General features: G+C 35.4%; 6 protein-coding genes across 7 annotated transcripts in view; 4 read left to right on the forward strand and 2 right to left on the reverse strand.

The window, feature by feature from the left end:
* Window positions 1–3974: 3974 nt before the first annotated feature.
* LOC125660357 (serine-enriched protein-like) lies at window positions 3975–6732 on the forward strand. The gene is made up of 4 exons (XM_056150730.1): window positions 3975–4490; window positions 4614–4813; window positions 6180–6337; window positions 6664–6732. Exons 1-4 carry the CDS (start codon window positions 4084–4086, stop codon window positions 6730–6732), a joined length of 834 nt encoding a protein of 277 aa, XP_056006705.1. The 5' UTR covers window positions 3975–4083.
* Window positions 6733–9524: 2792 nt separating this feature from the next.
* LOC125658638 (excitatory amino acid transporter 2-like) lies at window positions 9525–23380 on the reverse strand. 2 transcript variants are annotated; one of them, XM_056149138.1, is made up of 11 exons: window positions 23115–23380; window positions 18875–19079; window positions 18113–18187; window positions 16871–16993; window positions 16677–16755; window positions 15319–15515; window positions 14526–14652; window positions 14053–14286; window positions 13707–13901; window positions 12772–12906; window positions 9525–12543 (listed from the first exon to the last, which is right to left on the reverse strand). In XM_056149138.1, the coding sequence occupies exons 2-11, from the start codon at window positions 19041–19043 to the stop codon at window positions 12384–12386; spliced, it is 1494 nt and encodes a 497-aa protein (XP_056005113.1). In that variant the 5' UTR covers window positions 19044–19079; window positions 23115–23380; the 3' UTR covers window positions 9525–12383. The 2 variants fall into 2 exon arrangements, with proteins under 2 accessions (XP_056005113.1, XP_056005114.1); XM_056149139.1 differs by lacking the exon at window positions 23115–23380 and having other exon boundaries at window positions 18871–19009.
* Window positions 23381–23542: 162 nt separating this feature from the next.
* Window positions 23543–54991, forward strand: LOC125659368 (uncharacterized). The gene is made up of 5 exons (XM_048891020.2): window positions 23543–23593; window positions 23684–23790; window positions 48301–48444; window positions 49568–52905; window positions 54439–54991. The coding sequence occupies exons 4-5, from the start codon at window positions 52545–52547 to the stop codon at window positions 54813–54815; spliced, it is 738 nt and encodes a 245-aa protein (XP_048746977.1). The 5' UTR covers window positions 23543–23593; window positions 23684–23790; window positions 48301–48444; window positions 49568–52544; the 3' UTR covers window positions 54816–54991.
* Window positions 54992–56105: 1114 nt separating this feature from the next.
* On the reverse strand, window positions 56106–109255 carry LOC125658428 (uncharacterized). The gene is made up of 18 exons (XM_056149140.1): window positions 109030–109255; window positions 104054–104187; window positions 100839–101007; window positions 97588–97732; window positions 96411–96608; window positions 95010–95103; window positions 91138–91198; window positions 88933–89306; window positions 86675–86725; window positions 84383–84864; window positions 82901–82970; window positions 80968–81090; window positions 77064–77128; window positions 70304–70389; window positions 68211–68271; window positions 65352–65512; window positions 63905–64047; window positions 56106–63229 (listed from the first exon to the last, which is right to left on the reverse strand). Exons 2-18 carry the CDS (start codon window positions 104130–104132, stop codon window positions 61650–61652), a joined length of 3942 nt encoding a protein of 1313 aa, XP_056005115.1. The 5' UTR covers window positions 104133–104187; window positions 109030–109255; the 3' UTR covers window positions 56106–61649.
* Window positions 109256–123464: 14209 nt separating this feature from the next.
* Window positions 123465–126968, forward strand: LOC125659527 (heme-binding protein 2-like). Its single transcript, XM_048891212.2, has 4 exons — window positions 123465–123728; window positions 124301–124430; window positions 124885–125062; window positions 125203–126968. Exons 1-4 carry the CDS (start codon window positions 123576–123578, stop codon window positions 125375–125377), a joined length of 636 nt encoding a protein of 211 aa, XP_048747169.2. The 5' UTR covers window positions 123465–123575; the 3' UTR covers window positions 125378–126968.
* An 8361-nt stretch (window positions 126969–135329) lies between these two features.
* The window catches only part of LOC125658510 (TNFAIP3-interacting protein 2-like), a 12367-nt gene continuing 3517 nt past the window's right edge, over window positions 135330–144179 (forward strand). Inside the window, exons 1-7 of the mRNA XM_048889787.2 lie at window positions 135330–137896; window positions 138130–138567; window positions 141763–142068; window positions 142354–142428; window positions 143158–143343; window positions 143529–143828; window positions 144087–144179. The exon at window positions 144087–144179 is cut by the window's right edge and continues 27 nt beyond it. Coding sequence (XP_048745744.2) covers window positions 137885–137896; window positions 138130–138567; window positions 141763–142068; window positions 142354–142428; window positions 143158–143343; window positions 143529–143828; window positions 144087–144179 — 1410 coding nt within the window. The 5' untranslated portion in view covers window positions 135330–137884. The remainder of the gene's footprint in view (window positions 137897–138129; window positions 138568–141762; window positions 142069–142353; window positions 142429–143157; window positions 143344–143528; window positions 143829–144086) is intronic.

Genomic DNA, 144179 nt, shown 5'->3' on the forward strand with positions numbered 1-144179 from the left:
TATATGTATAGGATGGGATCTGAATATATGTATAGGGTGGGATCTGAATATATATATAGGGTGGGATCTGAATATATGTATAGGGTGGGGTCTGAATATATGTATAGGGTGGGGTCTGAATATATGTATAGGGTGGGATCTGAATATATATATAGGGTGGGGTCTGAATATATGTATAGGGTGGGATCTGAATATATGTATAGGGTGGGATCTGAATATATGTATAGGGTGGGATCTGAATATATATATAGGGTGGGATCTGAATATATGTATAGGGTGGGGTCTGAATATATGTATAGGGTGGGACCTGAATATATGTATAGGGTGGGACCTGAATATAATTTGATGGGTGATAGGAAGAGTTGACTTTACTTTATTTGTGAAATAATTCTCAGTGCATTAAAGTATGCGAACAGACAAATTAAAAACTATATGCCCCCCCACCACCACCACCACCACCACCGTTGTTCTCGGGGGCAACATATTAATACATCTGTATACATTTTTTAGAAACGTTATTCAATTTTTGAATATACATGTATATGTAAGAATATACATTCTATCAATGGACAGTAACTGCACAACATCAAATATCCTGAAATAAGTTTACTAAATTTATATCAATCCACGTGTATTCCGAAGTAATACGATTATCCCAGTCCCCAAGTAATATACATGTGCCGTACAATGTCAGAATTATTTATTAAAGTCAATAGTTCGCCTTTTATAAACCTTATGCTGATTTGATTGTTATAACGTATTTCTTAATAAAAGCACTGCAACTTGACATAAAAACCTACATTATATATATATTCATATAAGGCACATGTAGTTCACTACATTAAAGCTTATACCTTTATGACACTACGTCCCAATATGGCGATTTAAATGTTTTGTGAAATTATTTGTATTGATCGATTTGTTTGTCTATCATCATAGCTCAGTCGTTAAAGCTTTGGGCTGGTGAACTGCAGATCTCTAGTTCAAATCCACCATAGTCTTTTGTTCATATGTGTTGAAATAATTTCTTTGAAAATCATGTTTTTATCCAAATTTGCATATTTTCTGCCTTTTTTGGCATATATACAATGTATCATCATATCTTTTATGATTAAATCAATTTGTACTGACTTGAGAAACTATTTCAGGGTGTAGCGAACCACCTTAAAAACTGAGTTTTAAAAATCAAGATATAAATTCATTCTAAATATACATTTTCAATTTTCACATTGATAAATAAAATGAAATTCCATTTAATCAAGACTGATTAGAATTCTTCGTACAAACTGACACATTATGATTACACAGTTAGTTTACACAGTGAAATAATGAAAATAGTGATTGATATCGAATGATGCCAATCGCTAATCACGCGATGAATTATGCCAATCGCTAATCAAGCGATGAATGATGCCAATCGCTAATCACGCGACGTCAGGTTTTGAACACCGCTCAATGATCGGTCCGCGGCGTCAGGAACGCTTGTGTCAATGTCCTCTGATTAAATATCTGTCATGGCATGAGAATAGTATAAAATGGATCAGAGTTAGAATATTTTTATTCATTTCTCAACACTGCAAGGTCCGGGTAACTGTAAAATCAACACCACGCGTCGATATGGAACAGAATAAGTTTGGATCCACCACTTGTTTGTTAAGGAGTCATTCGGCACACCAGGAAGGTAAGAGTTAATTGTATTTCCGGTGTAGGTTTTTAATTCAGAGACAAATCTTAGTGCAGAAAATGATTATCTAATATCTAATTCTACACCGTCTTCATAATAATTTATATGTAATACATGTATATCATAAATACTATATATATTTGTAAAATATCATAAATACTATATATATTTGTAATATATCATAAATACTATATATATTTGTTCTATTAAATAACTTCTGATATCGTATGTAATGTATAAATAGTTCGTATCAATGGGGCTGGTTCACATTTCTTTAAAACAAAAAATATCATTCTTGATGTTAAACAATAAAACATAACTCAGATACAGTACATTGCCATCATTATTTTGGACCTTCTTAATGAAAGAATAAAAGCAATAATTTAACAAACAAGACTGTAAATTTTGTAATTTAAATTCAAGCATCCTAATCTTGCACATGTAAACACAAATTTTAACTTTTAAGATCAATTCTATGTAAAAATCAAAGAAATCAGATAGGGTCTGGCCACTCAATGTCACAGATTTCTTTGATTTTCACAGTATTAACTTTACTTGCACCATCTTACATAATTTCAACCCCACCACCGAATTTCTACCATCCGTTGCCATGGAAACCGACAGCAGTCTATGAGGGCTAATTGAACTGCAAAATTCAGTCCGTTTTGCCCATGTTTTGTCCTTGTGGTATATAAAAAATTGAAAAAGACAACTAATTTTCTCCATAAATCTCGATTCCCCATAAAATTCCCTCCTTATTTATGATATCTATATCCACCTATGGTAAAGAGTGTGTTACTGACCGCTGTACCAATGTATTATAATTTGGCACTTTGCCAAAAAGTGATTTTTTGTTGGATTTCGTTGATGAATTTAGATAATTTGGAAAATACATACAGCATAATCAACTGTCATCAAAGGATGTCCATATCAAATACGCATTTTACCTCAAGAATAGTTGAAATGTGATATATATCATAATCTAATTTCATGTAGATCGATAACAATCCATTGTCAAAGTTTTATTTTAAATAATAATTTACCTCAATCTTTGTTTACACTACAAACAATAAACTTTCTATAATGAGCTTCCGTCATGATGTAGAACCATAGTTTTTGTGAAGTCTTTTAAGGAGTTGGTTCCCCATCTGTTAGCATAACTGCGCAGGATGCTATTATATAAATATTGCATGTAGTTGAGGGTAACATTGAAAATTTTCACCCCGAGAAAACCATTGTCAACCATGGGTCCAACCATATTATACATTTATTACTTAAACATACCCAGTTGAAATTTTTTAATGTCAATTCAAATTTTTAAATAGTTTGGAAAGAACTATATTTTCTGGTGGAAGGATTGTTTAATCAAAACGTTTTAAATCTGCATGATTTTACAGCTTCTGTTTTATCCGATATATCGTCATTATCTACATGTCTACCCCTCTATTGGTATACAATTTCAATTTCGTTATTCACGATCCAAGTATTAGAGACATGAAACTAATTCAAATGTTGCCATCGATTCAAATTTTTTATCTAAAACCTCTACTTTTAAAGTTCCGTTTTGTATTTCAAATTAAAGCACGCTTTTGAGCTCCCAAATTCTATAACTTAAAGAGCGTTCGCTTCGTAACCGTGAAGTCATGAGTTCGAGCCCCGCCCGTGCCATCGCCGCGTCAAACCTATGTTAAAATAATTAGTGATTGTTCCATCGCCAAACACTGAGCATTTAGAAGTGAGAATCACGGGTCTTTCGGATATGACCTTTAAAAGGGAGGTTCCGTTTCGCGGTAGGCGTTGGCACGTTAAAGAATCCTCACTGCTACGGCCCTGAGCGCTAAGCAGGGTTTAAAGTTGTACTTCACTTACACAGCTGGTGACGTCTCAGTATGAGTGAAAACGTAAAAAAAAAAAAGGGGGGGGACCAATCACTCAATCAAGACAAATTCTATATTATTTACAATGAATTTTTCCGTATTTTAAGTGCAAAGGGTCATTATTTATTTCTAATCTACTGGCATAAACATTTTTCATATCTACATGTATACTGTTATCAGACATGATAATGCATTTAATTGATGTAATGGTTGAATTGTTTTGATTGTGGTGAAACGTACAAATCTAATTTATGCAAATAAATCGTAATTTTTAAGTGCAAAAGGGTCAAGTTTTCATTGTAGCTCAATAGCAAGCACTATGACCCCAGTTTTTTCTCTTTAATTTCATAATTCCCCTTCAATGTAGATTTTTTTAATGATTTTTAAAAAATGACAATAGTACAAAACTCAGGTGCGAACCTCTATAAGCACACGTCTTCATGAATCAGCCCCTTTACACCTCACCTACATACATGTATATAGACTAATACAGTTACATCTCCGTAACTATATCTATCTATAATGATTTTGAATTCTATTCATACGACAGGTTTTTCTTTCGGATACGACTCGAATTCTGAGGTTAATGATGAGCGAAATCGTTTGAAAGTCTCAGAAAGCTGGCATTGTCGCCGTGCGAACACTGATGACACGGATAGTGATGTCAGTGCAACCGACTCCTGCACCAGCGAATCAGACGACGAGGATGGAGTATGGCAACAGGAAGGGGCGTGGCTTGACAAGTCAGATGACGAATCCTCCGATTCTGAAGACGAGGAAGAGTCGATGAAATATGTCAATACTGAGACAGTTAGTGAGGCGTTGAACTACGTCATGACGATGCCTGACCTCTGTGATGTCACTTTCTTTGTTGGCTCCGATTTTACTCCTGTCCATGGTGTGAAAGCGATTTTGTCTACACGTAGCAGGTAAAAGTTAAGAAGCTTTTGTTGAATTTTCCTGTGGTTCCAAAGAAACTATAAAGACATGCATTTGTTGTTGGTGGTATTAAGCGTTATTATGAAAATAAAATTATGTTCTTCTATTTTTAGAGTATTCTACCAATTGATATTAAGGGCAACTAAAGAACTCCACGATGCAACTTCCAAACTCAGAAAGTCCAAGAAAAAACGAAATTTTATTATCCAAAAGCCGATGGTGACCATTTCTGATGTTAGTGTGGGTATCTTCACGAATATCGTTCGCTACATCCATACAGGCCGTGTTGACATCAAGCCAAACGAAGTAGCAGGTACTTCTATTTACATTATTATCGAAGTATTTTAGAAGCCATTTTTTATCTATACGATAAGTTAAAAAAAGTATTTAACGATCGTTTAAAAAATAAAGAAAACGTTGATTACGTAGAAAGTATTTATATACCTTCATTCCCTAGAGAAAATACAATTAAGGAATGACTTTAATTCTGGGGCAAGTTATACGAGTATAAAACCTGGTTTGGGTCAGTTTACGCTTTATAATCCGTGAAGCGGATTATAAAAAAGCGTAAACTGACCCAAACCAGGTTATACTCATATAACTTGCCCCAGAATTAAAGTCATTCCTTATAATTTAATGCAAGAGACAAAGATGCTAACCTTCGTTTATCAAAATGTACATAAACTCGGAAAAATACAAGTCAACCAAGCCGCGCAATGATTTACTTAGCAACAGCGACACGAAGCGTCTAGCTGCGAAGCCAAAGGTCGCCATCTTTAATCTTAGTTCTACGGAGCCTGGCCAGTTATCAAAATATTGTATCGAAAGTGAAGTTTATCATGATGGAAAATATGTGTAGACTATCCATGTAATGCGTATTTCGCTGCCCTTTAGAGATAGAAATCGACTTTGAAGTCGCTCATCTCCGACAGATTGAGAAAATACGGGAAATTACATTGTTTAGGCCTACCCAAAATAAATCTTCAAATATCAGAAAATATAATAATTTACGGCTTCCAACTCTGTGAAAACTTCTACTAGATGAAAACTTACCTTTGTATGCAATGTTGTCGCTAATAGTAAATCCGACACAAGAAAATATGTAAGCAAGTAACAAATAGCGATCCACATGTCAATGTGTCTGAGGTCATGTGATAAAATGTGACGTATGGATTTTTGTTTGCTTTGTTGAAAGACGGATCAAGGAATGAAACAACGCACCCCCTCCTTTTTCCCAGTGAGAAGTGTATTTCAAAATGAACAGGGTAGTGATTACTTGGCAAATCATTAATTCGAATATAACATCTTTGTTTTAATCTATTATTCGACCATACATACAGAGAAAGATGCTTTACAAAAGTGATTTGCGTACAAGAGTAGATGCTAATATTGATAACGGGAAAACATGTGCATCAAAGCGAAGTATCTTATTGCACACGTTGACTTTCTATTCCATAGAAGGCTGAAAACAGTGCTGCGATGTAAAAGAGAGAAAAAAAAATAGTTCCGGCTTCTGATTGTCAAGGGGGTGTGTCCCCATACCAAACCAGGTTATACAAAAATAACCTGCGTTCCTCAATTGGAATTTGACCAATCAGAGACAAGGATACAATAAGAATTGAATTATTTTTAAATGACATAATTCTCCCTTCAATATATCAGTACTCATTTTGTTTCAGAGTTGATTTGTGCAGCTCAGCGTTACGACGTGCTCGATTTGGTTGAAATCTGCAAAAACTTTCTGGAGACCTGTACATCTACCTGTTCCATTCACACCGTCCTTAACTCAGCTCGAAAACTTCAAGGTCACGTCATTGCACAAAAAATCGTCGTTAAGGTAAAAACATATGTCTATTTGACATTGTTTGATATAATTTTCATTCGAGACGAACTTGAAATCCTCATTTCAGATTCATGCAAGATATTGTTTATTCATATACTTATTGACTTTTTTTGTCTCTTTGAGAACATTCAATCAAAAAGAAGGTGTTGCACGCCTCATGTTAATTTCCCTAAAGTTGATGCATGAAAGATCGATAAAATTAAGTTATTCAAATATATGATAAAACCAATTGGAACTTATGTGTTGATTCAAACATTTTTGAAAATAAGTTTTAAAAAACTGGCAAGCAATATAATAGAACAAACTGATCTGTATTTCAGATGACAGAACGCTTGAATAACTTGGACGCAACGAAAGCGATGTTGTTTAGGAAGGAAGCGTTCCAATGAGAGATTGAGCAAGGGGACGTGTTCCAATGAGAGATTGAGCAAGGGGACGTGTTCCAATGAGAGATCTAACACGAAGAAGAAAGTGTTCCAATAAGAGCTCTGAAAAGAGGAAGGAAGTGTTCCAATGAGAGATCTAACAAGAGGAAGGAAGTGTTCAATGAGAGCTCTGAAATGAGGAAGGAAGTGTTCCAATGACAGTTCTGACAAAGGGAAGTGTTCAATGAGAGCTCTGAAAAGAGGAAGGAAGTGTGCCAATGAGAGCTCTGAAAAGAAAAAGGACGTGTTCCAATGAGAGATCCGACATGAGTAAGGAAATGTTCCAATGAGAGCTCTGACAGGACTCGCTAAATTCCAAACTTCGTTGAAGAAGAGATTAATTACGAGAATAAGTGTCTACATGAAAGCCAGCAAATCAATTCAAAGAGTCAAAGAACACAATCACAGAACGGATTCGTGATTTTTCCTTACACAGGGTATCTTTGTTTCAGAGATACTGTGCTCATATGTATTGTGTCAGAAAACATACCAGCCATCCTTGTTTTGTCTCGTAGTTCAGAAATAATATCATGTTACCGAGAACGTCGTACAATTTGTACATCTCTCTTTAAATAAACCATTTTGAATTAACTTCTATTGGCTTTCAAAATAGATTTGCAGGTTTGAAGCTGACGGTATTTAACTACATACTGTAGAATCATTTAAATTCGTGGGGGCCTATTTTCGTGGATTGCTGAATTTTTACTGCTTCGTGGGGACGTAATTTTGTTCATTTATATATTTGTAAGAAAGATAACTCTGGAATGTAAATAGTTGTCTTTATTCGTTGAGGATGTAAATTCGTGGATGAGGGGTACCCAAGAATTCCACGAAAATTAATCCCCACGAATTCTAACGATTCCACAGTATGTTGTTTAAAGTAGCCACAACCCTCTCCATTCTCTTCACATTGCTCATTTCATATTTCAATATAATGATCACGTACAATGAATGGATACTTTTATTTATCCCATATTTACCCATTTATCAGGTGGATATCACTCATACGATAAATTCTTATGTCCATATTCATAGTAGGTATTCCTGCGCCGCGTGCCTTAATGTATATAAACGAATGGACCAGGGTGACGGAATGAATTCCCAATAATTCAATTGTATAAAATGATGGTATGGTAAAATCTTCAAAATTTGAAAACAATAAATTTACACAGGAAGTTTAGATCGAGGGAACAGGTGTGTCATTTCCATGTTCTATCCTAGTTATCGTCTTGAAAAAAGTGAAACAGACTGCAGCGTTGCAGTGCAGTACTCTTCCTGATCATGTTTGTATAGACCGTCAAAGATGTTATAATTGACAGTTTTTCAATGATCAAGAAAACTAAAATACATTGGGGAAAAAATCATTAGGTGACATGGAATAATTGAAATAGTTTCTTGAAACCGTCCTTTTGACCCCCACCCCCACCCCCCGTCAGAACTGAACATCGTACTGAGTAAATATTTTCTGAGTGTTAGAAAACCTGATAGTTCCATGTACATTAAGAAGCGAACACACTCAGATTTACCCCCTTTATCTTATTAACTTTCAAACTCCATGCCGACCGCCGCGGTGGCCTAGAGGTTAGAGCGTTGGCCCCGCATGCGGAAGGCCGGGGATCGAATCCCGGCCGCGACAGACTTAAGTCGTTGAAACAGGTAGTGGCAGTTCCATCGCCAAACGCTCGGCATCAGGTGTGACACCTAAATGTCACGGGTCCTCAGAGATGACCGTGTTAACGAATGTCCTGTGTTTCAGTGGGTGTGGCACGCTAAAGAACCCTCACTGCTCAATGACCGTAAGCGCCGAGTAAAAGTCTAAATTTGAAGCCCTTCACCTGGTGTTGTTGACGTTTTCATATTCATGAGTGAAAAATTCACGAGAGAAACGTTAAACAAGATACAATCAATCAGTCGACTCCATGCACCAAATGAACCCGGGATAAGCCACAATCAACTGCATGCATGGACACAAATCAATACAACTGCATGTACTTAAAAAATACAACCACATCTAGCACTAGAAGTTCCACGATCCCTAATGTCACAGGAGACATACAAAATTTCCAGAATCGCGATGTACATGGTGGAAAATCCATCGTCAACATTCACATGTTCAACAAATCCAAAAAAGACCGCGCGTCATCTATGGTAGACTTGCTCAAGTCTCTCTGTTACTAATCAGTGCTCTACATCTATGGCACAGACAAAGGTAACTAACATTTTTCATGAATAATCATACAATTTCAATGTAAAACGTCTTAATTAGATATTGTGATAGTCATTTCTTTATTTATATTTTCCAATGAACTATTTCTAGCTAGCGGCGTAATGTTACGAATTAATGTAGGTTAGGTTTCAGTAAACGAAAGGGAATATTTTGAAATGCAAATCAAATATTTTCTGCAAGGATAAAATATGTGATAAAAAGAATCTTCCATGATTTGTGGTTGGATATGATTATTATCCAATTCGTTTGTTTTATATCTCCGAGCTTTCATATTTAACCACATACCATGGGAGATCCTATACACAGAGCATAGTGATATAATACGTCATCGGATCACAATATCAATACACTCCAAACGTTTTTATAGGTTTTTTTTCTTCTAAAATATATAAATCTATTTAACAATAAAGCACTTCCATTTATAAATGTTTTCGTCACAAGACATAATTATTCTCTTGCACAAATCTGCCAAAAACAAATGACATTGCTTGCGATTACTTTACGCCAAAACAAAAAACAAAAAACCCCAACAAAAACCATCATATATTTCAAACAAAAAAGTAAAGATAACAAACAGTGATCATAATCAAATTGGTGATAGCATGATTTTTCATTAATGTACGCAATAATTCAGAATTGAAGATATTATGAAATGAATTGTGGATGCTCCCTCTCACTCTTAAAGAATTATTTTGAGCATCAATTGAATCAATGATATCATTAGTTTAATTGAAGGGGGCAATAATTCAATTGAATCATTGCGCGCATTAATTGAATTGATGTGCGCAATAATTCAGTTGAAGAGAACAATGATTCAATTATTGCACGCTTTAACTGAATTGATACGCACATTAATTGAACCATTGCTCGTTTCAGTTATAAATAATTGCTCACATCAATTCCAATATCATCAATACATTTGATGATCGGTTTGTCGGTTGTCTGTTTTAGGTCCCGTCGAGAATTTTTCACTCCTATTGAGACGTCATTAGTTGTACATGTACGTTAAGTACCACATATTTAGACATATGCTTAGCGCTCAAGGCCGTAGAGTGAAGGTTCTTTAACGTGTCAAGGAATGTCACGACACGGGACCTCCGTTTTTAAGGTCATATCCAAAAATACCCGTAATTCTCACATCTAAATACCGATCATTTGGTGAAAGGAACAATCACTACAAAGTCTTGGGTTTGACGCGGTACCAGCGTGAATCGAACTCACAGCTACAAAGCAAAAGCTCTACCACTGACCTATCGCGATCAGTTTTCATTTTATAGCGCGCATCAATTCAGCAGATTAATTAATGCTACCAATGCTTCAATTAATGCAGATAATAATTTAATATGAAGATATCATTAATTATTTGAAGAGATCATTAATTGAATTGTTGCCCTCATCAAATGAATTGATTACATGTATTAGACATATCTTCAATTATTTGAGTTTATCTTAATTTGGCGCTCCATATCCGAGCGTTTAGTAGAAAACTAAACGTATTCCTGTCACAGAAGATCTGATATCTCGGAAATTGCTTACATGTAATAGGAAGCATTGTTTACGCTAGGTGTACTGTAATTAGTTGAAACCTGTTACTAATGTAAACAGACGACATTATATGAGACAGTTCAATAAATGACTTTTTGAAAAGAAGAAAATGTAACCACCACGATAGTACATTCTTTCAAATCAACAAAAAAACCTGAACAAGACAAAATATTTAACACTGTTGATCGAATTAAATTATGGAAAAAGCTCAGCACGTATGGTATTAGAGGTAAATTAGAACGCATTATCCGGGATATGTATCAAAGCATGAAATCTAGTGTTAAATCTGCAGGTATGATGTCAGAATATTTTAGAAGTAACGTAGGACTTTTACAAGGAGAAGTGTTATCTCCCATCCTATTTTCGTTATATGTGAATAACTTTGGAGCAGAATTTTTAAAACACGATATTGTGCCGTTACATTTGTATGTTTTGATGTATGCAGATGATATGGTCATTTTTGCTTACAATGTACCCGAGTTTCAAAATATGTTAGATGAGTTATATGAATATACAACTGACTGGGATCTTACTGTTAATGTTCATAAAACAAAAATTTCTATTTTTAGGAACGGAGGTAGAATAAAAAATACAGAAAACTGGAATCTGAATGGTCAGTCAATTGAAGTTGTTAATAAATTTGTATTAAACAAATACTGTACGAGATAGGACTAGAATACATTGATCAAGAGAATGCAACTTCTAAACTTTTTTTTCCTATTATAAAACAAAGGTTGACCGATATGTTTGTTCAAAGTTTAGTTGAACTAATTAATGTTTCTTCAAAGTGTATTATTTACGAACATGTTATTGATCATTTTTCTTTACAGTATTATCTTTGTAAACCTATAACTAATATGTATAAAAGGTACATTTGTCGAATCAGACTATCTTCTCACAATCTTGAAATTGAAACAGGCTGCCATAACAATATACTTAAAATAGAGTATGTAAATTTTGTAAGAATAACATAGAGGACGAATATCACTTTGTATTAATTTGCCCTCATTAAGAGGAATTTCGTCATAAATATATCAAAAAGTATTATTGGCAAAAACCATCTGTTTTCAAATGTACAATAATTAAGTGTTCAGAATGAATACGAACTTTGTAATTAAGGGAAATATTTATGTCTTACGCTTAAGTTGCGAGAAAATCTTGTTTAAAAGTTATTCTCCGTTGCTTGAATTTGTACACCGCCATACAATGTCATTTTTATGTATTTATGTATACATATTGCAACTGATGTGATAAGACATAATTATGTCTTCGGCAATAAAGAGAGTACTAAATAGTTTGCCTGTAGGGCACTATTTTAATATAGACCTGCTTTTTAAAAAAAAATCTCCTTGAGTTTGATGCATATGAAACGTCATGTTATTTTAGTAGAAACAACTGCAGTCATTGTTGTATTGTACATTTTCTACTCAGCAAGGTCACCCTGAATAATTCATTTTTTTTCTGGAATCTATTTTTCGTTGTGTAAATGTCCCTACTATCTTGCATCTGGTGTACACCAAACACAAATGGCTTAACTTTTGACATTAATAAATTTCTGTCAAGTAATTCAGATACATATGGGGCAAATTTACCATCGGCGTTCTAGTAGATGTATTACATGGTCTTTGTAGCTAATATATGATTTAAAAATATATGATTCTATAGCTGCTCATTAACCTAACAAGAAAGCACAGATCTCTGCATATCACGATTTTACACCAAAAGCTTTCCCTCCATACAGCAAGATCCACATGTATGACGTCACAACTCACAATAGAGGTGCAATTTCTACACAACCAGAAATTCACATTTTGGTAGAATTCTCATTCCAATGTCTGGTAAATCAAGAATTATACGAGTCCGAAGAATATACGACGAGTTCCACTTCCTGTTCTAACTGCTCGGGGTCCTCCTCTGTCCGGAAGTTCTTCCGACAAAAGTGATAAGTTATGGCTGCGCAAAATGTGTGACTCAAAAGGTTTGACGTTGTCCTGATGCGATCTCTGTAGCAAATACAAAAATGTACCTTAAACAGTTATACAATAAAACCCAATTTATCATCTTCAAATGATCGCAATGATATTAAAAGAAGGAGGTCATATTTTTATCCAAACACTGATCATTTGTCCAATCCTTAAAACGAATTGAACTTAATCAACAAGCAATTGATTTTAATTCAAAGACATTATACAACAATTATCATAAGGAAGTGCATAAAACGTGACACATACAAAAACCACTCTACGGCAAATAACAGCGACACGGCTTCCACGGGAATCTTCAGTGAGGACAATATCATGATGAGAGTTACTATACTGGAGCTAGGTACGGACGGGAGGGCGAGGCTGGCTATAGCCGTCAGTAAACTGTAAATATAAAAAAAACAGCTGTCAGTCAACTGTAAACATAGACACAGCCGTCAGTCAACTGCAAACATAGACACAGCCGTCAGTAACCTGTAAACATAGACCTAGCCGTCAGTAAACTGTAAATATAAAAACAGCTGTCAGTCAACTGTAAAGATAGACCTAGCCGTCAGTCAACTGTAAAGATAGACCTAGCCGTCAGTCAACTGTAAACATAGACACAGCCGTCAGTTAACTGTAAACATAGACCTAGCCCTCAGTCAACTGTAAATATAGAATTCAGTTGCCAGTCAACTGTAAAGATAGACCTAGCCGTCAGTCAACTGTAAATATAGACCTAGCCGTCAGTAAACTGTAAAGATAGACTTATCCGCCAGTCATCTCAAAACATAGACCTAGCCGTCAGTAAACTGTAAACATAGACCTAGCTGTCAGTCAACTGTAAACATAGACCTAGCCGCCAGTCATTTCTAAACATAGACCTAGCCGTCAGTAAACTGTAAACATAGATATACATGTAGCCGTCAGTAAACTGTAAACATAGATATACATGTAGCCGTCAGTCAACTGTAAACATAGACCTAGCCGTCAGTCGACTGTAAACATAGACCTAGCCGTCAGTAAACTGTAAACATAGACCTAGCCGTCAGTAAACTGTAAACATAGATACAGACGTCAGTCAACTGTAAACATACACATAACCGTTAGTCAACTGTAAACATAGCCATAACCATCAGTCAACTGTAAACATAGACACAACAGTCAGTAAACTGTAAACATAGACACAGCCGTCTTCTTACCCAATAATGAGCACATCCCCAAATGTTAATGAATGTCCTGAGATGTTGGCTATGAACATGGCGGCTGCTGTGATAAAGAGGGCGCTGCCATCACCGTTTAATGTAACACAAAAAGGAATGACGAAGCGACTGACCCTCTTATCAATGTTGTTTTTATTTTCACAAGCATTGAGCATTTCAGGAATAGCAACAGCTCTGGAAAAAAATTAACACGACGATGTTAGCCAAAATCAATGCTATTAACGTTAGTTGTTTTAAAATGAGGAGCATTTAGAGCAATTTTTCTGCATATATTTATTGAAAAAAGATATGAGAGTTTTCTTCTGCGCTACTTAAATCCACTTACGTGCTAGTAGCAGCAAATGATATCAACCACGCCCGACCTATACTAATAAAGTATGTAAATGGATTCCTTCTGGTGGTTAAAAATAAGATGAGAGGTAGAAATAGCGCCTGGTGGAGGACGATCCCTATAGTAACCGTGACGACAAAGAGACCTAGGCTAGCAAATGTACCGCTGACGTCACGGGTACCTGCTATTGAGGCTGCAATAAGACTGGCGATACCAAGTGGGGTCATCCTATTAAAAAGATCAAAGAAAAAAGATCAATAATCGTTATAAACTTTGTGATACAATGCATATAATTTTGATAACTTAACTTTAATTAATCTAAAATTGATGTCGATGCGTTATCTATTTCTAAATGGCTTTTTAATCATGTATATGAATATAATGAAGTAAGCATTTCGTTAATAAACATATTTTTTCATGAATATATTCCGAAATTGACAAAAACTTCTAAACGCATACTATCTTACCAGAGAAACCAGCGAAGAACTTGTAAAACGACTTCCGTGCTCACAGCGAAGAAGTCAAGAAACGTTTTAGCTTTCTTTCCAAGCTTACCCGCAGCCGTCCCGAGGAACATACAGGCTGCTATAAGTCCTAAAATTCAGACAGACATACAGGTTCTAACTAATCCTAAAAATCAGACAGGCATACAGGTTCTAATTAATCCTAAAAATCAGACAGGCATACAGGTTCTAGTTAATCCTAAAAATCAGAGGAACACAGGACTGCTAAAAGTTTTATAAATCAGAGAAAATACAAGTCCTTAAGGTGAAAACTTCTATAAATCAGAGAAAATACAAGTCCTTAAGGTGACGACTTCTGTAAATCAGAGGAAAATACATGCTGCTATAAGTATTGTAAACAAGTGAGAAAATGAAACATACAAGTTGTAATGAGTCGGGACACGTCTCGTGAATAAGAATATTGACCACCTCTTTTTCAATCCAATCATTGAAATCAAAATTGAACTTTTATTTCAAGCACTGCATTTTTACCATAAACATTTCCTTCGGTGTTTTCTTTACATTCTTATTCTTTAGAAAAATGCAAACTTTTTAATATTTTTGCAAAATGTGAAATATCTTACATAATGAAAACTACATGACGTTCATAAGTAATCTTTCATTTGCACATTAAATGAATGCTAACTACCTGAATACAGTTACAAATTTAATCACTGTAAGGAAATTTTCTATGAAATATTATTCCAACTCTTAATGACTCCGTCAAAATTTCTATATTCTTAAAACTAAAGCTTACCTAGAATATTAGCACCATCTGTCTTGCCAACTGATTTTACAAGCTTTCGAACCACTTGGATTGTTGATTGATTTTGATTGGTTGACGCATTCAAGAAAGTTGAATTTTCTGATAGCTGGTGCTCTAATGATTCATACGAATATTTTGTCTGCGATTGGCGAAAAGAGGCCTCAACAATATTATCAGGTATGATGTTTCTGAAAATGAACAAAGATTTTTCGTAAAAGTGAAGCTGTGCCTAGATTACTCTGTCCTATATATTTCGTTTACTTCCCTTTCCACAAAGGGATTGATACGTAACCCTGCCTAGCTCTCCTGAACCAGAAAACGTTCAAATGACGTACGAGTGTATGTAGATTATCTAGGCATGAGTCTGAATATGACGTCAAGGATGCTGATATTAGTAGTAGGAATATGGCCATGAGGCAATCGAGTTATGAAATGAATTTTTGGCTGTGTTTACAAATGAAGATTGAATGATAAAAACAACTGCATGTACAACTTTACACAGACGACAGAAAAAAGAAGCAGACAACACCACTCCATTAATCAGTAGAAACAAGAAACTTCCAGAAACAACAAGAGCATATCATTTTCAATTCAAATATTCAGTTTTTTAATAGCATACAGTCATTGACTGTATCCTCGGACAACAGCTGTTTTGTTTGAACCGAAAATGGATCTGTTGCCCGAAGCCGTAGACTGAGGGAATCAGATCCGTTCGAGAGTCAAACAAAACAGCTGTTGTCCGAGGACACGGTTTATTACTGTTGTGTTATACACCTTCATATTATAAGTTGTTTTACTTGATGCGCATGGTTTGTTTACTTCGAACTTATGAGAAGCGTATGTTTATTAACGTACCAATTAGTTTAAACGAAAACATACATGTACCCAATATCCGAATTAATAGATTTCATTAATCACATTTTTCGTGTCTCTGCTCTGCGTTTCATAAATTTTGTATTTCATCGTAAGTGAAATCAATCAACCTAGCCATTACGTGAACAAAGTAGCAGATCGAGAATCACGTGACTTATGTAGCCAATGGAAATAGTACAGACTACGGCAGTGAGAACTGTTCACCGGTCAATAGACCACGAGTGTGAGAATTGGTTTAACAGTTATATAGGGAAAACTCAATGTGTATAAGAATAGTTATAATTTGTTTCTTCCTCAAGTCTACAAGCATCAGAGACGTAAAACTGACTTTCTAATGGGATCTGTAGAAGGTGTTTTCGTGGTAACAGTCACTGATTATAACAGAACACTTACAATAAGTCTAACATTTCCGGTTCACCCACCAAAGTCACCGTAACTTATTCAACATGGCAGTTTCTAAACACGGCAAACCTTACCTAAGTAAATCTGCAAATACATCCTGAGGATTTGCTTCATAGACATCTGGTTTTCCTTTAATGAGGGGACTTTCACTACCTGAATAGAAAAAGAAGTATCACCATTTTTATCATTCGTTCATAAACTTACTCTCGTGTAAATTTTCTTTCTGATGTTTTGCACAAGTTATGATGACGTGTATTTTCAAAGTTACCTGGTTTGATGACGTAAAACAGTGCTACAGCTATAACACAGCCCAGTATGTTTGTGAGAAATATGTACGTGAAGGCTATAGCGCTGATTTTACCATTAGACTTTGGATCAAGAGAAGCCGTGCCTGAAATAGAGCGAAACATGAAATGGCCATTGGTGTGTCCCGAGTGATCATCATAATCCGTTAAGTAGGGTAAATTGTGATTCATTTAGAAATATATATTATTTATGAAATTCCCCTTGTGCTAAACGCACAGTAAAATCTAAATATAAAAGGCGGTATACGAGGACAAATACATGATCCGCCTATTCATTTAACGCGGGAATATAACGTCAGCCGATTTAAACCGTGCATTAAGACGTCACATTTAGCATCGGGACTTTTTCCTCTTTCCAAATCAAACAAATTATAAACAACAACCATACATCCCGTTTCCAATTCAAAAGACAGTTAAAACTTAACAAAATTAGCCAACAAATTTAAAGTAGTAAAAAGGTAAGTGTGAATATATCGTATATTTTCATTTAAAGAAGTTCATAAACTCGTTCATATATTTAGTCTTATTACTGTTTTTCTATTTGATGATTGGCTAAAAACTGTAACAATGATAATTATACCATTCATATTTAAGAAACAGGGTGTTTGAATTACAAATTGCACGTCAGTCTTGTATTTTTGACATTCAAAATTAAAACAAGAATAACTGTAGAAGCAACTAATGAACAAAACAAAATGGCGGAGCCCATATGGATCACAGAATTTTCAGTGAACGTATGTAGAGATTATCTCTATTTATTTGCTGATTTTCTTATTTTAGCTCACCCGAGCTTCCCACATTCATGTAGCAATATTCCATTATAACCTGCATATGGTGTTTATATCTCTCAACTGATTTGATACGCAAGAGCTTGTTTTGGTCAACTTTTTAATCCAGGCATGCTACTGACAAACAAGTTGATGGTACAATGATTTCAACAGTCTCGTTTAAAGTCAGCATTTCGCAAATTCTATGGTCGTTATAACGATCTAGTTTGCCAATACAACCTATCATTGGGTCAACTGCTGTCTGAGGTGTTTCATACCGATTGTTAGACCGTTCTTGGAACACTAATTTTGACTACGGATAACCCCGTTTACCTGATCGAGATATAGGCTCACGGTACAATACATGTACAGTTTTCGTTTCGGATGCAACATAAATCTCTATGCATTTTTCCACAACATAACACCCCAGTAACTTACTGTGTATCACACTGCAAACCAAAAGAGGTATTATCATCATTTTCAGCAACCGCATAAATAACTCTCCAGGCATACCTGTAAGTATGAAAATTAACTTGAATAAATGCTAAAACAAGTCTAGTAAATAAGAGAAATAGAAATTCAGAAATGTCGTTTTAGAATTTCATATTTGAAATGAAAAGTGGGGTAATTTCTTTGGCAAATAACAATACCGTGGTCGGCCATTTCCGTCCGAGCGAAGAAGGGCCGAAGTAATACGGTTGCAGAAAAAACATATGTAGAATTATATAATATATCACGACTAAAACATTAGCCCCGTAACTTTACTTCTAAAGGTGGACGCTTAGCAAAAGAACAGTGCTTTGTTAAATTCTTAGGTTTCACCTGGATCGAAACCAGGTCTCCCGGTTGCGAGGCGTGGTCCCTAACCACTAGGGGCGGTTTCGGTTCATACCCCGAGCACGAACTCGAGCTACCCAAATTGCAATCGGAGAGGGTTTCAACTCTTATATGACGGTTACATTTTAACTCTATCCAAGTAACCCTGTCTTTCACAAGGGTTAGTGTGGTATCAACAAATCTGTCTTGCAAGAGTACTGCGCATGTGTTAGTTTTTAAACGATGGATATAATTGGTTGGATTATCATGCACAGGATTATTTACCCTACTAACAAGGGTATGAACCAAAGTCGCCATAGCTTGTAGGTTATCGCGATCGCTGGTACCGACAGAGTCAAAAATAACAAACACATACAAACCTACCCAGCCATTGTATTGTGTCTGAAGAAGGTTCTACTTCGCGTACAACGAATCCCAGGGAAAATCCAACGATGACTGCTGATAAGGTTAGAATGAATAAAAGATGGCGTCTGAGGGATTTTCGAAACTTTCTCACTAGACAGTAGCCACGATTTTTCCTTTCGCTCTCCATGACTTCAGATTTCCAAGTATAAAATTCGAAATGTATCTGTATAAGTACAAAATCAAATTTTGAATTATAAAGTTCATACTTCCATTATGCATATGTTAAATACTGTATTTTATAAAAATGGAAATGTTTGGAGATCTGGGCCCAGTTGCACGAAGATGAGTTCAGTTTAACTGACAGTTAACGTCTAGTCAATGCTACGTGTAAGAGTCAATGGGGAGGTAACATGTTGCACCTTTTCATCATCGGAACATCATCTTCATAAGTGTTGATAAGTAATGCGCTGTTCAGGCTTAAGAAAAGTCCCTTGATCAAGTGATTTTCATAGAACACATCTGTTCAGTTTAAGCAACTCACAAGCTAAAGTACGTTTAATGGTCTACAAATCTACATATACAGCCCAGTAGCTAAGTACTTCGTTACTAGCTTGAAAATACGGATGTATATTGAATTGCTGTTATAAAATTTAGAAATTCATTTCAAAATTAAGGATTATCTCCCTCATGCATAGCTCCTATCCTTAGACGAATTTGACTCCACTTTTTTTTGGCACGCTGTTTTTGGCTATAATAGCTCTAAAACTTCATTGTTATTTCGGATTTCAAACATTTCGGTTGAGCATCACTGAAGAGACATTATTTGTCGAAATGCGCATCTGGTGCATCAAAATTGGTACCGTATAAGTTTTACATATAGGTAAAGAAGCAATTTGTGCATATACAAATTGTTTATACACAAAAAACAAATTCATACAACTCTAATAATTTTGACTCTTTTCTTTTCAGAGTTTACAGAGTTACATTATCACAAGCGATTTGAGCATAAAACACTAGTCCTTAGAAAACAAGCCCCACGTGACCAAAAGAGAGTGGACAACTCATGGATAGTTCTGTCAGTAGTTTGTGAAATTTTCCGATAGGAATGGAAGTTTTTTCTCGTTGCGCATATCTGTATTTTAGATCATTTTTACCGGTTGGACGGTTCATTCCGCGTGCCTTTGCCTATTTAAATCTGGAGAGAGGTTACAATTATCAGTACTCCTGTTCTTGTCAAACCTAAAGAAGACAGAAATATGTCTTGCTTAATTTAGTAGAAAAATTTAATTCGCGGGTATAAAATTACAAGTAAATGTTTTCGTAATAAACACAAAATTGCATGTCTGATATTTTTAAGGTTTTTGCACAGCGAGTGGGTTTGAGCAATACCCAAACGAAGTACATGCATTAAAGAAACTAATTCACGATCTTCTCCAAATCTAATGATTAAAGAGACACTACAGCTCATTTTCCACATTTTAATAAAGTGTTTTTTAAAACATGTATTGATAAAATGATAAAATTCATATCGATACTGACAATTTTGAACAATTGGGATGCATCAATTTACTCTCAACTGCGCTTTGAAGATCGTTCGGAATTCAAAGGTTTCTTCATTCTGACTCGGACTTTTGAATGCTTATTTACATCACGTGGTTTTGAATGACAGCAAAGGTGTTGTGTAGGAAATTATTTAAATTCCCCTTCAAGGAGGTCCACACTCACCTTTCAAGTATAAGAGTATTCCCTGCTCCTTAAAATAAGTAATTATATCAATCATTATTTCAACAGAAACCCTTCCATGTTCCCATTGACCGATGTTTTTACAACTAACACGTGTCGTGTTCAGATAAAAATAGCACTTACTTTTAAAAGTAGTGTCTTCACAGCTAATCTCAATGGCAGATTTAGGGGGGGGGGGCAGGATCTCCCCTCCCTTTTTACGCCACAGATTTTGAATGAAAATCCAAATTTTGCACCAAAATGGCCGATTACTGTGGCTAATCTTTGACTTCCACACCCCCTTCGGAAATCCTAGATCCGCCACTGAGTTACATGGGTTTCTCCGAACTCTTTGTTTTCCAACGGTCAAACTGATACCATGGTAAATTTTATTTCACGTATGAGTTTTATCTCATTCTATTTTTACCTCTTTTCTCACAGAATCTGTCAAAATTCTAGATCTATCAACTACACTTTCTCTCACTGGACGACATGCTGCACTGTTTACTGTCTATGCGCATGCGTCTGAAGACTGAAAGGAGGAGACTCGATATTTTTTGTATAGGCCATCAAAAAGTATTAATTTTTACGTTAAAACGATAATTTTAAACTTTAGATAAGTGTTATTTTCGCAAAGTTCATAATTTCAACAATGCAACAAAAATTGAGAAAGCGCTAGGAAAATTGTCATTTCATGATTTTTGCGCAAAATGAGCTGTAGTGTCTCTTTAAAATCTACTGTTTAATGTGTTTCTAAGGTTGAGCAAAAAATAAGGTTACACTTGATGATAGAAGCTAATTGTATCGAGTTTAAACAAAGATCGAGGTATGTTATTGTTTCCAAAGTATGAAAATGTATGCATGGTTATCGATCTAAGCTTATGATATAGATCCTTTTCAAGTATTCTGTCGATAAGATTTTAATTGTAATTAAAAGATTTATATAGCGCCCTATCAACATTAGTTCTCTAAAGCGCTTTACAAATGTGAAAGAAAAGATAATATAAAATCGATGTGTACATACAAGTGAATAAAATATTTTTAGTGTCAAAATTAAAATGCATAAATATTATTATTGATATATAGCGCCTAATGTAATGATATAATTACCCTAATAACATACAAAACAATTTAAAACAACGCTTAGGGATAATTCTATACATAAAAAGGACAGATAAAATAGCAAGTGAAGGTTGTTGGGGGTTTGGGGGGGGGGGTGTAGTAAAAAAAAGGTAACAGCACTGTAAGTAATTATGTACAGTGTAGTTGTCTATAAAACACAGATGTATCGTTTTATTGAACCCCCAATGCATATGAATGAGTGATGAGTACATATTAGAATAGGGGGAAATCGTTCGAATGCCATAAACTTTATCTTTATGAATACTGAAGTTTGTTAATTCATTTGTACTTAATGTCGCATTGTGCTGGAAATTTCCCTTTTTCAAGACACTTATCAAGTCTCAGAAATTAAAATAAGTTTTCTAACAGCTTTTAAGGCTTTATCTTCTGGGATGGTCATTTCGAGCTATATAGAAGCTCGTGAAAAAATACAATGATCTATGTGGAAAAAATACATGACTTGCAGTAATTTACGGTGAAAATCACGTGGTGACATTTATCTTATTGGAGAGAAAGGAATGCCAGACCAACTAGTCTTATATTTCCATCCTTTTCACATTATTTCGCTGTAATTTCTAACGATTTTAAGATTTTAAAATCATGTAAGGCCGAATTTCAAAATCTTAGCATATCAAATTGGCCTGTCTCTCTTAATTTTTTTTTTTTTTTTTATTGTTATATATCATCATTTTATCTTGTACGACTTATGCAAAAGTGAATTATACATTGATATCAAGATCTCACCGCACATATCAGTAATGTATATTGATTTTCTAAATCCATGTCGGAGTGTTTGTCTCACATCAAAACATATTGTATACATGTACATATTCACAGTGCGTTTCTATCCATTTCAGATCTGAATTTAATTGATTATCGTTATTTTTATGAATCAGGATCACAGACAACATATTCGATCGATTATTTGGTAACATTTGTTTGCTAGAGTGATCAATATAGTCTATATTCCTTTCTTCTTTCTCAGCCATTCCCTTTCATAAGAGATATTTTGTTACTAGGGCCACATATAAAAGTCCACGAGATGTTTTCAAATCAGTCGTCTCCCATCCCATTTCACTCCCCTGAAATTCCTCTTAAATTTCATCTATCAGGCAAGAAGAAAATTTACAGTATATCATAAACTTTCATAACGTGGCAGTCTGCTCAGGTTACGTACTAGAGACTATAGGAAAACTTTTGTATATATCAAAGAGAGTAGTGCGATGCCTGTTCATTAAAAAACCCGATCTATACCTTCACATACTTAAGGCGGTTTCAGTACACAATATATATTATCGTTTCTTGAACGTTTCTTTTATCGTTAAATATATAGTTTGTAATTAGCGTTGTAGTTTTATCTACAAAGACAAAAATCTAAAAAAGAAATAGGTTTACATATAAAAGAAAGACTTACTTGAGCTTGGTCTTTCACGATCTGCACTGTGCTAAAGATGATGCAATGTTGACAACACGCGCCTGTTTATTTTCACACGACGCGGATGTTGTGTTAAAAATATCTAGTATTTTTCCGCTGCGTCAGAGTGACCGATGAATTTACATAGTTTTGTAAATACAGACAAGACTATTGAGAAACTACGATATACTTGGGCTGTTGCACAATTTGTAGGAATGTCCTATATATTGATGGGTGAATAAGCATGTTCTAAATCCTCTCACCGGTTTTCTTTTGTTTACACCGCAGGAGCGGAATTACACACCACACTACACTGAACATTCACAATATTGAATGACCTTAGTGAAGAGGTCGACTTCTCTCTCTTTCTCTCTCTCTCTCTCTCTCTCTCTCTCTCTCTCTCTCTCTCTCTCTCTCTCTCTTTTTTAAAAAAAACTCTCTCTTGTTTAATGTATGATGTGGGAAGCATTGTGTACAATGTATGTAATATTGCTACATGTAACAAAACAATCCTGATCAAATGTATTCAAGTTGGTACGTTTATCGTACTTCTGTCTGTCTTATTACAGCTGTACTTGTTTCGCAGCAGTGGCGGATTTAGAGGGGGCGCAGCCGGCCCTATGGATTAATAACAAAGTTAATCGCAAGGACAGTTTACCTACCGTGACGTCATCACGTAAGTGATATAAGTTAAAACACGCAAATAAACTGTTAAATGTGAAGTCAAGGGTTATGATATATGTACTCTATAGACATGTATACCTTCTCTATCGAAAATTTTATTTTACAAAGAGAAGTTATACATATACATTCACTATTACTACACATTTTAACAGCTTAATAATAGAAATGTATGGATATATTTCATCATTAACTTGTTTATATAGCAATTATTATATGATAGTTCACTTACTTCTTGTTTTGACAATAATCTGGAGTGAAAGGAAGCTAACCATAATTCTGCCATCAGATTTTGTTTTGACAATCATTACATGTAATATGTAGTATACTAAACCAAATGATCATCCAGCTTATTTTTATTTTATCTAAATAAGAAATCTCTCTTTTTAAAAATCAAAATAATATTTTACAATAAATATGATAACAGGAATAACAATTTTATAATTATTATCAAAATCTCAGAAAATATCAATTTTGCATATATATTTTCTTAAACTTAACAAAAAGAACAGCAATGTTTTCAAATATATATAAAAAATCAATAGTTTTTTATTTTCTTATAAACTGTGACTTTTTGTCCTGTGATATTTTGTTCTACTATCATAAAATTCTAATTGGTCCTATTGGCCGTGACTTTTTGTAATTTGTAATGTTGTAAATGGTTTGAAAGGTATATAATTTCAGCATAATGTATATATTAATTATGACTTTAAAAGTTGAAATATTTTCATGATCCTGGTTCTAATTAGGAACATTTATTTGAATCATTTTTTTTATCATAAAATTACAATTTTCTGATAGCAAATTCATGACAAGGAACTACGTGAGCAGTAATCTGAGTGAATCTCACTCTTTGCAATCAGCCAATAATATGATAGGACTGGCTTCACGAGTATGTACAATGTTTAATATCATCATGAAAGGTGCCGTCTTTGGATCGTCTTTTGTCTCGCGTCTCGGAAGATCTACCGAAGCAGACCCGAATATTTTGGAGTTGGTGGCATGACAGCAAAGGAGCCAAATCAAACCTGCCTGCAAAACCTGCTTCAGTTTTCCCGTGATCGAGTTTTCGTTCATCTCAGTGGAAACGACATCAGCGTTGAAGGAAAACCTAGGAAGGTGGCTGAAAATGTCCTACAACTGGTGCTGGTCCTAGAAGACAGCGGAGTTGGACTGTTCTCGTGGGACAGATTCTAGACAAGGATGGTAATTTCAAGAAGAGCCCTGGTCTGACAAGCGATATCTTCAGGAGGAAGAGGAGCAGGATCAACACAATTCTGCGAGCAAAGCTCGGAAAAAGATTTATCTTACTTCGGCTGAAATATCCCCAGGACTTTGCGGCTGATGGTGTTCATATTTCCCAGGGAAACCTATGGAAATATAGCGCACAGATAAGGAGAGCTCTTCTGACAGAGTAAACCTCGAGAAGAAAACCAGCCCTTTTAAGGGCCACAGAAATATTTCGAAAAGATGCCTCAAATAACATACATTCAGAGAGTCGAAATCTTCTTAAGATTCGAAACATGTACTCCCTAATTACCAGCATACTGCCTCACCGAACTTTCTATCAAACACAAAAATCCACAAATCATTTGTTTTCAGTCTTATGGTCGAAATATATGTATAAAATTGGCATATCTTTTTTAAAAAATAGCCAAAGTAGAAATGTTATTGAAGAAAATAAGAACATATCCTATTGCAATTGGTTTACAAAATATTTCCAAGAGCATGTCTACAGCGATCAATACCATAATTCAAGCGTTCCATAATCATATCATGAAGTAAACCATTTGTTTCACTATATCGCAAAACACACACCATAATATAAATGTTAGCATTAATCAATTAAAATATGATACAATTACATTTAAAGGGCATCAACGCACTTTGTTACGTAGGACTTATATCTTATTGTATACAATTTCATAAATAACATATATACAGTAAGGCGTAGTGCAGGAGTGCAAAGAGGCGAGTTTTCTTTTTTAAACAGTAGGGACATCTATGGTTATATTTCTTGGTGCGAAAATGTCTTGGACATTAAATCCCTTATCAGCCATAATACTATCATATGGATCACAATTGTGGAGCAAAGAGCTGCGTTCAGTAATATGTCTGTCGCTTGCACTACCTCCATATGCACTTGACACAAAAGAAACTAGTCCACCAGGTGTTGCACCAACAAGAACTTTGGACGTATTACAATTTTTATAAGAAGAAAAAGTTAACTTGTGCTTTCGAATTTGTTGGTTTTTTGATAGGACATTCTGTCCCGTCGATTATAACTCTAGTTTTTAGGGTACGGCCTGTTAAATCCAGACGGGGTAAAATAGCGAACTAGTTCTTGTATGGGCTAGATATTTACTTATTGCCATTGATGTGATAAGAAATTAAACCACATAATTATGGTATTTTGAATTACTGTCTCCGATATGCCAAACATGCGCGAAAGCGCAAAATTTGTAGTATTTCTTCTTAATTTCATCAGCGAAAGAAAAAATTGATTTGGAACATCCAACTTTACAACCTGGTTATGCATGTAAATTAGGCAAAATGCCAAAAGGACCCAAAGTGTGTAAAACAAAATAAAACTTGTTAATATCCTCTAAACCAGTGTAAAAATGTACACCAGCAGGATCATTGTCAAAATTTTCTATACTGAACATGGGTAGTTTAGTTGTTTGAGTTTCAGGGGGGGGGGGGGGGGGGACTAGAGTCGTACTTCAGAATTACCGTTTCATATTTTGTCAGAACTGACTAGTGTATGGTCTGTAAAAGGTGCAAATAGGTGGCGGTTTGATTTGAACTAGATAATCTAAGTGTAGTTTTAGAATTCGGGAGGAAAAAAATGGGGAAAATGATTATTTTGAATTAATTATGAGCGTCGATGACTGGAGTCGCACTTCAGAATGACCGTTTCATATTTTGTCAGAACTGACTAGTGTATGGTCTGTAAAAGGTGCAAATAGGTGGCGGTTTCATTTGAATGATGTTACGTTTGATTAACGGACCCAAACGTGAACAGACAATTAGGTCCACATAATATTCGTACAAAACTTTACTCTATTCCATTGAGAGTTTTACATACGTTATTTGAAGAAGCTACAGCTAGTCTATACTTGGATTTTTCAACATCTGAATATAGACTGAACTCTATGATTATAGATGTTGCCCATCACAGGCTCTTTAAACCGCCACGGGTCATGGATGATATTCCTTCCAAATCATGCCGCCGGTTCCTTAAGCTCGAATTTACAAACAAAGGAATATATGCCGTCAACATAAGCAACATTCTTCGTCATAAAAGGGTTCAGTCGTGTATTCCAACTTATTTCAAGTTCAAGTCTCCATCCTGTGTTTCCTACAGCTATACTTCTACGACTGCATCCAAACTTTTTAATTATAAACGAACTTTGCAGTGCCTAGATATAGACCATCTTATACGTAATCCACCAACGTGTTCTTGTTAGCTCACCTGAGCCAAAGGCTCAAGTGAGTTTTTCTGATCAAAATTTGTCCGTTGTCTGTCGTCGACGGCGTCGTCGTAAACTTTTCACATTTTCGACTTCTTCTCAAGAACCGCTGGGCCAATTGTGACCAAACTTACCACAAAGCAACCTTGGGTGAAGGGCTTTCAAGTTTCTTCAAATGAAGGGGCATGTCTCTTTCAAAGGGGAGATAATCACAAAAATGCAAAAATAGGATGGGGTCTTTTAAAAATCTCAAGAACCACTGGGCCAGAAAAGCTGAAATTTACATGAAAGTTTCCTGACATAGTGCAAATTCAAGTTTGTTCAAATCGTGCCCCCCCCCGGGGGGGGGGGGTTGGATGGGGCCACAAAAGGGGATCAAAGTTTTACATACTGATATATAGGAACAATCTTTAAAACTCTTCTTCTCAAGAACCACTAAGCCAGAAAAGCTGAGATTTTCATGAAAGCTTTCTGACATAATGGAGATTCAAATTTGTTCAAATCATGACCCCTGAGGGTACGATTGGGCCACAATAGGAGATCAAAGTTTTACATACAAATATATAGGAAAAATCTTTAAAAATCTTCTCAAGAACCACTGGGCCAGAAAAGCTGAGATTTACATGAAGGCTTCCTAACATAGTGCAGATTCAAGTTTGCTCAAATCATGGCCCCCCGGGGGTTGGATGGGGCCACAATAGGGGATCAAAGTTTTACATGCAAATATATAGGAAAAATCTTTTAAAATCTTCTTCTCAAGAACCACTGAGCCAAAAAAGCTGAGATTTACATGAAAGCTTTCTGACATATGTCAGATTTCATTTTGTTAAAGTCATGGCCCCCAGGGGTAGGATGGGGTCTCAAGGGGGATCAAAGTTTGTCATAAAAATATCTAGGGAAAATCTTTATATATGAGCCAAGGTGACCCAGGTGAGCGATGTGGCCCTTGGGCCTCTTGTTTTTCATTTTCTTTCAACTATAGTCCAGCTGGACATATCATTACTGGTGATGTTGATATAGTTGAAAATGGGGTCCTCGAATCACTTATTCTAAAAGGTCCTAAATACAGGGAACCTCGGTCCTTTAATTGGCGACAGAACTTCATCTCTATTATGAATTCTGTGGAAGATTATGTCAGACGATGGACTAAATAAATATGAAAAAGAAGAACTTGACACATTGTCAGAATGGATTAAATGTATGTATAAGAGGAATATTAAATTCCCGCATTAGACATATTAAAACAAAAGTACGTACCATCTATCCTTCTGTGTTTAGTAAACCAGAAATGATAAAATAATTAGATAGGTTACATGAGGAATATGTTTTCGTTCCAGCTGACAAAGCTTGTAACAAGATTGTCTTTGTTTGTAAGGATCATTATTACAACTATATTTTAAATGAACTTGGCATTAATTCCACTTTTGGTAATCGTACTTATACTCCAACTGCCCTTGAAAAAAATGAAGTTCTTCAAAACCATGCTTCAGTTTTAGACACATTTAATATCCCAGTCAATGGGTCGAATGATATGAGTTACCGTACCTATACTGGAATCCTAAACTACATAAAAACCCTAACAAACAAAGATACATTGCTGGATCCAGTAAGTGCTCTACCAAGCCCGTATCTTTGTTCCTCACGAACATATTAATAGCTGTGAAGGTGAAACTTCAAACTTACTGTGTGACAACATATGTCAGAAGTGGTGTAAATCAAATGTGGATTCTGATAAATTCTAAAGAACTTTTAGTAAACTTGAAATGGCAAAACTTTTCCCAAATTAATAACAGCAAAACCTATGACTTTTCAACACTATATACGACCATTCCTCACAATAGATTATAGACTAGACTTTTTGACATCATAGACAGTTGCTTCTTCAACAAAAATGGAAAAAGGAAATATTCATATCTAGTGATCAGTCATCCAAAAACTTGCTTTCTTAAACATCACTCTGATTCCACGCACAGTAGAAGTTGAAATAAAGAATATGTTAGAGTTCCTCATTGACAATATCTTCGTGGTCTTTGGTGATCAGGTCTTCCAACAATCTGTTGGAATTCCCATGGGCACGAATTGTGATCCTTTATTAGCTGACCTGTTTCTACATTCACATGAAGCAGAATCTATTCAAAAATTTCTACGTGAGAAGAAAAAATATCTTGCTGTGGCCTTCAATTCGACATTTAGACATATCGACGACGTTTTGTCTATTAACAATAATAACTTTCATTCATATGTCGATTCGATATTCCCTGTGAGCTCGAAATAAAAGACACCACAGAGTCGTCCACTTCTGCTTCTTACTTAGATATTTTATTGAAAGTAGACATTAACAGCAAACTGACAACTCAACTGTATGACAAACAGGTTGATTTCAGCTTCTCCATCGTCAACATCCCATATCTATGTAGCAATATTCCATTATCACCTGCATATGGTGTTTATATCTCTCAACTGATTCGATACGCAAGAGCTTGTTCTGCGTATAGTCTGTTTTTAAATCGAGGCAAGCTTTTGACAAACAAGTTGATGGTACAGGGGTTTCAACAGTCTCGATTGAAGTCAGCATTTCGCAAATTCTATGGTCATTATAACGATCTAGTTCGTCAATACAACCTATCATTGGGTCAAATGCTGTCTTGCGTGTTTCATACCGATTGTTAGACCACTCTTGGCACACTGATTTTGACTACGGATAACTCCGTTTACCTGATCAGGATATAGGGCTCACGGCGGGTGTGACCGGTCGACAGGGGATGCTTACTCCTCCAAGGTACCTGATCCTACCTCTGGTGTGTCCAGGGGTCCGTATTTGCCCAACTATTTATTTTGTATTGCGTAGGGGAGTTATGAGATTGATCACTGTTCGTTATCTTCATCTTTCATCAAACTCGACGCTTCGCGTCTCGTGTGATCTGATGATCCGTGCCTGTCAACTCGACGTGATCCGACTCTTCGGATTAAGTTATTGTAGTAATAATATTTATGTAAGACTCTAAAGTGCAATGGTCGCTCCAAAGTACAATGGTCATGCCAAAGTGCGATGATCTGCGCCAAAGTGCAATGGTTTGTTAACGTTACGGACGTCAAAGTGCGATAGTCACGCTAAAGTCCCAATCGGATCACGCGCTCGTCTTTTTCCGTAACCGGTAAGAAGACTCGGACGTGGATCGGCGCAAGAATTGCATCAAATCGATGCATTTCTTCGCCGGAAGCGCGCCCGTGGATGAGAGTTAAAAGGCCAGAACCGAATCCCTGAATATGTTATTTATATTTTCACCACAGATTCAGATTTGGTATCATTAAAGTCTTATTCACTCTAATACATAAACGTATAAGTGGAAATTGATAGTGATACAATACCTTAGATGTGTATAATATCTTAGATGCATTTGAAAGCTCACGTTGAAAGTGCAACGTACGACTGTGACGTCATAGTTACGTTTATGTATACGTAGCAACCAACTCTGATGGCGTCGATCCACATACGAGGTTCATTTGCGGTTACGGAAATAGCCGAGTAGTTACGATTGGCTAAAGTCCGATGGTGCAGAGTTCAGTAATGTTTGTGACGTCTCCTCATTGTGATGTCATTCTTGATGGCTTTCAAAATAATACTGTTGAAATGCAACGTCAGTTTCTTTTCTTTCTTTTTTGTGCATGGATATTGCACGGATATTTTGGTGAAAAAAAACACGGTTGATACAGTCTGTACCAAAACACTGTGTCGGTTACAAACCAACGGACTCTGGCGTGTCACTCCATCGCACTATGGCACATTCACAATCTGATTAAAACCAGATCCTGAGATCCGCTCACAATCGCTACACTAGGATCTGACGTAACTCCATAGGGGGTCATGTCCGCATGACCTTTCGCTTGGAATATTCATGAGAACTATCAGCCAGTCAGATTGCGCCATACAGACAATGATGGCTATTTAGGCGGTTCCTGACAATTCGTAAACAAATTGCTGTAACCTCTCCCCCACGAAGTTTATTCCACACTGTAAATTTGTATATTCTCGCATAACGAATTTCAAAACTTTCGCAATAATGCCTAATCTATTCCGTTCATTCAAACAACAAAACGTACGATATGAAATATACCCAAATTAAATTAATTGTGAATTCAGATTTATGTATGAATTGGGACGGGTACGAATTGAATAGCTTTCAAGATGGTTTACTTAAATAACGCGAGGAATATAACGCCAGTCGACGTAAACGGTGCATTGTGACGTCGTATCTAGCTGCGATATGTTTTCTTTCAAATCAAACAATCGCAGCCATTTTCCTTGAATTGTGAACTCCGTTGGGATTTTTTAGCGTTTGAATGAAAGAAAACCCGCAGAGAAAACAGACGTTGTTTAAATCACATGTTTTGACAGGTGTGCAGTCGTCTGTCAAACGCGAAGCCTTTTTTTTTTTTTTTTTTTTTTTTTTTTTTTTTTTTTTTGTATCTCTAACGTAAATAATGACGCAAAGGTTCATGGGAATTTTCTAGTATACCGGTCCCCAGAAGCACGTGACTGTGCATGAACAGTTATTTCCCTTGCCGTTGCTAAGCGGAATGTAAACACGCCGCCATTTGCATTTTCGCCTCGGATGCTGAGCAATGAAAATCGTGCGATAAAAATAAAAGCCCGACGGCGTTTGAATATACTAAGCGGGGGCTTGGGGGCGGTAGCCCCCGACAAGTCAAATGTAGTTAAAATTGTCTTACCTTACAACATAAAATCATCTATAAGCTGTTGTTTGCATTAATCAGATCGAGGGGTTGAAGAACTAGTCGTTGTTTGGCAATCAAGGGTTCCGAAGTAAGGTTGGGTACGAGTATCGAGAGGGTCATATACAGATTTAATGAGTCTGTAAGATTTTTTTTTTTTTTTTCGGATGGAGTACTGACTAAAATAAGTATCGTACAGAGATTTAACTGTGCTGCTGACTGGTAAAGACTTTTTTTAATGCACGCTAAGTAGATTCTTTAGTATTGGTGTGTGTCCCTGTATCGGGATCTACAAAGTTTATAATTATAGTTGTATAGTACCGGGCTGTATCTTAGTTTTTATTATTTCAAGCAGAGTTTCTCGTGTTCGATCTACCACTGTTGTAAAAAAGCACCTTTTCGTCTCCCTTTCAGTGCCACCAAAAACCCAGACACCGTCCCTTGTGAAATTTTCTTTTACCAAATTTCGTCAATTTCAAAAAAAAAATCCCACTCCTCCTATTTTGTCTGAATTCTTCTCTTAAATATGCATGCACTTCTCTGGAATAATTATACCAATCAACAACAGTTTGACTTGCAATTTCAAGTTCGTGTCTCACGAAACTTTTACTAGCTTTGTATACTCAGAAATATGTTATTAACAGAACTTTTTCCAGCGTTAATTTGTGCTTTTCAAACCAGCTACCAGTCCTGATGGAAATTTTGGTTAGAACATCTCCATATAAATCCGTCGCTTGAATATGACGAATCCTTTAATCCAAATTTCCCGTTGCCACAGATTTTGCCGTCCAAATTTATCAAAACTGATAATCCTAGTGAATCAGCTCTCTTGCATCAGCACAAATGAAAAAAAAAATTCAGTTTTTAGAGGCATTTTCATCGCAAATCAGCTGTTCAGTTTGTTTACATCAACACCAGTGACGTCGTATCATACAAATATTCATGAGAATTACGTATACAAAGCACACGTGGCCCTTTTGCTCAACAACGGGTTCCAATTTTTTTGGAACAAAAAATGTACGTCTTCTTGCATTATTTTTCATTTCGGATTTTAAAAACTGATTTAAAAAGCAGTTTTTTAAACTTCATTTTTAACAAGGAATTCGAATTTGGAGTTATTTTTGTGATTTTTTTTCCGTTTTAGCGATTTTATTGATCGCTAACGTGATCGTATATATATACTAAACCGCCTTCGGCGGCACACATTTTAGCGCCATATTTTGGGGACCGGTATACTAGAAGTGTTCCATTTATCGTTGGTATAAATCGACAGGGTCAATTTGATTGGCTTAACGAAAGGTCATGCGGACGTGACCCTATATGGGGTTACGTCAGATCCTAGTGTAGCGATCTAAGTGAGCGGATCTCAGGATCTGATTTTAATCAGATTGGGCACATTCGTCTCACACCATCGCACTTTGGAGCTAGTGTCATACCATTGCAATTTGGCGCATGAGTGTGGACCATCGCACTTTGGCGTGTCACACCATCAAGGTTTGGCGCAGACCATCGGATTTTGGCATGACCAGCGAACTTTGGAGTGCCGTTGCACTTTGGAGTCCTACATAAGGAGTCAGACTAGGGCATTCCTTTCACATGTTTTGATGTTTACATAGCCTATTGTAGAGTGCACAAGAGGTGACTATGTCCTTAGCGTTTAGTTTCCTGAAATCGATGATTTCCGAATGTGATATGACTGTCAGCGTGGGGCGCCCGAAAAGAATAAGAATACGTGTATATCGTATTCTGGCAGGGCGCAAAGTTCAGCGTCCAGGTGTACACCGAATAAGTTTGATATAGAATTCCACCATAGAGTAGACTGGTTTTAGAGTAACGGACAGGAGAAAACGTCAGTGATAGCATGACCACACAGCACGCAAATGACTAGTGTTTCTAAGGGTTGAGACGCAATAACCTTGCGCGTAAATTTAAGGTTCTGAAGTTGCTATATGATTATAACTACAAGCTTTACAATGTTCGTATCATAAGTTTCTATATAATTATATGCACAAGCTTTACAATGCCGGTTTAGTGTGAATGATACAAATGTACATGATTAATGCAAAATACTTGTTTGTATCAAATTATAAATCTGCATTATGAATGTTGACATTGAATCATGCAATATATGTGTATGTGCAACTAAAGTTTTATCACTTCACCCCCAAATGAACGTGTCCTGAATAGCTTCAGTTTCCAGCCTCCTTTGTAATATGAATGAAGTGGGCATCAGCTAGCACAAAGCGTTGAATTTGTATTCTTTGTAAGAAATATTTTATTCATGCTAAAAAAAATTAAACAATCAGGAGAGAATCACAGGCACTATGTACAAATAGTTTGTTTATAAGACCAATTGTTTATTATAGAAATCTAAAACGTCGAGTGCCTATGGATTGAACAGCAGGCACAATGCCAGTTATTGTTCTCTCCTTAAGGAGGAATACTACACCAGACAGGCGAATGCCTATTATTGTTCTCTCCTTAAGGATGAATGCTACACCAAGAGCAGGCGCAATGCCTATTATTGTTCTCTCCTTAAGGAAGTTAGCTTCTGAGCTTTTGAGCACAAATGCACAGGATGCTAAAACTAAGACTGGTTCAATAATGATCCCATTGATGCAAACATATTACACATCTATTACTGAACCCTATCCAGTTGAAAAAAAATTGTGTCAATTCAAATTTTGAAGGGTTTTCCAGAAACTATATTTTGTGGTGGAAGGATTGATTACTGAAAAAGTTCTAAATCTGTAACGTGTCGGACCTTAGCGGTCAGTAGGTCCGTGCTCAGATTACTGAGTTTACTGAAGGTTTGATTAAAGCTGACATGAATTAATAAATTTAGTATAATTCTATATGTCCGCCATATTTCTCTGCTAATCCGCCATATTAGTTGGATATTCTATTGTTATATGTATCAGGGTTCGCATGGTATATAAGGGGACGTGTTTTACTACGCTTCATTTCACATCAGTGTCTTCGATTTACCTGTGCGGATAGCTTCGACAGGTAACACGCACATCTCCGATACTAATTTATAGGACATCAAGAAGAAATGAAATCACGTTTTGGAACACCACGTAGTGCTCAAAATTATAATAAACATATCGTACAATAGTAAATCATTTTAAAAGCTTTGGATAAATATATATATAGAATGCCTTTTCTTTACGTGAATGTGCGTACATTTGCAGTAAATATGTCAAAACTATACAAAAACGCTGAGAAATATTTCATCTATAATCTATTGATAAAATGGAATAAGCAAAGGGTATACAATCTATACTATTCACAATTACTTCAAGTAAAAGGCAAATACATAAATACTACTGTACTTATAAAATGACATGTATGCTCGCCATGAAAACGCATCGAATGCGGACGACTATTTATCTGGGTCTACTCGTAATATCGGTAAAGGACCGCATATGTACGTGTACACTTGTCGAAAATACTCTAAGTAGTAGTAAAACTCCCTTTATTTGCATACTCCATGAAACAAAACGATAAACTCCATTTGCATTCCAACAGTAAATACCATTATTATACCTCAGTATGAGAATTCTATGCAACGCATAATCTGATTGGTCTAGACAGTCACGTGTCAGGAATGATAAAACTTCATAATTCCAATGTTATTTATTACAATTGTTTTTATTGGACGAAAATAAAGCTGAACAAAAGTTTACACATCAATAAATCCGAAAACGCGATGTATTCATACACACCTGAAAACAAATAACATAGTGCGGGGAAACTATTCAAATTTTTGAAATTGTTAGTAAAGTGAATGAATTGGAATTATAAGAATCAAACGTTCTTTTTGAAGAATTTATCGATGTGTAAACTCCGGACATTTTACTCACAAACTTAACATAAAAGTGCTTCGCACTTTTATTCAGTTTGTGAGCAAAATGTCCGGAGTTTACACATCGATAAATTCTTCAAAAAGAACGTTTAATCCTATAATATATCCCTCTCAAACATCATATCTTCCTATCATATTTACCCCTTGGGAAGCCTCGTGCATTTCCCGTAAATTTAACGTCAAGGTAGACGAAGTGTATTGTGACGTCACAATAAGTCATTCTACTTTCATAGTTAGTCTCGTGCAACCAGACGCTCTGCTTTTTCCGTAAATATCCGAAGAGCAGAGAGTCTGGGCTGCGTTCAAGATCGTAGCGGCTACATAGGGCTCGGTAGCGCTACGATCTTGAACGATGTGTTAGGCTAGCTCTACGTAGGGATAACAAGCGTTAATTCATACAGTGCGTTCAATAGACCTAGATATTAAGCCTAGCAGCTAGGCTAGCCTCTACGATCTTGAACGCAGCCCAGGTAAAGATACGCGAAAACGTTTGTAACGTCAGAACGAGGCTTACCAAAATTTCGGTATTTAATTTGATTGGTTGATTCAACACACCTTCAAAATAACGACTACCGAAGAAATTTGTAATAGATTGAATTTGCTGTTTAAGCTTAAGGATTTACAACTAGAGTGTTTATAAAAACTTTTGTAAAGAAAAGGATTAATTTGCTGTTCTACCGACGGGAAATGGTAAAAATTACATTAGGAGGCAAAAGTGAAAGTACAATTTCCAGCTGACAAAGAGCGTATTTTTTTTATTTTTTTTTTTTTTTTTTGTACATGTAGCAATGATTTTCCCATTAGTATCACTATTGAAGGATCAACTAATTAGCATCAAATTTCGGAAATGACTGTTTATGTCAGAGAGAATCCAACGGAAACTAAATTAGCGCTCCCGAGCGGTAACATTTATTATCGCGTGTCTTTACCAGACTCTCTGCTCGTCGGAGATTTACGGAGACAGCCGAGTGTCTGGTTGAACGAGTTCGTAAGGTTGAAAATATGCGGGTCTCTGATACACAGTTGAATCGCATGGTTTTGGTTGATACAAAAACAAGCAAATAAATTAATATTTAAGGAGAATGGAAATACAAACACTGGTTATCATATCACTGTATTTCGTTGTTTGTATCCTTTACCGTAATACGTTGACGGTGCGGTGTTACCGTTAGGACGATCGCAGCTACATGCAATGTATAGATGAGCGAACTCCAATTTCACATGCACTTTTGTAGTCTTGTTTTGTTTCGGTATAATAAACAATTTATTGCATGATAGTGAGGGAGATATGAAGATTTATTCACCCAAGAAATATCATATTCCTCTCGGGCGTTGCCCTCGGGGAATATGATTTTTCTTGGGTGAATAAATCTTCATATCTCCCTCACTATCATGCAATAAATGTATATTGTCCATCGTACAGACTGTGACACACTTAGCCCGTGTCGATCAGCTATCTTCAATCAGGGGAAGTATCAGAGTATAATATTTACCCTGTATTGTGCATGAATCCTTATACTGTATGATTTACTGGTCAGAGTATTGCAGATTTATAAATCAGGAAATCATTTAGGTACATAAATTGTTTGTGCATAGATAATTTGCATATATATACAACACTGTATGAGTGTATGGGATATGAGAGAGAGAAAGAGAGAGGGGGGGATTCAAACGATGATCTAGTAATAATCGCCCTCTTATTAAGACAAATGATATCGTTAATTCAATGTAAGAGAACAGTAACTCAATATTGCTCTCATTAATTGATAATACAGATTTACTTGACGCAATAATTTGAAATTAAACATATTTTTAAATAATGCTAATTTCAATTACTTCATTTTATGCTAATTTGGCGCTCAACATATCTTATATATCTATGCCATTTTGCGTTATTACATTTTTATCCCTGTTGTACCCCCCCCCCCTCCCCATGAAAAATGACGATACATGTCTGGTTATTACATGGACATTTTGTTTTTCAACACATGCATGCATACTAATTGTATGGTGTAGAATGGCATCCTTTACCAAGTTTTCCTTCATTTACACAGTGTAAGGAATGGTAAACCAAAATCACAAAACAAAATGTATAAAGGCCAAGATAGTTTCAAGCGTAGGAACTTCATTCACGAATACATAAATACATGTATTCAGAAAAATAGCATGCATGCATTGCAGGACTATAGCATATGTGTGTTTTAACGTTTATGTAACATGTCATAATGGTTATTTTCATTTCGTAGATCTAGCGCAATGGATATATTCTGAAAATAGACATACCGCTGTACGTCGAAATTTCAAATTCAAATGTATTCGATAAGATGTTAGTATTCATAAATCAGTAAAATTCGTGTTGAGGTTTTATTTGATATGATACAGTGTCAATCTACTGTAATGGATAAGTAGGATATGCAAAAGACAAGGGTATAAACATTTTCTAGTATCGATATCTATATGATCACGAAAAAACAAATATATTATTTGTATCCGGATTCATATGCCGATTTAGATATCAATAAAAACAAAGCTGCATAGTTTGGGGGAAGGGGTCCTAATGAGTCTGATGAAATTAAAAGAAGGAACCCCACATCTGCATTCAAACTAGATGTACTTCAAAATGAATTCATTTCTGCTCTGACTGAAAGTATGATTCTAAATTCGGGAACGAATCTTGCATACAAAATAATTAATAGGGGAACACATAAATTCGAGCTCCTTTGGAATTTAATGATATCCAGAAACATGTATGTACCTTTCTTTCAACACGAATTGATATGTTGTTTCAGGCACGTATACAGGGGTTGGGGTGGGCAGGGAGGCTGGGCTGGTCTGCTCTCCCCACTTTTTTGACAATTTACTTTTTCCGTTATTCTAACATACAAAGTCAGTATTTTCCAGATGCACAGTTTAAACTAATTTTTTTTTTTTTTATTTTTTTTTTTTTGGATTTGTAATGAATTCAATTATAAGCATCAACTCCTGTAAGTTTTCAATATATTGTCAATCACAAATTTTTAAATAGCTCGAAATTTTTAATGCTTGCAAGCTTATCATTATACCAGTGATCAATTTTCTTTTCTTCTGTGAAATGATATATTGTATCGAAGTAGGACACTCTCTCTCTCTCTCTCTCTCTCTCTCTCTCTCTCTCTCTCTCTCTCTCTCTCTTTGAGACCGTAAATAATTATGTGGTTCCCAAAGAGACAACAAAACTATATTTTCGTTTATACATTTCCTTTTATATGTGTCTTTGTGTAATCAACTGTTTATTATGGATTGCAAATGTAATACCCGCATTTTCAAACAGATGTATATTTTCGATCATTATTCCCTTATTTGTATATCCAAGTTTGTATATGATCATCGATAAATTTTGAATTGAGCACGCAATATATCCAACCAGATGCTCAGTGTATATCATTAGATTCCCGATTTCTATAAACTGCAAAGTCTCGACCAGACAAGCATTCAATACAGGAAAAAATTTCGACTCTTGACATCTTCCCTGATTGAAGACACCCTGTTTGACACGGGTGAAGTGTGTTGCAGTCTTTATTATGGAATGACAACATGTTATATTTACATTTGCAACTGTTTTCTCCTACATAACCACAGGAACTTGTTTCTGTAAATGACTTATGACCTTTGTATACTAATAACAACACAAGGTACCTAGCTTCAAATGACACAGAATGGCACCCCCTGAGAATGTCGGCCTTTTGATCTTCCAGGGAATATGCGATGCAAATGTATTTACTACCGTTGTATTGTACAATCATTCAACCTAAAAACCATGTATGACATGACTGCATTCATTGCCTCTTATCACCGAAAACTGCAACAAAAAATGGATTTTCCATTTTATACCTCGAAGTGCTATGTACTGATACCGCGCAGAATACGTGGGCGATTTTGACTGGCTAGCACGCTCTTCTAAAATTACGTTTGGAATTCTTTAAAGTTATTTATAGAAAGATAGAGCATCATAGATGAATTAAAAATAACAGGCAAAAGGATGATTTTAATAGTGACCATTAATCACAATTGATCTTATTTCATATAATATAGTTACTAACATTAGGGGGGAAATGCTACAAAAAATAAAGGGGACTCCATCCCATATTTTTTCCCACAGACACCTGATAACTATATATACCCCCCCCCCTTCTGATTTTTTTTTTTTGCGGTGACAATTCCTCCAAAATGTTTGGATTCCTTGTCTCTCTCAACCCAATTTCGATTGATGTAGTCGTTTCACGCTTTTCACATGGACTGGTATAATAGAATATACTTATCATAAACAGTATAAGGTAAGTATAAGGCTTACAAACAAGCATGTTTACGATTACATAAATTGAAATTAGGGTGGAATAGACGGGGAATCCACACATTTCAGAGAAATAATCGCCGCCCCCAAAAAATCAGAAGGGGGGGGGGTCCTAGCTGCAATAATGTAGCCCTATCCAATTTTTTTTAAATTCTGACGTTTTCGGGATAGGGCTACAATTCCATAGGATCTCCGTAATGGTGCAAAATAATTTTATGAATAACCGATAATAAACTCTGTGTATTAGTCCCAAATGTTGTTTACACCAAAAGGAGTACCAACTTTGTGCTCGGGCATGTCTAATAAAGGTGTTTTTCATTAAATACAATGTACAGCATGCAAAATTCTTCGTCTGCTCCGCCATGCTTGTTATCGCGAGATCTCGTAGGTGGATCTAATGAAAAACCTAAGCATTGACAATCAGCGCGAAAATGTAATTACTCGAGCCACTTCGACAAAGAAAGGAAAATCATATTGTTGCAGAAAGAATTTACACTCTGCTGTTCGGTTTTTAACTTGATATTAAATTCAAACCTTTTCAATACCGACGAAATAGCTTTCGCCTCCATACTTTTCCATCGATGTAAATACTACCTTATATGGCATATGCAAATGACTTGACAATCGGAAGTTGAAACTTCAGTACATCAAACATGGCGCACAAATATGAATGGAGAAATTGGAATTTATCGAAATTGTTGAAAACGGTAGAATAGAGCCTCACAAATCTTAAGTTGCAGGTTGTAAATTTATATATTGACTAAGAAACATAGAATATCATTTTATTTACGTAAAGAAAGTCAGGAAATGTTTAGAATGAGCGCAAATGTTGCGGGAGTGAATCACTCCCGCATTTGCACCATTACGGAGATCCTAAGGAGTTGTAGCCCTCTCCTATAAAAAAAATATAAAAAAAATCAGAGAGGGCTACATTATTGCAGCTAGGGGGGTCCATACTTCAGATACCTGTGAATTTTTCCATATCGGCACAGATCCGTAATATTAGGAATGCGGGGAGGGAGTTCGCCGGAGAAGTTGGAAGTTGCACATGGCTTGTTTAAATTTCCTGACAGACAATGATAAAAATATAATAGTCATGATAAAGACCTTCAGAACCTTAATTAGTGTGTGCATGGGGGGGGGGGGGGGGGGGGGTGTTATAGTGTTCGTCATTGCTGTCTCAATTTTTTCCCCTCAGGCTGGGAGGGGTCATTCTTTGCTCCAGGGCTTCAATTCAAAACTTTCAAGCTTACATGCATTGGTATCTTCTCATTCACTACTACATAGTACTATCAAAAATAGTGGAGGGGCCATTCTCGCAATATATCTTCATTTGCATGCATGAAGATAACAGTTAATGTTCATTGTCAATTAAAAGGGTTGGCCAGACGCCTCCGAAAAACATTGATATGTGCCTGCAGCGTTCTTGGTACTTATGGTGGGTTTCATAAAACTTCAATCTAACAGTTCAGTAATCCGAGATTCCTCTGACTCTTACCCCCGCTTTTATATTTGACATGTGCGGGGGAGAGTCAGAGCGGACTCCATATTGAAAAGTGGGAATTCAGCGACACCAACTCCCACTTTTCAATATGGAGTCCGCTCTGACTCTCCCCCGCAGAAGTCACAAAATAAAAGCGGGGTTAAGAGTCAGAGGAATCTCGGATTAACAGTTCAGGTACTTGTCACATCAATACATACCACAAAGTCAATAACACATCACTAAAAAACTTTCCTTGCTCTATTTTGCATACTTCCAAATAATCTTTTATCTGTATTTTCTCTGACTTTCCATAGATCTGCATGAAACATGCAATTGGCAGAAATATTTCTCATACTTGTTAACGAAGTTGTATTTACAGTAAGTCATCTCCACTCGGGAAGTCTTAGCTTCTATCTTCTGATGACATGTAAAATCCCGAAACGTACGAACAGCTTTGGTTTTTTTGAGTAACTAAAAATAGCGTACAGCGTCTTCAATTCAAATTTTTTATTTTGTTAACAAAGCAATATGTTCAAGATCTTTTGGTAATAAACATCGTATCAATTTATTGTGATAATAAAACAATGAGACTTTATTTTTCAACACAACGAATATACAATTTTCATTTTGTGCGGTATCAGTACATAGCACTTCGTGGTATAAAACGGAAAATCCATGTTTTGTTGCAGTTTTCGGCGATAAGAGGCAACGAATGCAGTCATGTCATACATGGTTTTTAGGTTGAATGATTGTACAATACAACGGTAGTAAATACATTTGCATCGCATATTCCCTGGAAGATCAAAAGGCCGACATTCTCAGGGGGTGCCATTCTGTGTCATTTGAAGCTAGGTACCTTGTGTTGTTATTAGTATACAGAGGTCATAAGTCATTTACAGAAACAAGTGCCTGTGTACATAACACTATTACGAGCAATACGTATTTATCCATGCATAAATCCACTACGGGGTCAACAAAGGTCACGGCTGTGCGTATTAACATTTGCTAAAAGTAGGTAACAGGTACTACTTTTACTAAGGCAATACACGTCTAGCAATCGCTCTCACTTATTGCAGAAATCTATCAATAAATGAAATCAACATCACAAAATGTATTTATGGTTTTATTTGTATTCCAAGCAGTGGACTTTCATCCATACTTGATAAAAGCTTTTCTGTAAACAATATTTTACTACTAGTAGCCTATTGTACGTCTAAAATTTCGTCTGCTACAACTTCACCCTGGTCATCGGTGATGTGGAATTGTACCTACTGCTAGACGATGACATTAGGCTTTAGCAAAAAGGCCATTCACAAGATGTATGGCTGATAAGTCGTCAAAGTGCATTAAGACCTACACACCACACTGCCACCGTGCCACAGCAGCCATAGGTGATTGATGTCGGTTTCCAAGTTTATGTCGGGACATCGAAGCGAGGCGGCGTTAAAAACCTATTACAAAAAGTTATCGAGTCAAAAGAAGCGTTCAGTGAGCTCATATTTGTCAACAATTACATATCCAAATCCAATCCGTCCCTTACCTTCGTGCAGTTCCACATTCTCTGCGATGTTCAGTTTTTTCCGGAGATTCATCTGAGCTGCGTCCTCTGTCCTGTCTATGAATGATTTGCCTACACCTGACGACTGTCGCCCTGTTCTTCATGTTCCTCCACCTCAGTCTTCTGTTAACTTTGTAATATCCACAGAATATCTTTCAAAGTCGGTCTTCAACGTCTTCACTTTTCAAAAGTGAAAGCGCATCACAACTGTAAGTGTAACATTGCGCACCCCCGTTTAAATCATAATCCCCCCACCCCCTAAAATTAGACATATGGAAGAGGTTTCCATTATATACTCCCGAGTTAATGTATAAGTATATGTTGAGTATACTTGCTTTCTAGCGTCTTAATAATTAAAACAGTTCTTCATTTCATGGAACTTTGTTTTGTGTTGTCGTCATTTTGAATATCGATGACGCTTTGTTGTGGACGTCAACAATTTGAAACGTATGGAAAAGTGTTGTTAACACGATTCAGCAATGTTACCGACCAAAAATGTAAATATAAGTAATAAGGTATCATTTTAAAATATTTATCGGGATATAAATACGGGTTGGTACATGATCAAATTTTCCATAAAGCCCTTCGGGCTTTATGGAATTTAATCACATGACCAACCCGTATTTATATCCCGATAAATATTTTTAAATGACACTTATTTCTTAAGTAAAGTTTTAACGGGATTCAAATGGAGTTTATCATTTTGTTTCGTGGATTTATCAGAATAAAGAGAATCTAATATTTTCGGTAAGTGCACATCTCCGGTACCTGTTGAATAGACGTCCGTATTTGATACGGGTTTTCTTTGGGGGGGGGGGGGGGGGGGCGGGGGGGGGCGAATATGCCATGTGCATTACATATTATGCATATGACATGGACCTGTATTTTGCAAGAAATGATATAAATAATATATTTTATGCTCTTTGCTTATTCCATTCTATCAGAATGTAACTGGCGAATGATTTCTCCGCATGTATTTCATAAGAAACTGTAAATACTTGCATGCACTTGCAAGTATGCAAGAAAAGCTTCTTTTTTTCTTTTTCTGTTTTTTTTTTTTTTTTTTTGGCATTTTTTTTCTTCTAAATTATCTAAACTTTCAGAATGTTGCATTGGTATACAATAAATAAATATTTTGTAAATTTGAGCAAAGCATAATGTTTTAAAATGTGATTTTATTTGTTTCGCATTCCCTATATATTACCATCAGAGATGTGCACTGGTCGAGTCCACCGAGAAAAATCACTCAGGTGTGACAATCACATTTGGGATATATACGGGTAGAGTAAATTAGGCTACCTGAGAGAAATGTGGCGGATAAGATGAGAAAGGTGTACGTATTTATTAATTCATGTCAGCTTTAAGTTTAATTTAGCAGGATCGTGTCCTAAATATATTCCTAAACACTTTACTTCTTTATTGGTCATTTCAATATTTTCTAAATATTGATATCGATGTTTCAATGGTCCAAGCAAAATTCCAATAGTTTTTTCAATATTTAGTTTCATAACAGATTTAGTGCAGAAAGTACTTATTACCTCAATACACTTTTTTAAAGACTCTGAATCAGCTACAGGTAACGTTGCGTCATCCGCGTGTTGCAAGATATTTATTTCATTTTCCATGTGGGTTTTTTTAAATCCTTTTATATCATCACGAGATTTTATTTTTAAAGATAGAATTTCAACAACAATAGGAATAGAAGAGCTGATATTGGACACCCCTTTCGAATTCCTCTTTGGATCTCGCAGGATTCCGAAATCCAATCATTATTTTTTATTCGAAATAAAGGATTCTTATATAGAAGTTTTATCCATTTGATAAATTCATTTCCAAAGTTAAACTTTTTTAGTACGTCAAATATGAAATTCCATTCTACTGAATCGAAAGCTTTTTGAAAATCTAAGAATATCAGTATTCCTTCTTGATTATTGGTTTCACAATACTCAAAAATGTCTAAGATTGTTCTTGCTTTTGTTCCGATATATCTCCCCTTTATATAAGCGGTTTGATCGTGACTGATTAAGTTACTTAATAAGTTTTGTAATCGTTTTCCTAAAACAAAGGCGATAATCTTGTAATCTGTATTAGTCAAGCTAATTGGTCGGTATTTTTTTTATATTTGACTTATCTCCCTTTTTGTGTATAAGCGATAGAATGGACATTCTTTGAGTAAAAGACATCATGCCCGTCTCATGGGCCATTTTTAATGCATTATAGAAAGAAGAAAAAAAGTTTGATATCGTTCCAGAAAATCTTATAAAACTCTACAGGAATACCTTCGGATCCTGGTGATTTATTGTTTTTCATTATTTTAACAACTTCCGAGCATTCCTCTAAAGACGGGAATGAGTCGCACATTTTTTTCTCGTCTTCGCTTAAAATTGGGGTCTTTATTTCGTTTAGAAATTGTTTGTTTTCATTGGATTCCGTGTTGTTACTTTCATATAGATTTTTGTAAAAGTGTGTAATGTTTTTCAATATATTGTCATTGTTTGTGTAAGTTTTATCATTTTGTTGTAGACAATTGATCGCGTTTGAAATTTGATGCTTTTTCTCTAGTCTGAGAAAATATGCTGTATTTTTCCCCCTGATTCTAACCATTTCGCTTTTGATCGAATGAATGATCCTTTTGTTTTTTCTTCATAGTAATTTTCTATTTCAAATTCTAGTTTTCTTTTTCTATTCATATCAATGAGACGCGAGTCTGTATTTTCTATTTCTTCTAGTTCCTGTTCTAGTTTGTGTGTTTTATTACGTCGTGAATTGCTATTGTGCTTTGCGAAGGATATACAATAATTTTTTTATCAATATTTTAAATTTTTCCTCATTTCATTTGATCATTACGAATAGCATTTAACTCGTTTTCATTACTAGCGAGTAAATCTTTAAATCCTTTATTATAATCTGTGTTCAGTAACAGGGATGTGTCTAACTTCTAGTAACCCGGACCTCGAGAGTTTTAAATATTCAGCGAGAAGTCAAAACGTATTGCTAAATGATCAGTTGACCTATTGCCATTTGAATTCGGCACCTTTCTTTAGAAAATTTGTTGGGTTTCCAGATTAAAATTTTTTGAAATAAATATATAGTCTATCCTGCTTTTAGCATTACCATTCCCGTCACACCACGTATATCCATTTTTTCCATTATTTTGTTCTTTCCATAGATCTTTAAGATCTATTTCTTTTAAAATATCAATTAAAAACTTTGAACTTTTATCTTTAAATTTTTTGTCTGTCGTCTGAAGAAAGACCGCAGTTAAAATCTCCCACTAAAATGATATTGTCCCTATCAAGAGTATTTTTGATAATCCAGGTTTTAAGTCTTTTAAAGAAGTCTGTTCGAGCATTTTCATTGTTTGGGGCATATACATTTACCAGACAGTAAGTATTATCATTATGTTTTATGTAAGAATTTTTCTGCCGTCAATTGATCTATGTACATTAATGTTTTCTTAATCAAAATTGACACGCCCCTACTATGAGCTGAATCTGAAAAACAACGCAAGGATTTGCCTTGCCATCTTGAATCAAATTTGAAGACATTTTGTTCACAATAATGGGTTTCTTGCAAGAAAACAATATCAATATTGTTTTCTCTTACCCAGTTATAAATTTTTACCCTTTTATCATGATTATTAAGGCCCCTCGCATTGAGGAATATACATTTTATAGAATCAACATTCATAGGAAATGATGCAAATGAATATTAAGCGTTACTTTTGTAAATGAAAATTCCTATAGAAGGGTAATCGAAACTGCTGTTCTCATTTGGAGTTTGATTGAGTGCGTTTGTTCGAAGCCGCTTTGTTGGAGCCTGCTTTCCCAGTTTTTCCGGGTTTTTGTTTTGTTGGGGTTTTTTTGTGTTTTTTTGTTTTTTTGTTTGTTTTTTTTTTTGTTGTTTTTTTTTTTTTTATTTATTTTTTTTTTTGGTGTGTGAAGAGATCCGTTGTAGGATTGATCCCATAATATTTTGTCCCGGCCACTCGCTTGGACTAGTATGCTCGGTTTGCACTTTGTCAAGCCCTGTGCCCCAAAAATTGTCATAAGTTGTTTCGGCAAAGATCGAGTTTTTTGGAGCGTTGTCAAGCGCCTTTGCAAAATGTTCAACTTGGGCAGCTTTTTTGTATAGGATTTCTTCCATGGCTTGTTCTCTGGTTTTTAACCAACTATCAGATGGTACTATTTTGTTACCAATGAATTTGGCATCCCGTGCGGTGGGCGCTTCCCTGATTTTTTTCTGCGGCAAGAACGTCACTCGAGCGTAGGGCTTTAACACACTGGAATGCGCGCTCGGATGATTTGAAATTTTCATTAAAGACATTTATGTCGCATGGATAGAAATTGGACAGTGGGTCTTCTTTACCAAAGAAGGGTATTACTCCACTTTGTTTATCAATGTAACCCGGACAAGATTGTTGCCCAGGCTCATGACCTTCCGACAGGCAGATCTTGCATTTCTGTTCTGACGGACATTCCGAGCTGAAATGATCTTTACTACAGCAATTTGTGCATAATTTTGTGTCTTTTTGGGGTTGACCTCGATGGTAAATTTTGCATGACAGACCAGCACAATAGCTCTTTTTGGGTAGGAAAGTACCTTCTTTGAGTGGTTCGATGTAAATGAATCAGTTGCCGTTTAGTACCCCAGTCATTTTTTTGGTGAGAGGATTTCTTATATGTTCATATTTCATTACACTTTTGGGTTTAACACCGAGTTTTATCAGCATTTGCGTGATCTCTTTGTCATCCACTGAAAGAGGGACCCAGAAATGATGACTTTGAGCACATTGTCAGATGGCGAGGTCGAACCTGAGGAATACGGATTGAAGTCGTATACATTTACCGACTTGTGGTGAATCTCAAAACCTTGAATAAGCAGAGTATTTCTACTGTCTGCGTCTTTAAGATAAATTCTCCACAGATCTCTGTCAAGTTGGATACAACTTACGTTCGGTCCGACGATCTTTTCAATATTGCTCATAAGTTCAAAGTCTGTAACCCTTTCGGATTTGTTTGCTTGCAACTCACCATTTCTTTTTTTTTTAAATATACAGGTTTTGTCATTCCTGCCATTGCTTTCCGATTTTTGTTTTCAATCGTTGGAACAGTTTAAATGACAGAAAAAGTAAACAATGACACACTGAATATAACTCACCATATAGGAGGAAGAGCAATCGTTCTGGTGTAACAGTTCACAGGTATTCAAATCTATTTAGTGTCCTAAATCAACGAAAAGTTCACATATACCTTTCCAATGCACAGAGTATATAGCTGCAAAACACAAAATTTAACTTTTGGCCTTAACAAACCAAAAGAAAGTCGTCAAAATCGTCAGAAGACAGGGCAGGTTTCGAAAAACGTCCTTCTCCCGCTGAGTTACGTGACATCCCCGAGACTGCACCTACTTATCATTTAGAGGTATACGTGCATAAAATCTATGTGCATGGAAAGAATTTTCATGACTAGTAGATACTTATCAAGAATTTTGTATTAGGATATAATATTTTGTAAACATTTATATCACAGACATGTATTGATCATAATAATATGAACATCAAGATTTCGTTATGCATGTACATTGTGAATATCCTTCTTTAGAAAATATATATAGGAAGACTGTAAAATACCAAGAAGAATGGCAAACTACATATATCTTTTAATTTTTATAGTTTGTTTTAGTTTAGATTAAATCCAGGGTTATAAAAATACTCAAACTTCAAATGTTTTTTTAAAGATTTGGCAGTGCATAATTTTTCAATGAAATTTTTTCTTAGGGGTGTATGTATGGTAGAACTTATAGCTTCTAAAGTAATGCGTCAACATATGATTTTTTTTAAAGCAAATCCTTTTTTAAAGATGATAATCTACAAAATTAATACAATTTATTCAAAGTTTAGTCCATAAAAAATTGAAAAAAATGGCCAATATTGACATCGACATGGTATTTTCAATGATATTTTTTCACATGTTTGGGTTCACAAAGTCTACATTATGACAATGTTTATTCCAATCTATTACAAAAATTGACTAAATATGGTTTAATAAAGTATATACAATCTATGTTGTGTATTACAGTCCATTTCTTTGGGGGGAAATACAAATTTTATGAAAGAATGAAAAACATGTATATTTTCATTAAGATGCAATGGGGTGCTTAATGCTGAAAGGCAATAGCAAAAAAAGTAACATGTCAACATATATATTTTTCTATGTTTATGTATTGCTAGAATATATATGTGTCTTTTGGAAGCAATTTTTTCATGATTGGGCCCATTTAGTGAGGAGTATAGATCTACCTTGATCTATCTTCTATTTTTGCAGATTTGCAGGGTGAAGCCAGAAGACATGGCCAGTGTCAGATCAAGCGAGCTACTGGCACGACTTTGGATCGATGACCTTGACGCTATCCTGCCGGAGAAGAGGTTACGCTGGTTTGGGCACGTTGCTAGATTCAGTGGGGCAATCAATAATGTCTTCAACGTGAAAAAAGAGGGAGGACAACAACCAGGGAGACCTAAGATGACCTGGAAAGCACAGCTAGAAAAAGACCAGCGTGAGTGGGGACTTCGTGATGTCAACCCATTGGACAGAGATGCCTGGAAGCCAAATGTTAGGTCTGCCATGCGTGCAGCAAGCAAGTTACCTGGAAGGGAGCCCACTGCTGTGGAAGATGCACCTAACTCTGCACGTTAATCAAAATGCCGATGATGATGATGATGATTTTATAATCCTATACGTGTATTTCAGTCTTATAATTTATGATACAAGAAGTTGAGACTTGGAACTAGATCAAATGTTATAATTTATTAATTTGGTTCATATATTTGATTTAATGATTTAATGGAAATTTTGCATAGAAATTCAATTTTTCGCAAATAATTTAAAAATTTTGGTCTCCAACCTCCACTTTTTTTTTGGTTCCATTCTAAATATTTTAAGACAAGGCCTTGAAAATTATGTGAAATTTTAGAAATTGACATTACTCCTAGTATGTTTTTTTTTTAACTCTCAAATTTGATATCATGAATTTTTTCATATATCAAGTGCAAAAAGGTTATTATTTATTTACTTGTATTAAACTTCTTTTTTTTTTATCTGTATTGTTAGAAGACATGATTATGTATCTATCTTATGTAATGGTTGATTTCTGTTGCTTATATTTTGTTGACAACTACAGACAAATCAAGTTGAATTGAAAAGATTTTAAATGCAAAAAGATCATGTTTAGAACATTGTAACTCAATAACAAACATTGTGACCCCAGTTTTTCTTTTCGGTTTTCTAATTCTCCTTCAAGATAGAAATTAAAAATACACTTCCCAAAAAATTGACATTACTCCAAATGTCAGGTGCGAACATCTTTAAGGAGGAATGCTACGTGCACCAGGGGGCGCAATGCCTATCACTGTTCTCTCCCTAAGGAGGAATGCTACGTGCACCAGGGGGCGCAATGCCTATCATTGTTCTCTCCTTTAAGATGAATGCTACACCAGAGAAATTTGATATGGGTGAAAAGAGAAGGATATTTACAACAATATTTTGAAATTGAAAACTTTTAAATTTACTTTATCTAGTCAAAAATGTCAAAATCAAAGTGTTAGTAGAAATATCGGGGGGGGGGGGGGGGGGGGGGGGGGTAACCCCTGCTGGAGTCGGACCAGCGATCTGCTGTTCAGAAGTCGACGTGCTAACCTACTGAACTACTCGGCTATAAAATGATATTGGAAATAAATAGACAAATATTGCTGGTATTATTTTCATTCTATGCTTAAAGGGAAGTCAGCCATCGTGACGATGTTGAGTACCTCGTTAATAAGGCTATTAGATTTCTCCAGAAAAATCCGCCATTATGACGATGTGGAGTACATCCTTAAGAGAAATATTGTTCTCAGTGTTACAGTGATTATTGCAACACATGAGTCGCTTCTGTACATTTCATTTTAAAAGTGTGACTTCATTCAGATAGAAGTATGAACGGGCAAACAGGTGCTAGACAATGAGACCCCTACCAATGTCTTGTTTTGTTGACTTGCTTCTACAATGTAGCAATCAGAACATTATAACCTTTGGTTGATAAAAGGCTGTTTGTTATTATTATATGTATTATTATTATAGTTTTTGTAAATCCGATTTCTTTATGTCAAATTTAACAACTTTCCGGTTCATTAAGTTTTCTAAACTATTTATATTCTACTCATAACTATAAATCTGCAAGTCGACATTTAATTTCAATCGGTTGTGATTAGTTCCCAATATACGGTATAAGGACTGGACCGTTGTTCAAGATCTAGGGATAAACCGAAGGGCTTGGTATGGTGACTGATTTGTACCATTTTAGTTCCCTACCGAATTGTGTACCCAATCGTAGCTACTCGACTATTTCCGTAACCACAAATGAACGAAAAAAGAGGAGCGTGATCCGGTTGTTGTTTACCATCGAGATAAGAGAAGCAAAGTACGTCTTTCTGATGAAGTGTGGTTCTATTGCTACAGTTTTTCTATAGTCCATTTGGTTTACAAGAGAAGCGACTTCTCAAAATACTTTGAAGAATAGTTGTTCTTTAATAAATGTGTATTATTAATGATAGCTTCACAAGACGAAAGCTTAATTACGTCTTGACTTAATCTTTGATTCAACAAAATTCGTGGCTTTGAGTTTATCTCAATAAAGTGAAAACGTAATTAACGTTGTTAAAATTGCAGCAGGATTTCAAAAACAACAAAATATAAATGTTTGTTTTTGTTGTTTTTCTTTTCTTGTGTGTCACATACAAATTGATGTATGCATGTGTGTGTGTGTGTAGAATTTTTTTTTATCATTATTATTTGCGCTTGCTTAAATAAGTTATACGGCATCTCATTGAAAGAAAACCTGAGCGCTTGGACTGCGAGCTCACCGATTATAAGCTCACGGGTAACGTCATGTAGTGTCCAGCTATTGACCCAGCTTCCGCTGTAGGTGACGGTATTATGCAACATAACGGATGTATCTGTACGAACATCACAGATCCTCCTTCCCCTATCATTTCAGACACAAATTAAAATGGCTAGGGATGTAGGGTTCAACCTAGTAAAAAAAAACTGAAAGAGGCCTTTCTTCATAAAATTTTCTTATCGCGGTGAGTGTTGTTTTGGTTTGGGTTTTTTTTATAAAGGGTTCATAGAGGTAACCATGGAAATTTATTCATAGAGAAGATAAAAACCGTGAAGATATGTGAGGGTGAGGTTGCACTGCATAATGACATAGGACTACTTTCACAATCACCGGTTCCAAGGCCACGAGAAGTAAATTTTGTGGATGATGGCTCAGCCAGACACTGAAAATACCCAATACACGGAATATGAGGACCCAGCTGTAGACCAGAAACAAAAAACGCGCGTCTCTTTGGCTACAAATCCTATCTATTCAATAGATGGCGCACCAAACTACGAATTTCTTTCAAATGCTTCGACTTCTGTCCAAGATCCCGATGCCAGAGAAACCAGTTCAGAAAGAAGCGGTAGTGTGGAATATGAGAATTTTAGAAATGCTGAAAATAGGAAGCAAGGTTACGAATTTGTGGATGCAATCCAATCTGGATCCCATGAATATCAGCTGGTATCTCAAATTGGCCAAACCAACCAAGAAAAAGCAGCGAGGTATGAAGGACTCATTCAAGGTCAGTATCTACTATCGAGACATATATCAGTGGAGGATCAAAGGGGGGGGGGGGGAGATTGTATAATGGGTCTGCATCCCCTTTCCATGGTAAACATTACAGGGGCGGATCCAGGAATTTTTTTAATGGGGGATTCTACCATTAATTATGGTTTTCAGAGGGGAGTTCCACCTTCAAAATGCATTATTTAACCCCTTTTTAAAGCAAAATTTTCTGACGAAAGGGGGGTCAAACCCTCGGATCCATCCCTCTCTGGATCCGCCACTGAATCAACAAAATCGGTTATTTGGGAAGTTTCAACAGCACTTTTTTTAATCAGAAAAAGAACTCAATGTGTCTAAAATTCTAAGTATTCCCTTGCTGCACCGGCTTCTTAGATTCCTCCTGTTCTGGGAAGGCGAGAGGACAACAAGGATCAGATTCTTGGTTGAGTGTAGTGTACCACTATACAATGTCTGAAGTTCAATATTTGTTTATGAATTAGACAGTACAGTACAGAAGCCTTGACCTTTGGATCCCTCCCTTCTATTATATTCTTTAATTGCCAATCCTCATTTGTGGTGAGCATATCGGAAATTGGACTGCAGTTCATAAATATATATATAGATATATTCAATAAATTCTTTTTATTTGGTATCGGGGTAGAATAAAGTCAAAATATAAAATCCAATACTCAAACCTTTATCTACAGCGCTTTCGCCCTGCGGGCTCGTCAGTAGATTTTTAAACAAAGTAAACAAGTTCAACTTAAAGTTTGACTTTATATATATAATATCCAAATGTGAAAAATTGTCTCAGTGTCCGGTAATCAATAGCTAAAATATTAAATAAAATATGACAACTTGCTGTGCACTTTAAAATCTGTGGTTGTTGTGTTATAATGCAAGAATACCAAAATTGATGAGTCGGTTAAGTTTTCCTTGTCATTTACCCTAGCAACATCAATGCGATATATTTACAGTTAACACTGTTTTGTCAATAACGATTCTTTGCTATTGCAATATTTATATATCTTCTCAAAGGAACTAAGACTTACGTCACAGAGAGGTTTGCTTTGTATGGCAAGTTGCTCAAAGCATAAATTGTTTTAATATACATGATAGAATGCGTCTGAGCTTTCTGATTGGCTGAGAATCAACAAACTAAAATAAATAGAACGATAGGTTCAACTCCTTGTGTTTTCGTTTGATTTTTCCAATAGAATGGGAATTCGATAGGTTATAATGTTTCGGTCATCCAATGAAAAATTGCGCCGCTTCTCACTTCCGTCTAAGTCTTTCACCCTCGATGTAAACCAATATGGCAGATCGGGTGTCGTTTTGGTTTTTGAAGGAGGGTTCCATCCTCAAAGTGCGTTATTGTTACCTTTTTTAGCAAAATTTTCTGACGAAAGGGGAGGTGTTCCAACCCCCGGAACACCCCATTGGATAGTATGTGAGGGGGGTATCAGTGTCAATGTACATGCAGTTTCATTGTCCCTCTTTAAAATTGATTCACGAGTAATTCATTTTCCTGTGGTATTTGTATTTCCAGAGTACTCATTTGACGTCACAGTTGTACAGACACCAGATGTTAAAGAACTCGGTTTGACCAGTCGCTATAAACTCTTGTTAGGAAACTTGTCTTTAATTCTCCGTCCAAGAGTGCGCACCGCCAGAGACACAACCGACCCCGAGCCCATTTACACGTGGTATTATGCAGACATTCGCCGATACAGTTTCAGCAAACAGATGCGTGAATTTGCTATATATTGTGGTCGAAGTTGTGCAACCCCGGAGAAGGTGATTTGCTTTCTGGTGAAAACAGATTTTGTACAGCTCCTACAAGTGGTGAATGACAAGACGGGAGGAGCGTTCGAGGCGGAACTAGCAAATATGAAAGTTAAAAAACGAGTCTGTGTTGTTTCCTAAATATCCGGATTGTAGTCATTAGGTAAACATGTAAAGCCAGTGAAATACCCATCAAGTCTACCTTTTTAACGCGGTACAAGACATTGTGTATTCATAATAAAAGTAATGTTTAAACCCAAATAGTAATTTTATTCTCGAGATTTATTATATGAATAAATCAAATCCTGAAAATCTCATATTTGTTGGACGTATTTTAAAGATGCCATTATTTTGTATTATGTCTATACTGCAAGATGCACTAAGAAACCTTTAAACTTGCCCGCTGCAATATCACAAATGAAATTATTTCATGAAACACACAAATATGTAGCATATAAGAATGGTGAAAAGAAAAAAAATTGATACTCAATAGAACAGATGGAACTTAATATTTACTTAAAACATGCCTCTCTCTTTTTCTCTTTCTCATTATCTCTCTCCATCCACATAATGATAATTATATATGACTTGTTAATTCATGTACTTTATTATGTGTACAAAAACCAATTTTAAAAAAATTATTTTGTATTCAACAATAGGACGTATACATTCATCCCATTCCCGTCCCTTTAGCAAATCATGGCGTCTCTAAAGACATCCTCAGCTATTCATGGCGTCTCTAAAGACATCCTCAGCTATTCATGGCGTCTCTAAAGACATCCTCAGCTATTCATGGCGTCTCTAAAGACATCCTCAGCTATTCATGGCGTCTCTAAACACATACTCAGCTATTCATGGCGTCTCTAAACACATACTCAGCTATTCATGGCGTCTCTAAAGACATCCTCAGCTATTCATGGCGTCTCTAAAGACATCCTCAGCTATTCATGGCGTCTCTAAACACATACTCAGCTATTCATGGCGTCTCTAAAGACATCCTCAGCTATTCATGGCGTCTCTAAACACATACTCAGCTATTCATGGCGTCTCTAAAGACATCCTCAGCAATTCATGGCGAAGACATACTTAGTTAATCATGACAAACACATACTTAGCTATTCATGGCGAAGGCGTACTTAGTTAATCGTGACGACACCTTCCAGCACCACACCCCAGACCCTGACCTGGAACCCACTGGGCAAGAAACACCTGGAGGTGTGACTCAGAAGTAGAACTAAAAGCGCAGGACATGACCTGGCACGACGCCACAAAAGCAGCCCAGAATCGTGTTCGTTGGAGGACTGTCGTCGATGGCCTATGTTCCTCACGGAACGACAGGCCTAAGTAAGTAAATAAAGTAAGTAATCATGACAAAGACATACTTAGCTATTCATGGCCAAGATGTTCATCATAAAAGAAAAATAACAGGAGTAATAGTTGGGTTGATGACTTTATTTTTCTCAATGAACAAAATGCGCAACATTTTACAGGAATAATTACATACACCTGCACAGTAAAACAAAATACATGTAGCCATGGTAATATCAACAGCTATCAGTGTATTATTACATAATTTCTTTCTTGCATGTTCCTACAGAACTAAATCAAAAAACATTTGCCCAAAATAAAATTCAAGATATGCATTCATTCATTGTCATTAGGGAAAATTAGAAAACAATTTTCATTTGATTCACTCTCTATTTTATACATCATGTCCGAAGCACTAATCCCGCAACAAAAAAAGGAAGAGAAAAGCAATTGCTCAATGGTTGTTGAGCTGTCCCATGTAAAAACTTCAAATTACTTTGTTAAATAAGAAAATGAAATATTTCATCAGTATATTAAAAAAATTCTTACTTCAGATGTGAAAGGTTTGAATATGTTTAAGGCCCACTTTGTTACTAAAAACTGAAAATTCTTGTACAACAAAAGCATGTGAAAATTATGATCAACTGTATATAATTTCCTATAATTTTATATTAAAAATGATTTTTTTTTTTCTTTAATGTCAATTTTTGATGCAAGAACTGCATTTCTAAAAACATGGGGCACATTGGAAAAACACAATTTTGCTGTCAATTTAGGGGACCAATTCATGTCCATACCATATACAATTCTTTTCAGGATTTTCATTAGATGTTTTAATTTTGATGTGGAGACTGACAATACAAAATTCATATAGGACAGCCATATTGTATTTTTAACCAATAAATTACATGTATCACACACCACATCAATCTAATTAAAATCAGATCTTCGAACATGTTGAATCTGTTTCTTATTCGTGTAGCGAATTTAATCGGATTAGCACAATATTTTTTATATACCTGACACAATGGAGATACAGAAAACATAACAAGGGTACTGTAATAAGGACACTATTTACATTTCCAATGTTTTTTATCTTCAACATCTTTACCAATTGAAGTGATAGCCATTTCCTCATGAATGTGAACAATGTGCATATGAATCTTGATAATTATAGTACATCAATTTTTTAACATGAGGGTAGGAACTAATGTACTTCATGAAGTATGCTGGCATACAGCAACCAAGGTCATGCCCTCCTGTATTTTCAAAATCTTAACAAGATGTGTTTGTGAAAGCAACACAAATGTCCTCAATAATGGCCAAGGTCACAAGGACAAATATCTTGGTACCAGTAGAAAGATCTTATCATAAGAAATGCTCATGGTCAATATGAAAGTTCTAGCACTTACTGTTCAAAAGTTATTAGCAAGGTTAAAGTTTCAGACAGAATGACAGACAGGACTAAAACAATATGCCCCCCGATCTTCGATCTCCGGGGCATAAAAATAAACATAGTATGAAAAGTGCACTTTGAATATGACCTTGACCTATGGCCTTCAGAAATCAATACTTCTTTTAATTTCTCTAGAAAGAATACATCAAAATGCCCAGATGCTGATCAACTTTTAATGGCGACCATAATCTTTTTCAAAAATTTTCGTGACTTAATCTTTGAACCCAACAATTAACAATTGTCTTCCTCTGTTCAACTAGTAATTCAAATAAACTAAAGACTAAAGCGCCAAGCTCTAATTTAAATACAAGCATTAACAATAACATACAGTAATATTACTACTACAGTAAAACTTGTCTGTATAGGGAGTTCCTCGTCATTCTTTAGAAACAATATTCCCTATTCATAAAGAAGTTCTTACATGTAGTACATGCATTCAAAACAAAAAGATACACACTCAAATAAACAGACTCATACTCAAATACCTCTTCTGATATCACCATTACACATGTACTGCATCATTCGTTAAAAGTACATTTATAAAATTGGAAAAATTATTGTTTATATATATATATATATCTGTGCGAGTGTGTACTTAGTATGTGATATGCTGACGTTCACTAGCAAATTTACTGAGGTCAGAGTACAATGGACTTCTAAAAAACAATAGAAAATATTTTGTGAAATTGATAACTCTATGTCACTTCCTTGTCACCAATTTCATTATCACCATTTTTTCTTCAAAAGATTTATTAACAATCTGAAAGGGGATTTTATAAACAATGTGACAGAGGATTTTATAAATGATGACAGGGGATTTTCAAATTTCAACTTATGAAGTTTCTATATAACCATGTTTCAAACTTTGTTGCCAGGGGTAACTGGAGATTTATAAAAGGCTTAAAACACTCTGTTAAAAAATACCCCACTAGATATATTCTAGAGATCCATCTTAATTCTGTTAAAGCCTGGACATTGCACAATGCCACACAAATGAATAAGGCACTGAATTTTGACAGGAGTGATACCATTCTTAACAAACTGAAGTATAAGTATCAGTAATTACTAATGGATATATATGTATACTTTTTGGGAAAACCATCGTATATATGCTTGTACAAATATATCATAATGAAAACACATTCGTTTCGGTGAGAAATCTCAGATAGTTAACCATCAATTCAAATTTTCACATGAGCGATACAATTCTTAACAAAATGAAGTACAAATATCATGACACTGGTGGATCTATTACCAACACAGACACCCAGAGTCCACAACCTTATACAAGACCAGCAGCTGCAGCTCACAGATTGTAAAGCACTCAACTTTGGCACCAGTTTTCCAATAAAAACAAAAACATTCCCCTTTGCCAACCTAAAATGCAGACTCTATATTTTTTTATTCCTCTAAAGATTTGTTTTGGGGATGATCATTTCACAGAATGTCACTGTTTTTCTGGGTTCTTGCCTGTATACTACCCTACTCAAATTGTAAAAATCATTTGCACATTAAACATGATTAATGTACATTTTTTTTGTATATATATATATCAAGATCAAAATGACCTTTCACAAAGAGGAAATGAAGGAATTGACGGAAAAAGTTTTGAGATACCATGCCCAGTTTCAAAAGTCACAATTCTGCTCATCAGGATTCCTCAACAAAACTATTATTTTGATTCAGAAGTACAAAATGAAAGGGTAATTTGACAATACAGAGATTCAAATTTTCTAGGATTGACAGGGTTGCAGTTTCTGGCTTTAGTTCTTTAGTCTACACCTGATATTCCAGGAAGACTGCTCTCTCTAATCAAGGTAGCTCCACCTTCATGCGATATCATAGGTTTTATGTAAAATCCAATAACATCAAAATTAGTTCATGACAGAAATATCTTTTTAGAGGAATTTTATTCACTGGACCGCATAATATAATCAGACCCTGAAAAAGTTTATATTTTCTAACTTCTACGCTGGTATTTCTATAATACTGCAACAATGGAAATCATTCATGTTCACAATTCATTCAAGTTCAAGTTTTTGAAACTGTTGAAAGTTGTGTTACTCTAACAATTTCTATGTATTTTAATAATGCATAATGTTTAATGAACCATGTATTATGTCTGACATCTTTAAAAATGTGGCAACATATCCATTTTCTCATTGATTAAGGAGGTGTATACTACACTGTACATAATGGCCGACTTCCTTTTCACATAATGAATGAAAATATAAATATCAGGAATATTTGTATACTCCTTTTAAATCCGATTGCCAAACTCAATCAGTGAATGTGTCAACTGCTGATCTGTAGATTACGGGGTTGAGTCCAGCAGGGGTGTTAATTTTTTCAGATTACTTTCTTCTGAAACTGCATTTTTTGACTAAATAAATTTGAAAGTTTTCAATTCAAACTATTGTTGTAGATATCCTCTACTTTTCATCCATATCAAATTTCTCTTTTGTATTTCATCAAGGTCATTTCCACTATTCTAAGTGGAAATATTAATAGATTTTCTACTTTTAACCAATAAATTGATAAGTCAAATAGGGGTGGAGCTACCTCAATAGAGTTAAAATGAATAAATCAATGATTACATGTGTAAAGCTTTTGTTTCACTTCTAAATTACAATATGAACCACAAACACCAACACCCCCCCCCCCCCCCCCACCCCCCCATTTTGGATATCGCACAACTCGCAGTAAATCATTAGTCAAACTTTAACACATGATACCATTTTAAATTTTTGTGGAGTGGCTCTATATTTCCCCATACAAAAATATATGCAGTTACCAAGAGGAATGCATTAAATAAATGTATGGCAACACTATAGTCGCTAGTTACAGGTAACGCTATAGTCGCTAGTTACAGGTAACGCTATAGTCCCTAGTTACAGGTAACACTATAGTCGCTAGTTACAGGTAACGCTATAGTCCCTAGTTACAGGTAACACTATAGTCGCTAGTTACAGGTAACGCTATAGTCGCTAGTTACAGGTAACATTATAGTCGCTAGTTACAGGTAACACTATAGTCAGGAGTGATTCAAATTTATTCATAATTAGTGTACCTCTCATGACCTTGACATCATATCTGACCTTGAACTCCATTATGTTATGGGGTTTGGGGGTCAGCAATAAGTTAATTTTCAAATATCAAACTCTACCCTATGAAATATTACATTTGTACCTCAGAAACAATGAAAAACAAGCATTTCAACACAAAATAAATATATTCAACAGCTGAATTTGGCACAAGCGGATCAGGCTCAATGATCTCTAAAAGCAGTTGCTGATTCAAGAGCCCTCCAGTTATTTCAGCAAATCATGTATACCTCCTAAGTTAACCCTTCTCATTGACAAAAAAGTACATTGCAAATATTCCATATCTGATAGAAATAATTCACATGTATATCAAAAAAGCATTAGAGCTGCACTTAACATTTCCATAATCAACATTCAAAAATATCTTATGTCTACAAATTTCAACTCTTACTTTGTGACCAAAGATTTACAATAAGCTTACATATTGATTTAGAGATGTTTGGGCAATAAAAGGCTATCTTAAGGTTGATCCACCCTCATGTGACGTCATAGGTTTTTGCACAATCTTTATATAATTGAGCTTTTGGAGGAATTGTATTCACAATTAATTTATACATATTTATAAAGTAGCAGTTTTTTGAAAATGTTGATATTGAAAATTAGTCATTTTTGACAAGTTTTTATGTATTCTTATTATTTCCTAATGAAATCCTGTGATTTCCTAATCTTGACAAATTATTTCTTTCTATGTAATTTTGACATCTTTAAAAAGGTGGCAACATACACATTTTCTTTGGTTATTGATTAAATTAAACTATATTAAGGGGGAAATTGTGGACATTATCACAGTTCCACTTTCAATCATTGATTTTGATAATTCACCTGAGGATGGAGCTACCTTAAAAATTTCACTCTTCTTCAAAAACCTTCCAAACTCCTTTAGCTTTACTTGCATACATTGGCCATAAAACTATATAGAGGGGTGCAATACAAGCATGTTTAATCAATATGTCAGACATATAGACATACTTAGACCTGAAGAGCTGGACTTCAGAATTAAAGCCTTTAGATGCAGATGTAAATTAGAACAATAAAACACAACCCTCCTCACAAACACACACTTTGACAACACCCACACACACATCCCTGAACATACAATGGCACTTTTTAAAGGAAGAAATTTTTCTCTTTTTTCTGAGGACATTTGTATATCACATGGTCAGCAGCACCACATAGCGTACACTTCCTCTGTCCTGGCACCCACTTAGGGGCACCTGTTGTCTGGACATTGGTGTCAGTCGTGTTTACAGGCTGCAGGTACATATCATCAGATGAACTGTCCGTTTCCCACATCCCATCATCCTCTCCTTCCTCATCCGATAAGTGGGTCAGTCTTGATTGACCATCCCCACTGTTTTCCTCACTGTCCAATTTCTCATTGATGTCTGTACCCAACTTGGATGCTGGAGATATGTCTTCACTGTAAGACACAAGGTTTGTAATTGTGTTCCTCTGATTCGATGTTTTATCTCTATCCACATTAGGCAAAGCTTGCATATCACTGCTTTGAGAATTTTTGGCACTTTTTTCATCATCACTGGCAAGAAACCAGTCATCTGGCACGTCATCATCATCATTGCTGCTAATTCTTGAGGGCTGACCACCAGTTACTACTTCCTCCATAGAGAACCAGTCCATCACTTTCTGTGGAGATTTTTCACTGTTGGCATCACTGACTTTATTGCAATTGGCATTAATATTTTGGGATTTTAAGGGATTTTCGTTCGTCTGAGTCCTTAATGGATTTACTCTCTTTTGGGCTACAGCCTGATTTGCATATTTGTCATGCTTATCGTTATTTTCATCTGCTTTCCGTACAGGATTGGACGATCTCTGTGCTGCAGTAATCTCTTTTTTGACACGCTTTCCCCTACCCCTAGGTAATGGTCTTTTCTCACTGCCACTAGAGTCGTAATCTGATCCGTGGGAAGAAGACTGTACACTGGATCCATTCAGGCTTCCTGTGGAATCCCACCAAGAAAGTGGCTCCTTGCTTCTCATTTTTTGCTCCTCTTTCTTATTGCTCGAGGAGGACATTTCCTTTACTCCAAACAGATTGTCTTTCTTATTATCAGTTTGCTGAATTGAAGAACTTTGACCTTTTAGTCTTGTGGGCTCTGAGGAACTTTGAGCTTTCAGTCCAATGGGATCTGCCAAGGCACAAACTCTGCTCTGTAAAATCTTACTTTTGATTTCATCATCTGCAGATCTATGCATGTGTTCACTGGATAAAAAGTTTGATTTGGAACCAAACACCATGTTGTCAGACCAGTTGGTAAATGTCTGTTGAGGTTCTGACATGGCAGGCGGCTGCATGGGTTTCCGCAACTGATTCAGATTTCGCCTCCTGAGATTGTCTGGTGAATTGAGGAATGATGACTGTTTCCCATTCACAGGTAAACTTTGGAATGATTTATCCTCTGCAGATGAATACAGACTGCTATGCAGTGAGTCAGAGGTCTTAAAGACACTTTCCCCCTCAGGACTGCTCCACTCTAAGGGCTTCGGGCTCTCCAGTAACAGATTAGTCCAATCCGGTACCTTGGGGCTTGACAACTTTGGCCACTCTTTGTCCTTTTCTATCTCAGCTTTGCTGGCTTTTGATTTAGAATTTATGGTCTTAGTCTTGGAATTTTTCTTGGATTCAGATGTCTGTGGAACTGGAGAATGAACCGATGACTGTCTCCCTTAAAGGACAAAAACACGAGAGAGAAATTAGGCACAGATGTAAAAGTCATTGAGTTTTTGCATTCACATTTACACACATAACTTGTTCAGTGTGTTAATCTGTAACTTCTTTAAGTCACTGTAAATTGTATATTCATTCATAAGCAACCAACAGGACACACGTTCATAAGAGGAATTATTTAGGAGTGATCCAATATGCTTACTCCAGATGTGATTCTACAGAGAGATCGAAAAATCATGTCTGTACCTCAGGACAGGAATACTATGAGGAATAATACTTATTTGTGTATCTTACAATCATCTATATTTATGTTTCCAATGCTTTTGCCCATAATGTCTTTACAAATTGTCATGAGAGCCATTTCCTCATGAACACGCTCACAGTGCTCACATGAATCTTGGAAAATATCATTTCAATGGCTGGGAATCAAAATGAAAGTAGAATGCAAATAGAAAAAATATATTTCTTTTTTGAAAATACATGAGATGAAAAGTAATGCTTTACACTGGTATGCGCTATTGCACTTCATAAAGTATGCCAGCGTGAAACCTCACACACCATACCCCTCATGTACTTTTAAAAAATAGAACTCATTTCTTAAATCTCCCACAAGGATAAAAGATGGTGTACATTTTAAATTAATCTGTGGTTAACTTCTTTCTCCGTCCCTCACCTGTAATTTTGATCATGTCCGTCTGAACTTCCTTGTCCACCAGCGTCGACATCGACGTCTGAGTATTCGCCTCTTCCTTCCTCGTTGTGGAGGAGATGACAAATTTGTCTATGTAAATGTCCAGCAATTTTGACCGCACAAATCTAAAATACCACAATTTTAAAATCTAATAATCATGAAAACTATGGTTCAACACTATCATCCAGCAGAGACACAGCGAAGTGGAGTATTTCCTCACAATAGGAACAGAATTGTGCATGAGCCAAGTACACCCCTGTAACATGACAGAATATGGCAAGGATTTTGTGCAGGAAAACTTTCAATTTCCTACTGTATATAATAAATTTACTTTTAACATGAATTGAAAATATGGCTAGGATTAAGCTCCTCCACTGATGAGTCATTTGTGTGGGGTCAAACTATCACCAAAAAAAACCTGAATTATATGAAAGTGATATTTGGGTGAGGGTTAGAAAGCATGATAGAGTGCATAGTTTGCTGAGACCTCAAACTTTTTTAACCTGATTCCAAACATCAAATGTATTTACAGTTACAATATATTTTGTTTATCCTGCAACGCGATATTGACATCAACATTCTTACAAAAAAACACTCATTCTCCGTTAGAAATGTGACACAGCATCATTTTGTTATTTGTACCTGATGTCATTGTTAACTTTGAAAAAAGCAAAATAATAATTTCATCAAAACAATAAACAAAAGGCTACGTTGAAGGCTTTAATCAAAAACTGTGGTCACTTTGGCTTTATTGGCTCAATATACGAAGTCAATGTATTTGTCCTAGAACATCCAAATATTTAAACACTTTACTGGTCAGACAAACAGCAGAGCTGCCAACATTATGAAATGGAAAATAGTAAGGCAGGGGTCAGTAGGCCGCCTAGGCCTCCTGCCGCTGGAGAACTTTTATGAATAAATATGTAATCTGAGCAATTTTAGGCATATTTCAAATCCAAATTTAATGAATTTAGACATACTAATTGTCGAGCAGTAAACGATTTTACAACTGCAGAAAGTCAAATTTTATACATCTTTTATTGATTTTACCTTTCTAAAACTTGTGTACAAAATCTTGCTACATTAGTACAAATCATAATTTTACAGTGACTGTGTCAGTTACTCTGGCAATTTTTTTTATGTCATTTTCCCCAACGTGAGAAATGTTGAAGTTTGTCAAACAGATTGTACACTTGGCATACAAACTCCCACTTTCTGACTTTGAAACGAATAGATGTTTACTTGCATAGTGTTCTTTGAATTTCTGGCTTCATTCGGTTTTCTTCTTTGGGGGATTATTGTTGTTATTTCCATCAATGCATGCCTTACGTTTAGTAGCAGCTGCCATATTGTTTATTTCAAAGCATTAAAATGATCCGAGATTTTGTATATATATATATATTCCCATATAATTTCAAAATGATTTTACCTAGAGACATTGTCATTGAGTATCTTATCTCTGCACTCCTTCTGCAGACGAGCTTTGCGTTCAGGATACTGATCACAGATGTGAGATCCAACAATGCACCAGACAATATCGAAACACTCGATATATAGTTCTTGTAGTCGGCCTTGTCCAAACTGCTGCGCCTGATATACAAAAAAATATTACCCATGATTTTAAATCCATGCCATTTTTATACAAACATTTCATAACATACATGAATGCTATGAAAAAGTCAACAACTTTCAGACTTTAAAGTTTACAATTAGATTTTGTATGGGTAGCCTCAAAAGATAAAAATATAAATAATCGTATCTAAATTTTCCTTTTTTTTTTAAATCAGAAGACATTCATTAACAGATGAAACAAATAACAGTAAAATCTTTTATCATGCTTACTTTTCTCAATTACTTTATCGTACTTTGTAATCCCTGTTTATTGTTATCATGTTAACCCTGTTTGTTATCATGTTAACTCTGTTTATTGTTATTATGTTATTTCTGTTTATTATCATGTTAACCCTGTTTCTTATCATGTTAACTCTGTTTGTTGTTATCATGTTAACTCTGTTTATTGTTATCATGTTAACACTGTTTATTATTATCATGCTAACCCTGTTTATTGTTATCATGTTAACTCTGTTTATTATTATCATGTTAACTCTGTTTATTGTTATCATGTTAACTCTGTTTATTGTTATCATGTTAACACTGTTTATTATTATCATGCTAACCCTGTTTATTGTTATCATGTTAACTCTGTTTATTATTATCATGTTAACTCTGTTTATTGTTATCATGTTAACTCTGTTTATTGTTATCATGTTAACACTGTTTATTATTATCATGCTAACCCTGTTTATTGTTATCATGTTAACACTGTTTATTATTATCATGCTAACCCTGTTTATTGTTATCATGTTATCTCTTGTTTATTATTATCATGTTAACTCTGTTTATTGTTATCATGTTAACTCTGTTTATTATTATCATGTTAACACTGTTTATTATTATCATGCTAACCCTGTTTATTGTTATCATGTTAACTCTGTTTATTATTATCATCTTAACCCTGTTTGTTATCATGTTAACCCTGTTTATTGCTAACATGTTAACTCTGTTAATTGTTATCATGTTATCTCTGTTTATTATTATCATGTTAACTCTGTTTATTGTTATCATGTTAACCCTGTTTGCTATCATGTTAACCCTGTTTATTATCATGTTAACTCTGTTTATTGTTATCATGTTAACTCTGTTTATTATTATCATGTTATCTCTGTTTATTGTTATCATGTTAACTCTGTTTATTGTTATCATGTTATTTCTGTTTATTGTTATCATGTTAACCCTGTTTGTTATCATGTTACCTCTGTTTATTGTTATCATGTTAACTCTGTTTATTGTTATCATGTTATCTCTGTTTGTTATCATGTTATCTCTGTTTATTGTTATCATGTTATCTCTTGTTTATTGTTATCATGTTATTTCTGTTTATTGTTATCATGTTAACTCTGTTTATTGTTATCATGTTAACTCTGTTTATTGTTATCATGTTATCTCTGTTTGTTATCATGTTAACTCTGTTTGTTGTTATCATGTTATCTCTGTTTATTGTTATCATGTTATCTCTGTTTATTGTTATCATGTTAACCCTGTTTATTGTTATCATGTTAACTCTGTTTATTGTTATCATGTTAACTCTGTTTATTGTTATCATGTTAACTCTGTTTATTGTTATCATGTTAACTCTGTTTATTGTTATCATGTTATCTCTGTTTGTTATCATGTTAACTCTGTTTGTTGTTATCATGTTATCTCTGTTTATTGTTATCATGTTATCTCTGTTTATTGTTATCATGTTAACCCTGTTTATTGTTATCATGTTAACTCTGTTTATTGTTATCATGTTAACTCTGTTTATTGTTATCATGTTAACTCTGTTTATTGTTATCATGTTATCTCTGTTTATTGTTATCATGTTATCTCTTGTTTATTGTTATCATGTTATTTCTGTTTATTGTTATCATGTTAACTCTGTTTATTGTTATCATGTTATTTCTGTTTGTTATCATGTTAACCCTGTTTGTTATCATGTTAACTCTGTTTGTTGTTATCATGTTAACTCTGTTTATTGTTATCATGTTAACTCTGTTTATTATTATCATGTTATCTCTGTTTATTGTTATCATGTTATCTCTTGTTTATTGTTATCATGTTATTTCTGTTTATTGTTATCATGTTAACTCTGTTTATTGTTATCATGTTATTTCTGTTTGTTATCATGTTAACCCTGTTTGTTATCATGTTAACTCTGTTTGTTGTTATCATGTTAACTCTGTTTATTGTTATCATGTTAACTCTGTTTATTGTTATCATGTTAACCCTGTTTATTATTATCATGTTAACTCTGTTTATTGTTATCATGTTATCTCTGTTTATTATTATCATGTTAACTCTGTTTATTGTTATCATGTTAACCCTGTTTATTGTTATCATGTTAACTCTGTTTATTGTTATCATGTTAACTCTGTTTATTGTTATCATGTTAACTCTGTTTATTGTTATCATGTTAACTCTGTTCATTATTATCATGTTAACCCTGTTTATTGTTATCATGTTAACCCTGTTTGTTATCATGTTAACCCTGTTTATTGTTATCATGTTATCTCTGTTTATTGTTATCATGTTAACTCTGTTTATTGTTATCATGTTAACTCTGTTTGTTATCATGTTAACCCTGTTTATTATTATCATGTTAACCCTGTTTATTGTTATCATGTTAACTCTGTTTATTGTTATCATGTTAACCCTGTTTATTGTTATGATAACCCATTTTACTTACTGTTTTGTTGAAAATTATCCACTTCTCCAGAGCTGACAGCACCATTTCTTGAATTTGGTTACTGTTAAAACAAGATGTACTGTGAGCAATACTCACTAAGAATATACCCCGCTTACCCTAATCTCCCAAAGGGTGTTGTAAATAGGTATAAATTACCTCTTTCCTGAGTGTAAAAATATGGTATGCCTTTGTAGAAGAAAATGGAAGATATAGTCTGAACAGAAATCCATGGTATAAACCTATAATTTTGACCTTGAGATCAAAGGTCAAGGTCATAAAGAGGTCATGAATGTACATGACACATAGTCTCATGGTGATACACCCATGTCTTATGGTATGACTATGTCAAAACCCTATAATCAATTTTGACCTTGAGGTCAAAGTTCAAGGTCATATAGAGGTCATGAAGGTACTCGACACATCATCTCATGGTGATACACTCATGTGTCAAATATGATATGCCTATGTCAAAGAACAAAGAAGTCATGACCCTGACACGAATCCATTGTAAAAACATTTAATTTTGACCTTGAGGTCAAGGTCATATGGAGGTCATGAAGGTACTCGACACATCGTCTCATGATGATACACTCATGTGTCAAATATGGTATGCCTATGTCAAAGAACAAAGAAGTTATGGCCCGGACACGAATCCATTGTAAAAAAAACCTTTAATTTTGACCTTGAGGTCAAGGGTCAAGGTCATATAGAGGACATGAAGGTACTTGACACATCGTCTCAAGGTGATCTACCTGTGTGCCAAATATGGTATGCCTATGTCAAAGAACAAAGAAGTTATGGCCCGGACACGAATCTGCACAGACAGACGGACGGACAGACAGATTCCTATATACCCCCCCAGAACTTCGTTCGGGGGGTATAAAAATATCCAAAGTGAAAACTTCTGTGAAGTTCAAATTAAAATCACTGTATATATCTCAAATATGAAACCAAAACCCACAATTCTGTTCTGAAACAATTAGATTTTACAATCTTCAATCATTGATTGATAGAATATTGTTTAACGTCCCTCTCGAGAATATTTCACTTATATGAAGACGTCACCACTGCTGGTGAAGGGCTGCAAAATTTAGGCCTATGCTCAGCGCTTATGGCCATTAAGCAAGGAGGGATCTTCATCATGTCACACCTGCTGTGGCACTGGACCTCGGTTTTTGCAGTCTCATCCGAAGGACCGCCCCATTTAGTCCCCTCTTACAACAAGCAAGGAGGTACTGAGGATCTATTCTAACCCGCAAAAATCCTAAGCAAAATTCTGTACATATATGTATCACACAAACAAATATACTGATGAACTTGGCCATATGCCATTCAGTCAGGGTTAAGGCACATTATTTACAAAGTTGTGGTCCAGAAAATAGTTAGACAGATGAACTCGTACATAGCCCATAATACTTAGCTTTTGAAGGATGTAATCATGAAGATTGATCATGCAAAGTTTCAATGGTAAAACTCAAAAATGTTCTCGAGATATTGCAGAAGAATAGTGAAACGTTGACATCCAGATGCAGAGTTCAGCTTTATCTTACCTAAAGGACTTAATTAAATGAGGGAGTCTACACACCATTAAACTTTAATCCTGTCTACAATCAATGACACATCACTTACCCACAGTTCCAGTGTATACTCATAGCATCCTGTCTACAATCAATGACACATCACTTACCCACAATTCCAGTGTATATTCATAGCATTCTGTCTACAATCAATGACACATTACTTACCCACAGTTCCAGTGTATATTCATAGCATTCTGTCTACAATCAATGACACATCACTTACCCACAATTCCAGTGTATATTCATAGCATTCTGTCTACAATCAATGACACATCACTTACCCACAATTCCAGTGTATATTCATAGCATTCTGTCTACAATCAATGACACATCACTTACCCACAATTCCAGTGTATATTCATAGCATTCTGTCTACAATCAATGACACATCACTTACCCACAGTTCCAATGTATATTCATAGCATTCTGTCTACAATCAATGACACATCACTTACCCACAGTTCCAATGTATATTCATAGCATTCTGTCTACAATCAATGACACATCACTTACCCACAGTTCCAATGTACACTCATAGTATATATGTGGGCTAACACTTTACTGGCTGCAACGTGGAATGGACTTCCCTTGATTTGAATCTGCAATCAATCAATATTAGTAATAATGTAAAATGGATTCACCAAATCATTGTTAAGGAAGTTAGCTTCTGAGCTTTTGAGCACAACTGTGCAGGATGCAACAAGTATTTACTGGTTCAATACTGATCCCACTAGTGCAAGCATATCACACATCTATTACTGAACCCTATCTAGTTGAAAAAAGTATGTAAATTCAAAATCTGAAAGGGTTTTGCAGGGACTATATTTTGTAGTGGAAGAATAAAAAAGTCCTACATCTGCATGATATTACAGTTTCTGTTTCATCCAATTTATCTTCTATTTTCATTCTCCTGTACGTGTATTTCAGTTTTATAATTTATGATACTAGTAGTTGAGACTTGGAACTAGTTCAAATGTTTTTTAATTTGGTTGATATATTTTTCTAAACAGAACACAATTCTTCAAAATGTTTAAATTAATTCACTCAAAACTTTGTATAAAAATTCAGTATTTTTGCCAATAATTTTCTAACCCCCACTTTTTAAAGTTCCACTTTAAATTTCAAGACAAGACCTTATGTGAAATTTTATAAAATTGACATTACTCCTACATGTAATATGTCGCTTTAAACTCTCAAATTTGATATCATGAATGTTTCATATATCAAGTGCAAAAAGGTCATTATTTATTTCCATTACTAGTATTAACTTTTTTTCATCTGTAGTGTTAGAAGACATGATTATGAATCTATTTTATGTAATGATTGATTTGTGTTGTTTATGTTGTGTTGACACTAACAGAAAAATCAAGTTCAATTCAATAAATTTTACATGCAAAAAGGTCATTTTTAGAACACTGTAGCTCAATAACAAGCGATGTGACCCCAGTTTTTCTTTTTAATTTCCTAATTCTCCTTCAATGTAGAAATCAAAAATACACTTCCCAAAAAATTGACATTCCAAATCTCAGGTGCGAATCTCTTTAGATTCACTTCTCTTCCTCAATCATATTTTCCATAACTTGGGAAACTTAAAGGAAAACTAGTTTTGTACCGCATATCTAAATATACAAACGCAGTGTTCTACAAGATGACAGAAATGATTACCGTCAAGCAAAAACCACCCTTAAGTGAAAAATATCACTTTTTCACCTTTTAGATGTTTTAGATAGAAGAATTTCTCCTCTTTCTGTTGATATGTAACATTACGTTACAGCCCAATGATAATGACCTTAAAATCCCCATCAAACTTGGTAAAAACTTGCATCGAGTCGTTTGACGTCATGATTTTTGGAAATTTACGTTGTATTTTGTTACGTTTTGCTACTATTTCAAACGTAATCAAAATACATGAGTCTGAAGTTTTTTTTATCATCTGATATATAGGTATACATTTATCAACATTCAAACAATTATTTAGATTATGACAGATTCAAAATAGGCTAGTTTTTATAGTCTTTTATTCGCCCTGGGTGTCGGGAGAGGGGGCGACTACGTCCTTATACGGGGCCCTGACAATAGGTCTAATAAATTTAAACAAGTATTGCATTTTCTCTCTGGTTAAACCAGCTGCCGGAATGGCTTGAAGGAAGGATGGCATCTATATCCACGCCTGCTTTCAGCAGTTTTAGTTCTGTTCCGGGTGAGTCTGGCACTTCTTTAGCTACAACAATACCGGTAGAAGAATGTGCACAATATATAGGAGAAATGTAAATCATTGATAAGAGTTTAATTCAGAGAGGAAATTATATATACATGTACCAGTACCTTGTTTGAAAATGATTAAGGTTTGAACTTTGTTGTTGAGATGGAAAGTCAGCGAATTATACCGTAGTCGCCGCAACCCCCTCCCCCCAACATCCACACATATCACCCAACTACAATGTATCCCCTTTCAGGATTGGTGTTACATGTAACAGGCGAAAAAAATCGATATGTGGTAACATAATAAATCAGACTTGTTACAATCCATTTCTTATGTGAAAAAAACACCCAACGTTCTTTTAAATAGCGTACTCTACCTGGCTTATCTGCTTGGAAAACAAAGTGTCTGAATTTTCTAATACCCTTTCTGACTACGGATGCTAACTGATTCAAGATTCAACCTCTGACCTTTTGTATAATTTTTTAAGTAAGCAAACCCGCAGTGATTTTTCTACATTTTTACATGGGTCCTGTGGCTTTCGAATTGGGGGAAATAGTTGACATTTTAGTCGAACTGGGAAAAATCAATTTTATCGTAAATAAGTTTTAAAATCATATCAAACATTATATTATCTTTATTTTACACATCTAATTTTCTTTAACCTTCTAAAATTTTCAACTATTCTATCCAAATCATCATTCCCATAACACTTTGTTATATGTAAGTCTTATGTATATAATTCACATCGAACCTTTATTTTTTTCAAATACATTTTCCTTTCATAATTTCATTATTGGGGAAAATGCAAGCTAAGCTGGGGGAAAATTGGCAATTTTTAGGAGGGGAAACGGCCGAAATTCAGACCCAAAATGGGCCCCCGAAAAATAACTGACCCGACGTCCACTAAGCTTTTGCCATGGTATGGGACTTACATGTGCAAATGTATTTGGGGGTGTTTGTCACTCAGCGTTCTACAAAGTAAGTACGTCAACATGAATTTATATTTGTTTTCTCATTCAAAGTAAAATGAAAATGCTTCTTTAAAAATTGAAAGACTCATAATACATGTGCAACTACACAATCGTTCTTATTTCGTCATTACTATCTTTAATTATTTAATTTGGATTTTAACTTGAAGCGTTATCACATTGTAGGTGGCATTCTTTTTCACCCAGTCCAAAATTCTCAAAACAAAAATGAAGCATAGAAATTACGCTAATAGTGACCTTGGCGTGTGTTCCGTTTTTCCCGGTGTCGAATCCTCATCTACTAGGAAGTTGACCTACGTGATTTACAAAACCTATTTCTAAATACTATTTGTTCGCCAGAAAATATTGAATTGTCTAAATTTAGAAACGGAAGTACACAGAAATAATCAAGAAGCTACGTTCTATAGCAACACCAAACAACTGAATCTTTCTAGGTGTAGCAAAGTAGAGAGGTCCAACTTTGACAAACATGATGCGGTACAGGGGTCCGTGTTTGCCAAACTATCTATTTTGTATTGCTTATAGGAGTTATGAGATTGATCACTGTTCCGTATAGATCTTCACCTTTCATGTATACAGCTTGCGAGTAATCAAAGGTATATAAATGGACATGGTTAAGCTCTGTTGACATCGGCGAAGCTGGTTGTACCAGGACTGGTTGCTCATGCAGTTCTTATTATCGGTAAATATCACAGTATTTACAACAACGGATTTTAAACACACTTGCTGTAATACAGTATTTTAATACATTTTATAAGATATTTTTTCACACTTTAGTGGTTTGTGAATTTTATTTATTGTAAGGTACCTGTCGTTCTACTTTCACTTCATTCAAATGTGCACTATATTTGACCCAATCTAATTAAAATCAAACTTCTTAGATCCGCGCCGTATACTCTGTGTAAGCGATTGTGAGCGTATCCTAGGATCTGATTTTAATTAGATTATATTTGTCCAGAGCAGCTAACTTGTCGTTTTTTTTGTCATCGCCGATTGAATGTTATCTTTCTGTTGTTCACAGATAGGACATACTTCAGTCTAGGGTGACATGAATTTTATATTTGGACAGCAAATCTGCCAGATGCCTTTGAACGTCAGTAGCCCTACTGCTGTCTTGTCATTATCGATACAAACATCGATCTTCGTATATTCTGTACAGGGACTGTTTGCTTTCACTGCATGGTAGAATTATGTGTACACCGATATTCCTGTTGACTGCTGCCGGCTGAGGCAGACCATGCTCTTCGGCATAACTAGATATGAACTGAGGAACATCCCTCAAAACATCAAAACCGTATGCATTCTTGGGCCGCCTATGTTTATTTCCATGAGTTCTTGAAACCAACCCATTTGTGATCAGATGATGTATCAGAGATTTCAATGTAAACTCGCCAATGCTGTGTGTTATCAAAAAAGTTTGTCGACAAACTTAATGTATCGAAGACGTTTTCTAATTGAATCTCCATCTTTTGACTGTCTACATTTAGATTTTATCTTTATAAACTTCGTCATAATATGAAAGTCTTTCATTTTTTGTCATCTCACTTAAGGAAATAGCGTGTTCTCTGATGTCTGAAAAACTAAATGTAGAAATACAGTTTTTCGCACACCCGCATCCCTTTTCAATTAAAGATCGTTATTTCACATCTTCTGTACAAGGATCATGGGGTAAGTTGGCAATCCCTTCTCCAAACATGTGTACCCGGGCCTCTAAATCGGTTGACATATCGTCTGATTCACCGTCATCACTGTTTTCGTAAATAGAACACGCACCTGCGTTCTGATTAGTAAGATTTTTTCATGGGAAAATATTCATTGTTGATATTGTCTAGATCCTAAAAAATTTACAAAATATTTTATTAACCGTCATAAGTGAAATACAATAATTTGATTGATCATCGGGTTTTTAGAAATATTTTCAATTATTTGTCAAGCATTTTTTTTTTTCGAGAGATGTGTGTGTGTAAAAGAGTAAAGCTACAGGGCAGAATGCTGAATCTACAAGTTGATTTTTTCTAATTTCGGAAATAAATTAGTATTTGCAAAACATTTTATAATTTCAGGTTAGTGTTGCCAAAATACAATTGTTAACATTTTTTTTACGTGCGAACAAAAGGTGAGCGACATAATTATTACTAAACGTATCACTGTATAGCTACGCAATGGTAAACTTTATTGGCTATTTTTAGGATTCGATGCTATTTTGTACATATTTACAGCATTGTAAGATACATATGTACGTTCACAATCAAGGAATAGTACATATTGTAAAACTTGTAAACACCGCAGAAAGTAAACCAACAGGTAGCACAACAATCGGACGGCTGTTTCATATACATGTACATGCAATTCATATTGTATCGATCTAATATTTCAAATAGGGGGGGGGGGGGGGGGGGGGGGGGGGGGGAGTAAACCCAGATAAACGTTACTTTAAAAATATGTCTGTTTAAAAATATGACTGTTTGGTATATGTCACACATAAATTTAGGATGTCAGGTGAAATATTTTCATTTCTATAGACTTTCATTTTACCTGTATTTCCCGAAGAAAGGGAAATACCTGTAAATAAATTTTTTTATTTTCGACGAAAATCCAGTATATGCATAGCACTAATTAACATCAATACTAAACACTTAAACCGATATAATATATAATAATTACATATATAACAGATAAATGAAACTTGTGTGTTTTAAAGTGCATACTGACAGTTCCATGACTACTCAAGGAAGCGCCTAACATGTGATTGAAAAAACAACGTTGCAGAAAATCATGCCGTCATATCGTAAAAACGTGACGTCGACTTTACCGCTTGATTTCTCGATAAACGTCACAATGCACTTAAGGGTGGTTTTCACTTGACGGTAATCAAATGCGAACAAGATTTTGACACAATATTGACTACTGTAAATATGGTTATTAACGCGTCGGGAAAATTTACACTAATTACTTGGTCACATAATAATTGCGAAAATTTCCCTCACACGTATAGTTATAATTTTAGATGATATTCGGTTACCACATATCTTTTACTCATGTGTAATGTTGGACAGGGAAAAACACATACTTAATCCCCAGCATAAATAACCACTTTTACACATCTTTTCTAGATCTACTTCATTTAGGGTCATCAATAATTGTCTGTTCATTTCCAATACATGTATAGGTAATAAATAGCAATTTCAATAACTTTATCAGAATAGAGCTGTACATATCAAAATTAAAATTTGACTACCTAATGTAGCAGGAATGAATCTATATGCATATTATTTATGTTTTATTATAGTACATTCACTTGTCTCTGACGTTGTACTACCTTCATTTAGTTGTTTATTTACACGTAAGTCTTATCTGACAGTTCCTGTATACCTACGCATTCAATTATCAAAACAATTTTTAACTTTCGTAACTAATTCTCATTGGATAATTATTCTGAAGTACATAATTTAACCTCTATGGGTGGTACTAAAATACGGGTGAAGTTCATAGCCCAAGTATTCTATTCAATATATTCAAAGTTCTGATTTTCTATTGTTCCAATTTAGTATAAATACATGTACCTTGATTTTCGTTAGTCGGTTGGGGGACTTAGAAAGCATTAAATTGCTGTGAATATCTCACTTTAGATTCAGGGTTATTAGGTATTTAGCAGGTTACAACAGTCCTTGTCTTTCTCTGATGGCTCCTGTTAAATTATTTTAGACTCCAAAACCTAAAAGTTAGAGTTAGGTAAATAAATATATAATTTAAAATGCGGTTTCCATTTTTGTTAGGCTTTACCCCCTGACAGGTAGGATAACTTGTCCCTATCCTGGTTTGAAGCTGTGAGTTTTCAGGTCAAATGGGGCTTTCATGAATGTTTGAAAGGATGTTTGCAAATGGGCACAAATATAGTGGGAAAATATGTTAGGAATTTTTTGACATTAAATTTCTGCAAGACTGCAATGATTTAGGGCCTCAACCGTGCACATTTTTTTCTGTGCCATAACTTGAAGGTTTTTAAAAGGGGTTGATCTGTAGCTCTCTGGTCTAACCCTTACAGTACTGTAGTAATGTGTAGTTTTTTTTTATTTATTACCTTGATATAGTTTTCTTCTATCTTCTTACAAGACTGATACAGACAATCAGAAAAATCTTCTGTCACTGAAAAAAAAAGACAAACATTTTATCCTTAGATATCAGGGTTTTCCATTAGCATTTTTACTGTGCAGCTCCTACACACTACAATTTTCTCCCAACACAGTCCGAGTGCCACACAGTAAAAAAAAATAACAGCACAGTAGGATTCGCGTTGATCGAGAACAAAACTAGGGCAACGAGAAAGAATTCTTCTCACTACATCAAAGTGGACTTGTGTATAATTGTGTTACATGTCTCATGAGTGGCAATATTTCAATATTTCATAATTCAGTACACTTCGCCCAATACTATACACAGTAACTAAGTAGCTGTGAATGAAACAGTACTATCCACTTAATTTGGAATTCTTGAACAGGGATTTCCCACCTTGTTAATGTGAGTCGAAATTCGGCCCCGTTCCCAACGCAAAATAGTAGCATTTTTTCCAAACAACAAATTGTCTTGTTTTGCAATATCATGAAGTGAAAATGGAATGACTCTGAGATGAGTTATCAAATGTCTTTAAAGCGTTTCCTATGTAGAGTTCTGAGTATTTATAAGCAAGCGCTTTGCAAGCATTAACTCATATGTCATGTCAAGCCATAACTCGAAGTATCATTGTAAGAAGATTAAGATGTTTGATAGCTGCGGCATCAAATCAATCACACAGTTTTTTTGTAGTGCAAATGTGAATGTAACGGGTGAGAATCCCTACAACCAAGATGTGTGTGTGGATGCAGTTTCAAGCAAGAATCAATCTGAAATCTCATCGCTGTGGTCAAGTAGCAAGCCGTCTGAACATTCCGATATTTCTGTGCATGCACCATCAGTAGCATAAGAACTGAAAGCAGTTAGTGAAAGTGATGGTGCAGAATCAGAAGATGATTGTCACTCAACAAGTGCGTTTTCTGATATAGGACATTTTTCAAGTGCTAAATACGAATCTAGATTTCCGTGGCTTTACAATAGCGAAAGTAAGGGATGGTTTTCCTGCAAGTATTGTGTATTATTTTCACCTTTATTTGTGAGCCAAGTGTGTCACAAGCATTCGTTGGGAAGGGGGCTGTACTTAGAACCCATCCTTCATTTGTCGGGAAGGGGGCTATACTTAGAACCCATCCTTCATGAAAGTTGGCCAAACATGAAGACAACAACAGACATAAATTTTCAGTGGAAAAGTATACTTATATGTGAAAACTTAAAGGCAAAACCGCTTCTCAAACTTTGGAATAAGATGATCAGAAAAATCTGAGCAGGCAGAAGATAGATGGGTTCTTCAGCAGAACTTACAAGAAACAAAAATTACTTGAAAAAAAATTATGACTTGTGCATATTTTATGATCAAGAAAAAAAACATGAGCACTTGGTGAAAATTTTAAGATCTGAATAAAAATTTCAATGAATAAAGTGGAAATGTTCATATTCTTATTGAAATTAAGTGTATTTTAAGAAATACAGTATAATTTGTCCAAACCGGCCTCTGAGTACACCGGCGCTCTGTCAATTCCGGTCACAAATTATAGTCCTTAACATTTCTTTAACAAATCCTTTACTAATAATTCCCTTTACTCCGGATACTGTGTATTCTGTATATCGGCCGGCTTACATAGTCCCAACTGCTATTAATTAACTTTAATTATCCTGTGTAAACCGGCCTCTCGATACACCACCCTAATTATTACATCAGTCGTATTTGGATTACACGAGGTCCCAACTGCTCGTAATTAACTCTAATTATCGTATTTAAACCAGTCACCCCACGATGACCAACCTGTCGGTATATTCGATTGATCACACGCAGTGTACACAAAGGGTGTCACAAGGGAAGCCTCAGGTAAGTAAGAGTGCAACTGGCGATGAGTCGTAATCAGTTTAAAATAAAACCTGATTTTTGGAAATGCACTTTTCAATTATGACAGCACCAAGCACGAGGTAATGGTGCACGAGCCTCCCCCATAATGACAGAGACGAGAACTGACAATAAAAGACAAAGTTCAATTAATCGATGAATTCGATACATTCTTGGAATGAATCACAATCGTTAACAACTCAGTCATGTTTTCCAAAAGCAGGGTAGACCTCTCGGAGCTCTCCGATGAGACAGACAGTGATGATATACAGTTAAGTTAGCTCAACTCACCATATCCGGTCAATCACTCGGCATTACATCAGTTTCCGTTTCACAAACTGAGACAGTTATAAACGATATTTTCATTACCGGTAAATACATTTACGACGAAAGCTGGGAAATAGAAATTTTAGGCGAACACAACACAAACTTGACGAACGCGCATGATGTAGCACTTGAAGACGGTGATGATGTAGACGAAATCAACAATTTACCAACAAAAAAGTGCGCGAATAATTCCCAGATTTTTATACCGTTTAATAGAAATTTAATTTTTTTCAAAAGAACACGACGATAAAACACTGGCATTTATATTTTCACGTTCTGAATTCTTTTGTGATATAATAAAACGTTGGCATTCGTTACACACCTATGCATAATAGACAGTGAATACAAGGGAAGTAACTCTCATACTTTTCAACATTCTGCACTCCAGACTCTGTGTAAACCGGCCAATTTCTTTGGAACCACACACAGCCGGTTTAGACAGATTATACTGTATGTCAGAAAACTGAATTTTTTAAATTCCCAATTAGGACAAAATGCTACTAAAATTCCCAATTCCAAAGGTCCAGGCCCCATTCCCAAAGTTGTGTGGAAAATCCCTGTTGAAATATATCGTTGACATTCACTCATAAATATACTTATATAGAGCATGTTACTGTGTTCAGAACCATCGTCAAAACAATCAAATTTAACCACGTTAATTAGGGAAAAGACGTAAAGAAAATGATAGGCCTTCGTTGACGAAAGACAGTATGCCTCCGTTTCAAGCCCTTAGATTTCATTTCACCTCCTAGATTTTATGAGGGCTGGTTACTGAAACACACATATCTAGAACATGTGTCAGATAATGGTACTTGATATTTTTGTTTTTAAGAAAAAGAGTTTTAATGCAATGAGTGTTAATATTAGTTATAATTAATTTGGTGCACTTTGATGACACAATTTAAAGCAATTTTATCTAAATATTTAAAAAAAAAATTTAACTTGATAGACATGATTCAGTCCATATACAAATGAAGTCCTGTCACATTATCACATGTGTATTTCATGGTGTCTCACCTACACAGGAAATTCATGGTTTTCCCGTAAAATCACATCCCCATGGAGGAAAAATGTAATACAAACAAGAGGTACTGTGAGCAATGTTCACTAAGTATACCCCCCGCTTACCCCAATCTCCCAAAGGGTGTTGGTAATAGGTAAAACTTCAGTATTATGATCCAAAAGGTATCTAGGAACAAAGCATCTCCATGCGATGAAAAAAGCCATTAAAGAATTTAAATGGAAACCATATTGCTACTTCGATGTCCAGTGCGAATGACCTTTGACCTTTTGACCCCAAAATCAATAGGGAACATCTTCATCCCATGGGTAGTCCATATGTATGATATGGTGACTGTAGGTGGAAAGGATAACGCTTTAGAGCCCGGAAACCATATTGCTACTTCGATGTCCAGTGCGCTTGACCTTTGACCTTTTGACCCCAAAACCGATAAGGAACATCTTCATCCCATGAGTAGTCCATATATATGATATGGTGACGGTAGGTGGAAAGGATAATGCTTTAGAGCCCGGAAACCATTGCGTCTACAGACGGACGGACGGACAGGCGGACAACCTGATTCTAGTATACCCCCCCCTCCCCCACCACAACTTGTTGCGGGGGGTATAATAAAACCGTCCAGTAAACTTGTGATTTTCATTTTTTTGTTCTTCTGTTTAAACTCACCACTTAGTATTTGTATGATGTCCAGCAATACATCATGTATATCGCCATAGTAACGGACCGCTCTGTTCAGCAACAGGTATGTAACTTCCTTCAGCTGTTCCTTATTCAAGTACATGTACAAATCTGAAAACAAAAGCATCAAAGCCTTACAAGAGTACTCAGAATGCTGCACTCCCTTTTACTCAAGTGTTTTACTGAACCAGATTTTTTTTTTAAATGTATCAAACCAAAGATCTAGGCAATGAATCCAACATTGAATCGAGCATTTATATTGAACAATATTGATATTTTGCTGAATTGTTTCAGCCTTACGAGAAATATCTGCCATAATCATACGCATCCCTTTGCAGCAAATATTTGTTATTCATGAATAGTGACTTTGATTGTTACACGAATAAGCTCTAAATTAGTCTATGATGTCTAATGTTCAACATAGGCTCTGATCAGTCTGCCATGTTTTCTATTTTACAAACTCTGCAAATAAATATGCTCTGAATCAGCCAACCATATTTTCTGTTTTACAATTCGGAAAATGAAGTGACGGATAATTGCATGATAAAACTAAATACTGTTGGTACCTCTGTAAAAATGAACACAGGTACTCGTGTAAAAATGAACACTGATACTTGTGTAAAAATGAACACTGGTACCCGTGTGAAAATAAATACTGGTACCCATGTGAAAATGAATACTGGTACCTGTTTTAAAAACAAGAGGTACTGTGAGCACTAGGGCTGTGATGATTCGGGGTTAGCTCGATTCGGTTCGGTTTCGATTCAGAACAGCACGGTTCGGTTATTTTCGATTCGGTTCATGTTAGGTCCAATTTATCTTTAATATGACACCACAAAAATTAACAATTTTAATGAGTAGCATATTTGATTTCATTTTATTCAAATTATATAACTATATGTCGTCATTTGTAAACATCCTATCTATTCATAATGGAGTTTTATAACTGATAGAAAAAAGAAAATACTGACAGTCTATTAAAATTTGTTATATTAATGTGCTGCATAAGTTTTGGATTATTAAACAAATCTATAGTGAATCTAACATGTATATGATATTGTTTTCATTGATATGCAAAAATTTAACAATTCTATCAATTGAGAGTCTTTGAAAATCTCTCCTTTATTGATTTACTTCTCTCATATTAACTGTGAAATCTACGATGTTGATTTCACTCCACCACTGACAGAAATGCTATGTCATGTAAAGATAAACTGCATGATCTTACGGACCATATTCTGTTTGTATCTGAGTGGTTAAAATGCTAACTCTCAACACAGTAGTGATTTAAATCTCTGTTGCATAAAAAACCACATGTTCTGCACATCACTCGGACGCCATATTTGTTGTTTTGGTGTAAGTAAAATCTAAACCGAACTGAACCAAAAAACGGAATTTGTAATCGGTGCATTGAATTGAATGGTATGAATCGCGGTGCAACGAAAATTTTGGTGCACCGCACAGCCCTAGTGAGCACTGCTCACTAAAAATACCCCCCGCTTACCCCAATCTCCCAAACGGTGTTGTTAATAGGTATAAATTACCTCTTTCCTGAGTGTAAAACAGAAAGGGCATGACAAAACCTTGGGTAGTCCATATGTATTATATGGTTGGTGACTGTAGGTGGAAAGGATAACGCAATAGAGCCTGAAAACCATATTGCTACTTTGATGTCCAGTGTGCTTGATAATTGACCTTTTGACCCCCAAAACGATGGGGAACATCTTCGTCCCATGGGTAGTCCATATATAATATGGTGACTGTAGGTGGAAAGGATAACGCTTAAGAGCCAGGAAACTATTGCGTCTACAGACAGACGGACGGACAACCCGATTCCATTATACCCCTCCCCACACACACACAACTTTGTTGTGGGGGGTATAATGAATACTGGTACCCATGTAAAAATGAATACAGGTACCTGTGTAAAACAGACTCTGTAGCCGGGCCCTTGTCTCCTCTTCTGAGTCTCTTCCTGCCTCTGCAAATACCTAAGCAAGAAATAACTTGAAAGTAAAAACAGTAAGATGTGTTTGTGAAACACAAATGCCCCCGATAATGGCTAATTCGGAAGATGGCCAAGGTCACATGGACAAATATCTTGGTACCAGTAGAAAGATCTTGTCACAAGATATACATTGTACTCATATGAAATATCAAAGCTCTAGCTTTTACTGTTCAAAAGTTATTAGCAAGGTTAAAGTTTTTAAAAAGTAGGTCAAACTCCAAGGTCAAGGTCACAAGGTCAAAAATGTTGGTACCCACGGAAAGGTCTTGTCACAAGGAATATTCATGTGAAATATCAAAGCTTTATCACTTACTGTTAAAAAGTTATTAGCAAGGTTAAAGTTTCAGACCGAATTACAGAATGACAGATAGGACAAAAACAATATGCCCCTCGATCTCGGGGGCATAAAAATGAGCAATGCTCAATCATGAATTCTACTGAAAAGAAACTTGAACTACTAGTATATCAAGGATACCAGCAGGATATTCATTTTCACAGGATGTTAGTGGTAAAAAACTGCCTCATAATAAACCGCCGCATGACATACAGTATCATTACATCACACCAATTAAACCCATTCCATTTTTTCTTTTCTAACCTGGCTTTCATGTAAATTTGTACTTTCCCAGCCCAGCGGTTCTTGAGAAGAAAATTTTGGAAAGATTTTCTCTAAATACTTGTATGTAAAACTTTGATCCCCTATTGTGGCTCCATCCTACTCTCGGGGGTCATGATTTTAACAAACTTGAATCTGCACTATGTCAGGAAGCTTTCATGTAAACTTGTTCTTTCCTAGCCCAGTGGTTTTTGAGAAGATTTTTTAAGACTTTCTCTATATCTTTGTATGTAAAACTTTGATCCCCTATTGTGACCCCACCCTACCCACGGGGGTCATGATTTTAACAAACTTGATTCTCCACTATAACAGGAAACTTGCATGTAAATTTCAGCTCTTATGGCCCAAGGATGCTTTTTTGACAAGTTTGGTTGAAATTGGCCCAATGGTTCTGGAGAAGAAGTTGAAAATGGAAAAGTTTACAGACCCACGGACAGACAGATGCCGGACAACAGGCTCAGGTGAGCTAAAAACAAAAGGGGAGGGGGCTCTACTTAAAGTTCAAGAGTGGAGATGGCATTTCATCAGTTTTCAGCTATATAACCTTGAAGCCTTTAAACAAAGGTCAAAGTCAAAGTTCTGGGTCACACACATTTTCCAATTCTAAACTTCTTAACTTCAAAGGCTGAAGTCCAAATATTAAATGCAAATTCACCCTACATCCATTCACCAAACATATCAACTTCACTCTATATACCAAGATGTTTCCTTATAAAAAACAAGATGGAGTTTCTCCAGTATCTGAATATCAGATCATTTTATAGAATGGAATTAATTACCTTATGCAGTGTTTGAACCAGTTCTTCTCGTTTTTCTGAGGAAGTCTTGTTTGAAGAGTTCCTTGAAGGAGTACCTGGGGTAAAATACTGATAGCCACTCACGGGGCTGTGACGAGACATGGAGTCAACCCCAATGTTGCTATTGGAGAGGTGGTTTCGTGAAGAACCAATCACAGGGCTGCTTCTTGAGGTCTGTGTTACTGATGAACCAATCACAGGGCTGCTTCTTGAGGGCTGTGTTTCGGATGAACCAATCACAGGGCTGTTTCTTGATGGAGAGAGTCCTGATGACCTTTTGGCCCTTCCCCTACCCCTGAAAGGCTTCAATTCCATCCTCTCCTCCACCCCAGGCCTGCCCTCACGACGAGTCAGAGAGTAACGCTTACTGGGGATGCGGTCCTCGGAGACAGACTGGCTGGGGAACACTTTTGGTGATTCTGAGCCTACAGTCTCCTGCAGTTTGATCTGCATTTCTGCTCCCCCTGGTAGTGGCAAAACCAAAAATTTTACAGCCATTTGCAAACATCTACTGAACACTTGTATGGTGTAAGTAAATCCACATTACTTACCAAAGGAAAGATACATGAATATATTTAGCTTCACTGTTATATGCAAATGTGGATACTGAAATCACACCATGTTATTTTCACCATTTCCTGACCATTTCCATGACATTAAGATTATGATCGCGTTATTTTTTACTGCAATTTCAATTTCAAGATATTTGATACTCTGCAAAGTTACCAAAAATTAAACTGCATTAAGGATAAATCTTTACATATAGTACAACAAGAGGCCCACAGGCCTTATCGGTCACCTGAATACTAGTGAAAAAGTATCACTACTTCCATGGGCTATGAAATCTAGAAAAAAAAATTCCTGTTCTGAATGTCTAAGCGAAATTCTAATGTTCAGCAGCAGTATAAAACAAGATATATTCTTAAAACTTCACTGCCCTCAAAAGTGCATACACTGATGAAAGGCTTTAAATAATAGGTGTATTAACATTAAAACATCTGCAAGTATGCATTTAGATTTTATACAGTATCAATAAATTTACACATAAATACTATATACTAAGTTTGGCCCTACCCTGGGGTCAGAACCCTTACTCTGGGGATCATCAAATTTACAATTTTGGTATAAGACTACCTGCTCTATCCATTTAGTTTCAATTTAGTATAAATAGCACTAAAGAAGATGTTATTCAAGTGTTTTACACATAAACACTATATAACCAAAACACCTACCCCTGGGACCATCAAATTTACAATTTTGATAAAGGACTACCTGCTCTTTCAAAATATCTATTTACTTTCAATTTAGCATCAATAGCATAAAAGATGTTCTTTAAGTGTTTTACACATAAACACAATATAACAAGTTTGGCCCTGCCCTGGGGTCAGAACCCCTACCCCGGGGATCATGAAATTTACAATTTTGGAAGAGGCCTTCCTGCTCTACATCACAATGCATTTAGTTTTTCTTACACGTGTGCAGTTCTAGAGAAGATTTTTGAAAATTGGTCAATTTTGGGCAGTTTTTGCCCCACCCCTAAGGCCCCAGTGGTGCAGGAATCCTGAAATTTACAATTTTTGTCCCTCTTGTTCCAGATATGTTTCATACCAGATTTGAAAAGAAATGGAATGATAGTTATCAAGAAGAAGTCAAAAATGTCTAGTGTTCACACATTTGATAACTGACCATTTTGGCCCCACCCCCATACCAAAACGCCTACCCCTGGGATCATCAAATTTACAATTTTGGTAAAAGACTACCTGTTCTTTCTTAACATTTATTTACTTTCAATATAGTATTAATACCACTAAAGAAGATGTTATTTAAGTGTTTTACACATAACACTATATAACAAGTTTGGCCCCGCCCTGGGGTCAGAATCCCTACCCCAGGGATCATGAAATTTACAATTTGGTAGAGGCCTTCCTGCTCTACATCACCATGCATTTAGTTTTTCTTACACGTGTGTGGTTCTTGAGAAGAAGAATTTTTTTAATTGGTCAATTTCGGGCAATTTTTGCCCAACCCAAGGCCCCAGGGGTGCTGGAGTCCTGAAATTTACAATTTATGTCCCCCTTGTCCCAATGATGCTTCATACCGAATTTGAAAAGAATTGGAATGGTAGTTATCAAGAACAAGTTAAAAATGTTCAATTGTTAACACACGAAGGACAACACACGACGACGGATGAAAACCAATTGCAATAGGTCACCTGAGTTTACTCAGGTGACCTAAAAATTAATTCTGATCATGAATATACAAATCATGTTATACCTGCTGATGTAAATCTAGGAGGCAAATCATTCTGAAATTGGTCCACTTCACCTGCCAAGATATATAAATAAAACTTGGGTTTAACAACCTGTGGTGCATGGTAAGAAAGCATATTAGTAATTTTCATTACTGCATGTAATAAGTCTACACTTCCCATTTAACATATCCACCTCATTAAATTTACAATTCACCTTAACTTTACAATTTTGCCTAAGGACTTCACTAATTCTTCCGACTCACCATAACCTGTCTCCATGGACAAAATTCACTAAATCACTCACCATAACCTGCCTCCACTCAGACTTCACTAAATCACTCACCATAACCTGCCTCCACTAACAGACTTCACTAAATCACTCACCATAACCTGCCTCCACTCACAAATCACTCACCATAACCTGCCTCCACTCACAGACTTCACTAAATCACTCAACATAACTTGCCTCCACTCACAGACTTCACTAAATCACTCACCATAACCTGCCTCCACTTACAGACTTCACTAAATCACTCACCATAACCTGCCTCCACTCACAGACTTCACTAAATCACTCACCATAACTTGCCTCCACTCACAGACTTCACTAAATCACTCACCATAACCTGCCTCCACTTACAGACTTCACTAAATCACTCACCATAACCTGCCTCCACTCACAGACTTCACTAAATCACTCACCATAACCTGCCTCCACTCACAGACTTCACTAAATCTTCCCACCATAACCTGCCTCCACTCAGACTTCACTAAATCACTCACCCAAACCTGCCTCCACTCACAGACTTCACTAAATCACTCACTATAACCTGCCTCCACTCACAGACTTCACTAAATCTTCCCACCATAACCTGCCTCCACTCAGACTTCACTAAATCACTCACCATAACCTGCCTCCACTCACAGACTTCACTAAATCACTCACCATATCCTGCCTCCACTTACAGACTTCACTAAATCACTCACCATAACCTGCCTCCACTTACAGACTTCACTAAATCACTCACCATAACCTGCCTCCACTCAGACTTCACTAAATCACTCACCATAATAACCTGCCTTCACTTACAGACTTCACTAAATCACTCACCATAATAACCTGCCTCCACTCAGACTTCATTAAATCACCATAACCTGCCTCCACTTACAGACTTCACTAAATCACTCACCATAATAACCTGCCTTCACTCAGACTTCACTAAATCACTCACCATAACCTGACTCCACTCAGTCTTCACTAAATCACTCACCATAACCTGCCTCCACTCAGACTTCACTAAATCACTCACCATAACCTGCCTCCACTCAGACTTCACTAAATCACTCACCATAACCTGCCTCCACTCACTGACTTCACTAAATCACTCACCATAACCTGCCTCCACTCAGTCTTCACTAAATCACTCACCATAACCTGCCTCCACTCACAGACTTCACTAAATCACTCACCATAACTTGCCTCCACTCACAGACTTCACTAAATCACTCACCATAACTTGCCTCCACTCACAGACTTCACTAAATCACTCACCATAACTTGCCTCCACTCACAGACTTCACTATATCACTCACCATAACCTGCCTCCACTCAGACTTCACTAAATCACTCACCATAACCTGCCTCCACTTACAGACTTCACTAAATCTTCCCACCATAACCTCCCTCCACTCAGACTTCACTAAATCACTCACCATAATAACCTGCCTCCACTCAGACTTCACTAAATCACTCACCATAACCTGTCTCCACTCACAGACTTCACTAAATCACTCACCATAACCTGCCTCCACTCAGTCTTCACTAAATCACTCACCATAACCTGTCTCCACTCAGATTTCACTAAATCACTCACCATAACCTGCCTCCACTCAGACTTCACTAAATCACTCACCATAACCTGCCTCCACTCACAGACTTCACTAAATCACTCACCATAACCTGCCTCCACTGCCAGACTTCACTAAATCACTCACCATAACCTGCCTCCACTGCCAGACTTCACTAAATCACTCACCATAACCTGACTCCACTCAGACTTCACTAAATCACTCACCATAACTTGCCTCCACTCACAGACTTCACTAAATCACTCACCATAACCTGCCTCCACTCACAGACTTCACTAAATCACTCACCATAACCTGCCTCCACTTACAGACTTCACTAAATCACTCACCATAATAACCTGCCTCCACTCAGACTTCACTAAATCACTCACCATAACCTGACTCCACTCACAGACTTCACTAAATCACTCACCATAACCTGCCTCCACTGCCAGACTCTTACACTCCTTCACGTCTTCTATGATTTTTTCGTTTTCTTGCTCCAATTGCTGTCGTGTCAATATGGCTTTCCTTTCCTCCAAGTGATTTGTGCAGATATTCTTAGTGTGATATATGCGATCAAAATCGAAGTCTGAGATGACGACTTTGTTGTCCAGATTTCCTGACTCCTGTGAATTACCCAGAAGTCCATCTGGAGAGTTGCTATAGTCGGAGGCGACTTCATCCGTTGATGGTCCACTTGTTCCTTCGTGGGATTCCTCATCCACACCACCTGATGGGTCATTAATGGCGGACTCCCCTGTCTCTTGGGGAAAGTCTTCATCCTCCTCACTCTCCTCTTCATTGCTAGAAATAAAATACAAAGTACTATCCTAGAAATGGTCTCAGACATGATGAAGGCACACAGAGAACAACAGTGTTCCCTCAGTATATTGCAAACTTTTGTTCAAGACCAATTTGGGCAATAAAGCGGGGACAACAGTATAACAAATTCACTATTACTGACAAATCACTGAGCAGTCAAAAAGAAATTCAATAATGTAGCATTCAGCCAGGTTTGATCGCTGCTGGCCAAATAGCTCAGTTGGTAGAGCACCTGACTAGAGAATTCAGGGGCCTGGGTTCGAATCCCAGTCTAGTCTGTTATATGTTCTCCCTTTCTGTTACATTTGGTGCCATGACCAGGATGGACTTGCAGGTGAGAGTCCTGCCAGGGGCAAAAGAATCTGGATTGTGGGAGCAGTACATTGAGGGAGCATTGTATATATAACATCTTTGTTCTAATAATGTCCTAGACATAAATTTTTTAATGTTTCCAAATTCTGTTCTATAAAACAGTTTCAAATACACAATCCACTTCTCATCACATGCATCAGATGATAATTACAGTCTTCACGAAAACTCAGTGGTCCGAAGACCGAGGCCAGTGAATTTTAGGGTCGGATCAGTGAAATTAAAAAATCAGGAAGTCTGATGGGCTTGTAGACTTTTTGTAAGTCACATTAAATATATTAAATGTTGGATTTAGATATTCTAAACATCTTATCTACTTAAATTACCATCAAAATAAAAATAAATTAAAAAATAGCGCATAAAGTAAGTGTTTTGACATCGTGGTTTGTTTATTTCTTTAAAGTAAAGAACGATAACTATGTCTATACTTGTAGTTGTCAAGATAACTTGTACGTTGATCACATGAATATTCAACGAACAACTTATTAAAACAACAAAAATGGCCGCGTTCTGTATCGCACTGTACACCGGTAACTGCTGCTTTATTGCATTGTCAAATTAAAATGAACTTCGTCAATTACAGTTATCTCTGATTTTATGCAATTTCTATAGTTTATAGATTATTAATCAATCTTTTACATTTGAAGTTGGTAGAGAAGGCTATTTCCTAAGATGCACTCGGGCTGTTTTCATATTTGTGAAAAATACGTGAACTTGTATTCTTGTTGTTTGCGGGCGAAGAGAGAGAGATAATACCGTGTACGGTGTTGTTTTTCTGGTATCGACAGAAAGGATGTCTTAGGGTGGATATGAATACGAGTAATAAGCATAGTTTCAGTAAATTAATTGTACAGTTTTACAATGCATTCCATAATGTATGTGATAAACATGTACTATGAAAATTTGAGGGGCCAGTAAATTTCACTGTGGGCCAGTAAACTCAGACAGTTCACTGGTCCGACTGGCCAGCAAGTTTTAAATGTTTTCGTGAAGACTGTAATTAGGGGCAGATCTACAAGGCCAGGTATGAATGTATCAAATGATAATTAGGAGTAGATCTACAGGTATGAATGTATCAGATGATAATTAGATCTACAGGTATGAATGTATCAGATGATAATTAGATCTACAGGTATGAATGTATCAGATGATAATTAGATCTACAGGTATGAATGTATCAGATGATAATTAGATCTACAGGTATGAATGTATCAGATGATAATTAGATCTACAGGTATGAATGTATCAGATGATAATTAGATCTACAGGTATGAATGTATCAGATGATAATTAGATCTACAGGTATGAATGTATCAGATGATAATTAGATCTACAGGTATGAATGTATCAGATGATAATTAGATCTACAGGTATGAATGTATCAAATGATAATTAGCAGTAGATCTACAGGTATGAATGGAATGAAAATTGTTATTACACTTACCTCACTCCTGCCAAAAAGTTTGAATTAGGAATTTCTTCGCTTCCTAAAATGTCTGGGTTTGCTGGAAATAAAGTATTCAATATACTCTGATTTACATGCAAGTCGTAACGCAGCACATTATTTTCCAGTGAGACATGTTTACTCATAAGCTAAACATTTAAGGATAAGCTGGACAGAGATTACATGACCAAAGTATGTTAAGTCAAAAAACGTTATAACAGAGACTGTCATAGTGTACGTGTAGCGATAATAGATGAGCGGATCATAGGACCTAATTCTAATTAAATTGTGTCATAGCTTTACTGGTTATGACATCATAGTCCACTAAACTATGTTACATCTCGTACTAGTCTATGATGTTATCACGTTGTGATGTCACAGTGGTAAGGCTCTCAGCTCTAGCAAATGAAACAAGAGTACCGCAAACAATACAATATACGCCCGTCGGACAGTGAAATTCAACCTGGAAGCATATTGTGCACTCTGAATTGATACAACACACATTCTGAATAGAAAAGCCTTAAAGTAGGTCATGGTGCACCAATACATCTGACATGTGAACTGATTATGTATTTCTCTGAGAGTGAGGTTGTGACAAAATGTTCGTGCTATATCTATCTATGATAGATAAAAAGTCCAGGAAGCAGCCCTAACGTAGGTCATGGTGCACAAATTAAGTTGAAATGTTTGAAATGTGAACTGATTATGTATTTCTCAGAGAGGGAGGTTGTGACTAAATTTCTGAGCAATACCTGTGACCATACCAAAAAAAATCTGGAAAACTGTTTGACCTACTTTTACCCCTAAAGTACTGTAGGTCATAGTGCGACAATCCAGCTGAAATGCTAACTGCACTTGTTTTCCTCTAAGAGGAAGCCTTTGACTAAATATCAGGGCAATACATATCTTTATCCGTAATGGAAAAAAGCCCGGAAAACTGTTTGACCTATTTTTAGTCCAAAAGTAGGTCAAGGATGGACCAATACAGCTGAAGTGTACACTAAATTTGTATTCCTCCTAGAGGAAGCCTGTGACTAAATTTTAGCGCAATATCTGTATTTGTTATGAAAAAAAGCCCGGAAAACTGTTTGACCTATATTTTCTAAAAGTAGGTCAAGGATTGACCGATCCAGCTGAAATGCATACTGAACTTGTATCCCTCCGAGAGGAAGTCTGTGAGTAAATTTCAGTGCTTTCTGTATCTGTTATAAAAAAAAAAAAGACCAGAAAACTGCTTCACCTATTTTTAGCCCAAAAGTAAAACAGCTGAAATTCAAATTCAACATGTAATCATCCAAGAGGTAGCCCGTGACTATATTTCAGGGCAATATCTGTATCCATAATGAAAAAAGCCTAGAAAACTGTTTGACCTACTTTAGTCCTATTATTGGTCACGGACGAAAATTTGAAAAAATCCAGCTCAAATTCAAACTGAACATGTATTCCTCTGAAAGGAAGCTTATGCGTAAATTTCAAGGCAATATCTGTATCTGTGACGAAAAAAAGTTTGGAAAATTGTTTGACCTACTTATATCCCTAAAGTAGATCAAGCTTGGACCAATCCGGCTAAAATGCAAACTCACTCTTACAATTCTTGAGGCAGAAATTGTGACCAAATTTCAAAGTTGTACATGCATCCGTTACGGAAAAAAGTCCGGAAAACATGACCCCGGATGGACAGCCAGCCAGACAGACAAATCATAATAAGTCTAATGACGGGCGTATAAAAAATAGCTGAGGCATGATTTCTGGGAAATTCATTTTTTTCTATTTCTTCACAAATTCTCCTAAATAAAAAAAATCCAGAATACTGAAAATTTTCAAATTTTACGTTTTGATTTTTAATGTTTAGAATGCTTACCTGGGGTATTACTAATGATCAGCAAAAATTGGAATGTCAGTAGTCAAGGTACATGGGAGATTAATAAAATCCTTCATTAGTACAAGTGTGGGATAGGGAATTCCACCGAGGGGACAAGATTCGCAGTCTAGGACAAGGCTATGCCGAGTCCTGGACAGTGAATCTTGTTCCAGAGGTGGGATTTCCCTATCCCACATGAGTAAATAATGAAGGATTATTTTTCTCACATTTTACCTACAGTTTAGTGCATAAATTTGGGAGCTTTGAGAAAATCTTAAATTATCAAAATCCTCATTTGAACGTCAGTGCAAAAAACTAATTAGATAGGCTGAAAGAGCATACCCGAAAATGGTTTACACTTTATGTGTAAACTAAAAAACCCAAGGTTGTCCACCAGAAAGCTATACTACATTAAAATTTAAAGAAAACAATGCAAAATATCTTATTTCACCATGTAATGTAAATCTTCACCGTGTAACGTAAATCATAGAAAATATATGACGTCACAATCAAAAGACGTCACAGCAGTGTGAGACAGAAAAATCTCACATGGCTGTCTCACATGGGTAAAGTCGATATCACACTGGTGATAATGTGTGAAACAGATGTCACAAGTCCTTGTTAATTAAACAAGGCTCGTGCCATGTTTTTGTTTACATAAGTTAAATAAACTAGTAAAAATTTCGTCTAAAGCACATTTTTTCAATTTATAAGTGAATTCTTAACACAATTAAATATTTTCTAGTGTTTGACACATCTCATTTTGTTTTAAACACGCTATTTTCTATTAAACAGTATAATGTGAACAAAAACATGGCATGAGCCTTGTTTACATAACAAAGAATTGTGAGTGCTGTATCTCACTTATAACTTAACTGATATTCAAATTTTGGTTGACCATTAGAAATACTTTAGTTAAGCATTGTAAACAATAAAAATGGAAAAATAAATTTGAAAATTTTCAACTCAAATCATGTCCATGCCCCTTTAGTACTTCATATTCTCATGATGTATTAATTTCGTATCTATTTTCATAAATTTACATATAAGCAGAATTTTTAGCAAGGATATAAATGTTGGCATTATTAGCAAGAGTTATGAGATCACTAAAATTGAATATCATTATCAATTTATTCCATATAGGAGGTAGTGATGGGCAATCGGACCTAATACCACAATCGATTATCGGCAATAATCGGACACATGTAATCGATTAATAATCGACTATAATCGGAATTGGCATTTAAGTGTTTTCCCCTCAAATTAGATGTAACAGAATCATTAAATGTATGGAAACAACATTTGAATTCTTCTTTGTTTCATTTATTCACTGGTATATAAATCAGAATTCCAATATATCAAGTAATGGAATTTATCTATAATCTCAATGTATCAAAGATATCAGAGATTGGCTCCTTTATTTGACTGTTGAATGTCATTGTTGTTACCGTCCTTCATATCTCCCGCCATTTTCTTTGCTTATTTTTGATTGGGTTTGACATACAGAAAATAAAATTTGGACAAAGTTGAAGTGATTTCCGGATTTTATTTGGTCAACGATGTCGGCGACTTTTATTTTGTAATGGATTAGTAACATCATAGGTCTCTGAACGACCGACAATCGATCATCGGCGACAATCGTTTCATCACTAATAGGAGGTAATAGTTAACCTTTCCTGGAATCATAAAGTTGCTAAAATTAGCTCTTGCTAAATATATATATTAATCATTTTTGTGGAAAAATCACAAAATTTGTGTTTCGCTAAAAATTCCACTTACACAGTAGAACATCAATAAACAGATTACTTTCTATTACATTTTATTTTCGTCCCTTTCGCCCTTGTTGTCAGTGGGTGAATTTAAGACTGGGCAAAACTGTTCTTTCCATTATATCTCTTTTAACACAACTGTGTGTGCACCAATTTAAAACGGAGCGAAACCATCAACAAGTGTAGAAATAACATACATTACCCTGAAAACCAGGTCCTTGATAAGTATATAATATCCTTACTTTCACTAGATTCCATGAAATCTGCCATCTGCAATTTTTCTCTAGTAAATTCGGCAGCATTCTCCAGAAATTCTGTAACTTCATTTTCTGACACCTGACAGAAGACAAGCATAGTCCTAGTCTGAAACCTTTGATGAGGGAGTCATAAAATTCACAACATTTTCCTGAACCTCTGATCATAGGTATGAAATTCACAATTTTGGTAGGACACCCTTACTCATCATGAATTCACAAAGTTTGTCTGCTAAACTATAACAAGGGGCCAATGAGCAACAAAGCTCACCTGAATCAACCTGGTCCTCCTGTTCTTCATCAGAAGATTTTGAAAAGATTTTTACCCTCTTTATTCCCACAAAAAACTTTTAACCTATATTATGACGGCATCTAAGCCAAACGGGGTCATTACTTACCTCAACTTGCATCAAACCAACATGGTGATGTCGTATATTAACCTATATTTCTATCAGGTAAAATCTTATCCCTAAGTTTAGCCCCCCACCCCAACCCCATGGTTCATACTTTTATCAATAAAAAAGAAATTTTCAAAATTTTCCCCCATACCATCGCATGTAAAACTTTGAATCCGTATTGTGACCAAAACCTAACCCACAGGTATTGAATTGAAGGAATTTGCACTACCCAATTCATGCTTGCATACTGATATGACTAATCCTGACCCTGCTGCCCTTGAGAATAAGATTTTTTAAAATATCTATTATTATGTAAAACTTTGACCCCCTATTGTTGAGGCCTATTCTACCCCCCCCCCCCCCCCTCTTTGATCTCGGGAGTATAAAAATAGGTCAACAAAGTCCAAATTACACTTCATCTGTAACCCATCAATATAAATTCAAGTATAAATTTACAACTGAACAGCTCCAGAGAAGTCCAGGAAACTGTCAACACATGCACGGGATGACAGGGCCCTAAATGAAAAATGACCATGTACTTTCAGAAAAGAAGTCAGTTACATTCAAATGTTGATGGAAGATGACAGAAAACCACTGATTGCAAAAAGGTCACCTGAGTGACTCAGGTATCAAAAAAAAAAAATCAATTTGAAGAAAAAAATTGAATACATTTTACTTGACTATGCAACATAGAGCATAAAAAATATTACATCAATGTTGCCATAGCAGTGCATGGCAGTAAAATCTCACATGGGTTGTGTTGGCCTCACACTGGCAATAACGTGAGAAAAACACATTTATATATAGATATGTCAATGAACGTTGCTAAAACGGAGGATAATGCAAGACTTTTGTCATCTTTATCGCATTTGCTGATATAAAGTTACATAAAAGTGCCAATTACTCGATATTCTACGAAAAACAAACTTTTCCATCTCTTGCTTTATCCCTAAATTTTCAAAAGTAGTTACTCGTATGAAAGCATTCTTACGATGCCTAGCTCTTGGTCCATAAGAGCGTGAGACAGGGACCGCCCGGCCCAATTTGAGTTGTCTGCCCCTTGATGGAAGTACAGAGTTACCGTGGATTTAAACATGTGAGAGGAAGGCAGGAAGAACGTATGGAAAATGATCCCTTGGGTGATTTCTATGAACATCTTTACAGCTTTTGTGGTCCATGTTCTGGCAATCTGAAACATGCGGGTAAACAAAAAAGCGTCACATTCAATTCTAAACATATGATAGAAATTACTTGGTGAGGATTTTCGAGTCTTCCTCTGACCATTGCAGTAGTCTAGATTTTTCCACAAGTATTTTGTGGAACCTTGTAAAACATTAAAAATTTGCCCACCCAAAAATCAACAAACTTAACAATCATCAAAAATTACTCCAATGCAAAGGCCTTAAATTATGTTGTGTTTCGATAGGTTATGTCAGACATTTGTTTTTCAACCCGCATTTGGGCCTCAAGACAAAAATACAAATTCTGAAACCTTAATTTTCATCTACAGGACATATTTTCTAAAAAATAAAAATACAAACCCTGGTTCCCACAATTCCTCCGCAGAAGCCAAATCATTATATGATTGATGATGTCCCGTTGATGTGCTGAAGTTTTTAGAATTTCTATTTATATAATTTTCATTTTTATTTTAAAGTATTTCTGTACAAAATTTGCAAACTGTACAATAAAAACTTTGAGTTATCGTGTCACAAAGAAAGTGTTGACAGACGGACGGACAATGTGATTACTATATGCCTAAAAAGGAATTTGAGAGAAGAGAGTGTGACAGATGGACCAGGGTAACAACAATATACTCGAACTTTCTAAATAAAAATTCAATGTCCTACAGGACAGAGCACACTGTCATACCCTAAAAAAATCAAATCTGGGATTTCCATGGAAATAATAACTATATATCTAGTATTCAAATGAAAGAGAACATTTTCCACCAAAAGCGAAAATCTTTGTCAATAAACATGATATATGTGATTTAAAAAAAATTTTCTAACGTAATAAATTTTTGCATTTTGACCTAATTTTTTAAAATGAAATCTTTGCTAAAAATTACCAAGTGAGTACAATGAATGCCTGCTAGTTACACTTGATATCATAACCACTTACAGGCCTGATTCCTGCTAGCTACACTCGATATCATAACCACTTACCGGCCTGATGCCTGCTAGCTGACACTTGAGAGCCATGGATGGATACTGCACAAATTCGTCAGGAAATTCTGTGCACAGTCGAGACTTGATGACGTGTTCTGAGTGCCCAAAGTCAATGTACACAATATCGACACCAGAACCCTCCCTGTCAAGAAATCAGGAGGTGTGAATTTAATTATCACATCAGCTCAACAGCTGTAGAGTCTTCAAAATTGAATCACATGAATTTCTATAGAAGTATTTGTGCAATAATTGTCAATGAAAGAGAATAACAAAATCTTGTGTTCTTTGTAATTTCTTAACATGGTTAACCTTTACTGAATAAACTGTTACTAGCAATGCGTCTACAATGTTCTTACAAACTATTGCATGCAAGGATTTATTTACTGAAACAAATTAGGTCATGGTCCGTGGTTAACCCGCCATGTAATCTATTGTGGTAGTTTCGGTTTAACTTTACTTTTATTTCTGAATTTTGATCCCCATGTAAACAAGAGGTACTGTGAGCAATGCTCACTAAGAATACCCCCCGCTTACCCCAATCTCCCAAAGGGTGTTGGTAATAGGTAAAACTTCAGTATTATGATCCAAAAGGTATCTAGGAACACAGCATCTCCATGCGATGAAAAAAGCCGTTAAAGAATTTAAATGGAAACCATATTGCTACTTTGATGTCCAGTGTGCGTGACCTTTGACCTTTTGACCCCAAAATTGATAGGGAACATCTTCATCCCATGGGTAGTCCATATGTATGATATGGTGATTGTAGGTGGAAAGGATAACGCTTTAGAGCCCGGAAACCATATTGCTACTTCGATGTCCAGTGCACTTGACCTTTGACCTTTTGACCCCAAAATTGATAGGGAACATCTTCATCCCATGGGTAGTCCATATGTATGATATGGTTACTGTAGGTGGAAAGGATAACGCTTTAGAGCCCGGAAACCATATTGCTACTTCGATGTCCAGTGCGCTTGATCTTTGACCTTTTGACCCCAAAATCGATAGGGAACATCTTCATCCCATGGGTAGTCCATATATATGATATGGTGACGGTAGGTGGAAAGGATAATACTTTAGAACCCGGAAACCATTGCGTCTACAGACGGACGGACGGACGGACAGACAGACGGCCAACCCGATTCCAGTATAACCCCCCCACAACTTGTTGCGGGGGGTATAATTATTCACTCACTGTATTTGACCACACCCACTTTATCTTTCAATAAATTTAATGACTGTTTCTATTGTCCAAGTTAGTATCTAAAGCCATGCAGCAAACAATTTGTTGAGGCAAGACAGCTGGCCTTGCTAGCTACTCTTCTCCTTTCAATCTTCCTATACTGAAATCAAGTCCTGTTCGTTTGTTTTATCCTTATACTTTGCCCTTTTGAACTTACTATATTATATTACCTTTGGGTTGGGAGAATTTCTTAATAGTTTATAGGCAAAGTTCTAGCCTTTAGGAGTGTATACGTATATAATTAGTCATATTCATACTGGCAATAAATTTGTAAAGTGTTGTTAATTTTATTTTCATTTCTGTCGAGTTTACTTTCAAGTCTCTAATCATAGCGTAGTTAGGTCATTTTGAAGTCGCAACTATAAAATAAAACAAACACAACACGAGGCACAGACTATACAAATCCCAAACCTGCGACACATTCATAATGTAGAATTTCTCAATTTTGAAAGAACACAGGAGAATTGCCAGTTTATAGAATTTACTTAAGAAACAAAGTCTTACTTTAAAATTCATAGCCCTTAACTTATTGGCAATTTCTGTTTTCCCTGTTGATGATGTCTAACTATCCCTACTACCCGCCCTTTACCGATGTCCTAATTTTTACCTGTTTACATTGGCGACTTGTCCCCTCCTCCCACGCTTTACCGATGTCCTAATTTTTACCTGTTTATATTGGCGACTTGTCCCCTTCGCCCGCGCTTTACTGATGTCCTAATTTTTACCTGTTTACATTGGAGACCTGTCCCCTCCGCCAGCCCTTTACCGATTTCTAATTTTTACCTGTTTACATTGGAGACTTGTCCCCTTTGCCCGCGCTTTACCGATGTCCTAATTTTTACCTGTTTACATTGGAGACCTGTCCCCTCCGACTGCCCTTTACCGATTTCTAATTTTTACCTGTTTACATTGGCGACTTGTCCCCTTCGCCCGCCCTTTACCGATCTCCTAATTTTTACCTGTTTACATTCGAGACCTGTCCCCTCCACCCACGCTTTACCGATTTCTAATTTTTACCTGTTTACATTGGCGACTTGTCCCCTTCGCCCGCCCTTTACCGATCTCCTAATTTTTACCTGTTTACATTCGAGACCTGTCCCCTCCGCCCACGCTATACCGATTTCTAATTTTTACCTGTTTACATTGACGACTTGTCCCCTCCACCAGCCCTTTACCGATTTCTAATTTTTACCTGTTTACATTGGAGACCTGTCCCCTCCGCCAGCCCTTTACTGATTTCTAATTTTTACCTGTTTACATTGGAGACCTGTCCCCTCCGCCAGCCCTTTACCGATTTCTAATTTTTACCTGTTTACATTGGAGACCTGTCCCCTCCGCCAGCCCTTTACCGATTTCTAATTTTTACCTGTTTACATTGGAGACCTGTCCCCTCTGCCCAGCCTTTACCGATTTCTAATTTTTACCTGTTTACATTGGCGACTTGTCCCCTCCACCAGCCCTTTACCGATTTCTAATTTTTACCTGTTTACATTGGAGACTTGTCCCCTCCGCCAGCCCTTTACTGATTTCTAAGTTTTACCTGTTTACATTGGAGACCTGTCCCCTCCGCCAGCCCTTTACTGATTTCTAATTTTTACCTGTTTACATTGGCGACTTGTCCCTTTCACCCGCCCTTTACTGATGTCCTAATTTTTACCTGTTTACATTGGCGACTTGTCCCCTTCGCCCACCCTTTACCGATGTCCTAATTTTTACCTGTTTACATTGGCCACTTGTCCCCTTCGCACGCCCTTTACCGATCTTCTAATTTTTACCTGTTTACATTAGCGACTTGTCCCCTCCACCCACGCTTTACTGATTTCTAATTTTTACCTGTTTACATTGGAGACCTGTCCCCTCCACCAGCTCTTTACCGATTTCTAATTTTTACCTGTTTACATTGGTGACTTGTCCCCTCCGCCCGCCCTTTACTGATTTCTAATTTTTACCTGTTTACATTGGCAACTTGTCCCCTCCGCCAGCCCTTTATCGATGTCCTGATTTTTACCTGTTTACATTGGCGACTTGTCCCCTCCGCCAGCCTTCTTTTGTCTCTATGCATTCCACGAGAATAATCTGTCCTATATCCAGTGCAGAGAGGTCACTCACTCTGTTACAAGTCTGACCAAAGTCTTCTAGTCGCATCTCAAATTGAATGAATTCTGCCAGAGACTCATCTACAAAAATTTAATTTCTTAAAGTTGTGTAAAATTACAAACCAAATAGGCACCCACCCAAACCATTAATTAAGGATTGATATTGGGAATTTACAAATATTATTTAAAAAATTCTTGAATCCCAGAAAACTTATCGTGTTTCACTGTATATCTAAAAGATTGGTAATAACAAATTCAGATACTGAGAATTTACAGACATAACAAACTAAGTTTTATCCCCCAAAGTGCATTAAAACAATGTATTTGTTCCTGAATATGATGGATTTTCAAGAGAATTGACATGTATTTTATTTTTTTAATTTTCTATAACATTTATTCCATTGTTTCTACTTTTGTTTTTACCTCATACTAGGCCCTTTAGATTCTGATACTTATGTTTCTGTTAACAAAAGGCCCACAGGCCTTATTGCTCACAAGATTATTAGTTAAAGGTATCACTAACCCCAGGGGCTATGGAATCTAGAAATAATTTCCTGTTCTGCTTATCTATGCTTAAGGTAATTGTCCAATCAAAATGAACTTAGTCAATTGTAGTTCCATATATTTAAAGAAATATTTTTTTCCTTGTGCAATTTTTCTCATTTCTCTTCTTCTTTTCTAAAAAATTTTGTACCCCTGATTAGGAAATTTTGTGTAATGTGTAGAAATTTGAACTTGATCTGTAACTTGTTATGGCAAACCAGTGTACAAAATATCAAATGAACATCTGCAAGCACATAAAAAAAAGTTAAGAAAACTGATTTGGAGGACTGACGGACAGACAGACGGACGGAGCACAAACCTAAAGTCCCCTTCGACTTCGTCAGTAGGGGACTAATTAAGGGAGATAACTCTTAAAGATTGAAATGTACATTCTATTGATTGTAAATCACTGTTGTTATGGGTCAGAATAACACATCAGAATTTACTAACAAAGACAAGTTAGAAATTAATACAATTTATTTACAATTATTGAAGGAAAATCATAGTCAATAACAAAATACTAACTTACGACCGGTGAACAATAACAATGTCCGTGCTAAGCTGAATCTACACACACAACAGTCAATAAATTCCTAAATCCCCAGATACATTGTATGTATCTAAAATATTGTGTATAATCATCAATTCTTGAAGTGCTTTTCTACCTGAGCTTACATAAAATCCACAGTGTATCTATAATAAGACTGAATTTTCTGGTACATTCGTGAAGACACTAAAGAAGTCAACATCAAACTCTAGAACAATTTAGGTCACAGGTGTCAATCAAGTGCAAGTAGTACACAACACTGTGATATTTATTGTTACTATTTTCTTTTTAGGGCCATTATTCAGTGATTGGGAAGGCCAAAGTGGCCTATAGGACTATGGCCCCACCAAGTTTTCAATGGGCCATTTTCAGATTTAATGGGCCATCAACATATTTCAATAAATAGCAAATGTGTAGTGGAACATTGTTTTAATTGAAACTCTGAACCATGATGACGATATTTTCCATCGCTCTTGAAAATGTTTCTACTTTGTTTCAATGTCCCCTTCTCAACCGTATCATTGCTTTTAACGGCATTGGTATTTGAAGACGGTCTCTCATTGGGTTTTTTTCACTTTCTATCGTTTCTATATCTGTCCTTGGACTTCCGAAACTTAAACGCTAGAGTTTAAGCATGAGAAGACGTGATGGGATGTGATGTAAAAGGAAATAGGTTATTGGTTATCTATTTTAATTTATATTGCTTCAACCAATGAGATTCGGTGTATCAGAATACATAGGAATTAAAAATGAAAGTACAAAAAATAAGTAAGTCGTACCCAATTCATTCTAGAGAGAAAAATGTAAGTTACAATCGATAATGAATGCGCACTTTGGCGCATGGATTAGATAATTTAATGCGCCAATTTTCAATTGAATGGGACGCATGGCCTTCCCAATCACTGATTATTATTCGTTTTATCATGAAATAAATGACTGCATTGTGAACCCGAAGCCTGGGGTTGATTATTTCTACCTTACAAACCTCCACCCTGCAACATATTGGAAAGAAACAAACGTCGAAACCAATCAACAGGTCAAGAAACTTCGGAAGTCAATAGAAATGGCTAACAATTTAATCCTGTCTACAATTGGAGAAGAATGGCAAAACTGGAACTACTGCAGAATCAAATATAAACCAAGCTAAGGAACAAGCTTAGTGTTGATACCTGAGGGAAATCACGTATGTCAAGATATGCACTCAGGACAAAAGCATTACGGGTGTGGAAATCCAAGAAAATTAAAGCAAGATTTATTCTCTGAAGGGGAATAACAAGAGTAAGCTCGTTCCTTAGCTTGTGGGACTTCCAGGAAGTTAGTTTGAAAAAAATAAAATTTGGACCATGATATCAGTTTGGGACTCATTATTATCAAAGGGGAGACTGAACCCATGTTAACTGTTTTCACAACGAATCGCTGCTTTCACTTGTAAAAAGCTAAATCCCCTTCTACCCATGGGTGCTTAGTGGCAAGTTTGGTTGAAATTGGTCCATTGAGTCTAGAGAAGTCCAAAATGTGAAATGTTTACAATGCAAATAACAAATGATTGGACTTTAAATGAAAACTGCTCACTGGAATCAAAGCTAAACACAACTTATTTCCATCTTTTTCATCAGACTTTTAATGTGTGATCTATGATTCCGGTCTAAGAATGTTAAGGTCAATAGTATTTAAGCCTTTATTTTGTGGCACTGCTTTAGAAATCGGCATAATCATGTTATTTGATTCGCACATCTTTAATATACTGTTTATTCCGTAATTTAAGAGATCCCCCACCATCACCCTACAAGGTTGTTTTAATTTATACTTCTTTCACCTGTGCCATATGCAAATGTTTGAAAATTTGCATAATCCTATAGTAATTCAACGGAATAAACCAAATTTAAAGAGTAAATAACTCTTACACTTTCTCGCGAATCAAATAACATGATAATGCCTAGAAATCGGGTATTTTTATCATTTGGAGAGGATTCCTAGTATAATGTAAAGCACTTTAAAGTACTTTTTAGATAACGTCCTATTATCATTATAACTTACCTGTCCCAATCTGCATGCTAAAATTATCAGGATCAATCACATGTGTGATCTGGCCCAGGTAGCTGTCTGCTACTTCCATCTCCCTGGCAGATCAATAGGAGTTTACCCCCAGAAAGAATTACAGCATTGATAATCTGTAAAATAAAAAAAAATCTAAAACAGAAAGAACGTTTAGATTTATTGGGTTTAGAACACCCGCTATACATCCATATTGGAGATTTATAGGTTGCAGGGCGAAAAAAAATTCAGCAGTACTGTCGGCACCACGTTTTTTCATTAGGCCAATTAAAATAAAATATATGCATGTTTTCGGTTTCCCAACCCTACCTACCTATTTTGCTGCCGTCCCTAAATATTTTATTGACAATATATATAAAATAAAATAAAAATCAGGAATTTAGAAACCAGAATTTTTTTTCTTTTTGCATTCAAGTTTCTCTGATTCATATTAAAACTACTAATGATCTTCAAAATATGTGAAAAGAAAGCATATCAAAAACTAAGATTTTAAATAAAATGATTTACCTGCCTACCTACCTAATTGTTTGGGGAGCGAAATAGAAAACACACATATATTTTATTTTGGCCTTACCAGAAACCAATTTTACAACATAATTTTAAAGCCAAATTGGACGGTTCAAATTGATCCGGACCGAGAATACTGAACCGCAGTATATAGCGTAAAGTATCGTGAAATATACAGTAGCATTTAATGTTACCGTAATGTACCCTCTTAAGGTTAATCGTTCCACCCGATGTTATTGATTCCGAAGAAACTTTTATAAACTATTTATTCATTTTACGGCTGTTAAAACATATATAGAATTGTTATCAAGTTCTGCATTGTACTAAATGCATGTAACATACAATCTGAATACCCCATTCAATGCTATACTTTGATGGATTTCCCTTATTTGACTTTACTGCATGCAAGAGCATTTGTGTTGTGTCGACATATCTAGTATATATATATATACTAAATGCTAAATGATATATATCATTTAGCATTTAGTATATATATATAAAAGCACGAAAACCCAACAACATTCTGCTTTCTTAAAGTGTCGGATCTAAGAAGATACAAGGCCAGTAAAGAAATTTATAAAAACACTGAAAAGGCCACGACACTGTTATATTAGCTTGAAAAATAATAGAGTATCTTTTCCTTAGACTTCTCTCTCGCTCACCTCTTGAATTGTTGATTTTAATGCGAGATTTATGTCTATTAATTGACTTTGTTGATTTTGTTGTCTAAGGCCAACGATAAAAATTGTTGAGTTTCCGCTAATGTTCCAGAAAAAAATAGGGTAGGAAGGTAGGAAATAAATTATATATTTTTTTTTTTTATTTTTTTTTTTCAAAGTATGCAAAAACATTGTAAACTCTAACAAGTGTAGTATAGGAAGGAGGAGAAAATCTTTGGCTGGACCGGGAATCAAACCTGGGACCCCTGCATTACTAGGCAGGTGCTCTAACCATTGAGCTATCCAGGCCGATATCCAGTCCGTAGAGCCCTAATTACTACATTCCTCCCTCCTTAAGATCAATTATAATTTTATAATTGTCTTTCAATATCAACCCAGGTTCTTTTTGCCCCCGACAGGCCAACCTGCACCATTAGGGGTGGTCAACGGCACCAAATGTAGTATGGGAAGGAGAAAATCTTTGGCTGGACCCCTGCATTTCTAGTCAGGTGCTCTAACCACTGAGCTATCCAGGCCGATATCCACGGTCCGTATAGCCCTAATTACTGCACAAGTTAAATGTTCTATTGAATTTTATACTTTCAAAATAAAATTTTGCTTAAATTGCATTGCAAGGTGAAGATAACGAACAGTGATCAATCTCATAACTCCTACAAGCAATACAAAATAGATAGTTGGGCAAACACGGACCCCTGGACACACCAGAGGTGGGATCAGGTGCCTAGGAGGAGTAAGCATCCCCTGTTGACCGGTCACACCCGTCGTGAGCCCCATATCCTTTCAATCATAACATTTCACCTGTTATTGGCTGAGGATTATTTCCAGATGTTTTATAAGAAACTATATTTTTCAATGAAACATATCTAGCATAAAACACAAAAGTTAACTCCTCTATGCCACTATGCTCTACAAGTACCAGATATATTGTTTCTACATTTAGATTGGTTGTCATAGGAATACTTCTATTGGATATGTTTGACAGGAAAATTATAATGTGATGATTTTGAAAAAATATATTAAATCATCACCAAAATATCAACATCATTAACATATTTTAAGTTTATTAATACATTTCTGAATGTATTTTCACAATCTAAATGGAACAAGGGTAGGAAGACAGTCTGGGCAGATCCCACTTATCCTAATGGGATCCAACTCTCTTCCAGCTAAAACTTTTTACCGGACATAAATTTTTATTTTAAAAACAATCTTTTTTTCCTCTCGGCTCTCACCAGCCATCAACAACTCGGATGACCTTTTTCATAGTGTTTTCAGTTAGAACTGCAGCAGAAACCAAGGATGTGCATACAAATTTGACAGACTGGACATTCATGTCTGTCACTCTGCATCATGACCTCCATATAAAACTAGGGTCCCCGTCTAATGCCCGTTGAAATGATAGCATAAGACAGTGCATGGCTATAAATAGCCACCGTCTAAAAACAACATAGGAGTTGGCAATTTTAACAAAAGAAAGTCTTCTATGAAAACATGACACTTGGCAGAGTCTCTCGACCGTCTGTTAACTTCAATTGTTAAATCATCGTTGCGTGAGCACGCATGGAGGTACTAGCCACTGGGTCAACCATCATCCATGCTGTTAGTTAGAAACATTATCAATGTTGTTTAAACGCTTGACACAAAACCATGCAATTTTGTATATCATTAAAGCGTTTGAATGACTTCATCTCAATATCTAACTAAACCGAAAACCAAGAACCGGGAATATATTTTTTCCGGGAAAATGACGATTTTAGTTTTAAATATCGAGAAAAAAATCTAGGGTCGGGGCTATAATTTAGGGTCGGTCGGGTTAGCGGAAACACAACACATTTTATCAGTGGCCTAATCGTGTTCTTGTGGCAATCATATTATTTTTTGTGGTTGACACTGTTTATCATATCCGAATCAACAATGGTACCGACTACCAAATATCCAAATATTGTTTTGAACTTAATCACTCCAAATCATTATCTTCCCACCAATTTATTTCACAATCATATTGTTTTGGAAGTTTTCCCTTTAAATTTGTCTGATTTCTATAATTTTTAAAAATAATTCAATTTTCATCCCGACCCGACCATGGTACAAACTCTCTACACCATTGTCAGTAAACACGCTTACAACAAAACCTTTTTTCTCATTCAGTACATCAGTGGAACATTCTTGTTGATTATTAGTCAACAACCTTATAGTTTTTATTTTTTTAGGATGAGAGTGATGATGAAGAACTAGAAGAATTAAAACATTTGAGGATTCCGAAAAATTTTACTGAAATGACAGAATCAGAAGTTGAAAGAGAGCTTGAACTCTCATCTCAAACTTGTATTGTAATACTTAATAAAAATTCAAACTTGAAATTCGAATCATGTTGAATCATTCTTGCATGGCATTTAGGCTAATAAAATTTTATTTGGGCTACCAAATTTTGCACTCTTAATTGCCCAATGGGCTTGTGGTAAAAATCATTAAGCGTGAAGACTGTGATATATATTTATAAATCTTGGTAAACTGTTACGTTCTAGTGAACCGAGATAATACCACCAAGTTCACAGTGTCCCAAACCGACTTGTTTGTTTAGCGTCAGTCAATTAGGTGCGAATTAGAATATAATATGAAAAAGATTAGATACAATGCAAAATGAAGAACATTATTTCATATTTTATTATTTTACAAATCGGGATCTATGTTTGTCTTTCCGGTAGCCATTTTTATTGGAATCGAAAGTAGCGTTGTTTGTAAACATTGGTGGGTTTTACAGATCGTCGGCAAACGAAACTAGTATAGATCTATTTTATCATAGTAATAATTTGATTGAAATTCTGTTTAATATTGAATAGGGTTGTTGTGGTGATAGGAGATTTAGGGAAGTAATTCTGTTGGTGTGGACAATTAATCGTTCGAGGCCAAGTCACGAATGATTAAAATTGAATCTTAAAATTGATATATTTTGTACTACTTCCATCTTAATTGTCTTATATAAAAAAAGACTCATTAAATATTCATGGGACTCGATCAAATTTTTATGGGATTCATAAAATTTTCAAGTGACTCAAGCTGCTTATAAACCTTGAGTCCTGGACTAGTCTTCAATAATTTCTAGTGACAACCCTGCAACATAAACTATGTATGATTTGGTCAGTTTTCCTATCAACAAGACGGTCTATCGCCATTTTGATTGATATGGACCGACAAGATTTTCAATGGACATTGTCTATCAGTCCACCATTAATTTCACACAGTGGCTTGCTATAATTTAAGCTTTTGTATGTAAATTTTGGCTTTTCTCGTCCAGCAGTTTTTGAGAAGAACAGACAGCCCATTCTTCTATCTCAACTTTCAAATTATATTTCCCTTGGAAAAGAACAGCCCATGGTCCTTCAATTACACAATGTTGAATCCCCATTCCCATCTTAACATTTAGGAAACTTTGCTCTCGACTTCACAGGTGCTGGGGTTTTAACATATGAATACACATCTACGTTAGATGTGAAAACTCCAAGCACCTGTTCCAGTGGTTCTGAAGAGAATGATGAAAATTGAAAAGTTTATGGATCAATTTTGGTTAGAATAGGCATATATAAAAGAATTTAAGTAACTATCTGCTCAATTTCTTCAATTCGAAACAGAAATGTTTTTAAAGGGCCTGAAATAAAAGAGAATGAAGCCCAGCAGAAACAACACCTGGAAAACAGCTGGAACCTCTAAACCTTGGAATCTATGAATAGTTACACATAGAATCCAGAGAAGGAAAGATCCACTGTAACTTACATGTACGTATCAATCTGTCACTCCACTTCTCTCACTAAACTGTAATACGGCCGTTCATGTGTCTGCTGGAATGTATTGCAATTAATTACTCTATAACACGGGAAGATATTCTAAAGAAATTTCCATACAAATAACGCCAGTAAATACTATTTTGTCAACGGTTCACGTTTCGCGTTTCCCACCAGTTGAACATCATCCATATCAAATTTTTCCGGAAGCATACGTTACACAATACTACGTGGGTCAAAATGCATTATGTTTTCCGGAATAAGCCAAAATGTGTTCGAGCCAGACCGGTAATGAATCGCTAGACAATGAGGACATCTACAATCCACGATCCGGCCTCAAAACTATAAATCAAAAATAAACTTTTAAGTTTTGGAGGGTTTTTTTACAATCCCAGCATCACCTGTCCTAGATTATTTCACAATGTAGCTCATTGCACCAAAATGAGTTTTGGGGTTTTTTTTTACTCTGAATGAATTAGCTCATTTGATCCGCTCACATGTGAGTGGATCAAGGATCTAATATCAGCACTGAATTATCACCAAAAATGACACTCGTGGTACGTTTTCCGTCCAGTAGTATAAATTTGTGTTTCCATGGAAATAGTTCAAGAGTATATAAAATTTTAGCTGCCGATTTGCATCAAATATCAGGGGGGGGGGGGGGGGGGGGGGTGTCCAGTTGAGGAGGAGATCACATGGGTAGGTGGGGTATATACCACAAGCAGACACAAATAAAGATTGTGACGGTTTGGTTATTACTTATAATAACACGTCCCTACACTACCAAGTTTCTTCTTTTTATTACCCAACATAAGTTTACAGTATATGTACATCAAAGGGAGCGCGACGGTTCGAGACTTGGCGTGTACGACGTACGGTTCTGGGGTTCGGCGCCGACCGTTCGGGAGTTCGGTGACGACGGTTCGGGAGTTTGGCGCCGGCAATTCGGTGACGACGGTTCGGGTGCTCGACGTTTCAGGTACGACAGTTCGGGAGTTGGCAAATAAATTTTATATTAAGTTTTTTTTTCTGTTTTAAGATTGACATGTATACTTAATTTTGATGTTTTAAATGATATTATACGTCTCATCATTTAATTCTTACAGCATCTAGGATTACCCAAAGGGAGAGCGCGACGGATAATTGGGAGCACCGTATACTGCCCCCCCCCCCCCACCACCACCACCACCACCACCACCACATACCCACACACACCCACACACACACCAAGGGAAGGCGATAGTTAGGAGCACCGTAGTTAAGATTGACGTCCCCTCAATCTCCCGTCATGTCATTCTTCTTACAGAGTAAGATAGAAGAAAGTCCAAATACAGTGGCAGATTTAAGGGGGCGCAACCGGGGCCCCCCTCCCCCTAAAATTTTCAAATTTAAGGTAAATCGTGGTATCTTGTTTAGAAAAATGTATTAAACGATATAAGAAGAAATAATTTCTTCCACTCCAGGAGAAATAAATGACAATATCTTTTGATTTCTTGAATTACTATGATGGGATAACTTAATTTTTTCCAAAAACCCCTAATATTTGCGTCATTTTATTAATTTCACCTTATAAAAAAATTATAGAAAATAGTACAAATGACTAAATAGGAGACATATTTCAAGCCCTGTAAAATCCAGGAGCTTCCGGGGGCTTAGCCCCCTGGGCCCCCACCCTGGACCCACTGGGGGCCAAAAGGCGGCCCCCAGACCCCTGCCTCATAATGTGGCGCCCCCGTAATCGCAATTCCTGGATCCGCCCCTGAAATATGCCCAATAATCGTCTTAGATTTTCTATTTCAACCATTTCCAAACCTTTATTTTTTCTGTAATATAATTACATATACTATATAGTACTGCACATTTATCCGACAGTGCGTGGATAAATACATAATCTGATCAATTTCAATTTTCATTAAACACTCAAAGATCAAAAATAATTTCCTGTTTAGGCCTAAGACTTCATTAAAATTTGATTTTTAGCATAATCATTATGAACTTTTCAGAATCATGAGAATGTATGCAGGATCGATTCAAGATTCATGACAAACGTTATTTTTGATATTTTTGTGGATTTATGAATTAATTCTGAGTGTTAAAACTCTAATATAAACATTGTCATGTATAACGGGAGAAACTCAATTAAAGAAACAGTATGAGGGTAAAAATTCTCTTTATTTTGCCCAAAAAAAGTATTTTTCGAAAGAGCAGACTGCTTGAAGGAAACAAAACTTATAAATTGTTTGCTGATATTCACATAAACATTTACATACGGACACTGTCTGCTGATAACGGTAAACATTTATCCCATTATGTCGGTAGCTTTCATAGCACGAAATTCCTCAGATGCATTGAATAATCTGCTGTATTATAAAACAACCACCCCTCTAAGTACGTAAACTCTTACATTCTTAATAATTATTTCAATAATCAACTCCCGAACTCCTCTATACAACCTCACATTTCGGGGGTACGGAATTCGAAGTGTGTTTTAGTTGGCATGCTTAGTTTGGTTACAGCTATAGAGATAAAACTAGTCTTATATTAACACACGACGGAACAACCCCCTGAGGTCACTATTCCGCACCCCCAAATGTGGGGTTGTACACGGTGAAATGGATGCAATGCCACTGAATATCACTTGTAATCAAGATAAAGTTTTCCACACGGGAAATGTCTAATCTAACCATAACAATTTGAAAGCGACTCAAATCTTACAACTTCACATAAATCATGGGGCGATGGACACCATACGTAATTGATAGCGTGAGATCAGGAGAAAGCCTTCAGTGTAAATTATATGACTATAGTCCCTGTGGTGAAACAAGCACATATCACAACCTAGCGATACCCGCGGCTCAATTGAATTACTTACCACTACATTTTTGAGAAAAAAAAACAATAAAAAGCAACGTTTTCGCTATTCAAAAAAAAGTATCAAAAATATAAGACAAGAAAACATTAAGCATATTTCATAACACAGTGTAACTGAAGGGATCCAAATTCAGAAGACATAGAAAAAAGTTTTTATCCCCCCCCCCTTCCCGGGGTTTTTTTTCTTCGCTTGTCAAGAATTTTAGACAAGGTATGTCTCCCGCCACCGCCCTGGTGTTAAGACTGGAGGAGAAACAGCGCAACTATAGGCTACATTGTAAGGAATATTGAAACCTACAGATGTAACTGCAGAAAATCATTGCCTGGTCAATATCTCGGGAATATATGCAGTGCTTTGGGAATTAAGTAATTGGATGTGCATGCTCAATTAAGAATGACTAGAAATATTTTTTTTATTCCCTAGACCCAGGCAGGATTTGAACAAATAACCCAATTGTTTCTTAATGTATGATTAATATAAATTGAAATCACTTCAATAACAATTATTTTGTAAAAATGATTATCTTTAACAATAAAAGGCAGTGTGATAAAAATAATTGGATCATAGCTGCACAAAAAGTCATATCAAACGTTACATAATTTTTAAACTATTGAAAGGTGACTTAATGCATCTGGTGTCTTCATAAGAATGATAAAAAATGCTAAAATTGTCGGGTTTTTTTTTTTTTTAATATTATACCGGGGGGACAAGCACGGATGATATTAGGGGTTGGGGATCCCTTAATTACACCCTGATTTTGACTGAATGCTGTAGTAAAAACAAACTGTGGGTATTGCGAGTTCTCACGAGACGTCTAACACACACACACTGCCATCATCCCAACTTGATTATAGTAAAAACAACCAGCCACGGTATCCCTCCTGTAGGTTGCCGAAGAGGTGACTAATATATATACATAGGTGTCGGGGGGGGGGGGGGGGGGGGGGGGTAAGGTGTTGGGTCTTCGTAAAAGTTATAGTATAGATTTTATCAACACCTTCTCTTTGAATTTATTGGACTACTATTCATTAACAGACTTTAATAACATTCATACCATTAACATTCAAACCTTAAGTTCAATATCAAAACAGCAATTTAGCACTTTCTAAAAACAAGTATACTTGATAATATGACTATAAAATAAGTATACTTGATGATATGACGATAAAATAAGTATACTTGATGATATGACTATAAAATATCAAAGTATACTTGATAGTATGACTACCAAAGGATTTGAATCTCGGATGAACTGGGCATATCAATATTATTGAAATGGGTAGACGGGTAGAGAGTCACAGGAGAAAACGTCTTAGGACAAGAAGTCTTGGGACAAAAAGTCACAAAATTGGTAGGACAAAAAGTCAAAAGACAAAAAGTCACAATGGTGACTTTTAATCAGATAGGATAAAAAGTCACAAAAATGACTTTGTTTATGCCACACTTTGCACAGTTCATTATTACAGTACACGACACGAGTTTTATACACCCCACTGTGGAAAGACCACGGTGGAAAATACACGGAGATACACCATGTCCTCCGTGTTCCATGGTGTGTGTTATTTGCGAATACGCACAGCTTCTAGAAGCTTTGTTCTGGCCAAGGGAGATATGAAAATGTGCCGCATGATAAGGGTGGAATTTTAAGAAAAGGAAAAAAGTCAATATTTTCCCTCCTGATAATTGTTTTTCAGCATTTTGAACCAATTCCAACGATACCAAACACTATATATTATGTTTTTGAGAAAACCTGGTTTTTAATTTTTTTTTCTTTAGTCTTCTTTCTTCATTAAAAATATTCTTAAATTCTATGTTTAAATAATGCGTACTTGCAGGCAATTCCTGTTTTGAATGCGAATTAGTATATTCAGTAAATGAAAAAGCATACATGTACAACATGTAATAGGGGTATTTGATAATTACCGATGTGCTCTCTCTCTCTCTCTCTCTCTCTCTCTCTCTCTCTCTCTCTCTGATAAATGGCTGTTTAACATAATTACTTCCATCATATTGTGTTAATATGCATCTTGACAAATATAACTTGATCCAATATAGAAAATAGAGCATTGTCGATGGTTAACAAATTGGAATTAATTTATTACATAATTAATAGACGCAAAAATATAAACCATCGAATGATTTACTTTTAAAATCCCGAGTTAATTACATTTGAACCAGACTTATGTTCAATGTACTTTGATAGAGGTTTTCATTAAAAAAAAATGTTCATCGACAGTGTCTGGATAATGCAATGATTTTTGTATAATAATTATAGAGGGCCCTAATTTGGAAATAAATCATATTCTATTCTATTCTATACCATGCAAATTCCTAGGGTCTTTGTCACAGTATAACTAAATTACGGTTAGCTAGTTTGGGTTTTGATTTCTTATGAAAAGTGTGAAATATATGGGTAGGCGCCATATCAGATCACGGGTATCTTGCGCCGACCCAATATATTTCACACTTTCCGCAAGAAGCTAAGCACTTCTGTTGATTTCAAATACACAGATTAGCTGACTCCCATTGTTCTACTGAGGCGAAAACCCCTTCGTATTTGCATGGAATGTACAAGTTATACACAGGTCATTGTTATAGTCATACATCATAGTATAGCGGTACTATGATGTATGACTATAACAATTTTTTTTTTAATTCTAAATAAGTTATTGAATGACGAAGTATGACCAAACTGCATATTGAACATTATAGAGCCCCGTGCTAACATTACTTATATTTTTCCATGTATCAGAAGGGGTATGTTGCCGGTTTAAGTTGTGTAGAATTCTTGACAAGCAATAAAATAACAACAAAAATGTTGCTTAAATTGTCCGATTACGAAAACCTTAAATTGGGAACATGGGGGTAGTCTGAAACTGTCTCAATTCCCCCTTCCGACTTCAATTTCTTAAATCGTGCAGTGGGTGGGTCGCTTTTTAACTTTCAAATTACACCCTCTCCGATTCTACGTGCTTGTAATCAATATTTAAGGATGTAAATCCTCGGTGTCAAATGCAACTAGTTCATGAAAAAAGACTAATATCAATATAAACAAAAATGACTTAACGATTACTTGCTTTCATTCATATACGCTATCGATTATTAAAATCTTTAATTTAATCTTTAGATGCATTAGATAATGAAAGCAACACAGAGAGAGAGAGAGAGAGAGAGAGAGAGAGAGAGAGAGCATTGGTAATCATTAATGATAATATTCATGAATGTATGCAGATGCGGGAAGTTTAATACGTTCAGTATAAATCTTGAAAGTACAATTTCTTTCTGATTATTTATCCACCCCCTTTCATTCTGATATGTTTCTTATTTCCCTTATTGTTTTCTTTACATGTTAAATTTTTCGGCTGGTCCGGATTAGGACCTAATGAATGAGTCCCCCCCCCCCTTCTAAAACGATGTTACGTGCTTAGCTGTCTATTTCCTTCTCAGTCAAAAATTAAATAGATACATGCTATATATACTGCAACATCATTGGATTTACTGGATAATTCTTCGATTTCACTTTCATAATACATGTTAATGCAAGCGGACTATCTAGGCATTTTTTCCATCTTCGCAAGCCAAGATTATTCGTCCACGAAGGCACAGTTGATTCAAAACCCATTGCTAGCGGAGATGAGATGAATTTTACCCCCCCACCCCCCCCCCCCCCGTGTTATGTTATAACTGACCAAAACCTAGTACGTTTGTTTTACAACTTTCTTTCAGAAGACGGGCAAGTTTGTGAGTCACTGAATAAACGAGAAAACGTCTGCATTTTTATTTCAATCGTAGTCAACTCTATACTTGTGATATTTCAAGACTACGTGTACTCAATTCAATTTATTGGATCTCATCACCATTATGCAATGGTATACAAAAATGTAAAGACAAAAATTTGTTATACATTTAGTAAATAATACATGCGTGTAATAAAGTATAAATTTATCAAGTTAGAAAAAAAACGTGTTATTATTAATGTGAAGTATGGGCATTCTAGGTGGTAAACGGGAAAAAAAAGTCACAGAAAAAAAATCACAATCTGGGTAGGAAAAAAAGTCACAGGAATAAAAGTCACGGGGAAAAAAGTCACAATATGTATAAAGAGTGCCTATGACCACACCTGGGGGGAAAAAGTCACAATGTGTTTGTTCAAAATATTTGATTGTTTTGCCTATACCAAGAAAAAAAGTCGCAACATTTTTTCCTTCATCCTATGTATGGCTTCAAAGATTGTAAATTGATGCCATTTTGTCTACTTATACAGGGAATACACTGTCTAAGAAAAGGGGAAAGGTGGCATGTGAAGCCACTAATTAATCTCAACAGTCCCTGTCAACAATTGTTGTAGATACTTAAAATTAATTACTTTTTATTGGGGTTATTTGTTTGTTTTGACATTATATATAAACTCTGTTGCAAATTATTAAAAACATGGAATCTTCTAACTTTGAATCAAATTTAAGTAAAACTTTTCTCCTAAATAATATTTGACTTTTTTCTAAATATATATGTAGTTTTCTTTCAAAATATATATTTACTGTGACTTTCTCCCCCTTTTCTATCAAATATATACTATGAATTTTCCCCTATACATATAATATAATATATCATATAATTTTTCAAATTTTATTTTCCATTTTAAATGTTTACAATGCTTAATAACTAAGATATTTCTAATGATCAACAAACATTTGAATGAAAATTATTGAGAGATAAAGCACTTACAATTTTTTTTTTTTTTTTTTGTAAACAAGGCCATGTTTTATTTACATATATTGATCGGTAAATAACAACAGATACATGTTTAAAACGAACTCAGATATTACAAACACTAAAAACTATTTAATTGTGCTTAGAATAAACTTGTAAATTGAAAAAATAAATAATTCTGTTTTGAACGAAACTTTTACTAGTATATTTAATCTATGTAAACAAAAAATTACACCAGCCTTGCTTACATCACAAAGAAATTAGAATTGTGATCTCTGAATCTCTTTGCAACTCGAAATTAGGAAAATATGTACCATAGTTAAGCATTGTAAACATTAAAAATGTAAAATGAAATTTGAAAATTTTCAGCTCAAATCTTGACTGTGCCCCTCTAATGATAAAACATAATCATAATAGGTATGTTTTTTCCCTACTTGTGAATAATTATTACCGTTTAGAGGTAGAACATAAGATTTGTAGCTTATGTGTTTAAACAGTGTCATTGGGGAATTCTTATTAAACAATCAATATTTTAATATTTAATATAGAGTACTAAATGTTATTAACCTATACTTGTGCTACTCACCACCTCTTCATCTTGAACCGACGGGGGTCAGCAAAATGATCGATTTAGGGAAAGAAAGAAAAAACCTGTAGCGTTATTTCATTGACGAATGCATAATATCACGTGTCGAGTACCCACACACTATGCAATTAACGGAATTCGGAATGGGGACAAGAGAACGGCGAGACATCCTCAAAGTATTCCCTCCTTGGGCACGTTTCCGGTGTTCCTGCACTGTGTAGTATACACACCCTTTCGCGCACCTGTCCGTGACATCCCACTCCGTACCTGATAATTGAATTATTAACGAAGCCATCAAAGACAATTTTCTTTAATCTATAGATATTCCCACGTTTTCAATGTCCCCCTGTAACCTTCCAACTGTATGATGGTCCGTTATTCATTTTAAAATGATATAATTCGAAGTAATCAACTAATTGATAAATGTGACATTTTAGATATAAAAGAGTTATTTTATGATTATTTGCGGGTTAATTTTTTCGAATGTAGGACGGAAAGTCACAGGACAAAAAGTCACGGACAAACTGACCATGGACAAAAAGTCACAATAATTTTTTTTATGAAAGTAGGACAAACTGTCACAGAACAAAAAGTCACAGGACAAAAAGTCACAATTAAAAATTTGATGACAGTAGAACAAAATATCACAGGACAAAAAGTCACAGTTTATAAGAAAGTCAGAAAATAATGAATTTGATATATATTTGAAAACATATCTGTTCTTTTTGTAAAGTTTAAGAATATACATGTATATATATAAAATTTATATTTTCTATGATAATCTATATCAATTTCAAACTTTAGATTTTGATAATAATTATTATGAAATTGTTAATCCTTTAATCATACTTATTATAAAAATATATTAATTAGGTTTAAAAAAAAAAAAAAAAAAAAAAGAGAGAGATTTTTATTGATATAAAATAAAAATAAGCTTTGTGATCATTTGGTTTCCTATACTACATATTAATGGTTGTCAAAACAAAATCTGATGGCAGAATTATGGTTGAATGTAGGACAGAAAGTCACAGGACAAAAAGTCACAGGCAAAAAGACACGGCCAAATATACCATGGACAAAAAGTCACAATAAGAAATTTTATGAAAGTAGGACAAAAAGTCACAGGACAAAATGTCACAGGACAAAAAGTCACAGTTTATAGAAAATGAAAAGTATTGATTTTTTAAATATATTTTAAAACATGGTTCTTTTTGTAAAGTTTAAGAAAATATATATGCAAAATTTATATTTTCTATGAGATTTTGATAATCATAAAATTGTTATTCCTTTTATCATATTTATTGTAAAATATTATTTTGATTTTTAAAAAGAGATTAAATAAAAATAAGCTTTATGATCATTTGGTTTAGTATACTACATATTAATGATTGTCAAAACAAAATCTGATGGCAGAATTATGGTTGGCTTCTTTCACTCCAGATTATTGTCAAAACAAGAGGGAGGTGAACTGTCATTAAACAAGTTAAGGATTTTTTGTTTCTTATTAGTTAATAATGAACTGAAAGTGCTAAATGTGGCAAACCAAATAACAATAAGGATGTTGACACACATTCCCCTCTACCTCCCATCCACTGTAAGAAATGTCAGGTGTCTGAACAATGACTTTAGTGAGCATTTGGGTACCATCAGGTTAAAAAAAAACCAACTTATCTGTGGATATTAAATAAATGGTGATGTCTGAGGTATAAAAAAAAACACACACACACAAGAAAAACCCCATTTTATTTATGCACAAAATACAAATATTGGTATGAATATCGGCATTCTATATTTTATAACAGAATGGGTGTATATATATAATTTTCCTTTTTAATCAAAAGTCATGTTTGTGACTTTTTGTCCTGTGTCTTTTTGTCCCGTGAATTTCTGTCCGTAAACCATTTTTTCATAATAGTGCCTATATGTATATAAAAAAGCATAAAATATTCATATTGGTAAAGGTTTTATGAGAATGGACACATTGCGAAGATTTTTGAAAGCGAACTTATATGCTTATATGCATATACATGTATAAGAATGTAGGGAAAAAAGTCACAGGAAAAAAAGTCACAGATAAAAAGTCACGGATAAAAAGTCACAGGAAAATAAGTCACAGGAAAAAAAAGTCATAATATACATTTTGTATAAAAATCACATAGGTGTAGGGGGGGGGGGGGAGTAACAATATATATTATATTATATGCATAGGGAAAAATTCATAGTATATATTTTGATAGAAAAGGGTCACATATATAAAGAGGGAGAAAGTCACAGTATATAAATTTTGAAAGAAAACTTCCTGTATATATTGAAAAAAGTCAAATATTATATATTAAAGGAGAAAAGTTTTACTTAAATTTGATTCAAAGTTAGAAGATTCCATGCTTTTTTTAATAATTTGCAACAGAGTTTATATATCTTAATGTTAAAACAAACAAATAACCCCAATAAAAAGTAATTAACTTTTAAGTGTCTACAACAGTTGTTGACAGGGACTGTTGAGATTAATTAGTGGCTTCACAAGGCACCTTTCCCCATTTCTAGACAATGTATTTCCTGTATAAGTAGACAAATGGCATCAATTTGCATACTATTTAAAAAAAACAATAAGAGTTGCTGAACAACAATATTATATATGAATACACACACACACACACACACACACACACACACACACACACACACACAAATATGAATGAGTAACCCACCAAGTTGCTTAAAGATGTGACAAAAAATCACACTTTATAAATATTGTGACTTTTTTTCGTACCCAAATTGTGACTTCTTTCCTATGTATGGTCAAAGTCACTCTTTATAAATATTGTGACTTCTTTTCCTTGGTATAGGCAAAAACAATCAAAAATTTTGAACAAAACAAATTGTGACTTTGTTTCCTAGGTGTGGTCATAGGCACCCTTTATAGATATTGTGACTTTTTTTCCTGTGACTTTTATTCCTGTGACTTTTTTTCCTACCCAGATTGTGACTTATTTTCCTGTGACTTTTTTTTCCGTTTACCATGTAGAATGCTGACTCGTTTTGGCGATTATTTTATGAAGAAATATTACCCAACGACAATGAAATAATACATAAAAAGTATGGATGGACATATTGTGATAATTCGTTAAAAAAAGAAGTAGGGAAGACACTATTTTGTGTAGGCTGACATATAGTGACACTTTGAAAAAAATTGGGCGGACATATTGTGCAGGCGGACATATAGGGACTCAACAACGTATCATTAAACAACAATTACAAGAATTGAATGATTGATAGCTAATTTCTAAATAATTAATGGGGTGGGGTGGGGGTGGGGGGCATGCATGCTGGCCAAGGGAAAAGGTTTTTTGGGTGAATAATTTCGGAAATTATTTCTTTGTTTTATCACACGGAGGTACACGGTGGCATCGACGGAGGTACAGGTGACATCCACGGAGATGCGCGGTGGCATCCACGGAGATCCTCCGTGGACTTCAATGTCTAGCTCGCGAGGAAAAAATAGGACTTCAAAGGTGCCGACAATTTTAAAGGTCCACCGTGTTTGGGGCATTTGTTCCACCGCTTTGCGTGGAACACGCATAAATACTGTAGGTAATAATTTTTTTAAAACCAACATTAACTTGTTTATAGTATAGCAATTCTTGTATTACTCCACATACTACTTGTATAATCTGGAGTGAAAGGAAGCCAACAATAATTTGTTTAAAATCTCATTTTAGAATCTATATACTTATATTTTACAATAAATATGATAAAAGGGATACGAATTTAATAATAATTATCAAATTATTAATATCAAAATTTTTAAATTGAAATTTTGATAAATTCTCATAGAAAATATAACATTTTACATATATCTTTTCTAACACTTTTCCCTTCAAATTAAATAAAAATCAATATCTTCTTAGTTTCTTATCAACTGTGCTTTTTGTCCTGTGAAATTTTGTCCTACTTTCATAAAATTTCTGATTGACTTTTTGTCTATGGTCATTTTGTCTGTGACTTTTTGTCCAGTGACCTACTGTCCTGCATTCGTTGAAATACTGTATCGAATAATTAAATTCTTAAGAGGGAGAAAATTTAATTCTTCGTACGCAAGGGCGGATCCGGGGTGGGGGTTCAAGGGGGTCCAGGACCCCCCCCCCCCCCCCTTTTTTTTTGGCGGACCAAAAAGTTATTCAATTTTAACGAGTCATTTAGTCAAAGTGATATGAAAGATGGATACTTACATTACTCAAATTTATCAACAGCAGTATATCATTTAATTCTAGGATAAACAAGACCACTGATATATACATGTATTTACGATATTTTCGTTAGATACAAGTATTCTTAAAACTTAAAAAGTATATGTAACATAAAAGTTTTGTTTAAAAAGTAAACAATTGAAAGTGAAATGGAGTGCCAGAAAACGCTCAGAATACAGGATTTTGCACCATTTACACCAGAGCTTCTTCCGGGGGCCGCCTCGGCGGCCCTCATACCCCCGGCCTATTGAGAGTAACCTTTAAATCAGCTTCTTTTTTCTCTCTTTATCAGGTCTGAGTATGGAGATTAGAATGACTAGAACTTTGGGAAGAAGTAGTAAATAAACTAAGCATTTTCATGTATAAAGTCTGTCTGACGATCTCTCTAAGATGTTATATACATCAACAAACGGGTAAAAGGTAGGAGTAGAGGTTGTGAAAAGTACGTAAAAGATAAAATGCTAGACCCCCCCCCCCCTTCCCTTCGCAAACTCCTTAATCCTCCTATGATACGCAGCGTTTCTTATCGATAAGTATTTCATAACATTTCAGTTAAAATTCACGTGCATTCAAGCTTGTTTCTTTGAAACATTTGTGTTGTATTACTAGGTATGTTTGAGAGTAAGTTAATTTAATAGTTTCTGGATTATTTTAAGAGTTTCTGGGTTATTTCAGTAGTTTCTGGATTATTTTAATAGTTTCTAGATTATTTTAAGAGTTTCTGGATTATTTTAATAGTCGCTGAATTATTTTAATATACTTTCTGGATTGATTTAATTGTTTAGTTTAAATTTTATTTCATTTGAATAAGTCAACATATGTACACAATAAGTAATATGCACACAGGATTCGGAAACAAGTTGTAGCAACTTATATTAAATCCGTTTATCTTGAATTAACTTTGAATGGTAAATGTACACTTGCCCTTGTTGCATGACAAAGATGAAAATGAAAAAGTAAAGAAAAATGAAAGAAAAAATTTAACAAGTAAATGAATAAACATTTGAAAAGATGTAAGAACACAAGTTCATAAACTACATATTCACAATATAAATATACAGATGCACAACACAATACATGGATAACAGTTTTCTGGATACAGAAGGTTGCATAGATGGACATTAATACATTGTCGGAGCAAAGATGGGGAGAAATTGTTTTGGGTACAAACCGGGATAGAGTACTACTTATAACTTATAAGTAACCCAATCACTTAGCTAACCAGGCTGACATATGAAGTATATTGTAATATTACTACAATATAAGATTAAAGTTATTAAGATATATATCATAAAAGAACTTTTCATATTGAGGAGATGAAAAAAAAAATCGAAAAAACCCCCTTTAAATTATATGCTTTTCTAGTTTCCTTCCAAGAGATATGTGTACTTTGTGACTTTTAAAACATTTAATAATCTGTTTGTTTGATGAGTCGTAAAAGGGTGTCCCATCTCAAGGATTTAACCCCCCCCCCCCCCTCCTCTCGGCACGCCAGAGATTGTGTCACGTTCTATTTTAGTAGTCGCACCGGGAAACGCCAGTAAAATAAAACCATGCAAACAATAAAACTGATCATATTTCATGTAGAACTTTAAATAATAACCACTGTGAATTGCCAAATCAACCTACTGTTGACATGTCATAATTAATATACAGTCTGTGGGTCACGTTTAACTTTTATCTTCACAAAGCAGGTCAAATAAAAGTTATCCTCGTTTTACATGTTTTATCATCGCATCCCACCCCACCTCTCTCTCTCTCTCTCTCTCTCTCTCTCTCTCTCTCGTTTGATCCGCCTGTTTATTTCCCGCGTGTTTGACAACGTGACTTAGGATGGAATACCGCACACGATCTGCATATTAACCTAGGACTTTATTCGTTTTACATAGTCAGAATATATGTATTCTAGATAGTATTGAAAGATTATGACCGTTTGTATCATAATAAAACCACAAAACATTATGTATTTGGCAAAGAAACATTTTTTCATCGACATTTTCTCGTAATAAATCGGGCACGGTATTCATTCCCAACGTTACACAACTTTACTCTTCACGTGCATGATTACAAAACAAAAACTTTACTGTTGATCGAACTTGAGCAGCACGGTGACACGAAGAAATATGAAGTCTACAAACTTCGTTATAGTATTGCTATCGGCTTGTATATCCTGTGCCTTATCAAGTGTTTTGAAATACATCCCTAGAGCACAATGGCCCCCTAAATTCTGCAATAAGTTGGATTGTCCGCGATACTCGGTTTTGGAGACCAACAAGGCAAGCCTACATTTCATCACAAGTAATTAAGACCTGAGGGTACCTATGAATTTTATTAAGCATATGCAGTTGCATTTACTGAATAATTATTATATTAGACTCATCTCTGTTCGAACAATTGTAAACTTAAAAGTTTCGGGTGAGTGGTTTGTAATTTAACAGGCTGGTAACACTATGTCCGTCTGTCACAACTTAGTTTTCCAGACTCTACATGCTTTGACAAAGCTGAAATTTGGCATGTGACCGATTTAATTGAGGCACTGTCCACATGTAGTGAGAATATTCTATGATGATGTTGCATGTGATCTCCACTTGTACACAATTTCTATGAAAACGAGGGGAGTAATTTATATTTGGTGTCTCCTGTCCAGAAATTACACCTCGTCTCCACAGAATTTGACATACACTCTAAGTTGTAAGAACATACCAGTTTGCAGTCTGAACTCTGTGATACAAGCTTTCTGCACAGTCAACTATCTTGCTAGACTTATTCATCGGAATGATGTAACATTCTAAATGGGCATCATGTTTGTTGTTTGTGTAATTGTACTTGTATTTCTGACTTTGTGCAGGACTATGAGCTGCGTCTGTACAGTGCTTCTGGCTGGGTGTCGACAAACACGGCAGGGGTAGACTACCGGAAGGCATCGTACACAAACTTCATGAGGCTGTTTCGTTATATAAATGGCACAAATGCTAAAAGTGAGTGGGTGCTATGTAACTTTTGTAGAAGTGTGCATAAGTTTGAAATGTTAGTGATGGATCTTAAATAGTACTGTTATTGATGATATAGATACATTATACATTAGAATATGATATTTGGGGGGGGGGGGGGGGGGGGGGGGGGTAAATGTCAGAAGTCTGGAAATGTAAGATAAGTCATATGTGTGATAAGAAAATAAGTCATATGTGTGATAAGAAAATAAGTCATATGTGTGATAAGAAACCATTATTGCACAATTCCAACTGATGTAGATAAGATAGATTTATTCTAATTTTGGGCCCAGAGGGCATAACAGCAAGACAGCTTATAAAGAAAGAAATTTTTAAAAAGACAACATTAACTACAGACTACGTTAACTGCAAACTTCATGATACACATAGTGAAACTTGAATTGTTTTTTGGAAACAAAGATAATGAAATTGTTGTATATAGGTCAGAAGATTGCCATGACAGCACCTGTTTTGATGATGATCATGCCTGGTCAGGGTCCAGCCTGTGAGGATAACTTCACCATGTCATTCTTCATGTCCCCAAAAGTTAAAAATCCACCAGCTCCCTCCCAAAAGGAAGTCTTTCTGGATAAAATGTCTCAGATGAAAGTCTATGTGAGGTAAGTCTCTCTCTTTCTTTCATTCAAACATTACTTGCACTCATAAAACATGATCAACTCCCATACATCTGAAGTATAACAAGTCATAAAGCACTAAGGGGCATGGATACAGTTTGAGTTGAAAATGTTCATTTTTCTAGGTCTTTCCCCGGTTACGTAACCAACATTAAGGACTGGTTAAAGGAAGCCATGAAGCTTGCCGAGGCGATCGGAGACTCCAGTAAATACCACACAAGTTTCTCGTACACTGCCGGATACAACAGTCCATACCAGATCTTCAACCGACACAACGAAATCTGGTTCATTGCGAAATAGGATGTTGACCTATGTACGAAATCTGGTTCATTGCTAAGTAGCATGTTAAAAGACACAACGAAATCTGGTTCTTTTAGCAACAATCATTGATAAGTAACATGTTTTATTTACTACAGCAAAAGTGATATGTGTGTGTGTGTTGGTTTTTTTTTTGGGGGGGGGGGGGAGGGGGTGGCCTGAATTTCTATATAAGTAAAAGGAAGTTACTCCATCAAGTACATTCAGTGTACCATAGTACCTTAATTGTTACAGTGAACTACTCTGTGTTTCTTCATTAAAAGAGCAGGACAATTTTAGAGAAGAGAAAGCTCGATTTTATTATATGTGCTAAAAAAAACTATTATGCATTTTAGTGGTAGTTGATCTGAATCATCTGGACCATGTGAAACCACCTGTAAAGATCTGGCAAAACGCTTAACATTAAGCTGATAATCATTAGTATTATCGTCCTGAAGATCCATCCTTTTGGTTTACGTTGTATATTTTAACGAGATCCCTTACAGACAATTAAAACCTTGTTTTTGAATATCCCATAACTTGTACTATTATATAACATATATCTTAACCCAGTTTTACAAAGGTTAGTTAACTTTAACTAACAGTTATTTGTTATTAACTCTTACATTCACAGTGATAACTAGACATTAACTGTCAGTTAAACTTAACTGACCTTCAGGTCTTGGTCACTAGTGATTAGAGTTTGTCTGAATTAGAAGGTAGTTATCAATATGAAACCTATTTTAGTGAGCTACAGTCAGACTTGCAGGAAACTTGAGCATGTTAAGTAAGGATATTTTGGACATAATCATAAGGAAGTGAAAACCATTTCCCACCATTAATTACTATGACAGGTCTGTGTGGAGACGGATGTCTCCAGGAACTCCCAATTCAGGCAAGTTTTACTTGTCACTGTATGTACCATCCACCAAATGACTGGTCTCAAAAATGCATTTATTTTATTAAACACATTGATGTATATGACTTGTTTAAATATAACATTCCTTTTGCTTGTTCTCGGCATTTTGTTACATTTTCAATAGCATGTAGTGTAAAACGCTTAAACTTAATATCTGTAGCAAGCTTTATTAGTTCAATTTATGTAATGGAGTTCATTGTCCTTTGCATTCATGCCACAGTATGAGAAAAGTTGGTGTTTTGCTTGAGGAATTGTACCTTCAATCCTGGATGGGCAGTTCCTGTACATGCTCCAAGAATTTGATTCAACATTAGTGCATTTGTTTGAGATTTAAGATATCCTAGAGTTACACAATATAATCAAAACATGTAAATGATCAAAAGCCTGTGTTGTGTTTCCCTGTGTGGTGTTGTTATCTGTTGGAGCAGTGTGTATTGTTTACAGTTGTACGAGTTTAGATCTGTAAAATAAAAAAGGCATAATTCTATCCTGAGATTACTGTGATATTTATTTCCTCAATGTCATTGTTTCTCATGTAAAGTTCTTTGTGTTCGAATTTTTTTGTGTGTCATTAGAGGTTTTTTTTAAAACAAATATTGACTTTTGTAATCTTTTTGATACACAGATTTACAATTGTATGTTTTTCAATATGTAAATAAAAATATGGTATATGATTTTGTACAAGTTGTATTTTATGGGGGTTATATGGAGTAGTTGTTATGTTCCCCAAACGGAGTTTGGGAACATATTGGTTTTACTCTGTTTCTTACTATTATTCTTCTTCCTTCTTTCTTCTTGTGACTTTTTTATCCACGAGTGTTCTCAGAAACTACTCAAGGGATCAAGGTGAAACCTTTTCAGGATGATGGTATAGCATACAGCTGTATGTAGATGTGCGGAACATGTCAATTTATCTGAAAATGCATGCACATGCATTGAATTTTCTGTTTACAAACTTCGGAACCAGTCTAATTTTTTTATTTTTCAATGAAATCGTTTGATATTGATATCGTTGATATAATTTGAGACCCATAATTGTTTAGCATGGTCAAAATAATGATTTTGCATGTGTATGCACGTTTGCCTCAATTTGATTGGATAATACAAAAATGTCCATAACTTTCACGTTTATTAAGGAAATTTAATGATATTTACAGGATAGGTAGATTATGCCAAATATCTACAGATCAATGTAATGAAAATTGCAAACGCGCATGAGCACACGCGTGCATTGTCTTTTGAAGGTTCAATTCTTTCAATGACCACGTTTTTGTTTTTCAGCAGAATCTTTTGAAATGTATCTTGATATTCTTAACTCAAATCTATAGTCAAAATTACTTTTATGCATATGTGCTAAATTCTGATTAGACGATTTTCAAATCACCATAACTTTCTTATAAATGATGGAAACAATATGAAATTTATACTGTAAATATATCTATCATATATCTATTGAATGACATCAACATTGATGCTGAGTCATACTTGCGTGCGCGTGTATGCACGTGCATAGCTTTTCTTTCATGTTTCGGGTACTAAAATGACCATAACTTTGAATTAAAGACTCAAATGAAATGAAATTTTGGATCTGGGTTTGCGATACAAATACCTATTGAAAGTTGTCGATGAAATTCCTTAATTGAATTCGCGTAAATGCGTGTGCATTGTAATTTTTTACATATAAATTCAAGCATTCGTCTATAACATTTTGAATTTGAATGAATCGTTTTGAAATTTATGTTGCAGATATATTTTGGGACTCTCTACTCGTTGCTTTGTCAAAATCACTTCCCCGCATGCACGTGCGCTAAATTCTGATTGGACGATTTTGAAAGTACCATAACTTTCTTATAAATGAAGAATTCAATATCAAATTCATACAGTAAGTATATTGTACAAATGTCGATTGAGTAGTGTTTACCAAAAATGCCATGTCATACTCGTGCGCGCGCGTGTGCACGTGCATTGGTTTTGGTCTATGTAGTTTTGAGTTGCTGTTAATTTTTCATTGAAATGTTCTGAAATTTATCTTGTAGTCATATATTTAGACTTGTAATGTATCGATATTGTCAAATACTCACATGCACGTGCACCAAATTTTTAAAATGTTTATGAATGATTTCTTGTATGAAATTGATTGAATGTTTAAATAGTTATATATTCAAACCCTTAACAGATTGATATGGTCAAAACCACTTGTACTGTAACAAATGACACCATTTGCTAAATGGGGGGATGTTTGGGGAACATCTTTAACGGTCCCCGTTACAATTAGTACTAGTTATCCATGCTTTTCCATTGATGTGCTTTGTGTGTAATGCATCAAACTAATGGTTAGCTTGTCGGGATGACTGTCTGGAGAGCTATTGTCACGACCCTGGTGAAGAAACCTATGTTTTGGTACGGACAGACATTTGACCTAATGACCCTTGCTTTGAACTTTGACCTACTTTTTAAAAAACTTTAACCTGGGCTATATCCTTTACAAGGAGAGGGATAGGACTTTGATATTTCAAATATAGATACCTCATTAGAAGACATTTCTTTTGTTACCAGAACTATTGACCCTTGACTTCGACCTTCTTTTCAAAAACATTAACATTGGCTATATATTTTGAACCTGTAAAGGGGGGTAGGGATTTGATATTTCATACAATATGTACTTAGATGCCTCATGACTAGGCGTTTGACATAGTATTAAAACTTTTGACCTAGTATCCTCGAACTTGGACCTATTTTTAAAAAAAAAAAAAACCTTTTTAACAAAAGGGATACGTTTAGTGGAGTCCTATTTGCTGGCAAGCTATGTTTTCTTGTGACAACTCTTGTTATGAGCATATAGTTGCTGTCATGTTTGTCTGTTTGTCCATTTATCTGAGCTCTTTCATTAGAAATTTATCATAATTGATCACAAATTTTCCTTGGGACAGGGACTGAGAACAAAGGTCAAGGTCATTCAGCATAAATCTTTTGTAAGAAAAGATCTTTATTTTAACAGTTTTTAGCTCACCTGAGCGAAAGTTCAAGTGAATTTTTCTGATCAAAACTTCCTGTTGCTTGTCATCATAAACTTTTCAGATTTCTCTTCTCCAGACCCACTGACTCAACTTCAACTAAACTTGACACAAAAATGCTGAAATAGGGTGGGGTCATTTACAAATCTTCTTAATAACCACTGGGCCAGTAAAGCTGAAATTTACATGAAAGCTTCCTGACCCAGTGGAGATGCGAGTTTGTTAAAATCATGACCTATAGGGGTAGTGTGGGCCACAATAGGAGATCAAAATTACACGTGAAAATATAGAATATCTTTAAAACAAAATCTTTAAAAGTCCTTTCTCATGAACCACTGGGCCAGAGGAGTGGATATTTACCTGAAAGCTTCCTGATATAGAGCAGATTCCACTTTGTTCAGATCATGGCCCCCGGACCAGGGTAGTGTGGAACCACAATAATAGGGGATCAAAGTTTGACATGCTTAATTTATATAGAAAAATCTCCAGAACCACTGGACTACCCAATTTCAAACCAACATGATTCAAATCATTCTCAGGTGAAAGGAATTCAAGTTTGTTCAAATGAAGAGCCATGCATGCCCCCTTCGAAGGGGAGATAAATGCAAAAATAGGGCGGGGTCATTTAAAAATCCTCTCAAGAGCCACTGGGCCAGAAAAGCTGAAATTCACATGAAAGCTTGAGATTCGAGTTTGTAAATATCATGACCCCTTGGGTTAGGGTGGGACCACAATAGTTCACAATCAAGTGTGTCACCGGTCATTTATTTTATCGGTCCGGGATGACCGGCGACACACTTGATTGCGAGTCCGAATTGCGCACGCATCCTGCCTGGTAAGCCGATTCAGCCGGAAAATGTTGATAGGCGAAGGCGGCTTCAAGCCGGCGTCCATGGAGACTGTAGTATCGAGAGTTGCTTATTCTATTCACTGGAGAAATAAACATGATTAATAAATATGTTGGTCATTTGTTTATACAACAGAAGGTCAACATTTTCATTACTGTACTGTAGCTGGGTCACTTGATTCTTAGCACGTCACCGGGTATACCCGGCTTAGTTCGATTCGGTCGGATTTTATCAGAATCAAGTATGCTAATTCTCAAGAACCACTGAGTCAGAAAAGCTGAAATTTACGTGAAAGCTTCCTGACATATAGTGCATATAACACTGGGCCAGAAAAGTTCACATTTACATGAAATCGTCCTAGCTGACATAGAGCAGATTCAAGCTTGTTAAAATCATGTCCCCTGGGGGTATAGTTGGGCCACAATAGGAGATCAAAGTTTTACAATGCGAATATATATATAGGGAGAATCTTTAAAAATCTTCTCAAGAACTGGGCCCGAGAAGTTCAAAGTTGTATGAAAGCTTTCTGGCATAGAGTAGATCAAAGTTTGTGCAATTCATGGTCCCCAGGAGTAGAGTAGGGCCACAATAGGGGATCAAAGTGTATGATGCTCATATTTAGGTAAAATCTTTAAAAATATCTCTTGAACTATATACATGTAAGCATTGATTTTTTAAGGAAAGACATTTCATGTGATACAATGGTGTGTGATCTTGTGTCCTTTACCTGGAAGTTTGACGTACTTTTAATGAAAATATATAATATGTCTTGAAGGTAGATCTTTTATATTTTGTTTGTATATTTCTTATAGTAATCTCACCGGACGTAGTTTCTGTACCAAAACTTTTGATAATTCACTTGTAAATATTTTAACGTTGTCTACGCTATTGAGTGTAACCTATGTGGCTTAATTTATGTGGGAGAAACTAAGGGTTCACTTAATAAAAGAATATAGGGGCACATATTTCAAATAAATAATGGTGGTAATCAACTTCTTTACCAGCATTTCAATTCACCGGACCACTCCATCTTGTCCATGAAGTCAGGATTTTGAAAAAAAAATTACCATCACACAAACAATCCAACATTACATACCCCTTTTTGTAGACAACGAGAAGGTCACTGGATCAGGACCCTAGGTACTGCATTTTAATGTATATGATGTGAGAAATTTGACTAGTTCACAAGGAAATAACGTGGATGTGATGGGATTCTTTCCAAATACTCAAGGACGGAAACGCGGTTATCTTTTATATAAAGAACCAAAATGTACACGATGTCATCTAACGTTAACGGACAATAAGGTCGACATCATATTCACACAAAACTTTACTCTATTCCATTAAGAGTTTTGAATACGTTATTTGAAGAAGTCACACCTAGTCTATACTTGGAATTTTCAACACCTGAATATAGACTGATTAATTCTATGATTATGGATGTTGCCAATCACAGGCTCTTTAAACCACCGCGGGTCATGGATGATATCCCTTCCAAATCGTTCCACCAGTTCCTGTAGGAATAGATGCCATCAACATGAGCAACATTCTTCGTCATGAAAGAGTTCAGTCGTGTATTCCAATTTATTTCAAGTTCGAGTCTACACCCAATATTTCCTACAAATATACCTTTTCTATTGCATCCAAACTTTTGAATTATAAACAAACTTCACAGTGCCTAGATATAGACCATCTTATACGTGTTCCTGTTCTTCGTCTCCTTTCAACTATAGTCCAGCTGGACATACCATTACTGGTGATGTTGATATAGTTGAAAATGAGGACCTCAAATCACATATTCTATAAATACAGAGAACCTGTCTTTCAATTGGCGACAGAACTTCGTCACTAATATGAATTCTGTCGAATATTATGCCAGACGATAGGCTAAATATGAAAATGAACTTGATACACTGTCAGAATGGATTAAAAGTATAAGAGGAATATTAAAATTCCGCATTAGACATATCAAAACAAAAGTACGTACCATCTATCCTTCTGTGTTTATTAAACCAAAAGTGGCATAAAAATTATAGAGGTTACATGAGGAATATGTTTTGGTTCCAGCTGACAAAGCTTGTAACAACATTGTCTTTGTTTGTAAAGCTCACTACTACAACTGTATTTAAAACGAACTTGGCATTAATTCCACTTTTGGTAATCGTAGTTATACTCCAACTGTCCTTACGAAAGATGAAATTCTTCAAAACCATGCTTCAGCCCAGTCAATGGGTCGGATGAATATGAGTTACCGTACCTATACTGGATTCCTAAACTTCACAAAAACCCTCACAAAGATACATTGCTGGACCCAGTAAGTGTTCTACCAAGCCCCTATCTTTGCTCCTGACGAAAATATTAACAGCTGTGAAGGAGAAACTTCAAACTTACTGTCCAACTACATATACCAGAAGTGGTGTAAATCAAATGTGGATTCTAAAAAATTCTAAAGAACTTTTAGCAAACTTGAAATCGCAAAACTTTTCCCAAATCAATAACAATCTATGACTTTTCAACACTTTACACGACCATTCCTCACGATAAATTAAAGACTAGACTTTTTGACATCAAAGACAGTTGCTTCTTCAAAAAAAAAAAAAAAAGGAAAACGCAAATATTCATATCTAAGTGATCGGTCATCCAAAAAAAAAAATACTTTGTTAAACACCACTCTGATTCCACGCACAGGTACTCCGAAGTTGAAACAAGAAATATGTTCCCCATTAACAATATCTTCGTGGCCCCTGGTGATCAGGTCTTCCAGCAGTCTGTTGGAATTCCCATGGACATGAATTGTGTTCCTTTATTAGTTGACTTGTTTTTATATTCCCATGAAGCAGAATTTATTCAAAAACTTCTACGTGTTAAAAAAAAAACATCTTTCGATGTGACCTTTAATTCAACATTTAAATATATCGACGGAGTTTTATCGAATAACAATAATAATTTTCATTCATATGTCGATTCGATATACCCCAGTTAACTCGAAATAAAAGACACCACAGAGTCGTCCACTTCTGCCTCATACTTAGATATTTTATTGAAAGTAGATATTGACAGCAAACTAACAACTCAACTTTATGACAAACGGGATGATTTCAGCGTCTCCATCGTCAACTTCCCATATTTATGTAGCAACATTCCATTATCACCTGCATATCGTGTTTATGTCTATCGACTGATTCAATACGCAAGAGCTTGTTAGGCGTATGGTCAGTGTTTAAATCGAAGCAGTCTACTAACAAACAAGTTGATGGGTTTCAACAGTATCTTTTAAAGGCAGCATTTCGCAAATTTTATGGTCGTTATAACGATCTAGTTTGCCAATACAACCTATCATTGGGTCAAATGCTGTCTGATGTGTTTCATACCGATTGTTAGGCCGTTCTTAGCACACTGATTTTGACTACGGATAACTCCGTTTACCTGATCAAGATATAGGGCGGGTGTGACCGGTCGACAGGGGATGCTTACTCCTCTTTGGCACCTGATCCCACCTCTGGTGTGTCCAGGGTCCATGTTTACCCAACTCTCTATTTTTTATTGCTTATAAGAGTTATGAGATTGATCACTGTTCGTTATCTTCACCTTTCATGTAGTTTATCTCTTTATCATTTTATGTATATGACGTAGTTGATCAGTTTATTGCTGTTCATCTTTTATATGACAGTGGTATTATGATATGTATTTCAATGATAGTGTCTCAAGTCATTATAGCTGGATACCAATGCTTTTAACATTGGAATATTGTTTTATAAAATATTTCTGATTCTAATGTTTCACACACAGGCAATGATACCGCTTGGATTCGAATTTTACTATAATAATTAAAGAGTACTCTTTAATAGTAAATTCGAACCCATACGATACAATTGCCTGTGACTTCACAGACTTGCAAAGGCTTTTGTTACAAGCATTTTGCTTGCTTCCAGATAAACGAAATTGTTAACTTCTATGGTTTTCTGCTGTTGTTTACAGGTATACATGTATTTCATTAGTTTTGTTTTGCTGACATTTAAAATTGTCTGTGATATTGGACCAGGTCGTAAGCTTTGCTTCGATTATCCTTTTGCCACTGTTCTAAAAATGCAAAATCAAAGTATTCCAGTGACAATGGAATGCCTAGAATATTCCTCTAGTTTTTTGATTGGTGGTGATTTGCAAAAAGTCAGTCTGTACAGAAAGTAAAGAGAAGTGCTGAAAGTAGACATCCCTGTAGCACCCCTACTTCGACTGGGAAGCTATCTGTCATTTCTGTTTTGTACATCACCTTTGCTTGGAAGTTTTGTAAAATATCTGAATGATGGAAGTGATTTTGTTTAGGACTACTTAGTGTGTGAGAATCGCTAACAGAGTTAGCGAGGCGGCGTATGTGCGGTTTGGTTAGCGAGGCGGCGTATGTGTGGTTTGGTTAGCGAGGCGGCGTATGTGTAGTTTGGCGAAATGGATGAGCTGTAGTTGGTATATGCATGTACAACGTAGTTCCAATCATTTTTGCTCGATATATATCTGTAAAACTGACCAGACCCAACCTTACAGAAAATAGAATCAAAGAATACTCGTGTCGGGATAAACATACTTGATCTAATATCCATTATGCATTTCTCATTTTTCTCATTTTTATCAAGTTTGTGCTGGAAATGTACATTCAGAACTGCTACAGTAGTTTAAAAAAGATACTACTATTGCATCTGTTGACATTACCAAAGTAAAACCACACTCCATATTAATACCAAAATTCAGACATGATATCAGGTGTTTGTTGTTGTTTTTTGTGTGTTTTTTTTTTTAATTTAGTCAAACCGATATGTGACTTCAACAATATCATTTATTTGTCATATTCTCTTCTTCTTTTTTCTTATCAATCTTCACAAAGTATACTCAAATGAATAATCATGCCGTGCAAAATATAGGAGACGAAGATTAGGAGGGAGATAGACTTTTTAAAGTACCACGCTGAGTACCGGTAAAGTACCACGCATAGTACCGGTAAAGTACCACGCATAGTACCGGGCCGGTAAGAATGTTTTGCCTTTTTCCTCTTCCGGGTAAGGGTTGTAACAAAAAGGTGTAGCCTTTTTGTATATTTCACAACTAATTCCTTTCCCTTCAAATGATAGAATGATAGAACACATAGAATTTTGTTGCTTCATTGATTAGAGAACGACCTTTTTTTTTTAATTTAATTAAATTTTAACATCGAGTAAAAACTCATCTTTGCTAGACAAGGGTTTTCGGTCCACTCCGCTGGGGATTCTGTTGTAGAATTCTGGTTGAGGCCCCTTGGGGATCCGGGTTAGAATAGGTCCTCAGTACTCCTTGCTTGTTGTAAGAGGCGACTTCGGATGAGAACGCAAAAACCGAGATCCCGTGTCACAGCAGGTGTGGCAGAAGCGCCAAGCATCTATAAGCCTAAATTTGAAGCCCTTCACTGGCAAAGGTGAAGTCTTCATACGAGTGAAAAATTCTCGAGAGGGACGTACTACAATATTCAATCAATCGGGTTGAAGATAGAATGAGATAATCAGAGTGAAAGTCACAATTTGAAATTTCTGATAAGTCTATAATTTTTGAGTCGGAAATTGTTTTCGTAGTAGGTAGAGTCACATCTTAATGGCAAGCCGTGTTACTCTCCTCCCAGACTTAACGTGTCAAGCCGTTGGATATCAATGACAGTTCTAAGATTCAATTTTGATCCCCACAAATGAATATTACACAGACCTATCCTTCCCACTTCCAAGGATTTTTCACCAGTGGCGGATCCAATAAAAAACGAAGTGGGAGCGCAGTCCCCTGAAGCTACCTAAGTTTTGACAAAATAAGTCATATTCTTGATTTACGGGACATATTTCCATTTAAAAAATCGCCCGGCGCTGGACTCGCCACTGGTCCAATCCTCCTCATCTAGTTAATGCAAGACAAGGATATCAAAAGAAAATGAAAATTGTATGAAAGCATGTCTTTTCTAGTATTTTGTCAAATTGTGCAATGACATAAAGTATTGCATCCAGCTTGTGAGTGATTTTTTAAGGAGAGGGGATTTCCCTGTTACATACGGACGACTCTTTTAAACTCGACCTTGTCTGCCAGAATATCAAAATGTTTCCGCAGCATATTATCAGGGACCTCTATATGTATACACTAAATTGATATGATATTCACGGAAGGCCAAACTAACATGTATTCAAATAAAGTATAATGATATTTCATCATCAACAATAGAGACAATGATGCCTGGATATGGTTATGTAATAAGCAATATTGTTGAGTTTCTATAGAAATAATGTTTAAATTATACTTCTTTTGTCAACAATGCCTTCCGGGGCCCTTGATTGGTCAATAAAATATCTTGTATCTTGTTCCTATCTTCAAATAATTGAACATATTTCTAAAATTGAATAAGTATAATTGAATCAGAGATAGGTGAAAATGAATCATATATATATAACACAGCCCTCAAAGGATTTTATAAATTAAAAAAAAGACTTTTTATGTTTAGCACCATGAAATTAAAACAAGTACTCATCTCTTTGACCACACAATAAAACCAATTTTATTATATATAATTCTGAAATATGGGGTGGATACATAGAGTCATGGAATAAATTAAAATCATCACCAAACTTTTTAAATCACTTCAATGTGAGAAGCTTCATCATAAATATTCTAAATGTATTCTGGGTGTACATAAGAAAAGTACAAATTTTGCTGTACTATCAGAATTGGGGAAAGCTTTAGAATATGTTAAAATTGGATATCCGTTAAGAGATTTTAGTCAGTATAGATTTTAGAAAATTGTAAAGAAATTTCTCTGTGATAAATACACTGAAATCCGGTACAATAATCGAAATAAATTAATTGATGGGAAACTGTGCACTTATTTTAAACATAAGGAGCACTTTGGTTTTGAGAACTATCTTAATAAATTTAAAAATTTTGATATTAGAAGATCTATTTGTAAGTTACGGATATCAGCTCATAAATTAATGATTGAAGTTGGTAGATATTCTGGTATTACTAGGAATGAACGAATATGTAACAAATGCAACTCCGGTTTATTAGGTGATGAGATTCATTTTTTGATTAAATGTGAAAAGTTTGCTGATGAAAGAAAATCTTTTCGTGGTGCTATAGAAAAAACAGTTAAATTTTTTACCAAACTCAATGATGAACAAAAATTCATTTACATACTATGTTCTGAAGAGCCATCCATTCTAAATATAACTGGAAAATTTATTTTGAACAATATATGACAATGTATTTGTATATAACTATGTATTATGTAATCACTTCTTTCTTTACTTGTATATGTACATTATTTGTATGTATTTTCATGCTGCCCCTTGAGGGCCCTTGATTGGAAAATAATATATATATATATATATATATATATATATATATATATATATATACGTATAAATAATTATCATAGTTTATAATGTAACCACTAAAAACGTACAGAATAAGACGAAGAAGAAAAAGAAAGAAAGAAAAGAAACAACGACCCATTACGTACGTTAATATTTTATTCAATATTTCTCACCAACACAGTCTGTCTTTCCAGTGTTTTCAGCAAGAGCAGCTGTCATTGTCAAACTAAAACAGACTATAGGTATTTCCCCCTAGAAATTTGAGTCGCTATTAATAGCAGTGAGGTTGACAGTGGTAAAAGCCCTTACTTTTACAACGCAGGATCGAGTTTGCGTTTTTTATCAAGGATTTCCCATTTATGTGCCTGAAGGTAGGAGTTACTTCACAACACTGGTTTAAAAATTTTCAAATCCATCGTGTTTAAATGTGATCTAATGATACTAGGCCTAAATTAATAAAAAAAACTAGTCAGTTCTAGATTTAGGCCCAGGACCTATCCTCTTGTGTAACGTGTGTATATATACGATATCTTTATCGATTTTTTCATGTGAAGGAGACTTATATACGTCGGTGATTGGGTGATTTTGGGACACTTCATTTCAGATGGCGACAGAAATGACCAGAACAAATTCGGCAGAATCCTCGATGTCTTCGCATTATAGCATTGAACAGGAACGGGACTCTTATAAAGAGAAAGTGGAACACATGAAAGTTCTTTTAAAACAATGCCAATCTGAACTTCACACCTATAAGATCCGTCACGGGGGTGTGGAGACTTTTTCAAGACTCTTACAGGAAGCAAAACAGGAGAATGGTAATCTGAACAAGAAATTGAAGACGTTGGAAACAATTGTTCGTAATTTACAGAGTAGATTGATTAATAATGGATTATCCGCTTGTCTTAGCTTGGAAGAAAGTGATGATTTTATTCCCGGAACTTCTAAACAAGTTCTGGAAAATTTATCAAGAGAAAACTCTCGGCTTAAACAGCTTTTGAGATCGTCCCCATCCGACCCGGAAGAAATTCAAACCTTGCAACAGGTAAGTTATTTTTGCCTCGCGATTGGCGGGTTAGAAGAACCAATCATTACTGTTCTAGGATAAGTTCTTTCAGTGTTTCTGTGTTTCCTTTCTAAGAAAGGGGGGATCTTAACGTTGCCACGACTAGACAAGAAAGTTAAAGGCATTTTTCTTTTCATATTTTGAAAATTAGGACTGACAAATATATTCGATACGGGAATGATTTATATATATATATATTTGTGTAGTATAGTCTGTTTCTGGATAGTCGTTAACATCCTGGTACTATAGTAGTTTTAGACTTATATCTAATCTTATATCTAATTTATAAAATTTTATTCAACAATAACCTTACCTAATTGGTTTTGTCTTATATTATATATATTAAGGTTGATCAATGCACCAAAATTTTATATTGTAATATATATAATTTCACAATCGCTGCAAGCTATGAATTTTTTTAGGGGGTGTGTGTTTTTTCTGGATTAATAAGAAAGGTGTTTTGTTGGAAAATTAAAGATTTTAGAGTTAAAATCTTGCTGTGATCTGATGTATGATATGAATATCTAATTAAAACATGCCTAGAAGAATCAGAAAGATGTTTTAATATTTTTACATAAAAATATATATTTATTAATAAATCTATAGATAAAATGTTCAAGAAATATGTCAATTAAAAAATATGTATATCTAGACAAAAATATGTTTTTCTAGACAAAAATTTGTAGAAGGGAATTGAAATGAAATGGCTGGAATTCTGACATATTGTGAAGTTTAAACTAATTGAATCAAGCCTGATTTGAGTATTAGACAACACTACATTCCCTTAAATTGTTAAAGATTTAAGACAAGTGCATCAAATAACTACAATTTGATTATTTCAGTATTTATTGTCAATTTTGATCAGTATCAACTTATTTTTTTGTGAAGTTTGAAATAGCAATCAATAATTCATTTCATTTCTTTTAATAAAACTTTTATGACCGTGATGTTTGTCTGATATATATCCTTTTCTAATTGACATATTTCTTGAAGATTTTAGTTGTAGATTTGAAATTTAAAACTTTAAAAAAAAAATCAGAAAGTCTACCTTTGTCTTCTATGCTTGTTTTATAAGATGTTCATATATTATTGAAATTGGACTCTAAAATTTCTTATTAATTTAATTGCAAAAAAAAAAAACCAACATATTTTTTATCATTCTGAAAAAAATTATGCATCATGATTTTGTCAATTGATGGTGAAATAATGCATGTTTTATCCGAGATGCAGATTTGGGAGTAGCAGTCCACCTAAATTAATACTCATGATATTAAAAGTTGGAATTTTTACGTACCGATTAAAAGATTAAGTAGCACTAATAACATTTGACATTAAAACAAAATAAGGAGTGAAATATTTAAAGTAAGGTTATTTAAATCAACTGATTTCCATAAGTTGATATATTAATTACATGCGGTTGGTTTTGATAAATTTATTTTAATTAGTTCTATTTGAATATTTCCCCCCAAAAAGATTTGTAAATCCTGTTTTGAGTTTTATGATTAATATGATGATAAATGCAATCAGCATGACACGGAAAAGAATAGGTGTTTTTTTTTAAAAAAATAAAATAAAAATAAGCATTGTACACATATAAAATAACATGGACATCAATCATTCTCTTATATTTTATGAATGTGAGGTATAGTCTTTTTTTTCACTTCAAGAATTTTTCAGGATGAGAAATATTTCCATGTATAAACTATAAAGAAATTGATTGTTGAGAGATTTTTTACAAGTCATTGTCTGACTAATGAATCTGAAATACTTGGAGAACGAGCATAGAAACAAGCCATCTATTGCCAAACCCAGCAAGTGAAACTAGCACAGCAAGCAATATACAGTAAAACACAATTATAACAAACATGCTTACAACAAATTCATGCTTAACTGTTTTTTCGTTGGCCCCAGAGGTTCGCTATAACCGTGTTTTTGCTGTAAAGAAATCTCTGATAATGAGTGTGTGATAAAAACCAGGGCTTGAAGCTAACTTTTTATGTCACCAGTCCAGCCAGCCTGATGGGGTATAATTTCAACCAGTCCGCTGAAAAATTTACCAGTCCAACAGAGTTTTCCAGAAATAATTAAACACATTTCATTAATGTTATTAAAATGAAATTTAGCTCAATATGTCTTAAACAATATTGTAAGACTTAAATGTGGGATTTATATTACAAATTAGATTTATCTGATAGGTCTACAGATCGAAGCATCCCAAATGTGTAAATTTCATAAGTATATTTTCCAAAATGATGCTTTAGAAAATTAACTGGTCTCATCGGACTGACTAAAACAAATGTCAGTCAGTCCGCCAGACTTTTAACCAGTCACGGAATGACGGGCATATGTTAATTTCGAGCCCTGAAAACATGTTGGAGAAAGGGCCTTTATTGTAAAAGACAGGAATTCAACATGCATTCAATTGTGACTTCAGTATTTGCAAGAGAGGTAACTCTTCCTTGTCTGCCAAAATTCATTCTGATATTAAAATATATACAAATTTTATACCTGCATGCAGAAAAAATCGCTACATGGTAATAAATTGAATTGATGCACACATGAATTGAATTATCGCTTTCCTTAATTGTAGCAAATATCAATTCAATTGTTGATATCATCAATTCATTTGAAGAGAGCAACTTACAATTCAAATATTAAGATTGTACAAATGAAAGGCCATGCCCTCTTACAAAGGGAAATGATCAAGAAAAGGTTAAAAATAGGGGAGGGGGACATTTAAACATCTTCTTCTAAAGAATAGTTTAAACATATTTTATTGAGAAACTCAATAGGATCGGGCATCAGGCATAGCCTATGTAGGCCCTCTCCCTAATATAAAGGTCAAATACAAAGATATGATTGATGACAGGATTATTCGAAGATTTGACAATATTGTAATGAAGTTTACATGAAATTTGGTAATATGACAACACTTCAAATATCAAAATTGTACAAATGAAAGGCCCTGCCCTCTTACAAAGGGAGATAATCAAGAAAAGGTAAAAATAAGGTGGGCGAGTCTTTTAAAAATCTTCTCAAGAAGATTATACTTGTAGCTTAGAATTCATAAATAAGCACACATTTCCTATTAACTTATGAATATATACCTGACTACACCCATATTCTTCTTTGGTCTGTATATCTGGTAACACAGTTTTAATGCTTTTTCTGTAGAAAATCAAAGAACTGAGTCAATGGAATGGCACGCTTCAACAACAACTGGAGTCAAAGGTGTCTCGAATGAATGACCTTGAGCGAGCTCTGTCTAATTCTGCAGACGAAAAAGATGCTCAGATTCGTCGTCTAACGACAACAGTGGAGGAATTACGAGAAAGCTTTCGCACGAGAGATGTGTTATGCATATCGCTGGCTGAGGAAACCAACAACCTCCGTCAGCAACTGACAGATGTTGGGACCCAGTGCCAGCAGATGGCGCTACGTCTTGAGAACAGCAAAGCCAAGCAAGGAGCACAAGTTACGGTAATAAATGTGTTGTGTTTGAATTGAATAGCAGATCTCTGTTATTACGAGACTAATTGTTTTGTTATTTGCAAAATTGCATATTTTCAGAGGGAAATAGGTAACGAATTAGAAAGACAAAAAGAAATTTGTAAAGAAATATACAGCTTTTTTATGTTGGAACATTCTTTGATAGGAAAGTGATTTTTGCATTATCAAGTTCCCAATATATAAACTTATCTTAGATAACATGTTTTGTTTTATCTGACATTTTGAATTATGTAAATTATTTTTTTATTAATAAAGGGAACAGACAAGTTTCCAGAGAATATTGAAAGACTGAGAGAAGAAAATGTCACACTGAAGGCCAAAATGGAAGAGGTAGGCCACTTGTTGAAAGAAAAATCACTATATGCTGTTACATGTATGTGATAGTTGTAAAAAAAAGTCTCCCTTTTAGTCGTGTTTTTTTCAGGATTTTTTCATTTTCGTAGACATACATATATATGTATTATCAGTGAATAAATATATATTATTATTACAGTAACTTGATCTGAAGAGTCAGATCACGTCGAGTTGACAGGCGAGGATCATCAGATCACACGAGATGCGAAGCGTCGAGTTTGATCTGATGATCCGCGCCTGTCAACGAGACGTGATCCAACTCTTTGGATCAAGTTACTGTAGTAATGATAAATTTATTATATACCCCCTTATGTATTTTAAATCCACATTTATAAGATAATAAATGTAATCCAAATAGAATCATTGAAATTCATGGGGGCCAATTTTCGTGGATTGCTGAATTTTTACGGGTTCGTGGGGACGTAATTTCGTGGATTTATATATTTGTAAGAAAGATAACTCTGGAATGTTTGCTTTTGTCTTTATTCGTTGAGGATGTAAATTCGAGGGTGAGGGGTACCCACGAATTCCACGAAAATTGATCCACCACGAATTCTAATCATTCCACAGTAATTACATATTAAAGGTTTGGAACTTGCCCCCTGCAGGGTTCAAAGTACTATAATTTTAAAAATGGTAACTTCTGTTTACTAAACAAATTTGAAGAGTACAGGAATATCTTTAATTCAAAAAAATCTTTGACAGGTTACAAAAATGAACCACAGGTGGCAGTCATACAACACGATGCAGGAGCAGAGAATTCAGCAGTTGGTGGGCGAGTTGGAGGCTGCCCAGGATTTCACAGTCACTCCTGAGCGAGAAGAGTCAATCAACCGTGCTTTAGAAGAAGCCAAGACTAAACTCCAGTCACTGGAAACACAAAAAAAAGAGGTCAGTGTAGGGTTAAATTTGTATAACTTCACATGTCATGTATATTTCATTTTATTTATTTCATAACTGACAACAGTGAACACAAACCATTTAACACATGATACATGTCCTGTATACATGTATAATTTGTCAAACATTCATTTGCTTATTTTTCTCACGCGCTTCTTCTCTTTTTTTTTTATTAGTTTGAAACAAAATTAACTGAGGCTTTGACGTATAACTCCCACCTGACACAGGAAGTAGAAAAGCTCAGAGAGGAAGTGAATTCTCGTCGGGAGGGGACATGCCTGAGCAGTAACTCGGAATCTATCGAGGCCTTGAAACATCAGATTCAGATATGCACGGAGGACTTTGAATATGAACGCAGTGACAGAGAAAAGGCTCAGCACCGGATCTCTCAACTGGAGGAAGAGATGAAACAAATCAAAGCTGAACGAGATCGATATAAAACTAGACTTTCACAGATAGAGTCTGAAAATAGCAAGGTTAATAGTTATTATTAGACTGATAATATATGTAATAAACAGCACAGATTAGAAATGCCAGCATATAAAATTCATGTAATACTATGTTGCATTCTTACATTTTCAATCGTATAAAAAGCAATCTTAAAGTGTTTTTTCTTCATATAATTCAAATTGTGTAATTATAACCAAGAACTGATTTTCAATCAAGAATTCTGGTTTCCACTACACAAAATAATGGGATCAACTTGAGTTTATGGATCTGTGATTTGTTTACAGAGAGATTCAGTCAGCCGAAACCGATTGCCTCAGGTCAATTTAGACTACAACCTCCTCACCAACCAATCACTGTACAATGACTTTAATCTGAAT

This window comes from Ostrea edulis, chromosome 9 (genome assembly GCF_947568905.1).
Source record: "Ostrea edulis chromosome 9, xbOstEdul1.1, whole genome shotgun sequence".
NCBI classification, from domain to species: Eukaryota; Metazoa; Mollusca; class Bivalvia; order Ostreida; family Ostreidae; genus Ostrea; species Ostrea edulis.

Excerpts from the sequence above, each read along its gene's own strand:
- LOC125660357 (XM_056150730.1), top strand. The coding sequence starts at position 4,084 with ATGATTTTGAATTCTATTCATACGACAGGTTTTTCTTTCGGATACGAC. Across the intron at positions 4,814-6,179 it reads CAAGCCAAACGAAGTAGCAG|AGTTGATTTGTGCAGCTCAG; the intron begins GTACTTCTATTT and ends ATTTTGTTTCAG. Across the intron at positions 6,338-6,663 it reads CACAAAAAATCGTCGTTAAG|ATGACAGAACGCTTGAATAA; the intron begins GTAAAAACATAT and ends TCTGTATTTCAG.
- LOC125658638 (XM_056149138.1), bottom strand. The coding sequence starts at position 19,043 with ATGGAGAGCGAAAGGAAAAATCGTGGCTACTGTCTAGTGAGAAAGTTT. Across the intron at positions 14,653-15,318 it reads AGATGGTGCTAATATTCTAG|GACTTATAGCAGCCTGTATG; the intron begins GTAAGCTTTAGT and ends TCTGAATTTTAG. Across the intron at positions 12,907-13,706 it reads GGGGATGTGCTCATTATTGG|TTTACTGACGGCTATAGCCA; the intron begins GTAAGAAGACGG and ends TTATATTTACAG.
- LOC125659368 (XM_048891020.2), top strand. The coding sequence starts at position 52,545 with ATGATGGCTCAGCCAGACACTGAAAATACCCAATACACGGAATATGAG. Across the intron at positions 52,906-54,438 it reads GTATGAAGGACTCATTCAAG|AGTACTCATTTGACGTCACA; the intron begins GTCAGTATCTAC and ends TTGTATTTCCAG.
- LOC125658428 (XM_056149140.1), bottom strand. The coding sequence starts at position 104,132 with ATGGAAGTAGCAGACAGCTACCTGGGCCAGATCACACATGTGATTGAT. Across the intron at positions 101,008-104,053 it reads TAGCATGCAGATTGGGACAG|ATGAGTCTCTGGCAGAATTC; the intron begins GTAAGTTATAAT and ends AAATTTTTGTAG. Across the intron at positions 82,971-84,382 it reads TGGTTCAAACACTGCATAAG|GTATTTGCAGAGGCAGGAAG; the intron begins GTAATTAATTCC and ends TTTCTTGCTTAG.
- LOC125659527 (XM_048891212.2), top strand. The coding sequence starts at position 123,576 with ATGAAGTCTACAAACTTCGTTATAGTATTGCTATCGGCTTGTATATCC. Across the intron at positions 123,729-124,300 it reads CGGTTTTGGAGACCAACAAG|GACTATGAGCTGCGTCTGTA; the intron begins GCAAGCCTACAT and ends GACTTTGTGCAG. Across the intron at positions 125,063-125,202 it reads CAGATGAAAGTCTATGTGAG|GTCTTTCCCCGGTTACGTAA; the intron begins GTAAGTCTCTCT and ends TCATTTTTCTAG.